This window comes from Scyliorhinus torazame, chromosome 6 (genome assembly GCF_047496885.1).
Source record: "Scyliorhinus torazame isolate Kashiwa2021f chromosome 6, sScyTor2.1, whole genome shotgun sequence".
In the NCBI taxonomy this organism is placed as follows: domain Eukaryota; kingdom Metazoa; phylum Chordata; class Chondrichthyes; order Carcharhiniformes; family Scyliorhinidae; genus Scyliorhinus; species Scyliorhinus torazame.
The window spans coordinates 265,825,965-265,970,143 of NC_092712.1; the positions used below are offsets into that span (position 1 = coordinate 265,825,965).

The window sequence follows — 144,179 nt, forward strand, 5'->3', positions numbered from 1 at the left end:
CTCCTGTGGAGTGCAGAAGCCAAATTTAAAGGGAGTTATACAAAGGTCACCTACATTTTATTAGTGAGGCAAGGGCAACTGGTGCCGATTTGACTGTAGGATAAAGGACCCTACAACCTCCTGTTAAGACTTAATTGTTAGAACATGAACAATTTTCAGATATACATCCTTTGTCAAAGCCAAAGTGCAGAGGTGGGAGTCATGTGACATAACACCTCAAAGCTGGTGGAATCTGTAACATAGCCTTGGGGAACTGCAAAACTCAAGTCTGTCATCTTTCATCAACCAAGCAGCAGCACAGAAAAGGGGCTGTGTCCAGGTTTCAATGCCTGGCCAAATGTACAGCATTTTTAGTGGAACTTCTGAACCATCATCTTTGCCCTGCAAATCTTTCACTCTTTTAATAATAATCATCTTTGTCACAATCAGGCTTACATTAACACTGAAAAGCCCCTAGTCGCCACATTCTGGCACCTGTTCGGGTACACAGAGGGAGAATACAGAATGCCCAAATTGCCTAACAGTGCGCCTTTCGGGACTTTGGGAGGAAACCGGAGCACCCGGAGGAAACCAACACAGGGAGAATGTGCAGACTCCGCAGTGACCCAAGCCAGGAATCGAACCTGGGACCCTGGCGCTGTGAAACAACAGTGCTAACCACTGTGCTAACCACAACGCTACCTTGAGGAAACCGGAGCCCCCGGAGGAAATCCACGCAGACACAGGTAAAACATGCAGACTCCACAGATAGTGACTCAAACCGAGAATTGAGCCTGGGACCCTGATGCTGTGAAGCAAGTGCTAACCACTGTGCTACCTTTTATGGTATGAATGTGTAGGGGGAAATATAGTGACCCTCCTCCTGAGTTTTGAGCATATGCAAATAAACTAACCCCCTGAGTTTATGCTGTCTAGAGTTTTTGCTGTGGGTTATTAATAGAAATTGGATCACACCACAACTGAGGGATTGGGAAATAAGCCACTGCTTATAAATGGGGAAATGAAAATACCTTTCTGTTTACAGACAAATGGTGACTGGAGAAATCAGGACTGTTTCAATTAAACCCCCCTCCCGTCTGTAGCACAGGCATGCTGAATAATTACTTTGCATCAGTATTGACAGTAGAGAAAGAGCATGCTAGAGATCCCAAGAACCTAATATTGTATCGGGGATAAGGACTTGCTCACCCAAATCAAGATCAACAAATCACAGTAATTAAGTAAATGATAATAAAGACTAACACATCATCAGGACCAGATGGTTTTCATGCCATAGTTTTATAACAAGTAGCTTATGACATTATAGATGCCCTGACTATAATCTCCCAAAATTCTCCGGATTCCAGAACCATTCTTTTTGATTGGAAAATTGTACATGTTGGCACTCTGCTATTTAAGAAAAGGTGCAAAAGAGAAGCCAGGTTATTGTAGACCAAAAAGCCTAATGTCTGTTGTAAAGAGATTACCAGATCTCTCTTTGGGTATGGATAAGTAAAGTGCAAATCATGGCTTATTGAGTTTGATTGATTACCTCTTCAAAGAATTGAAGATAGTGGACAGAAGAATGCCAGTGGATGTTATTTATAAGGACTTCCTGAAGGCATTTCACAAAATCTCTCGTGGAATTGATTTTTAAAATAAAAAAATTTAGAGTACCCAATTATTGTTTTCCAATTAAGGGGCAGTTTAGTGTGGCCAGTCCACTTACTCTGCACATCTTTGGGTTCTGTGAGACCCACACAGACATGGGGAGACAGTGCAAACTCCACACGCCCAGTGACCAGGGGCTGGGATCGAACCCAGGTTCTCAGCGCTGTTAGGCAGCAGTGCTAACCACTGCACAACTATGCCACCCAACTCGTGGAATTGATAAATTATTGATTGATTAGGAAATTGACAGCATGGCAAGAGGCAGAGTGTAAGGATAATGGATAGGTTATCTAATTGGCAGGATGTGATTAGTGGTGTCCATTGAAGATCTGGGCCTCAGCTATTTACCATCTTAACTAACAACTTAGATGATGGAATAGAAAACCATGGAGGGATTCTCCATTCCTGAAACTAATTTCTGGTTTACCTCAGTGGGCTAGACAGCTGGTTTGTAATGCAGAACAAGGCCAGCAGCGCGGGTTCAATTCCCGTATCAGCTTACCCGAACAGGGGCCAGAATGTGGCGACATGGGGCTTTCCACAGTAACTTCATACTTGTGACAGGATTCCAGGGCAGGATTCATGGACTTCCAAAACAGCAAACCTGGCGCTGCACCAGAAACGATTCAACGACTGTCAAGAGGCTAGCCACGTGGAACACAAATCGATTGGGCGGCCATGTGGAACACAATTGATTGGGCAACACGGTAGCACAAGTGGATAGCACTGTGGCTTCACAGCGCCAGGGTCCCAGGTTCGATTCCCTGCTGGGTCACTGTCTGTGCGGAGTCTGCACGTTCACCCAGTGTCTGTGTGGGTTTGCTCCTGGTGCTCCGGTTTCCTTCCACAGTCTAAAGACTTGCAGGTTAGGTGGATTGGCTATGCTAAATTGCCCTCAGTGTCCAAAAAGGTTAGGAGAGGTTATGGGATAGGGTGGAAGTGAGGGCTTAATATAGGTCGGTGCAGACTCGATGGGCCGAATGGCCTCCTTCTGCACTGTATGTTCTATGATTGCAATGAGAAACGCCTTCCAAAATGAATCACTTCACATTTATAAAGGTTGAACTCCATCTGCCACTTCTCAGCCCAGCTCTGCATCCTGTCAATGTCCTGTTGTAACCTGCAACAACCCTCAACACTATCTACACCTCTCCCAACCTTTGCGTCATCAGCAAACTTACTAACCCACCCTTCCACTTCCTCATCCAAGTCATTTATAAAAACTACAAAAAGAGCAGAGGTCTCAGAACAGATCCCAGCCCCTGGACACCACTGGTCACCGACACCCAGGCAGAATACTTTCCATCCACTACCACTTACTGTCTTCTGTTGGCCAGCCAATTCTGTATCCAGACAGCCAAATTTTTCCTGTATTCCATGCCCCCTAACTTTCTGAAATGAGCCTACCATGGGGAACTTTATCAAATGCCTTACTGAAATCCATATACACCACATCCACTGCCCGACCTTCACCAATGTGTCTCGTCACATCCTCAAAGAATTCAATGAGGCTTGTGAGGCATGACCTGCCCCTCACAAAGCCACGCTGACCATCTTTAATCATACAATGTTTTTCTAAATAATCATAAATCCTATCTCTCAGAATCCTTTGAAATATTTTGCTCACAAGAGATGCAAGAGATGGGTCTGTAATTCCCAGCGATTTCCCTATTCCCTTTCTTGAACAGGGGAACAACATTCGCCTCCCTCCAATCATCCGGTACTACTCCAGTGGAGAGTGAGGACGTAAAGATCATCGCCAACGGCACAGCAATCTCCTCGTTTGCTTCCCGTAGTAACCTTGGGTATATCCTGTCAGGCCTAGGGGACTTATCTATTTTGATGCTTTTCAAAATTTCCAGCACATCCTCCTTCTTAATATCAACCTGTTTGAGTCTATTAACCTGGCTCACACTGTTCTCATGAGCAACAAGGTCCCCCTCTCTAGTGAATACTGTAGCAAAATATTCATTTAGGGCCTCCCCCATCTCCTCAGACTCTAGGCTAATGTTCCCTCCACTACCCCTGATCGGCCCTACTCTCACTCTGATCATCCTCTTATTTCTCACATAACGTAGAACGCCTTTGGGTTTTCCCTAATCCTTCCCACCCGGGCTTTTTCATGCTCCCTTCTAGCTCTCCTGTCTATTTTTGAGTTCCTTCCTGGCTACCTTGTAACCCTCTAGAGTCGAGTCAGATCCTCGCTTCCTCAACCTAACGTAAACTTCCTTCTTCCTCTTGATTAGAAGCTCCACTTCTCTTGTCATCCAAGGCTCCTTCACCTTACCATTCCTTCCTCGTCTCAGTGGGACAAAACTATCCAGCACTCGCAGCAAGTGCTCCTTAAACAACCCCCACATTAGGGTTGTGCATTTCCCCCAAGAACAATTGTTCCAACTTTATGCTCCTCAGCTCCTGTCTAACAGCAATAGGATTTCCCCTCCCCCAATTAAATACCTTCCCATACTGTCTGTTCCTATCCCTCTCCATGACTATGGTAAAGGTCAAGGAGTTGTGGTCACTATCAGCGAAATGCTCTCCCACCGAGACATCTGACACCTGGCCTGGTTCGTTGCCGAGCACCAAGTCAAATATGGCCTCCCCCTAGTCGGCCTATCTACATATTGAGTCAGGAATCCTTCCTGTACACACCTGACAAAATCTGCTCCATCCAAACCATTTGCACTAGGGAGGTTCCAGTCAATATTATGGAAGTTGAAGTCACCCATGACAACAACTGTTATTTCCGCACTTTTCCAAGACCTGCCACCAATCTGTTCCTCTATCTTTCTGCTGCTATTGTGTGTGGGGAGGTGGGTCTATAAAAAAACTCCCAATAAAGTGACTGCTCCTTTCTTGTTTCTGACTTCCACCCATACGGACTCAGTAGACAAACCCTCCTCGACTACCTCCTTTTCTGCAGCTGTGATGCACTCCCTAATTAACAGTGCCACTCCCCCCTCCTCTTTTGCCTCCCTCCCTATTCTTCTGAAAACATCTAAACCCCAGAACATTCCTGCTCCTGTGAAATCCATGTCTCCGTAATGGCCACAACATCGTAGTTCCAAGTACTGATCCATGCTCTAAGTTCATCTCCCTTATTCCTGACACTCCTTGCATTGAAAGACACACTTTAACCCATTCCACTGAGTGCAGCTTTGCCCGATCAACTGTCTATCCTTCCTCAGACTGGCTGCATACTATTTCTGCCTGTTCAACAAACTACCCTGTCCTCTGATCCATAGCTCCGGTTCCCATCCCCCTGCTAAACTAGTTGAAACCCTCCCAAAGAGCTCGAGCAAACCTCCCACCCAGGATATTGGTGCCCCTCCAGTTTAGGCGCAATCCGTCCTTCATGTACAGGTCCCACCTTCCCTAGAGGATATCCCAATGATGCACATATCTGAAGTCCTCCCTCCTGCACCAGCCCTGGAGCCACGTCTTCAGCTGCACTCGCTCTCTGTTCCTTGCCTCACTTGTACGTGGCACCGCAAGCAATCCTGAGATCACTACTCTGCTTGTCCTGCTCTTTAGCTTCCAAATTAACTCCCTAAAATCACTTTTTAGATCCTCATCCTTTTTCTTAGCTATGTCGTTGGTGCCTATGTGCACCACAACTTCTGGTTGCTCCCCCTCCCCCTTAAGAATCCTGCAGACTCGATCCGAGACTTCCCTGGCCCTGGCACCTGGGAGGCAACATACCTTCCGGCAGTCTCGTTCGCGACCACAGAATCTCCTATCCATTCCCCTAACCATTGAGTCTCCTATCACTATTGCTTTTCTATTTTCCCCCCTTCCTTTCTGAGCCAGAGAGACAGGCTCAGTGCCAGAGACCTGGCCGCTCGGGCCTTCCCCTGGTAGGTCATGCCCCCCAACAGCAACCAAAATGGTATACTTGTTTTGAAGGGGAACGGCCACGAGGGATCTCTGCACGGTCTGCCACTTCGTTTGCCTTCCCCTGACTGTAACCCAGCTACTAATGTCCTGCACCTTGGGTGTGGCTATCTTCCTGTAACCCCCTCTGCCTCCCAGATGATCCAAAGTTCATCCAGCTCCAGCTCCCTAACACGGTCTCGGAGGAGCTGGGGTTGGGTGCACTTCCCGCAGGTGTAGTCAGCAGGGACACCGGTGGTATCGCTCACCACCCACATCCTACAGGAGGAACATGCAGCTGCCCTTGCCTCCATCCCCTCTGATCAGAACTCCCGAAGACATTTAAAGGGCAAAAAAAAGAAAAGATTAAACCCCCGTTAGGCCCTTGAAAAAAAAAAAATATAGTGTCACTACTCTCCCAAGTGAATCCGCTAAGATTGGTGGTTCTGCTAAATGATACAATGACAGCTTGCTGCCCCCCCAAAAACAAAAAAAAACACAAAAATAAAATAAAAATTTTAAATTAAAAAAACCCCAAAACAAACAACTCTTACCTTACAGAATGTTGCTGCCCTGTGAACCAACTGGAACTCTGGCCTCTGACTCTGCTCCCAGTCAGCTGCACTCTCTTTAAACTCTCGGCTCCCTTCACGCTCTTTGAGGAAATGAAAGGAGCACCTTGCTCCCTCCTCACCTAACTCCCTTAGTCACCAAACTCTCACTATAGCACTCAGATGTACCCAAATTCAGCACTCAGTGCAAAATGTTGTGGAGGATGCAGCTACCCTTCCAGCATCATACTGGAGGGCCCTTCCAGAGCAGTGCAGGCGCCTGAACGAGGCGGCATGGTAGCATAGTGGTTAGCACAGTTGCTTTACAGCTCCAGGGTCCTAGGTTCGCTTCCCAGCTTGGGTCACTATCTGTGCGGAGTCTTCACGTTCTCATGTCTGCGTGGGTTTCCTTTGGGTGCTCCAGTTTCTTCCCACAGTCCAAAGATGTGGTTTGGCTATGCTAAATTGCCCTTCGTGTCCAAAAAGGTTAGGTTGGGTTACAGGGATAGGATGGAGGTGTGGGCTTGGGGGGGGGGGGGGGGGGGGTGGTGCTCTTTCCAAGGGCCGGTGCAGACTCGGTGGGCTGAATGTAATTTCTATGATACTTCTACGATCTTCGGGATGTCGAAGCAGCGCTTAATCACGCTCCTGGTAGCTGTATGGGACTCGTTGTAGCGTGTCTCCGCGTCGGTCTGTGACCTTCGGATAGGTGTCATCAGCTGTGACTGCAGTGGATAACCCCTGTAGCCCAGGAGCCACACTCCCAGCCAGGTGTGTGCCTCGAAGAGGCCAGGAATCGTTGAGGCGTCGTGTACTGCCCTGGTATCGGGTGCAGACGTGCGTGATGTGCACCTGGTGGTCACATACCAGCTGCACGTCTATAGAGTGGAACCCTTTTGGTTTGCATAGTGCAACCAGTTATCTGCAGGTGCTCATAGGGCAACATGCATCCCGTCAATCACCCCCTGGACCCAGGGCATCCCGTCGAAGGCAGAGGAACCCTGCTGCCCGGGCATCCTGGTAGACTCAGTCCACATTGAAATGGATGTATTGTGCCAACTGGTGTATAGGGCCACCATGACGGCACGGATGCAGCTGTGCACCAAGCTCTGTGGGATCCCACACAGTACTGTGAGAACATCGAAAGTGAGATCTCCTCATTCATATTCAAATTCACAATTTCCAATAGCAGAAGCTATCCTCTCACAAAACCCCTGGCCTGCGAGCAACGCCGTGTCAACCTCCATGGGGGTTGCTGAGCACAATGTGCAGGGTGTGATCTGATATTAAAATCGCCAATTATCATCATCAGACCCAGGAGAATATATAGCCGTGGGACTATTCTAATCGCTGGAGATCAGCCAAGGTTTCAATACTTTATTACAAGAAAGAAAAACACAGCAGACAGTGGAGAGGCAAATTTACCATGAGGGTTATTTTTTTTTTTTTTTAAAAACTGGTAGAACTGACTTTTTTCATTTCATATTCAACAATTACCAAAGCTTACAGAATACATTTTCTGTGTATTAGTTGCAATGGGACTCTCCTATATTAAAGTGCAGCTACATCTAATGCCGAACTTTGTTTCTCACCAAAAGGAATAAAACTCCCATTGGAAAACCCTTAATCACAGGCACTAAATGGATAAATGTTCCATTTGACTGGTAACTGCAAGATCATTAGCAGAAATTAATTCAAATTTAAGGACAGCACGGTGGCGCAGTGGTTAGCACATTGGCATCACAGCACCGAGGACCCGGGTTCGTTCCCGGCCCACACTCAGTGTGGAGTTTGCACATTCTCCCTGCGTCTCACCCCCACAACCCAAAGATGTGCAGGGTAGGTGAATTGGCCAAACTAAATTGCCGCTTAATTGGAAAAAAATTGGGTATTCTTTAAAATTAAAAATTAATTAAAATTTTTAATTTACCTTCTGAATTCACTCAAACCAAAACCACAATGTCAGATGCATGCAGTTGCTTAACTGATGGATTTATGTAAAAACAAATTGAGGCTCAACATCATGCATTTCATGCTTCAATTAAGTTTCAACACTGCCTTAAGAAACTTCAGTACATAAACCGAAATATATCAGCTGCGCAACTACCCCAAAGCTCTTTATTCATGGATGGTTGGGCTGGGTTCCTCAAGGAACATTCAGCTCCTGACATTAATACAACCCTGGATTTAACATCCAAGTTTGGACCAGAGGCGATGGGACAGTGGCTGCCCTTAACAGCAAGGCTGTATTTGACCAAGGGTGGCGGGCATCAAGGAGCTGAAACTCCCAAATCAATGGGAATTGGGGAACTCACCTCCTTACTCCCCAAACCTGTTCACCATCCACGAGGCACAAGTCAGGAGCATGGTGGAATACTCCCTACTTGCCTGGATGTGCAGATCCAACAGTAGAGAAGCTCAATGCCATCCAGAACAAAGCTTGATTGGCACCCCATCGATCATTTTAAACATGCACTCTCCCCAACACCAGTGCATAGTAACAGTAGAATTTGTAGTGTGCCATCTATAAATGCACTGCAACAATTTACCAAGGTTCTCCTGACAGCACCTTCCAGGCGCATGACCTGCATTATCTAAACAAAAACTATGGTTGAATGTCAGCAGTTTCTATGGTAAGCTGCTGCATGGCAGTACATTGGTTAGCATTGCTGCCTCACAGCACCAGGAATCTGGGTTCAATTCCAGCCTTGGGTGCCTGTCTGGTATCCTCCCAGTCCAAAGGCATGCGGGTTAGTCAGATTGGCCACGATCAATGCGCAGGGTCACAGGGATGGGGCGGGGGATTGGGCCAAGGCAGGGTGCCCGTTTGGAAGTCAGTGCAGACCAAATGGCAAATGGCCTCCTTCTGCAGCATAGGGATTCTGAGCTGGCTTCAAGGTGCATGGTATTCATTAATTTCTAACCCATCTTTACTGGTCTCAAAAATATTAGGAAAAGGTGCACATGAATTTAGAAACTGAAATGGAGACTACTTCAACTGATCTAGCTCAATTATTTTATATTGAAAGAGATGGCTATGGTGAAGTGAAAAATTGATGACCAAAAATTCAAAAAGGAATTTTATTTATTTTATTTTGTACAGAAGCAAAATTCAACTACTCACAATGAATGAATATAAAAAGGCCATAAAACCCCAAACCCAAACAGTACTTCATAAAAAGGTCTTCTGCCCTGGGAAAAAGGTCATTTTACAAAACAAATCACTGCACAAATACAGAAAAAAAAATGCTTTAAAAAAGATATTTTGTAATACTATGTACAAGTAATTACATCACTAACAAGCCGCACAAAAAAAACCTGTCAACTCAACGTAGAACTGCATTGATTACAAGCACCTTTTCATACTGAATATACAACAACTATGTGAACAAACCAGGACAAACTATATCTGGTGTACAACGGCAAACCAATCAACAAGTTAAAAACAAGTGACAGCTTAACCAGCTTATATTATGAGCCAAGTGCTGAAGTGCACGTAAATGGACATACAAATAGAACATGTCATGTCTGCTCAGCAATATGCACCCTTATAAAAATGCAAAATTTGTCCATTTAATTAAACAATAAAAGCAGTGTAGAAACAAATTCTATCATTTGGCCTTGAGCATCACCACCGCTCAAGTACATTTTAAAAATCTTTTGCTAGTCTGAAAGGCTAACATTGTTTAGATCCTTTATGGATATCCTGTGTTTAAACATATCAAGGTAAAAAGCTGTCATTATCAGACCAATCAAACAATTTGAATATGGGTATGTTAGCAAGAGCAATCCATAATCCTACCATGTAAAGCACTAATTTTCTCTTCCATAAAAAGGAAGAATTTAATTGCGTGTTTTATGGAGGATACAGTTAAACAGAGTTTAACTACTCAGTAGGGAATAATGTATTAAGCTACAAAGCCATGGAAACGTGAAAGATACTGCAATAAAAAGTGATTCAATATCATAGCTACAATACATCAAAAACCATTATTTGTGACAAATAGTTCACTTTGAAAACTCAACCTACAACAATGGAGTTCAATTACTGTTTAATTGAATAGGCTGTCAATATTCACAGTGTAGACTAATCTTTAGTGATTATGGATAGTCAAACCAAAACTTTGTTTTTCTTTATGCCAACTGATGCCATATATTGAATTATAATCCACACAACATATAACTTGCTCTCGCTGCTATGTACCTTGCCCAGTTCATTTTACTCCCCTGCCTCTCCACAAAATTCATCCGTTTCCGGAACTAAAAGTGGCATAGTACAACACGTGATTATGAATCAGCTTGACTGATAATACTGGGTAGGAGCCTATATCCTACTCTTTTATCAATGTCACTGAAACATACAAGATTCAATGCCATTCTTTACTAAGCAGAGTTGCAGGAGGGAAAATATCTATAATGTTGGAAAAAAAATGATTTGGCGTGAAAGGAGTTGATCTAATATTTATGCAGGTGGTCAACATTTGATGGATACACTTATGTTCAAACTCAAGTCTTTGCTCATGGAAGGAGGATGCATATTAAATAGATAACTAGTATTAATTGTGTTTTTGTGACTAAATGACTACAGGCATTTATTGGGAAAGAAATATTTGTGATCAAGAGGTTGTGATTTAAAGTGTTTAATAAAATACCTGTTGCGCTTTTAAAAACCTGGGAAAAAAAGACAGGTACTGCAACTTGTTTCTTTCCCTCCCACCTTGGGCCTTACTCACAACAGCAGTTGCCTGCTGCTGCAATGATGTTTGCTGATATGAATCAATTCACAATCAGCAGAGAGTGATGAACCAAACAAGGCGAAGAAAGCAAGTCAGTGCTTTGATCTGAAAATTAATGGGTACTCAAAGGCAGCAGTGGTTAGCACTGCTGCCTCACGGCGGCAAGGACCCGGGTTGACTCCCGGCCCCTTGTCACTGTCCATGTGGAGTTTGCACATTCTCCCAGTGTCTGCGTGAATCTCACCCTCACAACCCAAAGATGTGCAGGGTAAATTGGGAAAAAAAATTAATGGCTACTCAAAATGGAGTAATCCATTCAGCAGCAATGTTGCTTATAAGTGTCACTGACTTCCAATGTCAAAGAACTTTGCAACATTCTATAACTCATTATGAAATATTCGGCGTATATTAAATTCATTTAATGTTATTCATGGGGTCATGGTTAGTGAACAAGCCTGATTTCAATCTTGCAGCCCACTGAAATGAAGGAGGGCTACTCATGTGGCCCACTCGCTAGCCTAGGTTGCCATTCTACAGGCTGTCAGGGATGGGAAAGTATAGCTGTGAGGGTAGATATGAGATATGTGACGATGTTGATTGGAGTCAAGAAGGTTAAGAGTAGGTTTTATGGAGATTTTAAAAATTATAATGGGTTTTGGTTAAATAAGCAAAGACCATCCCCTCTGATTAGGATGTCTGTGATAGGGATTAATCAATTTAGGTGGGGTGCCCTTTCAAGGGCTGGTGCTGACTCGATGGGCCGAATGGCCTCCTTTTGCGCTGTTATATTGGTCAGAAATCAAATGTTTAACTGTAAGGTTAAAAAAAACAGAGTGGGGGTTGGATTTAGCTATTGACAATTCAACATGAGCCAAACCAGAAGCTGGTTTAAACATGTCACAGAAAGCCACAAGAGTAATAAATGAGTATTTCTCAAAAACTAGTATCAAATTTCATATCTCATGGAGATAAGAATTCAAACTATGCAGGGTGTGTGAAAGGAAAATCTGTGTAATGACTGCATTTGTGACAGTTCCAAACTCCCCTTCATAGATGCAATTGCTATTAGTTGCAAAACTGTATCTTTGCAAGAGCTATTGAGACACTTTCAGCAGCACAAGATTCACTTAATTAGGAAGTCGCAAATGAACCGGCTCAAATTTAGCCTGACAGGAAGCCAGCACCAAGTGTAACTAATATGTGGCACTCTGGAGCAGAGTTGAAAATATTTCAGATAAGAAATTTTTTTTAAAAGGTAGCGGAAAGGACTGTTTGCTTAAATTAAACTGTTACATCAGTTTGGATGGAGTTTTATCTGCAAAGTGTACCCAGTTTGCTGTAGACAATGGCAAGCATCATTTTCTTGCTCTTAAATCTGTGTTCAGGAATGATATACATTTCAGATCATATTACAATAAGCAGTCTTCAATTAAAAAAAAGCACTGAAACTTGAGGGGCAAGATTTGAGTTTATGTAAAATACCTGGTAACGAGATCACGCCGGAGCATTATCTAACTAACAAGCAAACCATTTATTTTGAAATATTCAGACATGCTGTCTTGTGATCAGACATTTGATATTAAGTTTGTCCATTTCTATACATTTGTTAGGTTATTACCTAGTGGAGAGTTAGTACAGTAGCAGGTATCAAATCAGTTTCACAAAATGTTGTTCATGTTTAGACATTTTAGAATTGACAGACGAGGGTAGAAAAAGAAACAGCTCATACTTTACAATGCAACAACAGAAATTACGCTTTGAATCAACAGTCCTGGGATTGTTTTAATCATTGGCATAATTACTCAAATGTGCTCTTTTACATAACATTTTAAGATTATAATTTCAACACTTCAATCATCTGAGGTCAAATTTGTTTTATTGAATATAATGAAAATGCGAGTGAATGGATACTCGAGGGGATTAAATGATTCACACTGCTAACTAATTATGGGGCACTGAGTGTGGTATGATGTTTAGTGATTGTGGGGTTAAACATCAAATTCTGTAGGAAGTAGATAAAATGGGGAAAGAGGCAGCCAAGACCCTCATTAACAATAATTTGAAACATTCAAATGAGCAAAGTAATGCTTATGCAGAGGCATCAAAGACTTTGCCAGAAGCGACACTGTCAGCACGACCAAATTTGTAGTATTTTACTTCTTCTCCTATACAGATAATGTCAATGTATTTTTCCCCAGGAGGAAGGCGACTTCCACATCAACTAAGTTTTTAAAAAATGCCAAGGCAGATAAAGATTGCTTTCCAAATGGGGTTCAGCAAAGACAACACGGTTGTACATTAATCTCATCCTGCAACATATCATGTAGTGTTGCCTAACACCAACAAATTCGATCTTGCTTTTATATACAAGGTTACATATTTCTGCAAACCACTGAGTAACTAGGAAGCACACTAAATGGCTTTAAATAAACATGACAACATTTTTGGCTTAAAGTAGTATTCAAGTTAAACATTTCCATTTAGGTTATTCTTGGCCTCTAGTTTCCAACAAGAAATATTAGCCAAAGTGTGGAACAAAAGGCACCTCACCCCAAAAAAGCAAAACTATCTGCCCATTTACTCTGCTACTTTAATTGCCCAAGATTACAAATGGCTCCCTACGCTGCTTACATCATACAATTTGTGGGCCAGCTATGCCATCATTTTCACCTGATGCAGATTGCTTATGCAAGTTTGTACAAGCTTGGCAGCTATTTTCCCAATCAAATCTTACCCAGTTTTAAAGTGTGTTTCACTTTCCTTAATTCAGACATATTGAATCCCAAAAGCACTGATGGCTTGTACTTCATTGCTTCCAAGCACAGTGCTTGTTTGGTGCTGAACGCAAGGGCAACGTCACTCTTCCACAGCCACAAGACTGAAGATAACATCTCGATTTCTTTATTACTGGGGTATGGTTGTTTGTGAAAGTAGTCAAGTAGGAATAGCTTCCTTTCTTCATAAGAGCGTTCCTCAAAGCCTTTTGGAGTCAGTGCCAAAACGGTAGATGGGTCTGATAATGATGGAGTGTGTGAAGTGCTTGCAGTGTCACCCAGTGCCACGAGAGAATCTTCATAATCGTTTGCTATCACATCAGTCTTTGTTCGTTTAGGAGGCAGCACTGCCAAATCTCTTTCATCTCCATTTGAAAGGTAATTCTTGTGCTTGACAGTTTCTGGAAACTCGCGCTTCGACTGAACACATTTTTGCAAAGTATTATTTTGCTGTTTATTAAGGCCTCGACAACGCAATAGATGAAGAGATATTGTTGAATTTATCATGCTATCTGTGTACACACCAAGGCAGTGAATACACTTGAAAGCTGGTATTTTCAGCAGTGGATGAATCATGGATGCTACGTGATGATCTTCCTGCAGATGGTTTTCATATTTTAAGTTTGAAAAGTTTTTCCCACAAAAGGGGCATTTTGAACGTTGAGGCTCTTCGACAGGACTTTCTTTTTCTCTGCGTACTTCAATTACTAAAGGTGCATGAGGAGAAGACATTTTGTTTGGAATAAGTGTCAAGTGAATATCATTCGGACCCATTTTAACTTCTGGCATCTTAACAGTAAAGTTGAAACTGCCACCATTTATTTCAGTGGTAGTTGAAACTCCAGCTGCAACATTTTCAACAGCTTCAAATTTCAGCCCAGCATGCAGGGCCTTCACATGTTCTGAAAGTTTTGAGAGGTCATGGAATGTCAAAGAGCAGAATAAGCAAGTCAGGCCATGCATTAGTAAGTGGGAAATCAGCACATTTTTATCCACGTAGCTTTTACAGAAAAGACACTTACTTGTGTGAGGACGTACTCTCTGCATGTAATTAGCACAAGCTACAATCTTCTCCGGTTTGTTAGACCATTCCACAGCTTTGTGTGCTGTTGCAACATGATTATCATAAGCACTCAGTGGCAGCAATGCACTGCACTCTGAGCAACTCTTCCACTGTTGAGCCTTGGTATTTTGTGTGGTCAAGTCTACAACTGCAGCTACTTGTGCACTCTGTTTCTGTCCCACACCCAATGCTCCAGGTGCAACTGTAATTTCAGGGGAGGATCTGGTTTGTTGGTGAGAAAAAGAAGTAATTGTATTTGTTGGGGAAATATTAAGTGGCACTGGAGTTGTAGGAAGCATCCCAAATTTGCTAGCCGTTATATCACCTGGTGTAACAGGCAGAGAAAACTGAACTGGGGTTAGAGTGTATGTAGGTGCACCATTAACATGTTTGCTGCTCTGGATTAAATGTCTCACTGTTTGTGAACCAGTTGGCAGGGCATTTCCAGGAATATGGTCCATGGTCAATCCCGGTGGCATCAAAAATGCCTGAGGAAGGACTGGACCTACTGCTCGGATTGTAAGATTATTCTGGGTGACCTGAAAAGTAGCAGAGACAAGGTTAACATGTGCTTGTTTTGGAGAACCTATAGGACCAGCCGTGGATACAGTTACTGGAATTATATTGTTGTGCAAAGGGAAAGAATTCATATTTGGCCTAAATGATCCCAAAGTTACGGGCTTCATATTTTGAGGAAGTGTCAATAAATTAACTGCCTGTTGCATGGTTGTTGTTACAGGTGATCTGACACAGGTAGTTGATGGTATAGGTGGGGTAAGAATATTGGTCGATTTCATACACGAAAATACTGGTCCAATTGGTCTGACATTGGGTGCCGATGCAAGCGACTTGACACAGGAAAGAACCTGTCCAGTTAGTATGGCATTAGGTGATGATACTCCTGATTCCACACTGGGAAGCACCGGAAGAGAAGCATTGCTCATCTGAGGCTTAGGAGCAATTTGTAGCTTAGGTCTCAGCTCTGTTACATGTCCAACTGTAGCTTTCACTGGACCTTCCACTTCCTTATGTCGATCCAGAATGTGATATAGTAAGGCATCATAGGTGACCATTTTCATTTGACATCCTTTACAAAAATACTTATATACAGAAAGTAGTACCTGTTCCTCTATCTGACCAACGTAAGTATTTACTAAATTGCCAAAGTGTGAGATAAAAACATGTTTCTCTGTGGCATACAATGATACATCTTTGTATGAGCATACTGTGCAAAAATAAAAAGGCTGGACTAGGTTTAAAATTTTGCCCTGAAACATTTTGGGTTGGATTGGTCTTATTTGATCTGCATTCGCCTGGTTAGCAACAGTGTGTGCTTTCCGAGAATCAGAATGGAATATTTTAACATGTTTCTTCATTCTCTTGGGATGAGATATAAATGCACAATTAGGACAGCTAACCATCAGTTCCACATCCATTTCATCCTCATGGGAACATCGCATGTGACTCTTATAAGCAGAAATAAACTTGGTTGAAAAATCACACAGGCTGCAGCAATATGGTTTTGCTCGGTAGGCCTGCAAATGAAAATGAAATACATTTTTAAAATGGACCAGAAGTGAGATTTACATTAACATAGCACCTTTCACAACTCAGGACACTCCAAAGCAATTTATGACTCCTCCAAAAGGCCCTCGATAATTAGCACTCCTTCAATAAGAATCAGGCAATACCAGATGTGCTGTTATTGGATCCTAACAACAGTCTTGGAAGAGTCAGATCAGGACAGAGTTTAGTCATTGACTATCCTGTGACCATCAAGGCTCACAAATAAATAATGGGCACTTGACAAGAGCTGACTGGCACCCATGAAGTAATAACCCAAAATAGGAATTTTTACAAGAGGAGACCTGATTTGACTTCTCCTACTTCCCCCACCCATTCGCAATTCATTGTATACATCAATTTTCAGTCAAAAACCAATCAGTGAAAGACCTTTAGTGTCATTATTTCCTTATTAAGATGTGCACTTTGTACTTCTCTATCCAAATTGTCGATCCAAAGAAACATTCTTGAGCAGTGCCTTTTTGTCTACAGCTTTCAAAACGTACACTTGCTGCCCAACAGGATTTTCAAAAGTGGGTATCAGAGAGGTTTAAGTTGCAAGTATCAAATTATATCAAGTAACCATAGTCTGTACATTTACTTTTAAAGTTTGTTCATTATGACATACCAAGAGAATAAACTTGGGGCTTACTGAACTTCTCCCAAACCTCAAAGCATATTGTAAGTTATATCCGCTATTGAGAAAAGTATATTAAGATAATGTATTTGTGCATTTAAGTTCACAAATTAAATCTCAAACAAACACTTTGATTACCTTTGCCTTTTTACTTGGTTGCCATAAGGAAACGTCATTCCAGCATGTGTTCCTGATGTAGTAATCCCCTGGATTATGACTTTTAAATGCCTGCAATTATATGAACATTTTTAGCTGTGGCACATTGGCACTTACAAAGAAACACAAAACAGGTTTCCGCAGTTAGTGTTCAAAAAAAGGTTCTGAACTTTATGCAAGGTGGGTCTTTTTCAATTTACAGCATGCATCAGGAGAGGCCTAGTTATGTTGATAGTTCATAGTAAGCAATCACAAGTTCACAAACAATGCATACATCAAAACCATTTTCCAGGACTACATTCCGTGATAATCTGGACCAGAACACAGGCACTTGCCAGGGACTTCAGGAAATGGGCATTTTCAGCAGTGTAGTAAAAAAGAATGGAAATGCCACCCTACTTCTCAGCTCCACACTTTTCCCTGAAGCATCTGGAATTGGCATTTTGCCAGATTAGGAAGCCTAGACAATATACTTAACTGTGAGAAGTCAATATTAGCATCCGAGTATGTGTATGTACACTTCACACACCAAAGACAAAAAAGGAAGCCCAGGCAAACATTTAAATGTATGTAAAGGCCAAATTGTGGAGTGCACAAAAAAAAATAAAAGTCACTTCTCTGACATTCAGACCAGTTAGAACAGCTAGACCAAAAAAATGATTTCTCCATTTCAGTTGCACTCCACGAGCAGTCCTAAGTAGTTTGTGTTGCAATCGCACCAGTGTCTTCTTCAACAATATTGACCCACCATCACCACTTACCCCAACCTGCCACAAGGGTAACCCAGGTCAAATTTCACAAATTCTTTTATATTGAGGCAGTGATAAACTGTGGACACTCAAAATATCTAACTAATCCCTGCATTATTGATATTTCTACTTGCGATTCCCTTCCAGAAACAGACCACTATCCAGATGGGCATTATGACACAGAACCACAATATCCAAAGCTAGAGTTGGATAGAAAAAAGGGGAAAACAGGAGGTATAGATAAAACGGAGTGCAACCTGAAATCATAATCAATCATCCTCAAATGACTGGTGTCACAGATTTTGAGTCATCTATCCTGTAATCATAAAATTTACAGTGCAGGAGGCCATTCGGCCCATCAAGTCTGCACCAGTCCTTGTAAAGAGCACCCCACTTAGGCCTACACTTCCACCCTATCCCCGTAACCCCACCTAACCTTTTTGGACACTAAAGGCAATTTATCATGGCCAATCCACCTAACCTGCATGTCTTTGGACTGTGGGAGGAAACCTGAGCACCGGAGGAAACCCACGCAGACACGGGGAGAACGTGCAGACTCCGCAGACAGTGACCCAAGCCGGAATCGAGCCTAGGACCCTGGAGCTGTGAAGCAACAGTGCTAACCACTGTGCTACCTTGCTGCCCTATTAATGAATGTGGTCCAGAATAAACAAGAGCGCAAAAGGGTTTAAAATTCACCAGAGGACAAAGGACTTCCAGTGGCGGCTATGTGGCGACTTGCTTTTGGCCCCTTGTTGGGTGATTTTGGGGAGAAATTTAAGTAGTTTGATTGGATAAGTCCCGCCATTAAAGTAACACCCAACAAGTATAATACAAGGCAGCAGATGGGCAAAGAATGGGAGAGGGTCCAGACTGGTGGTGGTGTGCTCGACATCAGAATCCTCACCACCTTCGAGGACCGTGCCCTGGAGGTGACTAGGATGGCTGAGGACAGGACGATCACCAACGCGGGGGCTGGCTGACGCCGCGGAGGTGAGGAACCACCAGGCTTCACCTGGATCAAAACGGGAGTTATTCCCTTACTGACTGACCCACACGCTCTGTAGAAGTAGACTATTTCCTTATACACCTGATAGGTAAAAGGTAGCTATTTAGGATAAATATTAAGCCCCAGTTTTACCCATTTTAAATTAAGGATTTCAACACTCTCATAACCTCAGGCCATCTCAAAACATACAGCTTACAAAACAGCATAACACAGCATAATTCACTTTACTAAGTTCCATTATTCTAGCAAGACTGTACAACATAAAAACAGAAACACAAAAGAATCTGATACATGCAAAAGCAGTAGAGATTAAAACAAACACTTTAACTGAACTAATGAATACATTTTTCTAGACAGTGTCCAAGGACAGGGCAGGCTCCATAGCAACAGCATAGCAACGACACAGTAACATGAAGGCTCTATTGTTATAACAGCTAAGTCAGCAAAAGGCCAGTTCAAGCTGGTCTCAATAACAGCACAATATCGCATTCCTTAACATACACAAGTATGTAGACACGAAACAATTAAAACTAACGTTGCACATTCAAGACTGACAGCTAACCGTCAAATCAAACTTATTTGATTTTAACCCAAACCAATTAGGATTACATCGGCGTGCAGATAGGATTACATAGGGGTGTAGATAGATGGCTAAAGACTGATATGATTTAGTATAACCGCGATAGTCCGTACGGTCATCTTTTTCCTGGATCATTCGATACTTTGATCTAACTTACTCGCTGTCTCTATTTTTCATATTTTTACTTTTCCACTCTGACTCTTGAAGTAAATGCAAGCTGTTTGCCCTAAGCAAGAAAATCATTTCTGTATCATTTGAAAGTTAAATTGTGTACAAATGACTTCTCTTTGAGTCCTTTTGCATGCCGGACTTATTAGAGAATAAGATCTATGTGATTCTCAATTGTGATCAAATAGAAGACAATAAACGATTCTTATTTGCACCAGAGAAGTGTTAACTCAAATTTCTACTTAGTTTTAGTGTTCGCAAGTGCCACTAGATCCGCATGGTAGATCTCTACAACTGGCGTAGTTTGGCAAAAGAGGAGGAGCTCGGAGACGAGATCGGACGAAATCGGAGAGGTTTGGAAACCTTCGGAACAAGTCGGAGACGATCGGGGAGAATACTTTGAAGACGAACGATCGTACCGCTAACGGAAACCCAGAAGGACAGAAGATCCAAAGAAAAATGTCTAGACTGGGGTAAGAAACATCTTTTTCACCCATTAAAAGTCTTAAAGCCAAGACTTAAAGCCGCATCAGTGCTTCGACCCCTAAAAAGGACATTTTTATAGACTGTGTTAATTCAATCGGGTGCTGGTCGTTGAAACTAAAACAGGGCTGAAAAATTAGTCACCGTAGTGTACACAGATTACACACAGTTGGCAACCAAAAAATTGGGTGTAAGGTTGAATTTATGGCGGAAACAAATCCTAAAATAGATTCAGAAGAAATCCTAAAATAGATTCAGAACCTTTAACCGGCGAAGAACTACTTCCAAGGGAGGTAGCGCTGTACCGGATGTCTCTACTGACGATATATTGGGTGATTTTGGATCTTTGATTCGTAGACAATTTGGACTCTGTGAAATTTCAAGAAAAATAGAATCAAAATATGATGTCCCCAGAGGAGTAGTCCCTCGATAATATCAAGAGGCCATGGGGAAAAAAACACACGCTTGCACGGTGAAGAACGTGCAAAATGGTCTCCTGCAATAATGGCACAGCTTCGCAGACAGCAAGAGGTAACGGTTAAAAGTAAAAGCGATCATGACCTTAAGTCCACTAAAGATCAACTAGCCGCAGTTGTTGAGGAATTACGAGATGCAAAATCTAAACTTAAGCATTATGATCAGATTCAAACATTACTGGAAAACGAAACCTTTAAAGTTCAGCAACAACCTTTTCAAATTGGAGAATTACAATGTAAAGTTATTGAAACAGAGTCAAAAAACCAACAGTTACAAACAAAAACTGAGCGAGTCGAAATTGAAAATTGCAAGTTAATCGAAGAAAGATGTATTTTGGAAGGTGAAATGAACAATTTTAAAGGACACTGCAAAATCTTGACAGATAGTCTTGCAGCTTATAATTTAAACCGAAGCACAAACGTGAATGTTAGTTCTGATGCTGGAGTAAGTACTCTAAGCACAGTTCCAAATCCAGTTTCACCTCCAAATTCAATTTCACAAACAATTCCTGTTTCTCAAACAGTTGCACAAACAGCTCCAATTCAACAAGCAGCCCGAGTTGCACAATCAGCTCCAATTCAACAAGCAGCCCTAGTATCAGCTCCAATTCAACAAACAGCCCCAGTTGCACAATCAGCTCCAATTCAACAAGCAGCCCTAGTATCAGCTCCAATTCAACAAGCAGCCCCAGTTGCACAAACAGCTCCAATTCAACAAGCAGGCCCAGTTGCACAATCAGCTCCAATTCAACAAGCAGCCCCAGTTGCACAAACAGCTCCAATTCAACAAGCAGCCCCAGTTGCACAAACAGCTCCAATTCCACAGCCGAGATCAAGTGTCAGGACTAAATCAAAATCTAAATTTCATTTGCCAGTTGAATCAAATGAAGATTGTGATGAAACAAGTTTTCCTAGAATGCAAAATTCTAAATTGATTTGTTTAGCCCCTTTAAAACGCAAACGGGTTAAAGTTGGAAGCAAAGAAGTAGATGATGAAGGTACGGTTATCACTAAAACCATATTTGACCACCATTGGGTTCATGATGTAGCAGACCCTGAAAAAAATTGACAGATGGTCTAAAGATCTTCAACACCCAAAAAGGGGTGGTATGACCACATGGGATCAACTTCACAGATTGCAATCCATTTACCATCTCCAGCCATTTGATGGGAGTACAAATTCTGACTATTATGGTAGGCACTCCTGCCAGTACAACTCTTGGAACAGAGGTAGAAGTTGCCCTTGGAGATGATTTGCAAAATTTAGACGCTGGTTGGCTAGCAGTCAAGAATTGGCCATTATAATTTTGCTCTCAGAGAACCAATTGGTCTAAAAATCACATCTTGCATTCAAAAATATACTGAAGGTATTCAGGATTTCGAGAATGATTTTTACATGTTTGGATAGAATACTCACGAATGACACTTGAAAATGAAACTGACACTTGGGACACAAGCACTTTAGGTCCAATTAAAACGGCTTTTATAGCCGGTATTAAACCTGAAGTTTCTAATGCCTTGAATTTGATTTTACCAACTAGGGCCACAGTTGGTGCATATCACAACATAGTTGACAGATGCATTCAGATAGATCGTGGTATGCATAACCAGGCAATCTATAACACTGCAGCTGCTCAAATGCAGCCTATGTTACCCGCTCAAACGCAGCCTATGTTACCCACTCAAACGCAGCCTATGTTACCCGCTCAAACGCAGCCTATGTTACCCGTTGCTCAAATTCAACCTATGTTACCGTTGCTCAAATTCAACCTGTGTTACCTGCTACTCTAGCGGCAGATGTTGCAGCGCCTGCAGGAATATCAGCAGCAAGTACAATTTCACCAGAAGCGTCAAGGCAAACATGTACCCTTGCTCCATTAAAATCACGTAAGAAAATACCACAATGTTTTTGCTGCGGTAAAAGTAAGACATTGGATGGCAACATGCTATCATAAACAACGGATCGTGTCAAGAGATGACAATGAAGTAGGCAGTGATCACTACAATATGTATCCACCTCGTGGATAATCAAGTAATGCGCACAAACAAGAAGCACCTAGGGTTACGTCCCAACAAGACACACCCAGACTTGCGTACAGGGATTCTAGACCCTCCCAGCCACTGAACACATGTCCATTCTCCCATAGGTCCTCCAGCCGACGGAGTCAGCCCATCCTGGGTGGCATCCTCTCCAGTCTCCCATGAGGACACCTCGGAGGAGAGCTCCGAGGATGCCACTGCAATAGTCGTGTCACAGCTGTCCTCCCCAGTCTCGACCAGCAGATACACGCACCTCGATGGGAAATGTTAGTGGTCAGGCATCTGGGGTACAACCTGGTGAGCACCACACTGCTGCTGGTGTACATCACGTGGAGCAGGAACCCCAGGCGTGACAGTAGTCAGAGGTCTGCTGGATCCCAGGACCGGATGCTGAGCCTCTGGAAGAGGTCATCCCGGAGCTGATGGGCGACAATAGGGTGCAGCTGGGACATTCAAAGGAGATGACAGCGTCACTCCAGCAGATCCATAGCCACTTAAAGGAGTCCCGTGGCTATGGGCGCAGATGTCACCGGCAATGCGTGGCACCGAGGCCAACTCTGCTAGGGTGGCGCCCGCAGTAGAGAGCCTGGTGCACGATATTGGCACCCTTAGTGAAGGTGTCCCAAGGTGTCATGCAGATGGTGATGGCCATGACTGAGGGTATCGACAGATTGTCTGCCTCGCTGGGGGATGTCACCCAGTCACCTTGATGAAGTTCTGCAGGACGTGTCCCGCTCTCAGATGGGCATGGCCGAGACGCTGCGGAGCTTGCCCCAGTCACAGAGGGAGGGCGTCGACATGATGGTGTGGACATTGGGGAGCCACCAGGGCTGGCAGAGCCAGGTGATGCGGGGCAGCCGGGGCTCAAACCAGCTGGCCCTCTGTCCCCAGGGCTCCACGTGCACCGAGGGGAGGAGGGGGCACCAGGTGCCAACCCAGACCCGTGCCATGGAGTGGCGAAGGTGGCCACCAGCTCCCCCTGCAGCGTTGATGAGGCCACGTCTCACAGCCAGCACACGGAACAGGGCTGCACGTGTGCCACCAAGAGAGCCGGGGCCCTCCAGCAAGAGCCCCCAGAAATGCCTGCCAGGGACACCGAAGGCCTTGGGATGTGGTAATCACCTCGTATGTGCACCCTGGGGACACACCAAGACATAGTGATTGGGCTAGGAGGGCCAAGCACATGGAGGTTCACAGAGGGCACTGGGGGCGGTGGGAGGGGAAGAGATTGTAAAACACAATAAACATCTTTGTGCACAACTAGTTTGATGCCTCTGCCACTTTCCTCCGCAATGTGGGCCGATCTCCGAACCCTTGGCCCATCTCTCCAGGCATTCTCTCTCTCTTTTTCCACCAGCCCCCCGCCCACGGCACAAACCCACCCTCCGGCCGTGGACATGTCCCTGGAGCTGTGTCCCCTCACCTAGGTGTTCGGATGTTGGCTGTTGAGTGTGTGGTGTTGCCTCCCACAATGTTCAAGCACAGTGTCCAGGCATCAAGCTGTGATTGGGATGCTAGGCAAAGACTCCCGCTGCATGGCCTGCCCCCCTCACAGGATTCGCTTGGGTTGTGTGAAGTGCTTACTTAACCACAGTTGTCAATTCGCTATTAGCAATCATCTTCAGCCACACATCACAGGCCTTGGCAGTCGGTGCGGGTTATGGGTGGTTGGTGGAGCAGACGGGCAGGGTCAAGGGTTTCCCCCAGAATAGGTACACCCTCCCATGACGGCCCACCCCTGCGGAGGCACCCCCACCCGGAGTTCCCCCATCGAACATTGGGGTGGCAAGTCCATCGCCCCCGGGTTCTTTGCCTGTGAGCAAAGATGGCTACTCACCTCCTTGGCTGCCGGCAGAAACCCTTCTGCCAGATTCACGTTTTTACAAAGATTTACGTTTTTAAAAGGGGAATACTAATTGGCAGCAGCGTGACCACTTGCTGGGGAGGCCGATGGATTTGGGGTGGCTCTCATCAATGATATGGAAATAGGCCTTAGGTGGCGATAATTGTTTTCTCACCACGCTACGGCGAGATCCAGATTTCACCTACAGAAGCGGGCCACTTGCCTCACAAACTGTTTGGTGCCTGGCACTGTTCTCGTTTTCTGCCTCGCCCGGTACTCACCGGTCTCATTTGGCTTGAGTGAGAGCATAACAAGGCCAGAGAATCGCGGCCCATATATCTGCCTCTGGCCCATAGCCCTGAATAGTTTTGCTTAACAAACATCTAACTACCTTAGATTTAAAAATATTTTAAAATATTTTTATTCACGGCATTTCCAGATTTACAAAGCACTAAGCACCCATTTAAATCAAAATATACAAAAAAATACTGATAGTACAGTAAAAAAAAAAAAAACCCACGCAGCACCCCTTGCTGATGTTTACCATTCCTTAAAGGTGATGAACAGCCTCCATCTCAAATATAACCCCATCTCTAATTGCCTCATGGCAAATTAAATTTTCTCCAAATGAAGGAATTCCATCAAGTCACACACCCATCCCGCCCCGTTTTAGACAGCTCCAGATCGCGCCATCCTAACTAGACCCACCTCCGGGCTATCAGGGAGGCAATGGTCAACACATCAGCCTCCCTCTCCACCTGCACTCCCAGATCGTACAACACCACGAATATCGCCACCCACGGGCTCAGAACCGCCCTCACCCCAGAACCTGACAGTCTCCCGCAAATGACTTCCAGAACTCCTTCAACTTCAGGCACCCACAGAACGTATGGGTACGATTGGCTGGGCCCCTTAAGCACCGTCCACATCTATCTATCATCTCTGGAAAAAAACGACTCATCCGCGCCACTGTCACGTGCACCACTTTAAACTGAATGAGGCATAGCCTCACACGAGGAAGTAGAGTTTACCCTTCGCCACGCTTCACTCTATAACCCTGCCATAAATACCCCCAGCTCCTCCTCCCACTTTTGCTTTACATCCTTCACCTATGACCTCGTCCTTTCCATTAGTTCCCCATATGTGACAGAGATCCTACCTCCCCCATCTCGTCCTCAGACAGAATATTTTCATGTAACAACGGGGATGGCAACCTCAGAAAGACGGCCACCTCCTTTCTAATGTAGGCCGTAATCTGCAGCTATCGGAACCTGTTACCCCTCTGCAGCTGGAACTTCCCCAACTTCGCAAACCTACCCTCCCACGAACAGATCCCTAAAACACGATCCTCACCCGCTCCCAGGTCCTAAACACAAGAGTCCATCCCTGCTGGGATAAACCTGCGATTGTCACAAATTGGTGCCCAAAATGGCAGGCCCTCCATCTTAGCCTGCACTGGTTCCACACTCTTAGTAATGAAACCACTGCTAGGTTTGTGGAGTACTCCGCCGGCGAGAATGGTAGAGGCGCCAATAACAGCTCTCAAACTAGTCCCCCTAGACCAGGCCTCTTCCATCCACCCCCCACACCAACCTCTCCTCCACTGCCCACCTACTGACCTGCTCAACATTCGCCCTCCAGTGATAATTCAACAAGCTTGGCTACAACAACCCCCCTCTTTGATGATCTCTTTAAAAACATCCTTAACCCAATACCTTACCAACCCATATAAACTCATCCTATTCACCCTTCCAAAAATAGACTTGGGCACACAAAGATTCTGAAAAATAAACAAATCTTGGGCAAGACGGTCATCTTTACTGCCTGGACTCTCCCTGCCACCCAAAGCAGTAGGGTATCCCGTGTCTTCAAGTCCTCCTTCACCCCCTCCACCAAGTTAGCCAAATTTAACTTATGCAGCCATATACCCAAATATCGGAAACTCTACTTGACCAGCTGAAACGGCAACTTCTCCATGCCTCCCCTGCTCCCAAGAATTCACCGGCAACACCTCACTCATTCCTATATGGAGCTTATACCCTGAGAAGGACCCAAACTATCAATATCCCCATAATTCTCTCCATATTCTCCACCAGGTCGGTAACATAAAACAAATCGCTCACATACAGGGAGACCCGATGCGCCACTCCCCCTCCCTCTTTATACCCCATCACCCCCTGAAGCCCTAAACACCATTGGCAAAGGCTCGATCGCCAACGCAAATAGCAACAGAGACAGCGGACATCTCTGCCTCGTTCCCCGGTACAAACGGAAATATCCCGATCGAACATAGTTTGTGCAAACACTTGCCATAGGGGCCCTATATAACAACCGCATCAAATCCACAAATCCCTACCCAAATCCAAACCTTCCAACACTTCAAACAAATATTCCTACTCAACCCGGTCAAACACCGTCTCCGCGTCCATCAACATTATCACTTAGGTTTCCTGACCCTCCCAAAGGAGGGGGTGAAGGAGGGTCACATTTAACAGCTTCCCAAAATTAGCTGACAATGGCCGTCCATTCACAAGAACATAAGAACTAGGAGCAGGAGTAGGCCATCTGGCCCTTCGAGCCTGCTCCACCATTCAATGAGATCATGGCTGATCTTTCGTGGACTCAGCTCCACTTTCCGGCCCGAACACCATAACCCTTAATCCCTTTATTCTTCAAAAAAACTATCTTTATCTTAAAAACATTTAATGAATGAGCCTCTACTGCTTCACTGGGCAAGGAATTCCATAGATTCACAACCCTTTGGGTGAAGAAGTTCCTCCTAAACTCAGTCCTAAATCTACTTCCCCTTATTTTGAGGCTATGCCCCCTAGTTCTGCTTTCACCCACCAGTGGAAACAACCTGCCCGCATCTATCCTATCTATTCCCTTCATAATCTCATATGTTTCTATAAGATCCCCCCTCATCCTTCTAAATTCCAACGAGTACAGTCCCAGTCTACTCAACCTCTCCTCGTAATCCAACCCCTTCAGCTCTGGGATTAACCTAGTGAATCTCCTCTGCACACCCTCCAGTGCCAGTACGTCCTTTCTCAAGTAAGGAGACCAAAACTGAACACAATACTCCAGGTGTGGCCTCACTAACACCTTATACAACTGCAGCAGAACCTCCCTAGTCTTAAACTCCATCCCTCTAGCAATGAAGGACAAAATTCCATTTGCCTTCTTAATCACCTGTTGCACCTGTAAACCAACTTTTTGCGACTCATGCACTAGCACACCCAGGTCTCTCTGCACCGCAGCATGTTTTAATATTTTATCATTAAAAAATAATCCCTTTTGCTGTTATTCCTACCAAAATGGATAACCTCACATTTGTCAACATTGTATTCCATCTGCCAGACCCTAGCCCATTCACTTAGCCTATCCAAATCCCTCTGCAGACTTCCAGTATCCTCTGCACTTTTTGCTTTACCGCTTATCTTAGTGTCGTCTGCAAACTTGGACACATTGCCCTTGGTCCCCAACTCCAAATCATCTATGTAAATTGTGAACAGTTGTGGGCCCAACACAGATCCCTGAGGGACACCACTAGCCACTGATTGCCAACCATAGAAACACCCATTAATCCCCACTCTTTGCTTTCTATTAATTAACCAATCCTCTATCCATGCGACTACTTTCCCCTTAATGCCATGCATCTTTATCTTATGCAACAACCTTGTGTGGCACCTTGTCAAAGGCTTTCTGGAAATCCAGATACACCACATCCATTGGCTCCCCGCTATCTACCGCAGTGTTAATGTCCTCAAAAAATTCCACTAAATTAGTTAGGCACGACCTGCCCTTTATGAACCCATGCTGCGTCTGTCCAATGGGACAATTTCCATCCAGATGCCTCGCTATTTCTTCCTTGATGATAGATTCCAGCATCATCCCTACTACCAAAGTTAAGCTCACTGGCCTATAATTACCCGCTTTCTGCCTACCTCCTTTTTAAAACAGTGGTGTCACGTTTGCTAATTTCCAATCCGCCGGGACCACCCCAGAGTCTAGTGAATTTTGGTAAATTATCACTAGTGCATTTGCAATTTCCCTAGCCATCTCTTTTAGCACTCTGGGATGCATTCCATCAGGTCCAGGAGACTTGTCTACCTTTAGCCCCATTAGCATGCCCATCACTACCTCCTTGGTGATAACAATCCTCTCAAGGTCCTCACCTGTCATAGCCTCATTTCCATCAGTCACTGGCATGTTATTTGTGTCTTCCACTGTGAAGAACGACCCAAAAAACCTGTTCAGTTCCTCAGCCATTTCCTCATCTCCCATTACTAAATCTCCTTTCTCATCCTCTAAAGGACCAATATTTACCTTAGCCACTCTTTTTTGTTTTATGTATTTGTAGAAACTTTTACTATCTGTTTTTATATTCTGAGCAAGTTTACTCTCATAATCTATCTTACTCTTCTTTATAGCTTTTTTAGTAGCTTTCTGTTGCCCCCTAAAGATTTCCCAGTCCTCTAGCCTCCCACTGATCTTTGCTACTTTGTATGTTTTTTCCTTCAATTTGATACTCTCCCTTATTTCCTTAGATATCCACAGTCGATTTTCCCTCATTTTACCGCCCTTCCTTTTTGTTGGTATAAACCTTTGCTGAGCACTGTGAAAAATCACTTGGAAGGTTCTCCACTGTTTCACTATAAAGTCTTTGCTCCCAGTCTACCTTAGCTAGTTCTTCTCTCATCCCATTGTAATCTCCTTTGTTTAAGCACAAAACTCTACTGCTTGATTTTACCTTCTCACCCTCCATCTGTATTTTAAATTCCACCATATTGTGATCGCTCCTTCCGAGGGGATCCCTAACTATGAGATCGTGAATCAATCCTGCCTCATTACACAGGACCAGATCTAGGACCGCTTGTTCCCTCGTAGGTTCCATTACATACTGTTCTAGGAAACTATCGCGAATACATTCTATAAACTCCTCCTCAAGGCTGCCTTGACCGACCTGTCGGTTAAACCAATCAACATGTAGATTAAAATCGCCCATGATAAATGCTGTACCATTTCTACATGCATCTGTTATTTCTTTGTTTATTGCCTGCCCCACCATAATGTTACTATTTGGTGGCCTATAGATTACTCCTATCAGTGACTTTTCCGCCTTACTATTCCTGATTTCCACCCAAATGGATTCAACCTTATCCTCCATAGCACCGATGTCATCCCTTACTGTTGCCCGGATGTCATCCTTAAATAACAGAGCTACATCACCTCCCTTACCATCCACTCTGTCCTTCCGAAAGGTTTGATACCCTCGGATATTTAACTCCCAGTCATGACCATCCTTTAACCATGTTTCAGTAATGGCCACTAAATCATAGTCATTCACGATGATTTGCGCCATCAACTCATTTACCTTATTCCGAATACTACGGGCATTCAGGTAAAGTACACTTATGTTGGCTTTTTTACCTCTGTTCTGAATCTTAACACCTCGATCAGTAACGTCTCCTAAGTTATATTTCCTCTTAACCTTTCTCCTAATTTTCCTTGTCGTCGAACCCATATCTTCCTGTAACAACCTGCCGCGTCGCTTACCATTAATGTTTTCACTTCCCGTTTTTTTTCTTTTAGTATTCCTGGTCCTATTCACTGAGCTCCCCTCAGTCACTGTACCTTGTACTGTCGCCCTTTTTGATTTTTGACTATGGCTTCTCTGCCTTACACTTTCCCCCTTACTGCCTTTTATTTCTGTCCCTGTTTTACTACCTTCCAACTTCCTGCATCGGTTCCCATCCCCCTGCCACATTAGTTTAAACTCTCCCCAACAGCTCTAGCAAACACCCCCCCTAGGACATCGGTTCCAGTCCTGCCCAGGTGCAGACCGTCCGGTTTGTACTGGTCCCACCTCCCCCAGAACCAGTTCCAATGTCCCAGGAATTTGAATTTCTCCCTCTTGCACCATCTCTCGAGCCACGTATTCATCCTCTCTATCCTGACATTCCTACTGTGACTAGCTCGTGGCACTGGTAGCAATCCTGAGATTACTACCTTTGAGGTCCTACTTTTTAGTTTAACTCCCTAAATCCAGCTTGTCGGACCTCATGCCGTTTTTTACCTATATCGTTGGTGCCTATGTGAACCACGACAGCTGGCTGTTCACCCCCCCCCCCCAGAATGTCCTGCAGCCGCTCCGGGACATCCTTGACCCTTGCACCAGGGAGGCAACATACCATCCTGGAGCCTCGATTGCGTCCGCAGAACCGCCTGTCTATTCCCCTTACAATTGAGTCCCCTATCACTATAGCCCTGCCACTCTTCTTCCTGCCCAGCTGCGCAGCAGAGCCAGCCACAGTGCCATGAACCTGGCTGCTGCTGCCTTCCCCTGGTGAGCCATCTCCCTCAACAGTATCCAAAGCGGTTTATCTGTTTTGCAGGGAGATGACCGCAGAGGACACCTGCACTGCCTTCCTACTCTTGCTCTGTCTTTTGGTCACCCATTTACTATCTCCCTCAGTACCTTTCACCTGCGGTGTGACCAACTCGCTAAACGTGCTATCCACGACGTCCTCAGCATCGCGGATGCTCCAAAGTGAGTCCATCCGCAGCTCCAGAGCCGTCAAGCGGTCTAACAGGAGCTGCAACTGGACACACTTCTTGCTCGTGAAGGAGCCAGGGACAGTGGACGTGTCCCTGAGCTCCCACATCGCACACGAGGAGCATGACACGGGTCTGAGATCTCCTGCCATGTCTTAAACCTTCGGTTAACTTCAACAATTACAATTTCATGAACCCCGTTTGGTCTTCAACTATCACCCATCTGGAGTTTCTTCCTCTCCTTCAACGGTCCCTCAAGAGGCCACCAATTTTTATTTTTTTAATTTTTAAAAATTCATTTACGGGATGTGGGCATCGCCAGTTAGGCCAGCATTCATCGCCCATCCTTAGTTGCCCTTCAGAAGATGGTGGGAGTTGTCTTCTTGAACCGTTGCAGTCCCCGAGATGCAATTACATCCAGTGTTAATGAGTTCCAGGATTTTGACCCAGCGACAGTGAAGGAACGGCGATATATTTCCAAGTCGGGGTGGTGAGTGACTTGGAGGAGAACCTCTCAGTGGTGGGGTTCCCAGGTATCTGCTGCTTTTGTCCTTCTAGATGGTAGTGGCCGTGGATTTGGAAGGTTCAGCTTAAGGAAACTTGGCGAGCTCCAGCAGTGCATCTCGTAAATGGTACACAAGGCTGCCACTGTTCAGTGGTGGAGGGATTGAATGTTTCTGAAAGGAGTAGCAATCAAACGGGGTGCTTTGTCCTGGATGGTGTCGAGCTCAGTGTTGTTGGAGCTGCAGTCATTCAGGCAAGTGAGAATATTCCATTGCACTCCTGACTTGTGCCTTGTAGACGGTGGACAGTCTTTAGGGGTCAAGAGGCGAGTTACTTGCCGTAGGATTCCTTTATCCTGCTATGGTAGCCACAGTATTAATACGAAAAATGAAAATCGCTTATTGTCACAAGTAGGCTTCAAATGAAGTTACTGTGAAAAGCCCCTAGTCGCCACATTCCGGCGCCTGTTCGGGGAGGCTGGTACGGGAATCGAACCGTGCTGCTGGCCTGCCTTGGTCTGCTTTAAGAGCCAGCGATTTAGCCGAGTGTGTTAAACCAGTCCCTATGGCAATCCCGTCGATCAATACCCCTGATCCATCCCAAAATGGCCTCCACCAATCTCTGCCTCCCCAACCGTTCTACCACTCCTAATCCTTATGCGCCTGAATCAAAATAAACTCCCCGCCCCCCATTACCGCCTTATGCACCCCCCACAACACAACATTTGAGACCTCCTCACTGATTGAACTCTACATACGTACGTATGACCATCCCGATCATCTCACAAAACTCCTTATTGGCCAACAACCCCAAATCCAACCTCTGCTGTGGCCGCCGACACCTCCCCTTCGCCAGACACAGGTCCACAAGATGCGGCGCATGGTCCAACACCCCGATCGGCAAGTACTCCATCCCAACAATGGCTTGTCCATGACAAAAAAAACCGATCCAGTAATACACCCGATGAACACGAGAGAAGAAACGTAAATTCCTTTGTGCTCGGCCTACAAAACCAGCCACAAAAACAAAACCTAACCATACAACCACACGTGAAAACATTCAATTCCCTTCCCTCCCAGAGCCCAACACCTCAGGCCGTTCCACAGATGAACCCAACCAAACTACGTCCTCAAAAGTCCCCCAATCTGTGGCCCCTTAAAAAGCTGCTCGACTCCTTCGACATGGCAAAATAATCTCCCATCCCCAGATGAGCTGGGTACAGCACCCCAAACTGCACCTCGTTCCTTTAGAGGACCGCTCTGACCCTGTTAAACACAGGCCACCTCTCTGGCCAGTTCCTCTCCCAAGCCTCAGTAGATACGAACCGTATGGTCTTCCCAGGTGTACTCCTGCGCCAACTTCAGAAGCTTCTCCTTATCCAAGTACCGATGCAGCCTCACGATGATCGCTCTCAGCAGCTCTCCCTCAGCAACATGTGTGCCCGATCCACTTTAGGAGGACGGTCAAAGACCCCCGTCCCTCACCAACTGCTCAAACATCTTGGCCACATACTTTATGGCCCGCATTCCCCTCGATCTCTTCAGGCAGACCCATTATCCTCCCTTCTTGAACAATTCTCCAGGTCATCAGCCTTTTCCCTCAACTTGTTCTGACTCTCCGCCATTATCAGCATTTCAGCCTCCAACAAGGCGGTCCTCATGGTCAGCCACCGCCTCCCCCACCCTCTGGATCAACACATTCTGCACCTCCAGCGTCTGCTCCACTTTCTCCAGGGCAGCCCGAATCGGCTCTGCCACCTTGGCCAGATCCTCAGAGGTTGCCTTCCTTTGCTGCTTCAAATCAGCCCCCAGGAATGCCAACAACTGCTGTGTTGGGCAACTGAGACACAGTTCCCTCCGCCATCTTTTGTCCTGCTGCGCCACGAGAGTCCTCTTGGTCTAAATGTTGCCCCTTATTTGTTGCACTCCTCGTTTGCTAACTCTTTAACATTATCCACAAGGAGAATATTTTAATCTTTGATATTCGCAGTTTTTCCACCTGCCAAAGCCCATAAAACAGGCAGAAAAGGTCAAATAATTCAACCACTAAGGAGCTTTATCCCCCCCGCCCCCCCCACCCCGCCATCAGGTCTACTCCCGGAATTCTCTTTATGCTGGGCAGGCCTTTTCTTCCTGGGTGAAGGGGTTGGCTACTCTGCGATCGTAATCTTGGATCATGTTCCACATTTTGTGGACCTGGTATTGGACTCGGGTCCCTCTCAACGACTCCTGTAGAGATTGGACACGCTGTTGTTGGCGACAAGTTGTTCTGTCAGCATATATCCTCCGCCACTGGGGAGTGCGAGTGAATTCAATATGAGCAAGGCGGTCTCATCAACCACGCTGTGGGAGGCTCTGAAGGCAGTTAGAATGTAATCTCTTACAATGTGCATAAGGATAAATCTGAAAGGGTGGAGAGAAGGGGCCATCCTCGAGCTTGACCATCAGTATGTGATTGCCCCAACGCCGGAGTTTTGGCGAATAGGAAGACACTGCAGACAATGCGCTGCTCTCAAAGGGCAAGGTGAGAGAGAGAGAGAGAGAGAGAGAGAGAGAGAGAGAGAGAGAGAGAGAGAGAGAGAGAGAGAGAGAGAGAGAGAGAGAGAGAGAGAGATTCTACGAGCATGGGGAGAAGACAAATCATCTTTTAGCACACCAGCTGAGGCGGCAGGTCATCTTCCAGGAGATAGTGCCAGTAAGGGAATCGAATGGCGGGTTGGTCTCCTCCCCAGGGAAGGTTAATCCGTTGTTTCATTGAGAGCTATACAAGTTAGAGCCTCCAAAGAGGCTGTCAATGACGCAGTTTTTGGACGGGTTGTCGTTCCCGGTGGTGGAGCAGGGGAGAAGGGAGGAGTTGGAGGTGATAATGGGACCGGAGGAGGTTATGAAGTGTATCGGATTAATGCAGTCGGGTAAAGCTCAGTGTCCAGATGGGTTCCATATTGAATTCTATAAAAAGGTTGCAGGTCAGTTGATCCCACTGTTGCTGGACATGTTCTTTTTTTTGAATTAAATATTTTATTGAAAATTTTTGGTCAACCAACACAGTACATTGTGCATCCTTTACACAATATTATAACAACACCAATAACAATGACCTGTTTTATAAACAAAAACAAAAAATGAATAAATAATAAATAACAAAAATGAAAACTAGCCCTAATTGGCAACTGCCTTGTCACAAGTAACACTCTCCAAAAATATAATTTAACAGTCCAATATATAATTATCTGTAGCAACGACCTATCCATACTATACAGTATATATTAACAACCCTGAGAGTCCTTCTGGTTCCTCCTCCCCCCCCCCCCCCCCCCAACCCCTGCCCCCACCCACCCCTGCCCACCCCCGCCACCCCTCCCCCCCCCGCCCCCCCTCCCCCCCCGCCCCCCCCGCCGTCTATCTTTCTGCGAGGTATTCGACGAACGGTTGCCACCGCCTGGTGAACCCTTGAGCCGACCCCCTTAGGACGAACTTAATCCGCTCTAGCTTTATAAACCCCGCCATGTCATTTATCCAGGTCTCCACCCCCGGGGGCTTCGCTTCTTTCCACATTAGCAATATCCTGCGCCGGGCTACTAGGGACGCAAAGGCCAAAACATCGGCCTCTCTCGCCTCCTGCACTCCCGGCTCTTGTGCAACCCCAAATATAGCCAACCCCCAGCTTGGTTCGACCCGGACTCCTACTACTTTTGAAAGCACCTTTGTCACCCCCATCCAAAACCCCTGTAGTGCCGGGCATGACCAAAACATATGGGTATGATTCGCTGGGCTTCTCGAGCACCTCGCACACCTATTCTCCACCCCAAAAAATTTACTGAGCCGTGCTCCAGTCATATGTGCCCTGTGTAATACCTTAAACTGAATCAGGCTTAGCCTGGCACACGAGGACGACGAGTTTACCCTGCTTAGGGCATCTGCCCACAGCCCCTCCTCGATCTCCTCCCCCAGCTCTTCTTCCCATTTCCCTTTTAGTTCATCTACCATAGTCTCCCCTTCGTCCCTCATTTCCCTATATATATATATCTGACACCTTACCATCCCCCACCCATGTCTTTGAGATCACTCTGACCTGCACCTCTTGTGTCGGGAGCTGCGGGAATTCCCTCACCTGTTGCCTCGCAAAAGCCCTCAGTTGCATATACCTGAATGCATTCCCTTGGGGCAACCCATATTTCTCGGTCAGCGCTCCCAGACTCGCGAACTTCCCATCCACAAACAGATCTTTCAGTTGCGTTATTCCTGCTCTTTGCCACATTCCATATCCCCCATCCATTCCCCCCGGGGCAAACCTATGGTTGTTTCTTATCGGGGACCCCCCCCAAGGCTCCAGTCTTTCCCCTATGCCGTCTCCACTGTCCCCAAATCTTCAGTGTAGCCACCACCACCGGGCTTGTGGTGTAGTTCCTCGGTGAGAACGGCAATGGGGCTGTCACCATAGCCTGTAGGCTAGTTCCTCTACAGGACGCCCTCTCTAATCTCTTCCACGCCGCTCCCTCCTCCTCTCCCATCCACTTACTCACCATTGAAATATTAGCGGCCCAATAATACTCACTTAGGCTCGGTAGTGCCAGCCCCCCCCCCCTATCCCTGCTACGCTGTAAGAATCCCTTCCTCACTCTCGGGGTCTTCCCGGCCCACACAAAACCCATGATGCTCTTTTCAATCCTTTTAAAAAAAGCCTTCGTGATCACCACCGGGAGGCACTGAAACACAAAGAGGAATCTCGGGAGGACCACCATCTTAACCGCCTGCACCCTCCCTGCCATTGACAGGGATACCATATCCCATCTCTTGAAATCCTCCTCCATCTGTTCCACCAACCGCGTTAAATTTAACCTATGCAATGTGCCCCAATTCTTAGCTATCTGGATCCCCAGGTAACGAAAGTCCCTTGTTACCTTCCTCAACGGTAGGTCCTTATTTCTCTACTCTGCTCCCCTGGATGCACCACAAACAACTTACTTTTCCCCATGTTCAATTTATACCCTGAAAAATCCCCAAACTCCCCAAGTATCCGCATTATTTCTGGCATCCCCTCCGCCGGGTCCGCCACGCATAGTAGCAAATCGTCCGCATACAAAGATACCCGGTGCTCTTCTCCTCCCCTAAGTACTCCCCTCCACTTCTTGGAACCCCTCAACGCTATCGCCAGGGGCTCAATCGCCAGTGCAAACAATAATGGGGACAGAGGGCATCCCTGCCTTGTCCCTCTATGGAGCCGAAAATATGCAGATCCCCGTCCATTCGTGACCACGCTCGCCACTGGGGCCCTATACAACAGCTGCACCCATCTAACATACCGCTCTCCAAAACCAAATCTCCTCAACACTTCCCACAAATAATCCCACTCCACTCTATCAAATGCTTTCTCGGCATCCATCGCCACTACTATCTCCGTTTCTCCCTCTGGTGGGGCCATCATCATTACCCCTAACAACCTCCGTATATTCGTGTTCAGCTGTCTCCCCTTCACAAACCCAGTTTGGTCCTCGTGGACCACCCCCGGGACACATTCCTCTATTCTCATTGCCATTACCTTGGCCAGGATCTTGGCATCTACATTTAGGAGGGAAATAGGTCTATAGGACCCGCATTGTAGCGGGTCCTTTTCCTTCTTTAAGAGAAGCGATATCGTTGCTTCAGACATAGTCGGGGGCAGTTGTCCCCTTTCCTTTGCCTCATTAAAGGTCCTCATCAGTACCGGGGAGAGCAAGTCCACATATTTTCTATAGAATTCGACTGGGAATCCATCCGGTCCCGGGGCCTTTCCCGCCTGCATGCTCCTAATTCCTTTCACCACTTCTTCTACCTCGATCTGTGCTTCCAGTCCCACCCTTTCCTGCTCTTCCACCTTGGGAAATTCCAGCCGATCCAAGAAGCCCATCATTCTCTCCCTCCCATCCGGGGGTTGAGCTTCATATAATTTTTTATAAAATGTCTTGAACACTCCATTCACTCTCTCCGCTCGCCGCTCCATCTCTCCTTCCTCATCCCTCACTCCCCCTATTTCCCTCGCTGCTCCCCTTTTCCTCAATTGGTGTGCCAGCAACCTGCTCGCCTTCTCCCCATATTCGTACTGTACACCCTGTGCCTTCCTCCACTGTGCCTCTGCAGTGCCTGTAGTCAGCAAGTCAAATTCTACATGTAGCCTTTGCCTTTCCCTGTACAGTCCCTCCTCCGGTGCTTCCGCATATTGTCTGTCCACCCTCAAAAGTTCTTGCAGCAACCGCTCCCGTTCCTTACTCTCCTGCTTCCCTTTATGTGCCCTTATTGATATCAGCTCCCCTCTAACCACCGTCTTCAACGCCTCCCAGACCACTCCCACCTGGACCTCCCCATTATCATTGAGTTCCAAGTACTTCTCAATGCACCCCCTCACCCTTAGACACACCCCCTCATCTGCCATTAGTCCCATGTCCATTCTCCAGGGTGGGCGCCCTCCTGTTTCCTCCCCTATCTCCAAGTCCACCCAGTGTGGAGCGTGATCCGAAATGGCTATAGCCGTATACTCCGTTCCCCTCACCTTCGGGATCAATGCCCTACCCAGCACAAAAAAGTCTATTCGCGAGTAGACTTTATGGACATAGGAGAAAAACGAGAACTCCTTACTCCTAGGTCTGCTAAATCTCCACGGGTCTACACCTCCCATCTGCTCCATAAAATCTTTAAGTACCTTGGCTGCTGCCGGCCTCCTTCCGGTCCTGGACTTCGACCTATCCACCCCTGGTTCCAACACCGTATTAAAATCTCCCCCCATTATCAGCTTTCCCATCTCTAGGTCCGGAATGCGTCCTAGCATCCGCCTCATAAAATTGGCATCATCCCAGTTCGGGGCATATACGTTTACCAAAACCACCGTCTCCCCCTGTAGTTTGCCACTCACCATCACGTATCTGCCCCCGTTATCTGCCACTATAGTCTTTGCCTCGAACATTACCCGCTTCCCCACTAATATAGCCACCCCCCTGTTTTTCGCATCTAGCCCCGAATGGAACACCTGCCCCACCCATCCTTTGCGTAGCCTAACCTGGTCTATCAGTTTCAGGTGCGTTTCCTGTAACATAACCACATCTGCCTTAAGTTTCTTAAGGTGTGCGAGTACCCGTGCCCTCTTTATCGGCCCGTTCAGCCCTCGTGATCAGCCGAGTTGGGGGGCTTCCTACCCCCCCCCACTTGTCGATTAGCCATCACCTTTTTCCAGCTCCTCACCCGGTTCCCACGCAGCTGTATCTCCCCCAGGCGGTGCCCCCCCGCCCATCCTCTCCCATACCAGCTCCCCCCTCTCCCCAGCAGCAGCAACCCAGTAATTCCCCCCTCCCACCCCCCCCACTAGATCCCCCGCTAGCGTAATTACTCCCCCCATGTTGCTCCCAGAAGTCAGCAAACTCTGGCTGACCTCGGCTTCCCCCCGTGACCTCGGCTCGCACCGTGCGACGCCCCCTCCTTCCTGCTTCTCTATTCCCGCCATGATTATCATAGCGCGGGAACCAAGCCCGCGCTTCTCCCTTGGCCCCGCCCCCAATGGCCAACGCCCCATCTCCTCCACCTCCCTTCCTCCCCCCATCACCACATGTGGGAGAGAGAAAAGTTACCACATCGCAGGATTAGTACATAAAACCCCTCTTTGCCCCCCACATTCGCCCCACCACTTTGTTCGAACGTTCTTTTTAATAACCCGCTCATTCCAGTTTTTCTTCCACAATAAAAGTCCACGCTTCATCCGCCGTCTCAAAGTAGTGGTGCCTCCCTCGATATGTGACCCACAGTCTTGCCGGTTGCAGCATTCCAAATTTTATCTTCTTTTTATGAAGCACCGCCTTGGCCCGATTAAAGCTCGCCCTCCTTCTCGCCACCTCCGCACTCCAGTCTTGATAAACGCGGATCACCGCGTTCTCCCATTTACTGCTCCGAGTTTTCTTCGCCCATCTAAGGACCATTTCTCTATCCTTTAAACGGAGGAATCTCACCACTATGGCTCTGGGAATTTCTCCTGCTCTCGGTCCTCGCGCCATCACTCGGTATGCTCCCTCCACCTCCAACGGACCCGCCGGGGCCTCCGCTCCCATTAACGAGTGCAGCATCATGCTCACATATGCCCCGACGTCCGCTCCCTCCACACCTTCAGGAAGACCAAGAATCCTCAGGTTGTTCCTCCTTGCGTTGTTTTCCAGTGCCTCCAACCTTTCCACACATCGTTTCTGATGTGCCTCCTGCGTCTCAGTCTTCACCACCAGGCCCTGTATATCGTCCTCATTCTCGGCTGCCTTTGCCTTCACGACCCGAAGCTCCCGCTCCTGGGTCTTTTGTTCCTCCTTTAGCCCTTCGATCGCCTGTAGTATCGGGGCCAACAGCTCTTTCTTCATTTCCTTTTTGATCTCTTCCACGCAGCATTTCATGAACTCTTGTTGTTCAGGGCCCCATGTTAAACTGCCACCTTCTGACGCCATCTTGGTTTTTGCTTGCCTTCCTTGCCGCTGTTCTAAAGGATCCACTGCAATCTGGCCACTCTCTCCTCCTTTTTCCATCCGTATCCAGGGGGGGATTCCCTTCTGGTTTACCGCACAGTGTTTTTAGCCGTCAAAATTGTCGTTGGGGCTCCTACCAAGAGCCCAAAAGTCCGTTTCACAGGGAGCTGCCGAAACGTGCGACTCAGCTGGTCATCGCCGCACCCGGAAGTCGTTGCTGGACATGTTCAATGATTCCTTGTCTCGGGGGATGCTGCCGGCCACATTGGCGCAGGCATCCATTGCCCTGATCTTGAAGAAGGATAAGGATCCTACAGAGTGTGGGTCGTACCAACCCATTTAGTTGTTGAATGCTGACGCTAAGTTGTTGGCGAAGATGTTGGCAATGCGCTTGGAGCCCTGCCGTCCAGGGGTGATTTCAGAGGAGCAGACTGTTTTTTGTTAAGAACCGGCAGTTATCAGCCAACATATGGAGATTGTTAAATGTCTTTCTTTCCCCCTCCTCAGTGCCCGAGACCAAGGTGATTATTTCAATGGACGCTGAAAAAGCATTCGATGGGGTTGAGTGGGGGTACCTATTTGAAATCCTTGAAAGGTTTGGCTTTGGGCCAAAATATATGTCATGGATTCGGTTTCTGTACAGGGGCCCCACCACGATTGTGGGACGAATTCCCAGATTTTGGGTTACTTCCAATTGAGCAGGGGTATGAGAGAGGGTTGTCCACAGTCTCTACTTTTGTTTGCCATGGCAATCAAGCCTTTGACCATTGCGTTGAAGTCGTCCACTGGGAGGAGGGGGAATAGAGCGGGGAGGAGGGAGCATAGAATATCTTTATACGCGGATGATCTGTTTCTGTATATCATAGACGCACTCTCCAATATAGAGGAAATATTGAAACTACTTAGGAGTTTTAGCTCCTTCTCAAACTGAATCTGGGCAACGTGAATATTTTCTGGTGAGTCTTCCAAGGAGGGGAGCTGATCTGGGGGAAGTTGCCGTTTCGCCTGGTCAGGACTAGCTTCCGTTATCTGGGAATCAGGGTCCCCCACAATTGGGCCTTGCTCCACAAATGCAACTTTGCTAGTCTGATGAATGGGGAAAAAGCCAACTTGAATAGTTGGGAATCCTCCGTCTGACCTTGGCGGACAGGGTGCAGTCTGTGAAAATGAATGTCCTCCTGAGGGTTTTGGTTTTATTTCTAAAGGTCTTCCAACCTTTCTTTTGTAGTGTCAATAAAATGGTACCCTCATTTATTTGGGAAGACCCCAAGGATTCATAGGATGTTTCTAAAGAGAGAGGGGCAGCTGCGGCTGCCTAATTGTTATATTATTATTGGGCTGCAAGTGATGAAACGGTTACGGGGTGGTTTTGTTTTACTGTGCTATAATGAAAAACGTTTCTGAATAAAAATATTTTTTTAAAATTCACCACAGGACAATTTATAGAAAGAAAAGAGAATTGCATTTGTTTTGCACAATTCAGCTAATCATTACAAAATTATTTGCTGTATAGATCTTTCTTTGTTAGTTCCTACAGGTACACTTTGCTACATACCTCCAATAGTTCTTTACAGTGTTCCAGACCAATATCAGACAGGATCCTCTTCACCTTCTTTCGGGATTTCCTGATGGTTTCCAACTTGGTTACAGGAAGCTGATACATTTTTACTGTTATTGATTAAACAAAGAAAGTTAGGTCAGAATGAAGTTAGAACCAAATTCTCCTCACTTCTGAAACAACAATGGGGACCTGGCTCAATGGGCAAAAGCACCACCCATCAATTGGATTGGTCTAAACAAATTCAGTCTTGGCTTAGTTGTTTACCAGTGCAGGCACGCAGCACACATTTTCAAGTTAATAATTTCACTCAGAACGATGAATTAGAAATTAACTTTAAAAATTATAATAGTACAATAAGACACGCTCTTCAGGTTAGGTAGTCACATCTTCATGTTACTATTTCTTTTGGCCTCTTTTTCTGTGTGCCCTCTACTTGTCTTCACACTTCTATGCCTTGCTCTTTTCATCTGGCTGGGGGCAGCGAAGAGGATGAAAATGTACCTTGCAGGAAGGAGACGGCAGTTGGAATGCAAGGGATAGGAGTCATTGATGGCTGCAAGCTGCAATTTGCATTGGGGAAAATGCAACTTGTCCTCAGCTTCCTTCCCCATCATTCTCTGCCTGCCTCAAATGGTGCTGTGGGACATCAGCAGCAAATAATTGCATTCCGCCACAATTTGTAATCTCATGGGTAGCATTTCCCACACTGTACCATTGCCGCCAAGCTGGGAACAAACACTTGTTCAATGAGCATATCAGAAGCAGCACCAAGTACACCCGAAAGTCAGGTACCAGAGGAGTGACGAGACAACAGGATTACTTGCATGGTGCGCAGAATGCTGTAGACGGCACTAAATGAAGCCACAACCAACAGATCAAATCAATGCTCTGTATATCCTGCCATACCCAGTCGTGAATGGTGGTGGGCAATTAAACTAATGGGCGAGTCAGCCCCCGAAACAACCCCCATCTTCAGTGATGGAGGAGCCCAGCATGCAAGTGCAAAAGATAAGGTTGAAGTGTTTGCAACCATCTTGAGCCAAAGTACCAAGGAATAATCTATCTTGGCTTTTTCTAGAGAACTCTACAATTGCAGAAGCCAGTCTTCACCACATGATATCAGAAGTGACCACTGGACAACAACTAGCTACACCTCTAAACAAGCTGTTGCAGTGAAGCTACAACATTGGGGTCATCCTAAAAATGTGAAAAATTGCCCAGGTACCTCCGGTTTACAAAAGCAGGGCAAACCAACACAGCCAATTACCACCCCAGTCTACTCTCAATCATTACCAAAGTCATGGAAGGTGACACCAACAACGCTATCAAGCACAATTACTTATCAATGACCTGCACAAAGGGACCTTGCTGTTCTTGTACACTAGCCACTGAAAGCAAACATGCAGATAGATCAAGCAATTAGGAAGACAAATGGTATGTTGGTCTTCATTGCAAGAGGACTTTGAGTACAGGAACAGGGTGTCTCTTACTGTATCTGTACAAGGCATTGGTGAGACCACACTTGGGAGTATGGTGCGTGCAGTTTTAGTCTTCTTACCCAAGAAAGGATATACTTGCCATGGATTGACAGAGAGAGTGCAGCGAAGGTTTAATCAAGAGATGGCAGGATTGCCATACGAGGAGAAATTGGGTCGACTGGGCTTGCATTCATTGGAACTTAGAAGTTGAGAGGGCATTCTGACAGGGCTGGACAGACAATGCAGGGAGGTTTCCTCTGGCCGGGGGAGGGGAAGAGACAAGGGATCACAGCCTCAGGGTAAGCAGTAGGCCAGTTAGGACTGATATGAGGAGAAACATCTTCACTCCGAGGCAGTGAACTAGTGCAATTCTCTACCACAGAAAGTTGTGGAGGCCATGTCACTGAATATATTTAAGAAGGAAATGGATAAAGTTTTGACTCTAAAGGCATCAAGGGTATGAGGAGATCACAAGAGCATTTAGAGCTATCATCATGCAGAATGGCAAACCTGCTCAATGAACAGAATGACTGACCCCTGTTCTTATTCTTTCCTATGTTTCTAACCAAGCGTTTTTATCTCTCTTGTACATTTCTGCCCCCATCTGGGAGGAAGCCATGCCTCTTAAGAGCCGACGGTTCACTGCTATGTAGTTGAGGTTCTGAGAGCACTAGTCCACTTCAGACCTCATTAGAGACTTGGACTGGACTAAGGATTAGACAGCTTAATTCCAGAGAAGCGAATGTAACTGCCCTGGACTTCAAGGCAATATTTGATCCAGTGCAGCATCAGGGAGTCCTGGCATAATTGATGTCAATAGGAATCAGGAAAAAAACTCTCCACTAGTTGAGAGTCATATAAAGCATGAAAGAAGACTGTTGGAGGCCAATCACCTCAAGCCCAGGACATCACTGTGCTCAATTCAATCATCAGCTCCTTCCAAGACCTTTCCACCATAAGGTCAGACACTTGCTCCTGATTGCAGCGTTTAGTGCATTTGCATTCACTCAGATAACAAACATGGGAGCAGTAGGCCTCAGGCTTGTTGCTATTGAATAAGATCATAGCTGATCTTGTGCCTCAACTTCACTTTCCCCACCCGTTCAGCATATCCCTCGATTCCCTGAGACATCAAAGTTCGTCTATGTCAACCATACATACTCAATGGAGCATCCACAATCCTCTGGTGTAGAAATGAAGACATTTCTTGCCTCAGTCAAAAATGATCAACAGTCTCCGCAAAGGAGCCATTGTCCTAGACGATGGAGCCAAGGGAAAATAACTTCAATGACTACCCTGTCAAGCCCTTTCAGAACCTTGCATGTTTCAATGAGATCACCTCTCATTCTTCTAAACTTCAAAACGTATGGCCCAATTTACTCAGTCTATTATAAGGTAACCCTCTCATCCACAGAAGCAAAGTGAAATGAATCTTTGTTGTATCATTTCCAATGAAAGTAAATCCTGCACAAAAACTGTGCAGAGTACTTCAGATGAGGCCTCACCAAAGCCCTGTGCAACAGTGCAAGACTTCCCCAATTTTTATATAGGTATTCCAATCGCCTTGCAATAAAGGTAAATGTGCCCTGTGCCTTCCTAATTGTCTGCTGTACTTGCATGCTAACTTTGAGCTCCTTGTATTAACACATATCTCTCAACATCTACAAAATTTGTAGTCTCAAAAATATTCTGCTTTTCTATTATTGAGAGAATAACCTCACTTCCCACATGGTACTTTATGTGCCACCTTGTTGCCCACTCAATAAACCTGTCTGTACCTCTTTGCAGTTTTGGTGGCCTCCTTACAGTTTATAGTCCCAACTAACATCGTATTGTCAACAAACTTAGATACATTACTCTTGGTCCCTTTTTGCTGAAGCCCTAGTACTGATCCTAATAACTACAGCCCGTCAACTTGAAAATGCCTCTTAGCTGTACTCTCTCTTCCTACCCATTAACCAATCCAAGTTAATGTTACCCCAACTCCATAAGTTCCCGTACTAGCCTCCCCGAACAGGCGCCGGAATGTGGCGACAAGGGGCTTTTCACAGTAACTTCATTGAAGTCCACTTATAATAATAATAATCACTTATTGTCACAAGTCCATAATTTGTCCATTAACCTTTTGTGTGGCACCTTAATGAATACATAGAACTGGAACAGTACAGCACAGTACAGGCCCTTCGGCCCACGATGTTTTGCCAACCACTTATCCGAATCTAAGCTAAACTAACCTAAAGCCCTTCAATTTATTGCTGTCCATGTGCCAATCCAAGAGTCGCTTGTAATGTATAACACCTTGTGAGAATCAAAGTATTATACATCGACTGTTTTCCCTTTAGTTATCCAACTCATTAGCCACTCAAATTGTAGTAAATTTGTCAAACACCATATCCCTTTCATAAAACCATGTTGACTTAGAAAATCATAGTAATGATCAGGAAAAGTGGATTGTCAAGACTTCCTTGTAACAGACTGCAGCATTTTCCCAACTGATTTTCTTGCTCCGTCTTTTCTGAAGTAGTGGTGTTATATTTACCAACTTCCAATCTGCTGGTACAGTTCTAGAATCTGGAAAATTATAATTAGCGCATCCACTATTTCTGCAGCTACCTCTTTTAGAACCCTATGATTTAGACCATTAGATCCTGGCAATGTTGACTTTTAGTCCCACAAGTTTCTTCAATACTTTGCTCATATCAATTGTCGAATGTTCCTCGACCTTATAAGTCCCTTGGTTACATCCTTTATTTCTGCTACATAATTAGCATGCATGACTTCGCAATATAAATTTTTATTTTTTATAAAGTGTTGAGTTTTCCAAGCCCTGTGATAGCAAATTTGCCTGCAGGGGAGTGGAAAATAGGAGCAATGCAACTCTAGACAGTGATCAATGCCTTCCTGGCCCTGGGGAACTTTCCTCGGGCCAAGCTGCACGGTGGCACAGTGGTTGGCACTGCTGCCTCACAACGCCAGGGTCCCACGTTCAATTCCAGCCTCGGGTGACTGCGCAGTGTTCCGGTTTCTTCCCACAGTCCAAAGATGTGCAGGCTAGGTGGATTTGCCATGCTAAATTACCACTTAAGTGTCCAAAAGGTCATGCCGGGTTACGGGAATAGGGTGGAAGCGTGGGCTTAAGTAGAGTGCTCTTTCCAAGGGCCGGTGCAGACTCGATGGGCCGAATAGCCTCCTTTTGCACTGTAAATTCTATGAAGCTGGGAATCAGATTAGCTGCCCAGTCTTTTCCCATTTAGAAAAGAGTCTATGCCTCTATTCTTCCAATCAAAATGCATAACCTCACACTTTTCCACGTTGTATTCCATCTGCCACTTGTTTGCATACTCTCCTAGCCTGTCCAAGTTCTTCAGGAGCCTTCCCCGCTTCCTCAACATTACCTGTCCCTGCACATACTTTGCATTATCTTCAAACTTCACAACAATGCCCTCAGTTCCATCTTCCAGAATGTTAATGTATATCGCGAATAGTGGCGGGCCCAACACTGAATTGGAACGATCAACAAGTTACTGGCTTCTATTCACGATTTGGAATCGCACCAGTTTATTCTGTTTGGTGGTTTTTTTTTTGGGGGGGGGGGGGGGGGGGGGGGCTTGGGTGGATAGGCCAAATCCTATTTTGTTGATACCATCGGGAATGGCAAAGGCATCATTAGCTTTAACGGAACATATTGGGGGGGGGGGCTCAAAGCATTCTGTGAGAATGTTTCCTCCGCCATTGGGAAGTACATGGAGTTCGATAGGAGTGAGACTATCTTGCCTTCCACGTCAAGATAGTGGCATGACCACCATTGCTGGTGGTCAAAGCTTCATGGGAAGCCCTGAAGGCGGAGATAATCACCTCCAAGGCACAAAAAGAGAAGACTGGAAAGGTGGAGAGGCAGAGGTTGGTGTACTCCATAAGGACAGACTGCCAGCACTCGCTTGCCTTTTGTTGGCTAACAGGAAGTTGCAGATGCAATTTGAGCTTCTCTCGACGGGCAAGGCAGTGCACCTGCACCAACACGCGACGGGAGGAATTTATATGGGGTACAGGCCAGTTGCCTTTTAGTGCACCAGCTGAGTCAGCAAGCTACCTTCCAGACAGTACAGGTGAGGGACTCGAGTGGCAGGTTGGTGTCTGCCCCAGCGAAGATCAATGCTGCTTTTCTGGCCTTTTACCGAAGCCCCCATGGGACAGGTTGCCCATGGTGCAAATTCTGGAGGGGTTGTCCATTCTAGTGATGGAACGGGAGAGGAGAGAGGAATTTGGAGTACCCGTTGAACTTGGAGATCATGAAATGTATGGATTTAATGCAGTTGTGTAAAGCTCTGGGCCCGGACAGATTCCCTATTGAATTACATAGAACAGTACAGGCCCTTCAGCCCACAATGTTGTGCTGACCACTTATCCTAATCTAAGATCAACCTAACCTACATCCCTTCAATTTACTGCTGTCCACGTGCCTGTCTAAGAGTCGCTTAAATGTCCCTAATGACTCTGACTCCACCACTTCCGCTGGCAGTGCATTCCACGCACCCACCACTCTGTGTAAAGAACCGACCTCTGACATCTCCCCTATAGCTTCCTCCAAACACCGAAAAATGATGTCCCCTCCTGACAGCCATTTCCGCCCTGGGGAAAAGTCTCTGGCTATCCTCTCTATCCATGCCTCTCATCACCTTGTACACCTCTATCAAGTCAGCTCTCTTCCTTCTTCGCTCCAGTGAGAAAAGCCCTAGCTCCCTCAACCTTTCTTCAAAAGACATGCCCTCCAGTCCAGGCAGCATCCTGGTAAAACTACACTTCACCCTTTCCAAAGCATCCACATCCTTCCTATAATGAGGCGACCAGAACTGGACACAATATTCCAAGTGTGGTCTAACTAGGGTAAAGCTGCAAAAAAACCTCGCTGCTCTTAAACTCAATCCCCCTGTTAATGAAAGCGAACACACCATACAGCTTCTTAACAACCCTATCAACCTGGGTGGCAACTTTGAGGGATCTATGTACGTGGACCCCAAGATCCTTCTGTTCCTCCACACTTCCAAGAATCCCGCCTTTAATCCTGTATTCAGTATTCAAATTCTACCTTCCAAAATGAATCACTTCACATTTATCAAGGTTGAACTCCATCTGCCACTTCTCAGCCCAGCTCTGCTTCCGGTCAATGTCCTGTTGTAACCTGCAACAATCCTCAACGCTATCTACAACTCTCCCAACCTTTGCGTCATCGGCAAACTTACTAACCCACCCTTCCACTTCCTCATCCAAGTCATTTATTAAAACCACAAAGAGCAGAGGTCCCAGAACAGGTCCCTGCGGGACACCACTGGTCACCGACTTCCAATCGGAATACTTGCCAACCATTACCACCCGCTGTCTTCTTTCAGACAGCCAATTCTGTATCCAGACAGCCGACTTTCCTGTATCCCATGCCCCTGGACTTTCTGAATGAGCCTACCATGTGGAACCTTTCTATAAGAAATTTATATGTCAACTAGTCCCATTGTTGCTGGACATGTTTAACAATTCTACATCCCGAAGGTATTGCCAGTCACAAAATCTCCTTGATTTTGAAGAATCAGGATCCGACAGAATGTGGGTCATACCATCCCATCTTATTGCTGAATGCCGATGCTAAACCATTGGCAAAGGTGCTGGCAATGCGCATGGAGCCCTACCTTCCAGGGGTGATTTCAGAAGGGCAGAATGGTTTTGTTAAGAGCCGGTGGCTTTCGGCCAGCATATGTCGACTCCTTAATATCGTCCTGTCCCCCTCTCAAGTCCCTGAACCAGAAATGATTATTTCAATGGATACTGAAAAAACGTTTGATAGGGGTACCGGTGGGTGTACCAGATTCTTGGGAGGTTCGGTTTTGTGCCTAGGTTTACATCTTGGATCCATCTGTACAAGGCCCCCCACAGCAAATGTTCAGACAAATGCCCCGAGCTCAGGCTACTTCCAGTTGAAAAGGAGTACAAGACAGGGTTGCCCATTGAGCCCGCTTTTGATTGTCATGGCAATCGAACCTCTGTCCATAGTGTTGATGTCATCCATGGGATGGAAGGGGGGGAGCATATGTATGCAGATGATCTGTTTCTGTACATAACGGAACCACTCTCCAATGTGGAAGAGATAATGAAGCTACTTTGGAGTTTAGGCTCCTTCTCAGGATACAAGTTGAATCTGGACAAAAGTGGATACTTTCCGGTGACTTCCCCAAGGAGTGGTGCCGATCTAGGGAGGTTGCCTTTTTGCTTGGCCAGGTCCAGCTTTCGTTATCTGGGAATCTGGGTGGCCCACGATTGTGCCTCGCTCCATAAATTAAATTTTTCTAGTGAATGGGGGTTTTGCTAATCTGGTGAATGGTGTGAAGTTTGACTTGAAGGAGGGGATAACCTCCCTCTGTCGGGCAGAGATCAGACAGTAAAAGTGAATGTCCACCTGAGGTTTGTATTTTGTTTCAGTGTCTCCCCATTTTTCTTCCCAAGTCTTTCTTCTTGAGGGTTAACAAATGATATCTTCCTTTTTTTGGGCGGGCAAGACCCCACGGATTCGTACGATGTTTCTGCAGAGGGAGAGGCAGTCGGAAGCCTACTGCCGCCTGATCTGCTTTCTTTAGTTGGGCTGCGGACACTGAAAAAGGTAGAGTGGTGAATTAAGGATCCAGATTCCATATGGGGGCAGATGGAGGCAAGCACTTGGAAAAGGTACTAGTTTGAGAATTTGGGACTACTGCTCCGCTTTCATTTTCCCCCGCAAAATTTACTTTGAATCCAGTAGTGTTGGCCACTCCGAAGATCTGAAGGCAGTTCAGGCAACATTTTAAGCTGGGCTCCATGTCAACGTTACTCCCAATCTGCAGGAATCCTTTTTGTGCCAGTGGGTTTGGACTAGTTGTTCGGGTGGTAGGGGGGAGGGAGGGAGGGACTGGAGAGGTTTGGGGATTTGTCAACTCCACCTCCTCCTCACATGCTAGGCTCAGCTTAATTCAGTTCAAGTTGGTGCATCGGACACACTTGACCAGGGAGTGGTTGAGTGGGTGAGTGGGTTCTTCTCGAGGGGTGGAGGACAGGTGTAAGCGATGGTCTAGGGGGCTGGGGCATCATACGCACATGTTCTGGTCAAGTCCTAAACTGGTTAGCTTCAGGGTCTCCTTCTGCAACACCATGTCAGGGGTCTTGGGATTGAGCTGGGACATGTTTAGGGTGGTGATGCAGACGGGGGTGAAGGTGGATGTCCTTTGCCCTCACCTCGTTGATAACCCGCAGGCAATCATAGACATTACAGTGCAGGAGGCCGCCATTCGGCCCATCGAGTCTGCACCGGCCCTTGGAAAGAGCACTCTACTTAAGCCTACACCTCCACTCTATCCCCATAACCCCACCTAACCTAAAGGAGAGTTCTGCTTGGGTGGAAGTCTCCTGCTCCGCCAGTACCTTGGCCGGTTGAGTGACCCAAGGAGTTTTTATACTTTGAGACGGTCAAGTACACAATGAGGGGATTGGTAGGAGGGTTCTACTTGAGATAGCAGCCATTAATTTCCTATTTCAAGGAACTAGTCACCGTCAGTAATGGGGGGGGGGGTCGGTCTTGGTTAAGTTTTGTTTTCACTTGCGGGGGTTGCAGTGGGAGGGTGGTTACGTTTGTACTTGTATTTGTTATGTGCAGTGGTTTTACTTTGTTATAATAGAACATAGAACGATACAGTGCAGTACAGGCCCTTCGGCCCACGATGTTGCACCGACATGGGAAGTCAAAAAAACAAAAGCCATCTAACTTACACTATGCCATTATCATCCATATGCTTATCCAATAAACTTAATGAAACGTTTTATTAAAACATTTTTACAAGGCAACCCCTCCCCTTCTGCACGTCTGCCTGTCCTTTGGATAGGACACACATTCTTGGATATTTATACCCCAGCCTTGAAAGCCTGTGATGCCCACAACATCGTACCCAGCAATGTGTGCTACAAGCTCATTTACCTTGTTTTGTATACTGCGTGCATTTAGGTACAACACCCTCAATCCTGAATTGATCGACCTCCCTCTTCATAGTTGTCCCCTTATCTGCTGTGCCTGAAGATAGATTCCTTTCGCTTTCCATACTCTTTTGTTCTATTACATGTTCTGGAAATTTTACTACCCTCTCCTGAGCAACCCCCCTCCCCCCACTAACTAGTTCAAAGTCCTCATCATTAACCTGCACTCCTACCTTCTCCTCCAACTTATTAAAATACATTTTTATTCAGATAATACAATATGATCAACACCGTTGAAAATTTCATCCACCCACATGGGCAGCACGGTAGCACAAGTGATTAGCACTGTGGCTTCACAGCGCCAGGGCCCCAGGTTCGATTCCCCGCTGGGTCACTGTCTGTGCGGAGTTTGCACGTTCTCCCCGTGTGTGCGTGGGTTTCCTCCGGGTGCTCCGGTTTCCTCCCACAGTCCAAAGACGTGCAGGTTAGGTGGATTGGCCATGCTAAATTACCCGTAGTGTCCATAAGGGTTGGGAGGGGTTATTGGGTTGCGGGGATAAGGTGGAAGTGAGGGATTAATGTGGGTCGGTGCAGACTCGATGGGCCGAATGGCCTCCTTCTGCATTGTATGTTCTATGTAATCTATGTAATCTACCTCCCCCAAACCCACAACTACCCCCGACCCCCAATCCCAACCCTCCATAAACAAAAAACAAAAACAGGGCAGTTCTGGCTCATAAGGCATTGGTTTGATCTCTTTTTACCTGAAAGTGGGCTAGTTTCATCAGGAAAGTGTAGCTGAAGGCGTGCAGGAGAAGATCCCCCCTCGAATGGCACATCTGTTGGTTACCAGATCCGGCAAAAAAAGGTTAAGGACCTGGCGGAGACCTGTGGCGCAGCAGCAATTGTGAAGATGGCGGAGGCGGAAGGGTTATCGTAAGTTGGGAAGCAGATGGAGCAGTTGGAACATAGAAGGTACAAGTGCCATGAGATCCATTTCAAGGATGGTATAATGGTATAGTGTAGGTTAGATGGCTTTTGTTTCGGTGCAACATCGTGGGCCGAAGGGCCTGTACTGTTCTATGTTCTATGATGCTGGCGGGGCTGGTGGCGGAGGGGAGCTGGACAAGCCCCGAAGGGTGGATAGGGCGCACAGGTCTCCAAGGCAAAAGCCGAGAGTGGGGGAGCCGCCAAGGGCAGTGATTGTGACCGCCCACCCCACTCACCATCTGTGGTGTCTTTTTGGGGGGGTTTTGGATGTGTCTTTTGTGTGGGGGAGGGTGGTGGCCCCAGGGAGCCGAAGGCAGGTAGGTAGGAGGGGCCTTCGGGCAGAAGCTGCCATGCTGGCAGGAAATGCTAAACAGAAGTGAGGTGGAGGAAGTGGCCACAGGGGATGACCAGGGACCCAACATGGCAGAGTTGGAGACTGAGTGTAGTCATGGGCAAAGAAGGGGGCCATCTTGGATGGACCAGGTCCAGGATGAAATTCAAAGAGGTAGAAACAGAAGGGGATGATGGCAGATGGTAGAGGGGAGTGGAGGCGTAAGCCTCTGGTAAGATTCATAACGTAGAATGTACGGGAGCTGAACAGGCCGGTGAAGAGGTCTTGGGTCTTCGCGCATTTGGAGTTTGAAAGGACGGATGGGAATGGTGGATCTATGGAACATGAGAGGGTGTACGGAAGTGTGCTCCTTCTTCTTGGACGTGTACAAGGTATATTCCAGAATTGATATTTTTGTAGTGAGTCGAGCGGTGCTGGTAGGGTTGGGGTATGCAGAATCGTGATCTCGGATCATGCGCTGCACTCGTTGGTGGTTGGAGGTTAGACTTAGTTTGAGGCAGGAGCAGAGGCTGGATTCGGGGCTTTTGGCAGATATGGGTTTCTCGGAGAAGCTGCGGTTGGTGATCAGAAATTATGTGACGTAGAATCAGAATGGGGAGGTGTCGGCAGCCACATTTTGGGAGGCGTTTAATGTAGTGGTTCGGGGGGGGGGGGGGGTTCTCGTTCAAGGCGGACAGGGACAGGAGGAGGAGTATGGATGGTCGTTGGATGAGATTGTCGAGGTGGACAGGGAATATTCGAGAGCTTCTACCGAGAATGGGCCGGTGGAGAGAAAAAGATTACAAGGGCAGTTTGACAGGCTGACGACAGGAAAGGCAGTGGGGCAGCTACACAGGGCAAGGGGGCACAATAGGAATATGGAGAGATGACGAGGCCCTCCCATCTATAGTCTTGATGGTCTTTTTCCCACCTCAGGACCCCCCGTCTTGGTACCTGTGAAACCCGACGATGATCGGGACTTCTGCCATAGCGACAGATGGGTCTGGTCCAATTCGGATGGGGATGGCAATACCCCCCTCCTCCATCATCTTCCCAAACATCTTGGACATATAATCTGTAGGATTTGGGACCTCCAGACACTCCAATTGTCCAATATTTCTGGCATTTTGTCCATCTGGAGTGGCTTTCCAGATAGTCTACCTTGGCCTTCAAGGCTTTATGCCCCCCAGCCAACAACACCATCTCTACCTCCAGGGAAACAATCCGGTCACTCTGGTCCAACCTCTACCCTATAATCGCCGCAGGTTGCTCCACCACCTACTGATCCGTAATCTCCAGGCCGGCATTGGTGGGGCTACAGCGTTCTCAAGGTCCTCGGTGACCACCTCCTGCTGCTTTTTAATTTCACCTGCCAAGAAGCTTGCCAGTATCTTGGCCATTCACGGAGAGGCCTAAAGTCGCAATATGAGCCTCCTCCATTTTCTCCACCAAGGGTCTAGGGGTAATCGGAGTCTGATGACGCTTCTCTGCTCGACTGCTGCCTTGTGTTATATTTGTTGAGTTCTCTCATAATAATCTTTATTAGTGTCACAATTACATTAACACTGCAATGAAATTACGATGAAAATCCCCTAGTCACCACACTCTGGCACCTGTTCGGGTACACAGAGGGAGAATTCAGAATGTTCAATTCACCTAACAAGCGCGTCTTTCGGGACTCGTGGGAGGAAACAGAGCACCCGGAGGAAACCCACGCAGACACGGGGAGAACGCGCAGACTTCTGCACACAGTGACCCAAGCTGAGAATCGAACCCAGGTCCCAGGCGCTGTGAAGCAACAGTGCTAACCACTGTGCTACCGTGCCGCCTGGCATGACCAGTGTATATTGCCCAATCCGGCTTTTCAGAAGATTTACACTTGCCCGAACAAATGCAATTTAATGAGAGCATATTTCTGCATGGATGTAATTGAGTTTTTTCATCTCACCAACATCAAGGATATACCGCTTATCTAAAGTCATGAAATCAAGTGCGAGCTAAATTTTGGCAGATGGCTACAGACTATTCCTGGAGGCAGTCTCGCACAATGTGACGTCACGCTGGCTACAGAATAACCGTAGCTCACTAAGAACCATTTGAAAAATTGACGAGAAGAAAGAGTTCAAGAAGAAATGAAAGTGGTCCGTGGAGAGCAGTTCGAACAGTGCTACGTCGAGAGCAGTTCGAACAGTGCTACGCCGAGAGCAGTTCGAACAGTGCTACGCCGAGAGCAGTTCGAACAGTGCTACGCCGAGAGCAGTTCGAACAGTGCTACGCCGAGAGCAGTTCGAACAGTGCTACGCCGAGAGCAGTTCGAACAGTGCTACGTAGAGAGCAGTTCGAACAGTGGTAAGTCGAGAGCAGTTCGAACAGTGGTAAGTCGAGAGCAGTTCGAACAGTGGTACGCAGAGAGCAGTTCGAACAGTGGTACGCAGAGAGCAGTTCGAACAGTGGTACGCAGAGAGCTGTTCGAACAGTGCTACGCAGAGAGCAGTTCGAACAGTGGTACGCAGAGAGCAGTTCGAACAGTGCTACGCAGAGAGCAGTTCGAACAGTGCTACGCAGAGAGCAGTTCGAACAGTGCTACGCAGAGAGCAGTTCGAACAGTGCTACGCAGAGAGCAGTTCGAACAGTGCAACGCAGAGAGCAGTTCGAACAGTGCAACGCAGAGAGCAGTTCGAACAGTGCTACGCAGAGAGCAGTTCGAACAGTGCTACGCAGAGAGCAGTTCGAACAGTGCTACGCAGAGAGCAGTTCGAACAGTGCTACGCAGAGAGCAGTTCGAACAGTGCTACGTAGAGAGCAGTTCGAACAGTGCTACGTCGAGAGCCGTTCGAACAGTGCTACGTAGAGAGCAGTTCGAACAGTGCTACGCAGAGAGCAGTTCGGACAGTGCTACGTAGAGGCAGTTCGAACAGTGCTACGTAGAGAGCAGTTCGAACAGTGCTAGGTAGAGAGCAGTTCGAACAGTGCTACGTAGAGAGCAGTTCGAACAGTGCTACGCAGAGAGCAGTTCGAACAGTGCTACGTAGAGAGCAGTTCGAACAGTGCTACGTAGAGAGCAGTTCGAACAGTGCTACGTAGAGAGCAGTTCGAACAGTGCTACGCAGAGAGCCGTTCGAACAGTGCTACGCAGAGAGCAGTTCGGACAGTGCTACGTAGAGGCAGTTCGAACAGTGCTACGCAGAGAGCAGTTCGAACAGTGCTATGTCGAGAGCAGTTCGAACAGTGCTACGTCGAGAGCAGTTCGAACAGTGCTATGTCGAGAGCAGTTCGAACAGTGGTAAGTCGAGAGCAGTTCGAACAGTGCTACGCAGAGAGCAGTTCGAACAGTGGTACGCAGAGAGCAGTTCGAACAGTGCTACGCAGAGAGCAGTTCGAACAGTGCTACGCAGAGAGCAGTTCGAACAGTGCTACGCAGAGAGCAGTTCGAACAGTGCTACGCAGAGAGCAGTTCGAACAGTGCTACGCAGAGAGCAGTTCGAACAGTGCTACGCAGAGAGCAGTTCGAACAGTGCTACGCAGAGAGCAGTTCGAACAGTGCTACGCAGAGAGCAGTTCGAACAGTGCTACGCAGAGAGCAGTTCGAACAGTGCTACGCAGAGAGCAGTTCGAACAGTGCTACGCAGAGAGCAGTTCGAACAGTGCTACGTAGAGAGCAGTTCGAACAGTGCTACGTAGAGAGCATTTCGAACAGTACTACGTAGAGAGCAGTTCGAACAGTGCTACGCAGAGAGCAGTTCGAACAGTGCTACGCAGAGAGCAGTTCGAACAGTGCTACGTAGAGAGCAGTTCGAACAGTGCTACGCAGAGAGCAGTTCGAACAGTGCTACGCAGAGAGCAGTTCGAACAGTGCTACGCAGAGAGCAGTTCGAACAGTGCTACGTAGAGAGCAGTTCGAACAGTGCTACGTAGAGAGCAGTTCGAACAGTGCTACGCAGAGAGCAGTTCGAACAGTGCTACGCAGAGAGCAGTTCGAACAGTGCTACGCAGAGAGCAGTTCGAACAGTGCTACGTAGAGAGCAGTTCGAACAGTGCTACGCAGAGAGCAGTTCGAACAGTGCTACGCAGAGAGCAGTTCGAACAGTGCTACGTAGAGAGCAGTTCGAACAGTGCTACGTAGAGAGCAGTTCGAACAGTGCTACGTAGAGAGCAGTTCGAACAGTGCTACGCAGAGAGCAGTTCGGACAGTGCTACGTAGAGAGCAGTTCGAACAGTACTACGTAGAGAGCAGTTCGAACAGTACTACGTAGAGAGCAGTTCGAACAGTGCTACGCAGAGAGCAGTTCGAACAGTGCTACGCAGAGAGCATTTCGAACAGTGCTACGTAGAGAGCAGTTCGAACAGTGCTACGTCGAGAGCAGTTCGAACAGTGCTACGTCGAGAGCAGTTCGAACAGTGCTACGCAGAGAGCAGTTCGAACAGTGCTACGCAGAGAGCAGTTCGAACAGTGCTACGCAGAGAGCATTTCGAACAGTGCTATGTAGAGAGCAGTTCGAACAGTGCTCTTCAATAAAATTAGCAGTGTTGGGCAGCGCAGTGGCGCAGTGGGTTAGCCCTGCTGCCTCAGGCGCCAAGGTCCCAGGTTCGATCCCGGCTCTGGGTCACTGTCCGTGTGGAGTTTGTACGTTCTCCCAGTGTTTGCGTGGGTTTCGCCCCCACAACCCAAAGATGTGCAGGCTAGGTGGATTGGACTCGATAAAATTGCCCCTCAATTGGGAAAAATGAATTGGGTACTCTAAATTTTTTTTTTTTTTTAAATTAGCAGTGTTACCAAAATCTCAGTACTATCCTGCTCTAATTCAGGAACGCAATACTCAAAACGCTAATCTTTTGAGGAACTAGGCCGACCTTGTGTCAAACTACCACGTACGGTACAAGTAGAAACTAAATTGTAGTTCACTTATCTCCAGATCTAAATGGTGCAGAATCAGTGGAAACTTGCAGAACTTCCGTCGAAATGGTGGTGGTCATTGGTCTTTGAAATTAGATTGTTAAATAGCTGTAACCATAGTCATTTAGATTGGGGATTGGGGGGGGGGGGGGGCAGGCACCCGGCAGGCATTTGAAGAGCAAACAGAATCTCGCTGCACTCTCCTGGAGCTTCCGCTGGAGAGAAGGTGAGCCGTATGCCAGCCCATCAGCTGCAGAGGAAGGCCACATCCAGGGAAATTCTGAACATGCGGATAGGGAAGGGAGAGGTAGCATCGGAGCCGGGGAAGATTAACGAGGCATTCAGGGAGTATTACGAGAAGTTATATAGGGCTGAGCCGAATAGGGATATGGGCCGGTTTTTGGAAAAAAGAAATAGGTACTCTAATTTTTTTTTTTTTTTTTTAAAAACAGTGATATGGGCCTATATGACCCACACTTCCAAATTCCTACGGTTGGATGGGGAAAGGAGGCAGGAGCTGGAGGAACCACTACGGCTGAGAGAGGCGATGGAAAGCATAAAAGAGATAAAGTTGGGGAAGGCCCCAGGGCCGGACGGTTACCCGGCGAAGCTCTATAAGGATTTTGCGATGGAGTTGGCACCAAATTTATTATTTATTTTTTCCCCGAATTAAGGTGGCCAATCCACCTACCCTGCACATCTTATGGGTCATGGGGGCGAGACTCACGCAGACACGGGGAAAATGTGCAAACTCCACACGGACAGTGACCTGGTGCCAGGATCAAACCTGGGACCTCTGCACCGTGAGGCAGCAGTGCTAACCACTAGGCCATTGTGCTGTCCTCTACGCATATCACTGTTAAACACAAATGTGAAAGTGTTGGCCAGGTTAGTGGCGGGAGGATGGAAGGATGCATTCCAGTCACAGAGGACCGAACAGGTTTTGTAAAGGGCAGGCAGCTTTCCAGTAACATTAGGCGGTTATTAAATGAGATCATGACCCCGAAGGGGCAGGTACCGGAGGTGGTGGTGGTCTCTATGGACACGGAAAAGACTTTCGACCAGGTGGACTGGCAATACCTGAGAGATTCTGGGAGGGTTTGGTACGCAGTTTGTGACGTAGGTGCGTCTGCTGTTCGTGGCCCTGGTGGCGAGTGTGCAGACAAACAAGATGAGTTCACGGAGCTTCAGATGGAAGAGGGGAATTCGGGTGTCCGCTGTCGCCGGTGTTGGGTTTGGACTGGCAATGGCCCTTTGGGGGTCAGTAGAGTGGCAAGGGATTGTGATGGGGAGTAGGGAACACCAGGTGGTGTCACTGTACACCGTTGCCTGCTGCTGTTCATGTCGGACTCATTGGAGAATGTTGCGAGAATTATGGGCTTAGTAGAGAAGTTCGGGGCCTTCTCGGCTACAAGTTGAATGTCAGAAAGAGGGAGGTGTTTCCGGTGAATGTGGCGGGCTGGGGAGCCAATCTTGGCGTGTAGCCATTCAGGGTAGCCAGGGACAGGTTCAGGTCTTTGGGGGTTCAGGTGACAGGGGAAAGTGGGTGATGATGCATAAGTGGAACCTGACAAAGTCGATGGACGAGGTTAGGAAGGGCTTTAGGAAATGGGATACGCTACACCTGACATTGGCGGGGAGGGTCCAGGTGGTAAAAATGAACATTCTGCTAAGGTCCTGTTTGTATTCTAGACCCTCCTGATTTTCACCCCGAAGGCCATTTTCCAGAAACTAGTGCAGTGATTTCGGAATTCATACAAGCGGGAAAGGTACCTCGGGTGAAGAGAGCCACTGCTGCAGAGGCAGAAAAGGGGTTTGGCGCTACCAAACCGTTGCATTACTATTGGGCAGCGAATGCGGAGAAGGTGAGGCGGTGGTGGGAAGGAGGGGGTTAGGATGGAGGAGTCTTGTAGAGGGTCCAGCCTGAGGGCCATGGTGACTGCAGTGGTTCCACTGGCACCAAGAGGTACAAGGTGAGCCCAGTGGTACAGTGCACGATTAGGGTGTAGAACCAGTTGAGGAGACACTTTAGGATGGAGGGGAGGTCGGTGCCATCACTGCTGTGGGGGAACCATGGGTTTAAGCCAGGGAGACTGATGGCATGTGTAGGAGGGGGAGAGGGGTGGGGCTGGTGAGGGCAAGGGATTTATAGCTGGAGGAGAGGTTTGCAAGTCAGGAAGAACTTCCGGAGAGGGTGAAACTGTTGAAGAGAAGCAAGGTCATGTATATGCAAGTGAAGGACATTGTGCGGAAGGAATGGAGAGGGTTTCCCAAGCTGCCAGAGTATACCCTGTTGGAGCGGCTGATGCTCCTGGACGTGGAAGGGGAGGGGAGGATTGGGGATATATATGGGTGACTGGGGGAGCACAGGTGGTGAGGATTAAGGAGAAATGGGAGGAGGCGCTTGGGGGGGGTTGGGCTGGAGAGGAGATAGGATGTTGAGTGTGGAGTGAGGTGACGCGCAGGGCGAATTCGATCTCCTCGTGTGTGAGGATAAGTTTGATTCAGTTTAAGGTGGTGCATATGACTCGGGCGAGGATGAGTGTGTTCTTCCAGGGAGTGGCAAACGAGTGAGAAAAGTGGGGGTGAGGACCAGCAAATCACGTGCATATTACATAGAACATACAGTGCAGAAGGAGGCCATTCGGCCCATCGAGTCTGCACCGACCCACATTAATCCCTCACTTCCACCTTTTCCCCGCAACCCAATAACCCCTCCCAACCCTTATGGACACTACGGGTAATTTAGCATGGCCAATCCACCTAACCTGCACGTCTTTGGACTGTGGGAGGAAACCGGAGCACCCGGAGAAAACCCACGCACACACGGGGAGAACGTGCAAACTCCGCACAGACAGTGACCCAGCGGGGAATCGAACCTGGGGCCCTGGCGCTGTGAAGCCACAGTGCTAATCACTTGTGCTACCGTGCTGCCCTAAAAAAATATACTTCCCTGAAGGACATTAGTGAACCAGATTTTATGACAATCGACAATGATTTCACGTTTATTTTTTGAGTTTAAATTCTACCACCTGCCGTGGTGGGATTCGAACCCGGGTCCCCAGATCATTACCCTGGGTCTCTGGATTACTAGTCCAGTGACAATACCACTATGCCACCACCTTCCCTTGTAAATTTCTTAAATTGGATTCTAATTTCACCATCTGCCGTTGGTGGGATTTGAACCCAGGTCCTCTACCCTGGGATTATTAGTCCAGCAGCTGTACCACTACACCACCACCTCCCCCAGGAGGTGTTCTGGGGCTGCAAGAAGCTGGAGAGATACTGGGAGGGGTGTTTGGGAGGCTATCAAAGATTGTGGGTGTAGAGGCCGGGTCGGACCTTCTGATGGCGATTTTCCGTGCATCGGAAATGCAGGAGCTGATGGAGGGAGCAAGTCCGATGTTGTGACCTTCGCCTCTCTTGTTGCCCGGCAAAGGATTCTGTTGGAATGGCGGTCGACAATGCCACTGGGGGTGGCGGCCTGGCTGGGGGACCTGCACGGCTTTCTCCGGCTGGAATAGATCAAGTTCGAATTGAGGGGATCAGCGGAGGGCTTGAGATGGTGGGGGCTGTTCATGACATGTTTGTGTCTGTGTGTGTCTGTGCGCGCGCGCGGGGGGTGAAAAACTGAAGGAGGGTGAAAAACTGAGGTGCGGAGAATATTTTCTAGTTATGTATATTTTTGTACTTTTGAATGTGTTTGGAATGAAATACATTTCTAAAATACATCCCAAAAAAAGTGCTCATACGTTAGAAAGAGATAGAAGTAATGCTATTCTTGAATAATACTAAACAAAGAATGGCATTTCAATGAAGATCTCAGGAGTTCTCGAATGGAAACTCAAAGAGAATCAAACTTGTGAAGGCATGACAAAGCCTCCCTGAAAAGTGTGGTACAATTCAGGGGTGAAAGTACAATGCCAGCATTTGTGCCTATATCAGACTGTGCTTTACACTATAGCACATCCTGAAGTAAGTTGCAGCTCAAGGAAGTTCTCTACATAAACCCCAGAGACTTCAGAATGCAAAACGATGTGGATATAGTGAAGAATAAACCTCACGGTCTATATACTCTGGAACATGGGTGTTTACAGAGGGTCCTGGAGAGCAGTTTTGATTGTGGTTTCCCTGGTTGCATGCTGATCCTTCCTGGTCTTCCACCTCCATTATAAGCAGGGAAATGTCTATGCATCTTTACCATTTTTAAGAAAGAAATTCCCCCAAATAAAAGTTGTCTCAAGTGAGAGGTTCAAATAAAGGCGTCATAAAGAGCAAATAATAATTATCCCCCAAAAATCCAAAAACTGAATTTTTACACAACACAAAAATTAAACATGGCAATGGGCGCTGTCATTTCTGTCTCGAGGGCGATGTCAGGTCAGCAATTCAAATTTCTGCCATGGGTTGTCACATACTTTAAGGTCCTTGCTTGGGACTAGAGTACCACTCTGAAACTTAATACAAAATCCAAGTATATAATGATCACTCTTTCCCAAAGTAGTTACTATGAAATTACTAATTAAACTTGACATATTGCATTGCACTAGATCTAAAACAGCTTTATCATTAATTAGATACAGAAAATATTCAAAATATTGTTCCAGGAAACTGTCGCACAAACATTCTATAAAATCATCCAGACCACTTTGTCAATTTGATTTGTCCAGTATATACAAAGGCTACAGTCCCACATGATTACCTCAAACGCCAATTATGTCTTGTTTAATGCCCTGCCCAGCTTTTCAATTACTATTAGGGGGGGCCTATAAACTACTCAAACCAGCACTGTCCAACCCTCATTAATCCTAATCTCCAACGATTTAGATTGTGTTACCCGATCTTCCGAGCCTGGATCCTTTCTCACTACTGTCCTTATGATATGACATCCTTCACTATCACAGTTTTTCTTTTTCTATTCTGCCTTTTCAAAACATGGTGCACTATGGAATATTTATTTCCCAACCATATTCACCGTTTATCTCTATTTGTGCCACTAATTCATTATCATATTACGAATACATCATGCATTCTCAAAAATACTCCTGCTAGGATTCTTTCCAGTTGGTGCCTGCGTGCAGCAAAAAAAACAACCAGGACAGCATTCAGGCCTGAGCTGAATGACAATCTCAGACAAGAAAACCTAACCAACTCCCATGACATTCAACAGCATTACAATCAGCAAACCCCACACGGTCATCCTGGGGAACACCATTGATCAGAATACTGTGGCTACAAGAGCAATATGTGGCTAAGTATTCTGCACAGAATAACTAATCTCCCGAATCCTCATCCACATGGCACTAGCCATGGGTGAGAGCAGCTTTAACAATACTTAAGGGAAAGCAACATGCGGATTTGACATTTCATTTACCATGTTAAACAATCCTTTCTTCCCCCACTAGCACCAGACTGCAGTATTACCAACTTGCCACAGCTTGGACAGCATCTCCCAATCCATGACCCCCTACCACCTAGAAGTAGACCATCAGACACAGGGCAACATCAAGTGCCAAATTCCCTTTAAAATTACACACACCAGTTATAGAATAGACTCATAGAATGGTTATATCCTTTGTATCCATATCATCTCTCTGCAAGAACAACTCCACTCTCCTGTCCTTTCTCGGTAGCACTGCAAATTTAACCCCAGAAGTCTATCCAATTCCACTTAAAATACTTGATTCAAACAGCCTTCCACCACACATATTGCCATTGGATCTAAATCTTAAATCTTGGAACTTCCTACCTAACAACATTATGGGTGTATCTACACCATATGGACTGCAGCGATTCAAAGTGGTGGCTCATGGGCAATTAAAGATGGGCAATAAACTGGTCTGACCAGTAAAGTTCAGATTCTGAACAAATGTATATTTTCCTTCCCATTGCTTAACCCCTATACACTCTGCTCCCCCTCATCATTATTTCTCCCATGTGCTCCTCCCCCACCATGTTCTATCCAAAGGCAAGTTGTGAAGGGCCAGTGACCTCCACACCTTTCTTCCCCATTGATCCATTTATTGAAAATATAAAAGCACTCTAACTATAGTCATAGAAGGTCCACAGCACAGAAAAGACCCTTCATGCCATTGCATCTGCGCCGGTCAAAAATAACCTAACTATTCTAATCTAATTTTCCAACACTTGTCCCAATAGCCTTGCAGGCTTTGGCATTGCACGTGCACATCTAAATACTTCTCAAATGTTCCTGCCTTCAGCACCCTTTCAGGCAGTGAGTTTCAGACTCCCACCACCCTCTGGGTAAAAGGTTTTTCCTGACATCCCCTCTAAACCTCCTGTCCCTTTATGTCCCCATGTTATTGATCCCTCCAACTAGCGAAAAAAAATGTTTTTAATCTACTCCATCTATGTCCCTCATATCCACTCCTAGATCATTGGTACCAATATGTACTACAATATCTGTCTGTTTGCCCACCTCCTTCAGAATGCTCTGCAGCTGTTCATTGCCTTCCTGGTGCTAGGGTCAGGGAAGTCTATGTACCACCCAGGAGTCGTTTTGTGGATGCACAAACACCTGTCTCTTCCCTTTACAATTGAAGTCTCTACCAGTATAGCCCTGCCATTCTTCTTCCTCTGCTCAGAGCCATAAAGTTGGCTGCCACTGCTTTTCCCGGCACAGTCATCTCCCTCAACAGTATCTGTTAGAAAACGGATATCTGTTAGAAAGAGGATTGGCCACAGGAGACTTCTGCTTTCCTCGACTCTGCCTGGTCTGCTTTCTGCTTGTTCAATCACCACCTTCTGCTTCACTGTGACGCTGACTGTGAGGACACTGCTCCCAGACTGCTTCTGTGATGCTGACTGCGACGAAACGCTCCCAAACCGCTTCACTGACGCTGACTGCGAGGCAACGCTCCCAAACTGCTTCACTGTGACGCTGACTGCGAGGCAACGTTCCCAAACTGCTTCTCTGTGACACTGACTGAGGACACCGCTCCCAGACTGCTTCACTGTGACGCGGACTGTGATGAAACGCTCCCAAACTGCTTCTGTGACGTCGACTGCGAGAACACCGCTCCCAGACTGCTTCTCTGTGACGCTGATTGCGAGGAAACGCTCCCAGACTGCTTCTGTGACGGACTGCGAGGCAACGCTCCCAGGCTGCTTCTCTGTGACACTGACTGCGAGGACACCGCTCGCAGGCTGCTTCTGTGACGCTGACTGTGAAATCACCGCTCCCAGACTGCTTCTGTGACGCTGACTTGTGAGAACACCGCTCCCAGACTGCTTCACTGTGACGCTGACTGCAATGACACCGCTCCCAGACTGCTTCTGTGACGCTGACTGAGGAGACCACTCCCAGACTGCTTCACTGTGACGATGACTACGAGGACACTGCTCCCAGACTGCTTCTCTGTGACGCTGATTGAGAGGAAACGCTCCCAGACTGCTTCTGTGATGGACTGCGAGGCAATGCTCCCAGGCTGCTTCTCTGTGACACTGACTGCGAGGACACCGCTCCCAGGCTGCTTCTGTGACGCTGACTGTGAAATCACCGCTCCCAGACTGCTTCACTGTGACGCTGACTGTGAGAACACCGCTCCCAGACTGCTTCACTGTGACGCTGACTGTGAGAACACCGCTCCCAGACTGCTTCACTGTGACGCTGACTGAGGACACTGCTCCCAGACTGCTTCTCTGTGACGCTGACTGTGAGAACACCGCTCCCAGACTGCTTCTCTGTGATGCTGACTGCGAAGACACCGCTCCCAGACTGCTTCACTGTGACGCGGACTGTGAGAACACCGCTCCCAAACTGCTTCTCTGTGATGCTGACTGCGAAGACACCGCTCCCAGACTGCTTCTCCGTGACGCTGACTGTGAGAACGCCGCTCCCAGACTGCTTCACTGTGACGCTGACTGAGGAGACCACTCCCAGACTGCTTCACTGCGACGATGACTATGAGGACACCATTCCCAGACTGCTTCACTGTGACGCTGACTGAGGACACTGCTCCCAGACTGCTTCTCTGTGACGCTGACTGTGAGAACACTGCTCCCAGACTCCTTCACTGTGACAGTGACTGCAATGACACCGCTTCCAGACTGCTTCTCTGTGACGCTGACTGAGGAGACCGCTCCCAGACTGCTTCTCTGTGACGCTGACTGCGAGGACACCGCTCCCAGACTGCTTTTCTGTGACGCTGACTGCGAGGACACCGCTCCCAGACTGCCTGCTTCCTCAACTGTTGGGCCTTCTCCCCATACTCATAGTCCGCCCCTCTGCAACTGCCCCACCGCCTTCCCCGTGGACACTAATCAGAAGTCCATCTGGAGCCTCTGTCTTTCCCTTAACAGCCCCTCCTCCAACGCCACAAGTACCTCCAATACACCCTCAATCTCATCTACCAGCCTTGCTCCTTCCTCCCGCTCCACCCTCTCCCGATGCATCCGAATCAAAATAGATTCTCCCCTGACTACCAGCTTGAGAGCCTCCCATAGCATGTCAGCCGTGGCCTCACCGTGTCGTTCAACTCCACATAGCCCATAATGGCAGCCCTCACCAGCCCGCTCACGCCGGAATGACGGTCCTCATCCCCTCGAGCAACCCCTTCATTCGCTAACAGCCCCACATCCAACCTCCACTGCGACCGTTGGGCCTCCCCCTGAACCACCCATGTGGCACGTATCCGGACCAATCTCCGAAAACCCAGTTGGCCTCCACCGCCAGCAGCACCTTGTCCATCACAATGTTATGGGTCAGGGTTTAGAGAACCCCAAAGTGTATCATGGAGTTCACCTGACCCACAACGTTTAATAGATTGTGGTATGGGGAGCACACGGCTCACTCTACAGGTGTGGTATAGCAGAAAATGAACCAGTGGTTTTTAAAAACAAAAATGTTTATTCTATGAACTCAAGTTAACCTTTCTAAAACAAACAGTGAACATCTTGGCAACCAGTAAATCAAATATACCCCCCAAAGAATACAACACTAAGTAACCTGTATCCTGTCCTTTTAACAGCCAAAAGACTTAACAAACCTTCAAACAGGAGCACATTAGATTTATATTCAATACGGAGACCTTTTTACAATTCGGAGTTCACCCAAATGAGCCATAGATAGTCTTTTGATGGTAGAGATCAACAGCAGTGCAGCTCACTTTTAACTTCAGATTCAGCTCACTGAAAAACACAGACACACCCAAACTTTCTCAAACTGAAACTAAAAAGCAGAAGTGGAGCTCAGCTCCACCCACACTCTGACATCACTCCAGTAACATGAGCAGCTCCATAAGACATAAGAGCGGAAGCAAGGCCATTCGGCCCATCGAGTCCACTCCACCATTCAATCATGGCTGATTTCAACTCCATTTACCCGCGCTCTCTCCATAGCCCTTAATTCCTCGCGAAATCAAGAATTTATCAACTTCTGTCTTAAAGACACTCAACGTCCCGGCCTCCACCGCCCTCTGTGGCAATGAATTCCACAGACCCACCACTCTCTGGCTGAAGAAATTTCTCCTTATCTCTGTTCTAAAGTAACTCCCTTTTATTCTAAGGCTGTGCCCCGGGTCCTAGTCTCCCCTGCTAATGGAAACAACTTCCCTACGTCCACCCTATCTAAGCCATTCATTACCATGTAAGTTTCTATTAGATCTCCCCTCAACCTCCTAAGCTCCAATGAATATAATCCCAGGATCCTCAGACGTTCATCGTATGTTAGGCCTACCATTCCTGGGATCATCCGTGTGAATCTCCGCTGGACCTGCTCCAGTGCCAGTATGTCCTTCCTGAGGTGTGGGGCCCAAACTTGCTCACAGTATTCTAAATGGGGCCTAACTAGTGCTTTATAAAGCTTCAGAAGTACATCCCTGCTTTTATATTCCAAGCCTCTTGAGATAAATGACAACATTGCATTTGCTTTCTTAATTACGGCCTCAACCTGCAAGTTTACCTTTAGAGAATCCTGGACTAGGACTCCCAAGTCTCTTTGCACTTCAGCATTATGAATTTTGTCACCGTTTAGAAAATAGTCCATGCCTCTATTCTTTTTTCCAAAGTGCAAGACCTCGCACTTGCCCACGTTGAATTTCATCAGCCATTTCTTGGACCACTCTCCTAAACTGTCTAAATCTTTCTGCAGCCTCCCCACCTCCTCAATACTACCTGCCCCTCCACCTATCTTTGTATCATCGGCAAACTTAGCCAGAATGCCCCCAGTCCCATCATCTAGATCGTTAATATATAAAGAGAACAGCTGTGGCCCCAACACTGAACCCTGCGGGACACCACTCGTCACCGGTTGCCATTCCGAAAAAGAACCTTTTATCCCAACTCTCTGCCTGACAGCCATTTCTCAGTCCATTTCTTAAACACTCATCTCTTAAAGGGTACTCTCACATGACAACAAAAATAGATCTGGGAGTATACACAGTGCACATGGGAGCAGTATGAAAACTCCTTTGCCCTTCCAAACCGCCATGGGTCTGCGCGCCCCATGAACCCCCTCATCTTTCTCACCATCGGCGACATTCTCGACGACTTAAGAATCGACCTGTCCAGACTCGGGTCCATAATCAGCCAAGAGTGTCCAGGTCCGGAATCTTCCCTAACACCCACCTCAAAGTCCACGTCGTTCCAATTTGGGGCATTCACCAAGACCATGGCATCCCTCCAACTTCCCACTGACCATCACATACCAACATCGCCAGACTTTTTTTAAGCCAGCCCTTGGCCCACGTCACACACCCCTCCAGGCCCGCCCCCATCTCTCCCTGCCCATCTGCACCACACCAACCACACCCATGTCAGCAACCCTCCTCCCCCTGCCCATTGAACAAATAAATGGTGGCCCTCGCACAAAGGCCTGACTTCCCCCTCCTCCGGTGAGTCAAAGTAAAATTCCTGCTGCTGCTTTGTCATCCATAAGCGGGCAGGGTGAAACCCCGAACTTCACCCTCTTCTTAAAGAGGGCCGTCTTTATCTGGTTGTACCTGGCCCTCCGCTTTGCCAGCTCCGTACCCAGGTCCTGATAGATCCACAGCTCATTCTTTTCCCACGAGCATGTCTTGGTCTGTCTCGACCACTTCAAAAAAATTTCACTTGCCCAAAAATCGATGCAGCCTCACCACCATCGCTCTCGATGGTTCCTCCCACCTGCGGTCTCCTCTTCAGCGGCCGGTGCACCCCACCCACATCGAGGGGCCGGTCAAAGGCCCCTTCCCCCATCAACCTCTACAGTATGCTTGCCACAAACTTGGCAGCCTCCGCTCCCTCAATACCCTCGGGCATCCTGACAATCCAAAAGGTTCTGCCTGCTGGGGTGCTTCTCAAGGTCCTCCAATTTCTCTCAGCTTCTTCTGGCTGCTCAACACCATCCCCAACTCAATCCAGCGAGGCAGCTGCTCCTCATGCTCCCCCACCAACTCGTCTGGATCGGCAGGCCCCGAGCCTCCTGCCGCTGCTCCACTCACTCAATCGCCGCCCTGAGCAGCTCCACCACCACCGTGGCCAAATTCTCCATCCTTTGCTGCTGGAATCCGTTTCTCAAAAACTCCACCAGCTGCTCCATTGACCACTGCGTGGGCAGCGCTGCCCACTTGCCCTCCACCATCTTCACCTGTGACGCACCACAATAACTTTCCTGATTCAGCTGCTCTCTCTTTCACGTGGCACTTCTCGTCCACTGATCCATACACCAGCCTCACCAGAGGAATATTACCTTCCCTAGGCACTCATACACGTTTTGCCTTCAAATACTGCACCATTCAGATGGGGAAGGACCGAAAAAATCCACCTCAAGCGGGAGCCACCAAAGGTGCCACCACTCTCTCCTTGGCCGCCACCGAAGTTCAACGGCAACTTAAGGCAGCTGGAGTGAATGTTATACGTTATCCTGCAATCCTGAAAATGATATCCAGCGACTCCGTCAAGTCTTTCAATAATCTGACTACTGTCTTGGCCTTTGTTAAGGTATGCAAAGAGAAAAAGATTGAAAAAAAAATGTAGGCCCCTTACAATCGAAAATTACAAAGAAATGGCTGAGGAATTAAATTCGCACTTTGCTTCTGGCTTCACAAAGGAAGACAGGAATAATGTATCAGAACGTCCGAGAAATAGTTTTTGTGAGGAGCTGAAGGAAATTAGTATTGGGCAAAAAAGTGGCAGATGGAATATAAAGTGGAAAAGTGAGGGGTTATGCACTTTGGTAGGAAGAATGGAGGCATAGACTATTTTCTAAATGGGGCAAGGCTTAGGAAATCAGAAGCACAAAGGGACCTAGCATTCCTTCTTCAAAATTCTCTTAAGATTAACGTGCAGGTTTAGTTGGCAATTAGGAAGGCAAATGTAATGTTACCATTCATGTCGAGAGGGCTAGAATACAAGACCAGAGATGTACTTTTGAGGCTGTATAAGGCTCTGGTCAGACCCCATTTGGAGTATTGTGAGCAGTTTTGGGCTCTGTATCTAAGGAAGGGTGTGCTGGCCTTGGAAAAGTCCACAAGAACGATCCCTGGAATGAAGAGCTTGTCGTACGAGGAGTGGTTGAAGACTCTGGGTCTGTACTCACTGGAGTTTAGAAGGATTGAAACCTTACAGGATATTGAGACGGCTGGATCAAGTGGATGTGGAGAGGATGATTCCACCAGTAGGAAAAACTAGAACCCGAGGGTACAGCCTCAGACTGATGCTCTTGCTAGAGAGGAAGTGCAGAGAAGGTTTTCCAGGCTGATTCCTGGGATAACAGGAAGTCATACGAGGAGAGATTAAGTCAGTTAGGAATATATTCAAAGTTTAGAAGAGGGAGAATCTCATTGAAACACAAAATTCTAACAGAATTAGACAGGGTGGATTCTGAAAGAATGTTCCTGATGGTGGGAGAGTCCAGAACTCGGGGTCATAGTTTGAGAATAAGGGGTAAACCTTTTAGGACTGAGGCGAGAAGAAATTTCTTCACCCAGAGTGGTGAATCTGTAGGATTTACTAGAATAGAAAGTAGTCGAGGCCAAAACGGTGTGTGATTTCAATAAGAACTCGGTATAGTTCTTTGTGCTAAAGGGATATGGGGAGAAGGCGGGATTAGGGTATTGAATTTGATGATCATAGTGAATGGTGGCGCAGGTTCAAAGGGCTGAACGGCCTACTCTTGCTTCTATTTTCGATGTATGCTTCTCTCTATGAAAGTCCATGGATAGCAAGGACCCTCTCCTTATCCGGTTTAAAAGGAGATGCTAATAATTGAGCACGGTATTCAATGTCTTCTTCTTGTCCTTGAGTGTCTTTGGGGACTCTTGTTACCTTTATGCATAGTAGTCGCGCCACATGCTAGTTATCCATCACCTTTTATTATTGTGTCTTAATTATGGCAGAATTGAGCAGTGCCATTGCCGAAGGGCAGGTAGTGGATACAGGTCTTCGTGGGTGGTCTTAAAATGTGGGACGGGAATTTGACTCCCATTCCTTTGTTGGCTCTCTTCTCCTCCTTACGGAGGAGGTTGTTGGTAATGACAGTATGGCCATAGGATTAGCTCTACAGGTCCCCTTAAGAATGACCCCTTAGAACTACTGTGGTCGCGATTCTTCTGTATTATTATATTGGGGTCTCTATGTTGCTGACATTCTCCTGCATTGGTACAGACTTGACTTATATCTGTGGAAGGAACAAGTTGGAGACATTTTGTGGTCTCTGGTATAAATGGAAATCTGAAAGGGGTTATGGCACATACCCGAATGTGGCACGAAACCCCTATCCTGCTTTTCTTCTGGTGGTCTATACTATGTCAGTAACTAATTATAAAATTTACTCATGGATATTCATCATCCTGTCAAAAAGGAAGATCCTCTTGTAAAGAGAAAATTGACATAGCCTTGTTACTGGAGCCTTGTTATAGGAGACTCACTTGGATAACAGGAGCACTTCAAATTGAACCAGGAATGGGTGGGCAGGTCCTTGTTGCATCTTTTTCAATAAGTAATAGGGGTGTGGCAATCCTGATCAACAAGAATGTCCCGTTGAAGATAGAGAACTGTCAAGGATAAGGGTGGCAGATACACAGGGAAACAGCCTCAATAGTGAATGTGCATGGCCCACCGGATTACTCTCCGAAATGTATCATGAAGGTTTTTCTGGACTTTGCTAAATTGGCCCCAGTTAATTAGTTTGTGGGTGGTGACTTCAATTGTCATCCAAATTCCTTGATGGACAAGCTCCCGGTCATTAGAACCCCCCTCACCCAACAGGTTAGAGCACTGGCCTCGGTGTGTGACATGATGGGATATTTGGAGGAGTGGAGGACTTTGCATCCTAGGGACAGAGATTTTACTTTTTTCTTAGCCTCCCAGCAGTGTCACATCAGAAATGACTATTTATTTGTGCCTCGGGTGATCTTACTTTTAGTTTCCTCTTGCTCTATAGGCAGTATTGTATAGTTTCCTCTTGCTCTATAGGCAGTGTTGTAATTTCTGACCATGCTCCCGTTTTCCTGAAGTTTTGCTTGGGGCCCCCCCACCCACAGTCTAGGTCATGGCAGTTTGATGCCTCCCTACTTGGGGAGTTTAAGAAGGAGTTTGAGTTTTTCTCCTCAGTTAATTCTATCTCTGATGTCACTCCTTCCACCTTGTGGGAGACTTGCAAGGTCTATGCTAGGGGGCTGGCTATTTCTTACACGGCTAACAACAAGATGTAAATGCCCGAGAGCAGGCGTCGATTTGAAGTCTGTTTGACTGATGCCGAGGAGGGATATAGGAGAGCTCCTAACGAGCAATTGCTGAAGGAGGTGAATGCAGCTAGGATGGCTCTTGACTCCTTATTGGCACAGAAGTCCGAGAGAAGTTTAAAATTTGCAAGGCAGAAAATGTAGGAGTTTGGGAATAAGCCAAATGTGTTAGAACATAGAACAGCACAGTACAGGCCCTTCAGCCCATGATGTTATGCCGACCATTTATCCGAATCGAAGATCAACCTAACCTACACCCCTTCAGTTTACTGCTGTCCATGTGCCTGTCTAAGAGTCGCTTAAATGTCCCTAATGACTCTTGACTCCACCATCTCTGCTGGCAGTGTATTGCACACATCCACCACTCTGTGTAAAGAACCTACCTCTGACATCTCCCCTATACCTTCCTCCAATCACCTTAAAATTATGTCTCCTCGTGACAGCCATTTCCACCCTGGGGAAAAGTCTCTGGCTATCCACTCTATCCATGCCTCTCATCACCTTGTACACCTCTATCAAGTCAGCTCTCTTCCTTCTTCGCTCCAGTGAGAAAAGCCCTAGCTCCCTCAACCTTTCTTCAAAAGACATGCCCTCCAGTCCAGGCAGCATCCTGGTAAAACTACACTTCACCCTTTCCAAAGCATCCACATCCTTCCTATAATGAGGCGACCAGAACTGGACACAATATTCCAAGTGTGGTCTAACTAAGGTTGTATAAAGCTGCAGCAAAACTTCGCGGCTCTTAAACTCAATCCCCCTGTTAATGAAAGAGAACACACCATACGCCTTCTTAACTACCCTATCAACCTGGGTGGCAACTTTGAGGGATCTATGTACGTGGACCCCAAGATCCTTCTGTTCCTCCACACTTCCAAGAATCCTGCCTCTAACCCTGTATTCAGCATTCAAATTCAACCTTCCAAAATGAATCACTTCACATTTATCAAGGTTGAACTCCATCTGCCACTTCTCAGCCCAGCTCTGCATCCTGTCAATGTCCTGTTGTAACCTGCAACAACCCTCAACACTATCTACAACTCCCCCAACCTTCGTATCACCGGCAAACTTACTAGCCCACCCTTCCACTTCCTCATCCAAGTCATTTATAAAAACAAAAAGAGCAGAGGTCCCAGAACAGATCCTTGCGGGACACCACTGGTCACCGACCTCCAGGCAGAATACTTTCCATCCACTACCACTCGCTGTCTTCTTTCGGCCAGCCAATTCTGTATCCAGCGAGCCAAATTTCCCTGTATCCCATGCCCCCTAACTTTCTGAATGAGCCTACCATGGGGAACCTTATCAAATGCCTTACTGAAATCCATATACACCACATCCACTGCCCGACCTTCTTCAATGTGTCTCGTCACATCCTCAAAGAATTCAATGAGGTTTGTGAGGCATGACCCGCCCCTCAAAGCCTTGCTGACTATCTTTAATCAAACTATGTTTTCCTAAATAATCATAAATCCTATCCCTCAGAATCCTTTCCAATATTTTGCTCACCACAGATGCAAGACTGATGGGTCTGTAATTCCCAGCGATTTCTCTATTCCCTTTCTTGGACAAGGGAACAACATTCATCTCCCTCCAATCATCCGGTACTACTCCACTGGAGAGCGAGGACGCCAAGATCATCGCCAACGGTGCAGCAATCTCCTCCCTCGCTTCCCGTAGTAACCTTGGGTATATCCTGGTTTAGCACACGGGGCTAAATCACTGGCTTTTAAAGAAGACCAAGGCAGGCCAGCGCACGGTTCAATTCCCGTACCAGCCTCCCCGAACAGGCGCCAGAAAGTGGCGACTAGGGGCTTTTCACAGTAACTTCATTTGAAGCCTACTTGTGACAATAAGCGATTTATTTCATTTCATTCTGTCAGGCCTAGGGGACTTATCTATTTTGATGCTTTTCAAAATTTCCAGCACATCCTCCTTAATATCAACCTGTTTGAGTCTATTAACCTGGCTCACACTGTTCTCATGAGCAACAAGGTCCCCCTCTCTAGTGAATACTGTAGCAAAATATTCATTTAGGGCCTCCCCCATCTCCTCAGACTCTAGGCTAATGTTCCCTCCACTATCCCTGATCGGCCCTACTCTCACTCTGATCATCCCCTTATTTCTCACATAACGTAGAACGCCTTTGGGTTTTCTCTAATCCTTCCCACCCGGGCTTTTTCATGCTCCCTTCTAGCTCTCGTCTATTTTTGAGTTCCTCCCTGGCTACCTTGTAACCCTCTAGAGCCGAGTCAGATCCTTACTTCCTCAACCTAACGCAAGCTTCCTTCTTCCTCTTGACTAGAAGCTCCACTTCTCTTGTCATCCAAGGCTCCTTCACCTTACCATTCCTTCCTCGTCTCAGTGGGACAAAACTATCCAGCACTCGCAGCAAGTGCTCCTTAAACAACCCCCACATTACTGTTGTGCATTTCCCCCAAGAACAATTGTTCCCACTTTATGCTCCTCAGCTCCTGTCTAATGGCAGTATAATCTCCCCTCCCCCAATTAAATACCTTCCCAAACTGTCTGTTCGTATCCCTCTCCGTGACTAATGTAAAGGTCAAGGAGTTGTGGTCACGGTCACCGAAATGCTCTCCCACCGAGACATCTGACGCCTGGCCTGGTTTGTTGCCGAGCATCAAGTCCAATATGGCCTCCCCCTAGTCGGCCTATCTACATAGAGTCAGGAATCCTTCCTGTACACACTGGACAAAATCTGCTCCATCCAAACCATTTGCACTAAGGAGCTTCCAGTCAATATTAGGGAAGTTGAAGTCACCCATGACAACAACTCTGTTACTTCTGCACTTTTCCAAGATCTGCCGCCCAATCTGCTCCTCTATCTCTCTGCTGCTATTGGGGGGTCTATAGAAAACTCCCAATAAAGTGACTGCTCCTTTCCCGTTTCTGACTTCCACCCATACTGGCTCAGTAGACAAACCCTCCTCAACTACCCCCTTTTCTGCAGCTGTGATGCACTCCCTAATTAACAGTGTCACTTCCCCTCCTCTTTTACCTCCCTCCCTATTCTTCTGAAAACATCTAAACTCCAGAACATCTAACAACCATTCCTGCCCCTGTGAAATCCATGTCTCCGTAATGGCCACAACATCGTAGTTCCAAGTACTGATCCATGCTCTAAGTTCATCTCCCTTATTCCTGACACAACACTCCTTGCATTAAAAGACACACTTTAACCCATTCCACTGTGTGCAACTTTGCCTGATCAACTGTCCATCCTTCCTCAACAGACTTGCTGCATACTATTTCTGCCTGTTCAACAGGTTCCCTATCCTCTGATCCATAGCTCTGGTTCCCATCCCCATGCCAAACTAGTTTTAAACCCTCCCAAAGAGCTCTAGCAAACCTCCCACCCAGGATATTGGTGCCCCTCCAGTTTAGGTGCAATCCGTCCTTCATGTACAGGTCCCACCTTCCCCAGAGGATATCCCAATGATGCACATATCTGAAGCCTTCCCTCCTGCACCAGCCCTGTAGCCACGTGTTCAGCTGCACTCGCTCCCTGTTCTTTGCCTCACTTGTACGTGGCACCAGAAGCAATCCGGAGATCACTACTCTACTTGTCCTGCTCTTTAGCTTCCAACCTAACTCCCTAAAATCACTTTTTAGATCCTCATCCGTTTTCTTAGCTATGTCGTTGGTGCCTATGTGCACCACGACTTCTGGTTGCTCACCTTCCCCCTTAAGAATCCTGTAGATTCGATCCGAGACATCCCTGGCCCTGGCACCCTGGAGGCAACATACCTTCCGGGAGTCTCGTTCGCGACCACAGAATCTCCTATCAATTCCCCTAACCATGGAGTCTCCTATCACTATTGCTTTTCTATTCTTTCCCCCTTCCCTTCTGAGCCACAGCGCCAGACTCAGTGCCAGAGACCTGGCCACTAGGGCCTTCCCCCTCAACAACATCCAAAACGGTATACTTGTTTTGAAGGGGAACGGCCACGAGGGAGCCCTGCACTGTCTGCCCCTTCGTTTTCCTTCCCCGACTGTAACTCAGCTACTCTTATGCTGTATCTTGGGTGTGGCTACCTCACTGTAACTCTTCTCTATCACCCCCTCTGCCTCCCGGATGATCCGAAGTTCATCCAGCTCCAGTTCCCTAACGCGGTCTCGGAGGAGCTGGAGTTTGGTGTACTTCCTGCTGGTGTAGTCAGCGGGGACACAGTGTGGTATCCCTCACCACCCACATCCTACAGGAGGAGCATGCAACTGCCCTAACCTCCATCCCCTCTGATCTTACTGAATGTACCAGTGTGAACCAACTGGAACTCCACCCTCCGACTCTGCTCCCAGTCAGCTGCACTCTCTGTAAACCCCTGGCTCCCTTCATACTCTTGGAGGAAGTGTAGGAAACAAAATGAAAGGAGCACCTTGTTCCCTCCTCACCTAACTCCCTCAGTCACCAAACTCTCACTATAGCACTCAAATGTACCCAAATTCAGCACTCAGTGCAAACAAGGTCAGCACTGGAAGCTGGCTCACGATAGCATTGTGGATAGCACAATTGCTTCACAGTTCGTGTGTCCCGGGTTCGATTCCGGCTTGGGTCACGGTCTGTGCGGAGTCTGCACATCCTCCCCGTGTGTGCGTGGGTTTCCTCCGGGTGCTCCGGTTTCCTCCCATAGAATCATAGAATTTACAGTGCAGAAGGAGGCCATTTGGCGCATCGAGTCTGCACCGGCTCCTGGAAAGAGCACCCTACCCAAGGTCAACACCTCCACCCTATCCCCATAACCCAGCAACCCCAGCCAACACTAAGGGCAATTTTGGACACCAAGGGCAATTTAGCATGGCCAATCCACCTAACCCGCACATCTTTGGACTGTAGGAGGAAACCGGAGCACCCGGAGGAAACCCACGCACACACGGGGAGGATGTGCAGACTCCGCACAGACAGTGACCCAAGCCGGAATCCCACAGTCCAAAGATGTGCAGGTTAGGTGGATTGGCCATGATAAAATGCCCTTAGTGTCCAGAATTGCTTTTAGTGTTGGGTGGGGTTACTGGGTTATGGGGATAGGGTGGAGGTGTTGACCTTGGGTAGGGTGCTCTTTCCAAGAGCCGGTGCAGACTCGATGGGCCGAATGGCCTCCTTCTGCACTGTAAATTCTATGTATATACTGTCTGACACTAGCCTCTGAAAACTGGCCTAATCCAATTAACTAATTTACAAGCTCCAGCTGCAAGTAGAACCTCTGCTTAAAGCCAATTGAAAACTCACCTTCTTCTCAACCCAAACAGCAAATTTTCAGTTAATTAACTAAATAAAAGAAAGACTAGACTTTAGATAAAAATGAACCCTTGATATCCCTCAGTTACCAAACTCTCACTATAGCACTCAAATTCAGCACTCAGTGCAAACAAAAGTGTTCTTGGCCTGTTTGGCTAAGAAGGCAGACTCTAGGATTATTCCCTCTGGGCGATGTTTGGCTGCGCCGGGGGGGGGGCTAATGAAGATGGAGGAGATTAATGGGGCTTTGAGGGATTTCTATGCTGAGTATCGTAGGTCAGATTAGTCTAGTGATGTGATGACAGGTATAAACCATAAGACATAGGAGCAAAATTAGGCCACCCGGCCCATTGAGTCTGCTTCAATGGAACAATTTTTCTCTTCCCTTAGGTTCCCGGTGGCATAGAAGGATCAATGTGGCCTTTAATCCTCAAGACAAGTTGGCTGCAGCTATTAGTATTAGGAAGCTTCAACTGGGCAAGGCCATGACACCAGACAGTTTTGGGTGCGAGTTTTACACTGAGTTTAAGGATCTGCTCATAGTACCTAGCCACCAATGGTTCTGTCACTCTCGAGACAGGGCTCGTGCCACTGACACTTCGGGAGGCCAAGATCTCCCTGATTTTGAAGGCAGTTAGAGATCCGGAAGATTATGTCTCTTATAGGCCAATCTTTTTGAATGTTGATTTGAAATTGTTGTCTCAGATGCTGGCGAGACAGTTGGAAGGTATCCTTCAGATGATTATGATTATTCGGGACAACCATTCTGGGTTTACAGGTAGGTTCTACAGCCATAGTGCTACAAGATTGCAGAATGTGTTCAGGCTTTCCAAAAGGGGGCTCTTAATGGATTAGTGATCTTTCTGGATGCGGAGAAAAGCCTTTGATCGGATTGAGTGGAATTATCTGATGTTCATGCTGCGGAGATTTGAGCTGGGTGAGGACTACATTAAATGGATTCAGGTGCTGTACCATAGGCCTGTGGTGCTCATGAATGATTTCAGGTCTGAGAGTTTTGGGCTCCAGAGAGGGACACCAACTTGTCTGCCCCCTTCCCCTCTTGTTATCTGCACTAGCCGTAGAGCCATTGGCGGACCACTTACTATCAGGGCTGGAGTGTGGAAATAAGCAGCATACGGTCTTGCTTTATGTTGGCGATGTGTTGCTGTGCGTGTCAAAGCCTGATGTTTCAATTCCCACCATCATTAGCGTGGTGGGTAATTTAGTGAGTCTTCAGTTGCAAGATCAATTTTACAAAGTCAGAGTCAATGCCGATGGGGGAGCTAAGGTGTGGATCTTTCCCCCTCCCCCACCATGCCAATTTCCTTTTAGGTGGACCCCATTGGGGTTCAAGTACCTGGGTTTTATGATTGCCCCTACAGTTGTATGGGGCCAATTTCCCTCAGGTGATTGCTTCAATTAGGTGGGACTTGACCGTTCATAGCTGGGCAGGATTGACTTGATTAAAATGAACGTGTTGCCTAGATGGTTATACTCCCAGCCGATGTTGCCAATATTTCTGTTAGTGTTTTAAAGGAAATCAAACAAATGTTCAGTTTGTTTATCTGGAAGAAAAAGCCACGCCTTAAGTTGTTGGGGGAGCGGGGGGGGGGGGGGACATCACACTTGTTATTTTATGAAGACATTAAGGCAGGTTCTTAAGAGTGTGGAGGATGGTCCGTCAATTAGAAAAAAGAGATCTAAACTGACTCCCGCTCTCTTCTCCCTTCCAGGGCACCCAAAACTTCCCACCCGGATATCATGGACCATATACATGGAGGGATAGATGCTTTTGTAGGCTGGGAGATGTTTAGAGAGGTTACTTTATCATCCTTTGAGCAGCTATGCCAACAGTTTGACATCCTGACACTCCTTTTTTTAAGTATTTACAACTGAAGAGATTTTATCCCAATAAGGCAACAGTACGTCCTCTATTTCCCCGGTGGAAGAAATAGGAACCTAAACAGTTAATCAGCAAGGTATAGGAGCAGAATTAGGCTATTTGGCCCATCGAGTCTGCTCTGCCATTCTATCATGGCTGATATGTTCCTCATGTGTTACCTACAATGCCACAGACAGAGCATCTCCTCCCTAGAATACATGACCTAGGAGTAGGCAATTTAGCCTCCCGAGCCCAATCACCTTCAATGTGATCATGGCTGATCCCATCATGGCCTCAATGCCACGGTCCTGCCCTTTCATAACGCTTCAACCCATTACCAATTAAAAATCTGTCTAACTCCTCTTTAAACTGTCCCTGCATCCACCGCACTCTGGGGTAGCAAATTACACAGCTTCACAACCCTTTGGGAGAAATAGTTTCTCCTCAAATTTGTTTTAAATTTGCTACCTCTTATCCTAAGATTATGACCTATCATTTTAGAATGCCCTGCAAGAGGAACATCTTCTCCACGTCTACTTTACCCATACTTTTTAGCATCTCGTCTACCTCAATTAGATCTCTCCTCATATTCTAGAGAGTATAGACTTAAACGGTTCAATCTCTCCTCATACGACAAACCCCTCATCTCTGGAATCAATCTAGTGAACCTCCTCTGAACTGTCTCCAATGCCACTACATCTTTCCTCAAATAAGGGACCAAAACTGTGCACAATACTCCAGGTGCGGTTTTACCAGTGCCTTGCATAGTTGCAATACTTACCTTTATACTAAATTCCTTTTTCTATAAATGCCAACATTCCATTTGCTTTTCTTATTATCTGCTGCACCTGCATGCACGTTTTCTGTGACTCATGCACAAGGACACCCAGATCGGAGCACAGAGGTCTCTCCCAATTTAGATAATAAGTTGCCTTTCCATTTTTCCGACCAAAATGCATGACCTCACACTTACGCACGTTAAACTCCATCTGCCACATTTTGGCTCACTCCCCTATCTATTTGCAAGGTTCTTATTTCCTCATTGCAATTTATTGTCCCACCTATTTTTGCGTCACCTGCGAATTTGGCTATAGAATTTTCTATCCGTGTCCAAGTCTTTAATATAGTAAATAGCTGGACTCAAAGACCGAGCCCTGTGGCACTAGATCCTGTGTTACTTGGGAAAAAGACTTGGCAACTAACATTGAGGAGGAGACATGGGGTAGTATATGGGATGACTCCAGTAAAATTTCTGTTTGCAATAAAATGAAGGAGCCTCAATTTAAGATGCTACAGTGATTGCATATCACGCCTAGTCTTAGAAACAGGTTTGATCCTACTATATCCCCCAACGTGCCTAAAGTTCCTGGAAGTCAAAGGTGATTGTGCACACTGCGTATGGACATGTGTTGAGATTCAATCCTATTGGTCTGATGTAGTCAGAAAGCTGGAGAAAATCTTTGACTGAGCATTAGAATGTAATCCTATGTTCCTAATTCTGGGTCTTCCAGATGGGAGAAGTACTGATGCTAACAAAAAAAAGGCTGTACAATATCCTGACTTTTGCAGGTAGTAAGAATATCCTGTGCTCCAGGATTAGTGATCATCTTTCAATTCCAAACTAGCACAAATTAGTTATGGAATGCATTCCGATGGAATTCCTGATATGTGATCCATTCTAAATTTGCTGCATTCCGTAGAGTGTGGGACCTCTATTTTAAATTTATAGGCTCTAGCTTGTCTGACTTGCTCCTGTTGGGTTTTCCATGAGCCATATTGCAAGTCTTGATTTTGCGATACATGAAAGCGTGCAGCCTGAACGGTTGTCCTTTTGTACTTATATGGCCTTATCCTCCTTTTCCGTTAATCTGTTATTGGATTGATCCTGTATCAAACTGAAGACACTAATTCCTTAAAGTCTAAATGTTTTCGGTCTGGTGTTCATATATTTGCAATAATTCTTTCTGTACTGTACCTGGTTTGCATTGTTAATCATTTTATTTTTATTTTTTGTTGCATTATTTGTAAAAATGTTTAATCTAATACAAAATATTTCCTCACTGTACATATTTCCTCACTGTACATAAAGAAAATACTCAAAATAAATCAGACAAAAACTGCTAGAAGATAAGACAACATACGAGCAGTTACCTGAATAATATGGTACTGATGTATTTTGACAAAAATCACATGCTCAAACTACACAATCCACATTGAACTTTAGACAAAATTATCAAGTCAAATATCTGATTTTGGGAGAAGTTATGGTTTTCAAATAAAAACTGAATGTTTTTAAGTTAATAGATATATGACTCAATCTACGATTAACAAAACATGCAACTTTGGTTTGAAATCCAATTTTGGACATTTCAATTACTGAAAAGGAGGATCTTTGAAAATCAGTATTATTTGATAGGTAGTGAAAGGTGACACAGGAAAAGGAGGACATAGGAATTATTTGTTCCGCTACTTGCTTCAAAAGTGTTACACCTCTAACTCCTTGTCCTGTTAAATTGTGTGGCAATGTGGTGCATTGAACAACACAACATCACGAGTAACAGGTAATCCCTCACATGGCGAATGTCTGATCTGAGCTACTGTGAAGGGTAGTTAAACACATGCCAGCATGGGTCAGAACAAATTGCTCTCTCAATTTCAGGCTAAAATGATTTTGCAATGGCTAATGAGAAAATACAGCTGTTTTTATAACTTTGCAAAAATTCCCCAAAAGTTATGATCAAGAACAGTTGCTGATGAGATCTTTATCAAAAATTATTTAGAGTTGAGGGTACAACAGACTCCTTGTAATACTCAGCACATGCCAGCTTATCGAAGGCCAATTAAAGACAATTACACTTCCTCAAATATTTTGCTGCATCCATGTTCATTATGTTGTTCACTGAAGTGTACTCAAGATTTGCAAGCATGGGACTTCCGGGTGCGGCAATGACCAGCTAAGTCGCACGTTTCGGCAGCTCCCGGTGGAACGGACTTTTGGGCTCTTAATAAGAGCCCCAACGGCAATTTTAACGGCTAGAAGCACTGTGCGGTAAACCAGAAGGGAATCCCCCCTGGAAACGGATGGAAAAAGGAGGGGGAAGTGGCCAGATTGCAGTGGCTCCTTTGGAGCAGCGGCAAGGAAGGCAAGCAAGAACCAAGATGGCGACGGAAGGTGGCAGTTTAACATGGGGCCCTGAACAACAAGAGTTTTTGAAATGTTGCATGGAAGAACTTAAAAAGGAAATGAAGGAGCAGCTGTTGGCCCCGATATTACAGCCGATCGAAGGACTAAAGGATGAGCAAAAGACCCAGGAGCGGGAGCTTCGGGTCGTGAAGGCAAAGGCTGCCGAGAACGAGGACGATATACAGGGCCTGGTGGTGAAGACGGAGATGCACGAGGCACACCATAAACGATGTGTGGAAAGACTGGAGGTGCTGGAGAATAACGCGAGGAGGAATAATTTAAGGATTCTTGGTCTTCCTGAAGGTGCGGAGGGAGCAGACGTCGGGGCATATGTGAGCACGATGCTGCACTCGTTAATGGGAGCGGAGGCCCCGGCGGGTCCGCTGGAGGTGGAGGGAGCATACCGAGTGATGGCGCGAGGACCGAGAGCAGGAGAAATTCCTAGAGCCATAGTGGTGAGATTCCTCCGTTTTAAGGACAAAGAGATGGTCCTTAGATGGGCAAAGAAAACTCGGAGCAGTAGGTGGGAGAACGCGGTGATCCGCGTATATCAAGACTGGAGTGCGGAGGTGGCGAGAAGGAGGGAGAGCTTTAATCGGGTCAAGGCGGTGCTTCACAAAAAGATAAAATTTGGAATGCTGCAACCGGCAAGACTGTGGGTCACATATCAAGGGAGGCACCACTACTTTGAGACGGCGGATGAGGCGTGGACTTTTATTGTGGAAGAAAAACTGGAATAAGCGGGTTATTAAAAAAGAACGTTTGAAACAAAGTGGTGGGGCGAGTATGGGGGGGGGGGGGGGGGAAAGATGAGTTTTATGTTATTAATCCTGCGATGTGGTAACTTTTCTCTCTTCCACAGGTGGTGGTGGAGGGAGGAAGGGAGGTGGAGGAGATGGGGCGTTGGCCATGAGGGGCGGGGCCAAAAGGGAAGCGCGGGCTTTGTTCCCGCGCTATGATAATCATGGCGGGAATAGGGAAGCAGGAAGGAGGGGGCGTCGCGCGGTGCGAGCCGAGGTCACGGGGGAAGCCGAGGTCGGCCAGAGTTTGCTGACTTCTGGGAGCAACATGGGGGGTGTAACTACGCTACTGGGTTGCTGCTGCTGGGGAGAGGGGGGAGCCGGAATGGGGTGGGGTGAGCGGGGGGGCACAGCTGCGTGGGAACCGGGTGAGGAGCTGGAAAAAGGGGATGGCTAATCGACAAGGGGGGGGGGGGGGGGTAAAAAGCCCTCCAACCCGGTTGATCACGTGGAATGTGAGAGGGCTGAACGGGCCGATAAAGAGGGCACGAGTACTCGCACACCTTAAGAAACTGAAGGCAGACGTGGTTATGTTACAAGAGACGCACTTGAAACTGATAGACCAGATTAGACTACGCAAAGGGTGGGTGGGGCAGGTGTTTCATTCGGGGCTAGATGCGAAAAACAGGGGGGTGGCTATACTAGTGGGGAAGCGGGTTATGTTTGAGGCAAAGACCATAGTGGCGGATAGCGGGGGCAGATACGTGATGGTGAGTGGCAAATTACAGGGGGAGGCGGTGGTCTTGGTAAACGTATATGCCCCGAACTGGGATGATGCCAATTTTATGAGGCGCATGCTAGGACGCACCCAGACCTAGAGGTGGGAAAGTTGGTAATGGGGGGAGATTTTAATACAGTGTTGGAGCCAGGGCTGGACAGGTCGAGGTCCAGGACTGGAAGGAGGCCGTCTGCAGCCAAGGTGCTTAAAGATTTTATGGAGCAGATGGGAGGAGTAGACCCGTGGAGATTTAGTAGACCTAGGAGTAAGGAGTTTTCGTTTTTCTCCTATGTCCACAAAGTTTATTCGCGAATAGGCTTTTTTGTTTTGGGAAGGGCGTTGATCCCGAAGGTGAGGGGAACGGAGTATACGGCTATAGCCATTTCGGATCACGCTCCACACTGGGTGGACTTGGAGATAGGGGAGGAAACAGAAGGGCGTCCACCCTGGAGAATGGACATGGGACTAATGGCAGATGAAGGGGTGTGTCTAAGGGTGAGGGGGTGCATTGAAAAATACTTGGAACTTAATGATAACGGGGAGGTCCAGGTGGGAGTGGTCTGGGAGGCGCTGAAGGCAGTGGTTAGAGGGGAGCTGATATCAATAAGGGCACATAAAGGAAAGCAGGAGAGTAGGGAACGGGAGCGGTTGCTGCAAGAACTTCTGAGGGTGGACAGGCAATATGCGGAGGCACCGGAGGAGGGACTGTACAAGGAAAGGCAAAGGTTACACGGAGAATTTGACGTGCTGACAACGGGTACTGCAGAAGCACAGTGGAGGAAGGCACAGGGTGTACAGTATGAGTATGGGGAGAAGGCGAGCAGGTTGCTGGCCCATCAATTGAGGAAAAGGGGAGCAGCGAGGGAAATAGGGGGAGTGAGGGATGAGGAAGGAGAGATAGAGCGGGGAGCGGAGAGAGTGAATGGAGTGTTCAAGGCATTCTATAAAAGATTATACGAAGCTCGGCCCCCGGATGGGAAGGAGAGAATGATGTGCTTCCTGGACCGGCTGGAATTTCCTAAGGTGGAGGAGCAGGAGAGGGTGGGACTGGGAGCACAGATCGAGATAGAGGAAGTAGTGAAAGGAATTAGGAGTATGCAGGCGGGGAAGGCTCCGGGACCGGATGAATTTGCAGTCGAATTTTATAGGAAATATGTGGACTTGTTTGCCCCGATACTGATGAGAACCTTTAATGAGGCGAAGGAAAGGGGACAGCTGCCCCCGACTATGTCGGAGGTAACGATATCGCTTCTCCTAAAGAAGGAAAAAGACCCGCTGCAATGCGGGTCCTATAGACCTATTTCCCTCCTAAATGTAGACGCTAAGATTCTGGCCAAGGTAATGGCAATGAGGATAGAGGATTGTGTCCCGGGGGTAGTCCATGAGGACCAAACTGGGTTTGTGAAGGGGAGACAGCTGAATACGAATATACGGAGGCTGCTAGGGGTAATGATGATGCCCCCACCAGAGGGGGAAGCGGAGATAGTGGTGGCGATGGATGCCGAGAAAGCATTTGATAGAGTGGAGTGAGATTATTTGTGGGAGGTGTTGAGGAGATTTGGCTTTGGAGATGAGTATATTAGATGGGTACAGCTGCTGTATAGGGCCCCGATGGCGAGCGTGGTCACGAATGGACGGGGGTCTGCGTATTTTCGGCTGCATAGAGGGACAAGGCAGGGATGCCCTCTGTCTCCATTATTGTTTGCACTGGCGATTGAGCCCCTGGCAATAGCATTGAGGGGTTCCAGGAAGTGGAGGGGAGTACTCAGGGGAGGAGAGGAACACCGGGTATCTCTTTACGCGGACGATTTATTGGTGTATGTGGCAGACCCGGCGGAGGGGATGCCAGAGATAATGCGGATACTTGGGGAGTTTGGAGAATTTTCAGGATATAAACTGAACATGGGGAAAAGTGAGTTGTTTGTGGTGCATCCAGGGGAGCAGAGCAGAGAAATAGAGGACTTACCGCTGAGGAAGGTAACAAGGGACTGTCGTTACTTGGGGATCCAGATAGCCAAGAATTGGGGTACATTGCATAGGTTAAACTTAACGCGGTTGGTGGAACAGATGGAGGAGGACTTCAAGAGATGGGACATGGTATCCCTGTCATTGGCAGGGAGGGTACAAGCGGTTAAAATGGTGGTCCTGGGGAACCTTGCACAGACTTAATCTGACACAGTTGGTAGAACAAATGGAGGAGGACTTCAAGAGGTGGGACATGCAGCCTATATCGCTGGCGGGCAGGGTGCAAGCAATTAAGATGATGGTCCTCCCAAGGTTCTTATTTGTATTTCAATGTCTCCCTATACTAATCACCAAGACCTTTTTTAATAAAATAGACAGGAGCATCACGAGCTTCGTGTGGGCAGGGAAAGTTCCGAGAGTAAGGAGGGGGTTCCTTCAGCGTAGTAGGGACAGAGGAGGATTGGCACTACCGAACTTGGGCGATTACTATTGGGCTGCCAATGTGGCAATGATACGTAAATGGACGATGGAGGGTGAGGGAGTGGCGTGGAAAAGACTGGAGAGAAAGTCCTGTAAAGGGACGAGTTTAGAGGCGCTGGTGACGGCGCCGCTACCGATCTCACCTAAAAGGTTTACCACGAACCCGGTGGTGGCGGCAACATTGAATATCTGGGGACAGTGGAGGCGACAGAGAGGGGTGCGGGGAGCCCTGGTGGGGTCCCCAATCAGGAACAACCATAGGTTCGCCCCAGGAAGAATGGATGGAGGATTTCAGAGCTGGTACCAGTTGGGAATTAGGAGGGTGGGAGATTTATTTATAGATGGGACTTATGCGAGCTTGGGAGCATTGGAGGAAAAGTATAAGTTGCCCCGGGGAAATTTCTTGAGATATATGCAGGTGAGGGCGTTTACTAGACAACAGGTGAGGGAATTTCTGTTGCTCCCGACACAGGGGATACAGGACAGGGTGCTTTCAGGGGTGTGGGTCGGAGAGGGCAAGGTGTCAGAGATTTACCAAGAGATGAGGGAAGAGGGGGAGGAGTCGGTGGGCGAACTAAAAGGAAAGTGGGAAGAAGAACTAGGGGAGGAGATAGAGGAGGGTATGTGGGCTGATGCCCTAAGCAGGGTAAATTCCTCTTCCTCATGCGCCAGGCTTAGCCTGATTCAATTTAAGGTGCTACATAGAGCACACATAACGGGAGCAAGATTGAGCAGGTTCTTTGGAGTGGAGGACAAATGTGGGAGGTGTGGCGGGAGCCCGGCAAACCACGCACATATGTTTTGGGCGTGCCCGGCACTGGAAGGGTATTGGAAGGGAGTGACGGGAGTGATTTCGCGGGTGGTGAAGGCCCGGGTCAAACCAGGCTGGGGGTTAGCTCTATTTGGAGTTGCGGAAGAGCCGGGAGTGCAGGAGGCGAAAGAGGCCTTTGCGTCCCTAGTAGCCCGGCGCAGGGTCCTACTCATGTGGAAGGAGGCGAAACCCCCCGGACTGGAGGCCTGGGTAAATGATATGGCGGGGTTCATTAAACTGGAGCAGATAAAGTTTGCCCTGAGAGGATCGGCTCAAGGGTTCACCAGGCGGTGGCAGCCATTTCTCGACTACCTAGGGGGACGTTAGAGGGAAGACAGATGACCAGCAGCAGCAACCCAGGGGGAAGGGGGGGGGGGTTAGTTTAGGTCAAAGATAAAGGGGTTTTGTTACTTGTGTATTGTTAAAAATGTCTGTATTGTTATTGTTGCGTTTGCTTTGTAAGAGGGGAAAAATTGTTGTTTGGGAAAAAAATTTCAATAAAACATATTTTTAAAAAAAACAATGGTGGTCCTCCCGAGATTCCTCTTTGTGTTTCAGTGCCTCCCGGTGGTGATCACGAAGGCTTTTTTCAAAAGGATTGAGAAGAGTATCATGAGTTTTGTGGGGGCCGGGAAGACCCCGAGAGTGAGGAAGGGATTTTTGCAGCGTAGTAGGGATGGGGGGGGGGGGGGGGGGCTGGCGCTACCGAGCCTGAGTGAGTACTACTGGGCCGCCAACATCTCAATGGTATGTAAGTGGATGGGAGAAGAGGAGGGAGCGGCGTGGAAGAGATTGGAGAAGGCGTCCTGTAGGGGGACTTGCTTACAAGCCATGGTGACGGCGCCGTTGCCGTTCTCACCGAAGAAATACACCACAAGCCCGGTGGTGGTGGCTACTCTGAAAATTTGGGGGCAATGGAGACGGCATAGGGGAAAGACGGGAGCCTCGGTGTGGTCCCCGATAAGAAATAATCATAGGTTTGCTCCGGGGAGAATGGATGGGGGATTTGGAACATGGCAAAGAGCAGGAGTAACACAATTGAGAGATTTGTTCGTAGATGGGACGTTTGCAAGTCTGGGAGTGCTGATCGAAAAATATGGGTTGCCCCAAGGGAATGCACTCCGGTATATGCAACTGAGGGCTTTTACGAGGCAACAGGTGAGGGAATTCCCGCAGCTCCCGACGCAGGAGGTGCAGGACAGAGTGATCTCAAAGACATGGGTGGGGGACGGTAAGGTGTCAGACATATATAGGGAGATGAGAGACGAGGGGGAGATTATGGTAGACGAGCTGAAAGGGAAATGGTAAGAAGAGCTGGGGGAGGAGATTGAGGAGAGGCTGTGGGCTGATGCCCTAAGTAGGGTAAACTCATCGTCCTCGTGTGCCAGGCTAAGCCTGATACAATTTAAGGTGTTACACAGGGCGCATATGACTGGAACACGGCTTAGCAAATTTTTTGGAGTAGAGGATAGGTGTGCGAGATGCTCGAAAAGCCCAGCGAATCACACCCACATGTTCTGGTCATGTCCGGCACTACAGGGGTTTTGGGTGGGGGTGACAAAGGTGCTTTCGAAGGTAGTGGGGGTCCGGGTCGAACCAAGCTGGGGTTGGCTATATTTGGGGTTGCAGAAGAGCCGGGAGTGCAGGAGGCGAGAGAGGCTGATGTTTTGGCCTTTGCGTCCCTAGTAGCCCGGCGCAGGATACTGTTGATGTGGAAGGAAGCCAAGCCCCCAGGTGTGGAGACCTGGATAAATGACATGGCAGGGTTTATAAAGCTGGAACGGATTAAGTTCGTCCTAAGGGGATTGGCTCAAGGGTTCACCAGGCGGTGGCAACCGTTCGTTGAATACCTCACAGAAAGATAGAGGGAAAGGGAATGGAAAAGAAGAAGACAGCAGCAGCAGCCGGGGGGGGGGGGGGGGGGGGGGGAGAGAAACCAGAGGGATTCTCAGGGATGTTAATATACAAGTATATAAGTATAATATGTATAGGTTGTTGTTATAGATAATTGTATATTGGACTGTTAAAACATATTTTTGGAGACTATTTATCTGGGACAAGGCAGTTGCCATTTAGTTTTGTTTTTGTTTATATATTATTTATTTCTAGTTTATAAAACTGGCCATTGTTATTTATATTGTTATATTACTGTGTAAAGGATACACAATGTACTGTGATGGTTGGCCAAAAATGTTCAATAAAATATTTAAAAAAAAAAAGATTTGCAAGCATAAACCTTCAAATAGAGTTATGCACTTCAATGTTATATTTTACAAGCTGTGCTGCAACTTTAACCTATTGTACCTACCAGGAAACTAACAGAACCGAATGTCATGAAAAGATTAGCACAGGTGACATACAGATTAAATTAAAGTCAGAGTCAATTTCGGATGAGAGAGCAACAATTTACATGAGCTCCTCAAAAGCAGCTTTGCTTCCTCTGGCTTTGAAAATTATCAACTCTCATCTATCACGAGCCCCTGGGCTAGTGCACACTTAATTCCAGCCCACTTGACCAAGTCACAACACAAGTTACTTTAAAATAGCGGAGGACCTTCACGGAGTCCAGAAAATTGCAGTCGGCAGGTGTGTAAAGTTAATAACCTTTTTATTATTTAACATTAGTATAAGTAAACTGACAAAAATGTAACTGACTACCTAATACTCCTTTCCTAACCCCCTTCCTACCTCACCAAACTCTCTCACTATAGAGGGAAACCATGATGTGGAGATGCCGGCGTTGGACTGGGGTGAGCACAGTACGAAGTCTTACAACACCAGGTTAAAGTCCAACAGGTTTGTTTCGATGTCACTAGCTTTCGGAGCGCTGCTCCTTCCTCAGGTGAAGGAGGAAGGAGCCTGAGGAAGGAGCAGCACTCCGAAAGCTAGTGACATCGAAACAAACCTGTTGGACTTTAACCTGGTGTTGTAAGACTTCGTATAGAGGGAAAGGGAGGGTGGTGGAGAGTGAAGAATATAACGATAACAGGGTAAAGAATCACCGATCCAGTAGGTTGGCTTCCAGTTAAGTTCAAGCATTAGTTTTGATACTTATCCCTTCTCCGCTTGCGATGGTTTTCTGTGGCAAGGCTGTGTACTCACTTTGTAGATTCCAGATCATTTCAAATATATTTTAAAGATGCGCCAGGCTCACTGAGAACAATAAAGCAGTTCTTTATTTTAGCAGCAAGAGTGCGAGAGTGTCCCTTCTCCTTTCAGGGTCGAATTACGTCTGCCCCATCTCTCTCAGAAGCATCATGCGGGAACCAATCACCGATTGTTGTCGGCCAGAACACTGTCCCTGGCCAACGCACAGGTTTCCAGCCAGCCAATCAAACAGACTTCCTCCAAAGCTGGTTCTGATCCATTCGTCACTGACAAGTCAGTTTTCTCCTCCAAAAACAAATTCTGAGACGCAGTCCTGGCTAGCAAGCTGCTTCAGCTCAAGCCCACTGCTTAAAAGAACAAAGAACAAAGAAAATTACAGCACAGGAACAGGCCCTTCGGGGGCCCTCCCAGCCTGCACCGATCCAGATCCTTCACCTAAACCGGTCTTCTATTTTCCAAGGATCTACTTCCCTCTGTTCCCCGCCCGTTCATATATCTGTCTAGATGCATCTTGAATGATGCTATCGTGCCCGCCTCTACCACCTCCACTGGCAAAGCGTTCCAGGCACCCACCATCCTCTGCGTAAAAAACTTTCCACGCACATCTCCCTTAAACTTTCCCCCTCTCACCTTAAAATAGTGACCCTGAATCAACTCTGGCCAGCTCCTCCCTCATGTCTTTGTAGTTACCCTTATTTAATTGTAATACAGTTACATCTGATTGCAGCTTCTCCCTCTCAAACTGCAGAGTAAATTGTATCATATTGTGGTCACTGCTCCCCAAGGGTTCCTTCTCCTTAAGTTTCCTAATCAAGTCTGCCTCATTACACATCACTAAATCCAGAATTGCCTGTTCCCTAGTAGACTCTGTCACAAGCTGCCTCCATCACTATTAAAATTAAGTCCATATAGTATGCTGTGGAATTGCAACTAATCAAAATTCATCTGAACATCCCAACAATTTTCTGTGTTTCTTAGCTGGATTAATGCTTGGGTACAGACCTGTGAGATAACAGGAGCACTGGGGATTTTGCCCAAATGACCATTCTTATTCGAAAATCTACACAACAAATTTCAATGATGGGAAGTTAAGCCAAATCATGTCCATGCCAACATCATGTCTTATGCACAAATGAGAAGGGTGACAGGACAGCAATAAAGAAGAAGAAACTGCCTGGAAATATTTCTCAATAGTGCTGAGGCCAACTATCATCCCCATGGACCAACCAAGATAATAATAAATCAAATTTGGGACCATCCTAATTTTAATCCAGCATGGATTTGTGAAGGGAAGATAAAGCCTGACTAATCTTAATGAATTTTTTCAAGAGGTGACTAAGGTAGTGGACAGGGAAACATCTATGGATGTTATTTATATGGACTTCCAGAAAGCATTTGATAAAGTCCCAGATAAGAGACTGTTAACTAAGGTGGAAGCCCATGGAGCAGAGGGCAAATTATTGCCATGGTTAGGAAATTGCTTGAGTCGAAGGCGCAGAGTGGGGAATATGGGTAACTACTCTAAACCGCAGGGGGTGACTAGTGGTGTACCACAGGGATCTGTGTTGGGGCCTCAATTATTCACACTATTCATTAATGACTTGAATAATGGGAGAGAAAGTCATATATCCAAATTTGCAGATGATACAAAATTAGGTAGCATTGTAGGCAGCTTAGATAGAGGATTGCAGAAAATTGCAAGGAGATATTGGCAGACCAGATGAATGGGCAAAATTGTGGCAGATGGAATTTAATGTAAGTGTGAGGTTATCAATTTTGGACCAAAAAAACCACAGAGCAGAGTACTTTCTAAATGGAAAGACTTTCGGTACAGTGGATGTCCAAAGAGACTTGGGGGTTCAGGTGCGTAGATTCTCAAAACGACACAGTGCAGAAAATATTCAAAAAGGCGAATGGAATGTTAGCCTTTATAACTAAGAGGATTGGCGTATAAAGCCCCAGACGTTGTGCTGTAGCTACACAAAACCCTGGTTGGACCTCCACTTGAGTACTGTGAGCAGTTCTGGGCACCACAACCCAGGAAGGATATTTTGGCCTTGGAGGGAGTGCAATGTAGGTTTACGAAAATGATACCCGACTGCAGGGGTTTTTTATGCGGAGAGATTGCGCAAATTAGGCCTGTATTCACTAGAATTGCGAAGGTTATGGGGTGATCTGATCGAAGTATTTAAGATACCACCAGGGAAAGAAAGGGTACATAAAGGTAAACTATTTGCTCTGGTTGGAGATTCTAAAACTAAGGGGCATTGTCTAAAAATTATAGTTAGACCGTTCAGGAGAAATTAACAGTCAGAAAGATCTAGGTGTACAGATCCACAGGTCACTGAAAGGGCAACACAGGTGGAGAAGGTAGTCAAGAAGGTATACGGCATGCTTGCCTTCATTGGCCGGGGCATTGAGTATAGAAATTGGCAAGTCACGTTGCAGCTGTATAGAACCTTAGTTAGGCCACACTTGGAGTAAAAGGCACATTCCAATTATGGGTCCATGGACCAAAAAAAGAGAAATGGAAACAAAGGGAAGTCAAAGGGAAGAAATAACATACCTCCTCCTCCTCCTCAGGGGTGAAACATCATTGCAATGACATTTCATATCAAGATACATGACACAAAACACATCTATTTGTCCTTCCTTCCCTTTCAAAATCTTTGAATGCGTTTTAGCCTCCCAAATCCATGCACAACTTTACTGCAACTCCATGTCTGAACATCTCCAATTGGGTTTCCGCTCTTCCGAGCACTGAATGGCTTAATCCATGTCACAAATGACATTCCATGTGTATACGGCTGCAGTGCATTATTCCTCCTCTTCCACAGAATTAACCACAACATCCTTCAACACCTCCTTCTCCATTGTCCGATTTGCTGGGTCCCGTACCTTAATCATCCAGTCTTGGCAGAGTATATCCTGTAATGTCACTTTCACATTACCTCTATCCTGGAATTGAGCCTTGGCCTCATCACAGACATCGGATGGTCATGTTCCACACACACTGATGACACCCAGTTCTACTTCACACCACATCTCTTGATCTCTCTGCTGCCTTTAACAGGTTTACTTTCCCAATAGTTCAGATGGACCACAATTTCCTCATTATGACTGAAGCCGAGCGGCACAGTGGTTAGCACTGTTGCCTCATGATGCCGAGGAGCCGGAAGTTTGCACATTCTCCTCGTGTCTGCGTGGGTCAAGTCCCCACAACCCAAAGATGTGCAGGGTAGGTGACCTGAATTTCTAGCACCACATCTTCTCCAAGACTGCCTACAGGTATTTTCAGAATATCAGCCATCACTGCCCTACACAGCCTAACTGCTGCTGAAGCTAACATCCACGCTTTTGTTACCTTCAGACTTGATGATTCCAATGCTCTCCTGCCCAGTTTCCCATGTTGCAGCCTACAAACAGGCTCATTCAAAACCATACTTACTATATTCTTGGCCTTCCCAATCTACATTGCCCCAGAGTGCACAAATCCCTTAGTGACAAATTTCATCCTCATGTTCAAATCCCTTAATAGTCTTCCCACTCTCTTCACTGCTTCCAATCCCTCCCCACAACCGTAATATTGCACCTATGATGCGCTTTATTTTCCTATGTTAAAAGGCACAGGCAAGTTGTTCTAATTTAATTGCAAAACTGAAATATGCAACAACAATATTCTGTCAGAACATGGTCACTAGTCAGAATGAGTGAACTTTTTACACTAACAAAGTTGAAGTAAGGAAAGACCACTTTGACTGCTAAGGTCACTGCTTCTACAAGCAAACTACTCTTTTAACCAGTGTTACTGACCCAAGGAAAGTGCTGCATAAATATTGTCTCATCCCAGAAGGTAATATAGCAAAATTCCAAAACAACCCTCATTAAATGGTAGCTTCAATCCTCGAGCATCCCTGCCGCTCTGGGTTCCATTTTAGAATGTGGATTGCAACGGAAACTCTTTTGAGACACGAATGAAGTTCTTCCACCAATAGTGACTTCGGGCAGCAGAGTTGCGTCACAGCTCCAGGGTCCCAGGTTTGATTCCCGGCTTGGGTCACTGGCTGTGCAGAGTCTGCACGTTCTCCCTGTGTCTGCGTGGGTTTCCTCTGGGTGCTCCGGTTTCCTCCCACAGTCCAAAGATGTGCAGGTTAGGTGGATTGCCTATGCCTATTGCCCTTAGTGTCCAAAAAAAAGTTAGGTGGCCTTATGGGGATACGGTGGAAGTGTCGGGATAGGGTGCTCTTTCCAAGGGCCGGTGCAGACTCGATGGGCCGAATAGCCTTCTTCTGCACTGGAAATTCTATGATGAAGCTCAGCTGGATTCTTTCAAGCTTAGTGTGGAAAATCTATGCCCCAATTCTTCAAACGTTAATCCAAAAATAGACCATTCCAAAGCTGCTCAACTGGGATCCATCAAAATTGAATTACATTCAACAAAGTAAAGATGAATCCAGGTAGAATAATATGCCCAAGAAGTCTTTCTCCAATGCTGAAGGCCTTTTCACATTATTCTTGTCCTCCTGCTGAATCATCAAGTGAGACAGTTTGCAAATTTTGATACAAGCAAAGATGAATTTGACCTTAAACTATTGCAGCAATAATCTAAAAGTCAGTTGCCCTACAAATTTATGGATTTCTTTTATTATTTATTGATTCCTTTTATCATAAGTTCTAATGTCAAAATTCAAGAGGGGCAATGGGAGGACCCACTCATGTCCATCCACAGCCATTATAAACATCTCTCCAATATTAGAAACAGAATGGTAATTAGGATTTTGAGAGACAGAAATAATAACAATGATCTTCCACCAAGTAATATTCAATGAGCTATTTTCTTAAGTGAAAGAAGTATCAACTCTTGAACCGATGACTAGTCTATGGACTATAGAATACAGCACAGGCCATTTAGCCCATCATGTCTGTGCTAGTTCTTTGAGAGCACTATCCAATTAGTCCCATTTCCCCACAGCCTCGAAGAATTTCTCCCATCAAGTATTTATTCAACTGTCTGGAATCTGTTCCCACCACTCCTCCAGACTGTTGTTGTGTTATGCTGCTGCAGATAACAGGGCTGCTACTTGATGCGGTCTTAACTAAAGGATGCTCCAGACTCTGAAATAAGTTCAACGTATTTATTGAACTATTAAATGAGTTCGACTCGCTGCTAATCTAACTGTAGTAACTCAGTCTAACTGTACCAGCTTGCTCCAAGCCACATGCTGGAGTGTGATGCTGCTGAACAACCCTGTCTAACTCTCTAGATGTCGGTCTGTGGAAAGAGGCAGGGTGTGAGTGCCTCATCCCTTTTATAGTGTTATGTCCTGCCCCCTTGTGGTGATGCCACCTCAGTGTCCTGACTGCCCATTGGTTGTGTTCTATTCAGAGTGTTCATTGGTTGCATGTTTGCATATCATGACATCTCCCCTTTTTTTTTTGTAGATGTATATATATATATGTGAATGTGTCTGTATGTGACTGACTGAGGAATACAGAACAGAACAAACAAAACAAATGCTCATAAGTCCAGTCTGAGGCTTGCGTCTGATCCTCATCGACCGCCGGAGAGGTGGTGGAGGGGATGACGGTGTCTTGACAGGCGAGTGGGAGGCACGACTGGTGGCCCCGTAGTTCAAGGTGTCTGGAGGTGGCAATTCGACATGTGGAAAAGGAGGGGAAAGTGGTTGTGGGCAAGCAACTTTTCGCAGTGTCCTTCGATTTCTTCGCACAATGGAGCCATCAGCCATACGTATGACATAGGATCTGGGCTCAGCCTGTTGAACAATAACAGCCGGAGCAAACCACCCACCATCCGGTATCTTGATCCTGACCGTGTCTGCCGGGGATAGCATGTCCAGATCGGTGGCATGTGCGTCATAGCCCTGCTTCTGGCTGTCGCGAAGCTGCAGCACCGGGAGGTGATCAAGGTTGGGCAGGTGTATGGTTGGAAGCGTCGTCCGCAGGTCCCTGCTCATCAGGAGTTGAGCTGGCGACATGTCAGTGGACAAGGTAGTCGCCCGGTACGCAAGTAGTGCAAGGTGTATGTCGGAAGCGGAGTCTGAGGCCTTGCGGATGAGCTGCTTAAGGATGTGCACTCCTTTTTCGACTTTGCCATTGGACTGCGGATAGTGCGGACTAGAAGTGACGTGCCTGAAATTGGAGCTCTTGGCAAACGTGGACCATTCTCGACTGTGGAAGCATGGGCCATTGTCGCTCATGACGGTGTTCGGGATGCCATGCAGTGAGAATGTCTCTTTACACGCTTTGATGACGGTCCGTGAGGTGAGGTCTGGCAGTTTCAGCACCTCGGGATAGTTCGACAAGTAATCGATGATTAAGATATAGTCGCGACCATTCGCGTGGAATAGGTCAATGTCAACCTTGGACCACGGAGGTCTCTAGGTCATGTCGTTGCAGCGTCTCCTTGCTCTGACGGGTTTCGCAGTTCAGGACCATGTCCGGGATGTCCTGGTTGATGCTGGGCCAGTAGACAGCTTGCTTGGCCCTGCATCTGCACTTTTCTACGCCCAGGTGTCACTCATGAATCTGCCGCAGCACCATGCTCTGGAGACGTAGCGGGATGACTATCCTGTCCAGCTTGAGCAAGATGCCGATCAGAGTCAGGTCGTCCTTGACGTTGTAGAATTGAGGGCATTGCCCTTTCTGCCAGCCACTGCTGAGGTTGTGGATGACTCGCTGCAACAGGGGGTCTTTGGCCGTCTCTTCTCGGATGAGAACGATCTTCTCATCTGTTGTCGGGAGAGTGCTTGCACACAGTTGTACCTGCAATTGAATGCGCTGGATGGTCTCCAGTGGTTCACTGGGTGAGTTGACGGAGCGGGACAATGCATCGGCGATGATGAGCTCCTTGCCAGGTGTATACACCAAATTGAAATCATACCTCTGGAATTTGAGCAGAATTCTCTGCCAACGAGGCATCATGTCGTTCGGGTCCTTTTGGATGATGTGGACCAGAGGCCTATGATTCCCTCTTCCCTCAGCAAATGTTAGCAAGCCGTAGACATAATCATGAAATTTGAGGATGCCAGTGAGAAGACCTAAACACTCCTTCTCAATCTGCGCATATCCGGTCTCAGTGGGCGTCATTGCCCGTGACGCGTATGATACTGGTACCCAGGATGACGTGTCGTCTCTTTGAAGCAACACCGCCCCAATGCCATCCTGACTGGCATCTGTGGATATCTTGGTCTCTCAGTCTGGGTCAAAGAATGCAAGGACGGGTGCAGTGGTGAGCTTGATTTTCAGCTCTAACCACTGTTTGGTGCTCTGCCTTCCACTCAAAAGGCGGTTGATTTTTTCACAAGGTTGCGAAGGGCCATGGTTGGTGGCCAAATTCGGGATGAACTTGCCAAGGAAATTGACCATTCCCAGGAAGCGCAGTACTGCCTTCTTGTCCTTGGGGACTTTCATTGCCTCGATGGCTTTAATTTTGTCTGCGTCCGGGCGCCGCCCAGGAACTTCAGCGTGGATGTACCAAAACAGCACTTGGACCTGTTTAGCTTGAGGCCATGTTCATGTATGCGTCGGAATACTTTCTTGAGTCACGACACATGTTCCTCTGGGGTTGTGGACCAGATTATGATATCGTCAACGTAGACACAAACCCCTTCTATTCCCTCCATCATCTGTTCCATGATGCGATGGAAAATCGCTGATGCCAAGAGGCATTCAGTTGTAGCAGAACTTGCCAAAAGGAGTGTTGAAGGTGCAGAGCCTTATGCTGGATCCTTCAAGTTGGATTTGCCAAAATCCTTGGGATGCGTCCAATTTTGTGAAAAAGCGTGCGTGTGCCATCTCACTCGTGATTTCTTCCCTCTTCGGGATGGGGTAATGTTTTTGTTTAGATCCTTGGGGTCAATGCAGATGCGTAGGTACCCCGAAGGCTTCTTTACGCACACCATCGAGCTGACCTAGTCGGTTGGTTCACTGACCTTGGAGATGATGCCCGTCGTGTTAGGTACACTGGTCTAACATTGGCTGCAGTTTAGATCAGAAAGATACTCCAGACCTTGAAGTTAGTTCAATCAGGTTTATTAAACTAATAGCACAGTTCTCTGTGAGTTCGACTCTCTGCTAACTTAAGTGTGGTTACTATGTCTGGCTAAACCAGACCAGCTCTTAGCCACGTGGTGGAGGTGTGAGATTGTAACAACACCCTTGACTGACTCTAGATGTTCATCAGTGGAAAGAGGCGGAGTGTGAGTGCCTCGTGTCTTTTATAGTCAGATCCTACCCGAGTGTCCTGCCTGCTTATTGGTCATGTCCTGTTCTTGGTGTCCATTAGCTGCTTGTCTGTATATCACCATGTGTGTGTGCCTGCATATCATGACAATGCCTTTTTGTTGTAGACTTGTGAGCTCTGCCTTCAGGCGCTCTCTTGGTGGAGCAGGGACACGTCGTGGTGCGCGGACCACTGGCTTGGCATCAGGCCGCAGTAGAATCTTGTACTCGTACGGCAGCGTACTCATCCGGCTAAATACATCTGGGTAAGGATGTCGTCGATGCTGGCTTGAAGATCCGAATGGGACGGCGACGTGGTGTAGACCCTTTGGATGAGGTTCAGTTGCTTGCAGGCACACCTAGCAGGGACGCCCTGTCTGGTTTAACAATCTCGAAGCGTAAGCTTGCTTGTGTGTGTTGGCTGGACACCTGCAGATGGCAGTACCCCAGTGCCTTGATTGTGTTTCCATTGTAGTCCAGGAGTTTGCAGGCAGCTGGAAGGACAGTGGACTTCAAAATCAGGTTGGCGGAGGCACCTGGGCCCAGTTTGAACTGGATGGGGCAGTGGTTGACCTTCATCACTGCATGTCATTCGTCCTCGGAATCCACGGCCAGGATTGATTGGACTTGCGATGTGTCCGGTGTGGCATATTTGCACTTTGTAATAATGCCCACTCGGTAAGTGTTGTCCAGGTATTCATCATATGGATCGTCAAACTGCCTGGATCAGAGTCATGCATTCGGTGTTGCGCACTTCTGATGCGCCGCTGTCGGAATTGGGAGCGCTGGCTCCTGACTGGTGGTGCAGATCTGCACTGGGCTGCATAGTGGTTTGGTTTCCCAGTGAAAACAGCGTTTGCCTCTTGCAGGGCAGTTTTTAAAAAAATGGGCGGTGCCGCAGTTCGCACACGTCATGACGTCGGCGTCATGATGCTCAGTGCGTCGTTGCGCATGCACGGTTCTCTGACGTCTGCACCTGCACAGTGCGGTTTTCGGCCGTTTTGTGTTCCGAATTGCATTGCGCATGCGTCGGGCCCAGGGAAGAGCCCGCAAAATGGCCGCTTCCATCAATGTGGAGGCGCTGCATCTGGGAGATGGCCTGAACACACTCCACCTCGTGGGAGGCTTGTTTGTCACTTTCTGCCGTTTTGTACTGTGAATAGCGATTTTTAGAGTGCTCATGCACAGTACACGTTTCAATCGCGACTGGCAGGGTCATGTGCTTGATTTTCAACAATTGCTCTCGCAGAGGATCAGAGTGGACTCCAAAAACGATTTGGTCTCTGATCATAGAGTCAGTGATATCACCAAAGTTGCAGGATTGCGCTAGTAGTCTACGATTAGTTAGATAGGAGGTGAAGGATTAGTCTTTACCTTGCATCCTCTGCTTGAAGATGTAGTGCTCGAAGATTTCGTTGGTATCATCCTCACAGTGGCTGTCGAATTTATCCAGGATGGTTTGGTACTTCGTTTTGTCCTGCCCTTCAGAAAAGTGAAAGGAGTTGAAGGTCTCGGTCGCATGGTCACCCGCAGCGGTGAGTAGAAGAGCTATCTTCCGTGGTCACGCCATTGAGGTCAGATGCTTCCACGTATAGTTGAAATTTCTGCTTGAATGATCGGCAGTTGGCACTAAGATTGCCGGTGGTCCTAAGCTGATGAAAAGCATGAATCTTCTCCATTGTGCCTGTATGCAGTAGCTGGTTGTCACGGATCTTGCAGAGTTGAACCAAATAGACTGAACAGTCACTCTTGGTATCATGTTGCGTTATGCTGCTTCAGAATACACAGGCTGCTACTTGATGCAGTCTTAACTAAAGGATGCTCCAGACTCTGAAATGAGTTCAACGTGTTTATTGAACTATTAACACAGCTCTCAAATGAGTTTGACTCTCTGCTAATCTAACTGTAGTAACTCAGTCTAACTGTACCAGCTTGCTCTAAGCCACGTGCTGGGGTGTGATGCTGCTGATCAACCCTGTCTAACTCTCTAGATGTCTGTCTGTGGAAAGAGGCAGGGTGTGAGTGCCTCATCCCCTTTTAGTGTTTATGTCATGCCCCCTTGTGGTGATGCCACCTCGGAGTGTCCGGACCGCCCATTGCTTACGTCCTATTCTGAGTGTTCATTGGTTGCATGTTTGCATATGACAACTATGCATTCCAGATCACAACTGACTTTGTAAACAAACTTCTCCTCGTCTGATCTCTGGTTCCTCTTACCGGAATAGTAATGCAGAGGCTCAGGCTCATTGACATAGGACCTGGTTTCAAATCGCACCGTAGCAGCTGGTAGAATTTAAATTCAATTAATAAATCTATAATTGGGATAGCATTCCCAATTCATTGGAGGCCCAGATGCAGGCGGTAAAGATCATAGAATTTACAGTGTAGGAGGCCGTTCGGCCCATCGAGTCTGCACCAGCCCCTGGAAAGAGCACCCTACTTAACCCCACATCTCCAACCCATCTCCCGTAACCCCACCAACCTTTTACGACACACAGGGACAATTTATCATGGCCAATCTACCTAATCTGCACATCTTTGGACTGTGGGAGGAATCCGGAACACCCGGAGGGAACCAACACAGACAAGGGGAGAAAGTACAGACTCCATACAGACTGTGACCCAAGCCGGGAATCGAATCTGGGACCGTGGAGCTGTGAAGTGCTAAGCACTGTGCTACCATGCCGCCCAAAGATGAATATCTTGCCACGGTATTTATTTTTATTCCAGTGCTCACGGGCCCTTTTGCCAAAGGTGTTTTTTATGGGGGTGGAAGGGTTGATTTTGTCATTTGTATGGGTGGGTAACGTAGCGAGGATTCGGAAGATACATAGAATATAGATGCAGGAGGAGGCCTTTTGGCCCTTCGAGCCTGCTCAGTCATTCATCACGATCATGGCTGATCATCCAACTCAATAGACTAATCCTGCTTTCTCCCCAGAGCGTTTGATCCCATTCTCCCCAGTGCTATATCCAGCCGCCTCTTGAATATATTCAAAGTTTTAGCATCAACTACTTCCTGTGGTAATGAATTCCACAGGCTCACCACTGTTGTGTGAGAAGAAATGTCTCCTTATCTCTATCCAAAATGGTTTACCCTGAATCCTCAGGCTGTGGCCCCTGGTTCTGGACACACCCATCATTGGTAACATCTTCCCTGCATCTACCCTGTCTAGTCCTGTTAGAATTTTATAAGTCTCTACGAGATCCCCCCTCATTCTCCTGAACTCCAGCGAGAACAATCCCAACCTAGACAATCTCTCCTCATATGACAGTCTCGCCATCCCCGGAATCAATCTGGTAAATCTTCGCTGCACTACCTCGAGAGCAAGAACATCCTTCCTCAGAGAAGGAGACCAAAACTGCACACAATACTCCAAGGTCCTGTACAATTGCAGAAACACATCCCTGCTTCTATACTCGAAACCTCTTGCAATGAAGGCCAACATACCATTAGCCTTCTTTACTTAAGCTGCACCTGCATGCTTACCTTCAGCGAATGGTACACAAGAACACTCAGGTGCCGCTGCACACTCCCCTCTCCCAATTTACAACCATTCAGGTAGTAATCTGCCTTCCTGTTTTTGCTTCCAAAATGAATAACCTCACACTTATCCAAATTATACTGCATCTGCCATTGGTTTGCCCACTCGCCCAACCTGTCCAGATCTTGCTGTAGGATCCCTGTATCCTCGTCACAATTCACCCTCCCACCTAATTTGGTATCATCTGCAAACTTTGAGATGTTACATTTTGTTCCCTCATCCAAATCATTAATATATATTGTGAACAGCTGGGGTCCCAGCACCGATCCCCGTGGTACCCCACTGGTTACTGACTGACAATTTGAAAAGGATCCATTAATCCCGATTCTTTGTTTCCTCTCTGCCAACCAGTTTTCTATCCACCTCAATACATGCGCTTTAATTTTGCACAATAATCTCTTATGCAGGACTTTGTCAAACGCCTTCTGAAAGTCCAAATATACCACATCGACTGGCTCCCCAGTGTCAACTGTAATGGTTACCTCTTCAAAGAATGGTGCTACAGAGTGGGCGACAAGTCGGGGGATTTGACTCTTGCAAATCTGTTGTATTATTATTGGGCGGTGAACACAGAAGGTGCAGGGCTGGGGTAGGGAGTCGGAGGCAATGTGGGCGAGGATGGAGGCAGGCTCTTTTAGGGGGTTGGGGTTGCAGGCACTGGCAACCCCAGGGAGGTGCTCTGATAGTCCGGTGCTGGTGGCCATGCTGAAGATATGGAGGCAGCATTTTAAGGTTGGGGATGGGGTCGAAGCTGATGCCAGAACGACAGAATCATGCGTTTGAGCTGGCAAGTCTGGATGCTATGTTTTGGGGTTGGCAGAAATGAAAGATTTATTTTTGGAAGGGCAGTTTGCAAATTTGGAGGAGTTGACTGAAAAGTTTGAGATTCCTCGAGGAGGGGGGCCTTTAGGTAAATGCAAGTGTGGGACTTTGCGAGGAAGGCTTTCCCAATGTTTCAATGACACCGCCCTCCTGGTTGTTGATGGGGGTGCAGTCGGCGATGGGGTTAGAGGGAGGGGTCATCTCGACAACTTGTTGTCAGATTTTGGAGGTGGATATGACGTCGCAGGAGGTGGTTAAGGTCAAGTGGGAGGAGCTGGGGATGATACAGGAGGAGGGGTTGTGTTGCAGAGGGTGAACCCATCCAACCTCGTGCGCAAGGCTGGGGATAAGACACAGGACGCACCTGACGAGGTTGAGGATGAACAGCCTGTTTGAGGAGTGGAGGACATTTGCGAGCAGTGTGGGAGGGGTCCAGCCAATCATGCACATCTGCTCTGGTCTTGTCGAAGTTGGCAAAATTTAAAGAGGTTGTTTTTCAGCATCGTCAGCGATCCTACACGTAGACTTGGAGCCCAGTTCCCTGGGGGTCATATTTGGGGTGTCGGATCTGCCAGAGCTGTAGGCAGGTGCGGGGCAGATGTTTTAGCCTTCCCTCGCTAATTGCTCGCAGTCCGGTCCTGTTGAGGTGGAGGTCAGCTTCTCCACCCTGTACCTGGTCTGGTCTACATGACTCCAGACCCACAGCAATGTGGTGGACTCTTAACTTCCCTCTGAAATGACTTCCGGTTGCGGCTATGCCGAGGTAGGTCGCACGTTCGGCAGCTCCCGCCGGGAACGGACTTTTGGGCTCTTCAGAGGGGCCCCAACGGCAATTGTTCGACGGCTCCCAGTGTGGGAAGGTGACAGCAAGGTTCCCCCGACACTATGGATTGAACCAGGAGTGGCGTGGTTAAAAAAGTGATCCTGGTGCAGCGGAAAGTGAGAGGGAGGAAAAGCAAGATGGCGGCGGGTGGAGGCCAAGCAGCGTGGGCGCAGGAGTTTCTTAAACACTGCTTTGCACAGCTGAAGACAGAAATGCTGGCGCCAATGAAGGCGGCGATTGAGAAGCTTGTGGAGACCCAAAGGCCCAAGGGGCGGCGATCCGGGAGGTGCGGCAAAAAGCCTCGGAGAACGAGGACGAGATCTTGGGCCTGGCGGTGAAGGTGGAGGCACACGAGGCGTGCACAAGAGGTGGCAGGAAAAATTTGAGGACCTAGAGAATAGGCCGAGGAGGAAGAATCTTCGGATCCTGGGTCTCCCTGAAGGAGTGGAGGGGCCCGATGCCGGGGCATATATGAGCACGATGCTCAATTCGCTGATGGGTGCGGGAGCTTTCCCCGAGGCCCCTGGAGCTGGATGGGGCTCATCGGGTCCTGGCAAGGAGACCCAAAGCCAACGAGCCGCCAAGGGCTGTAGTGGTGAGGTTCCACCGCTTTATGGACAGAGAGTGTGTCCTGAGATGGGCCAAAAAAGAACGGAGCAGCAGGTGGGAGAACACGGAGATCCGAATTTACCAGGACTGGAGTGCGGAGGTGGCCAAGAAGAGGGCTGGTTTTAACCGGGCTAAGGCCGGATTTGGAGGTAGGAACCTTGATAATGGGGGGGGCACTTCAACACGGTGCTGGACCCAGCACTGGACCGTTCTAGGTCCAGGACGGGTAAGAGGCCGGCTGCGGCCAAGGTGCTCAGGGGGTTTATGGACCAGCTGGGGGGAGTGGATCCATGGAGGTTTGCCAGGCCACAGGCCAGGGAATTTTCCTTCTTTTCCCACGTCCATAGATTTTTTTCATTTTGAGTAGGGCGCTAATCCCAAAAGTGGAGGGAACGGAATATTCGGCCATAGCCATCTCGGATCACACCCTGCATTGGGTGGAGCTGGAGTTGGGGGTGGAGAGGGACCAGCGCCCGCTGTGGCGCCTCAATGTGGCACTGTTGGCAGATGAGGGGGTGTGCGGGCGGGTGCGGGAGTGTATTGAAAGATACTCGGAGGCCAACGACAACGGGGGTAGTCTGGGGGGCGTTGAAGGCGGCGGTCAGGGGAGAGCTAATCTCCATTAGGGCCCACAGGGAGAAGAGAGAGAGGAGGGAGAGAGAGAGAGGTTGATGGGGGAGATTTTAAGGGTGGACAGGAGTTATGCAGAGGCCCCCCAAGGAGGGGCTACTTTAGGGAGCGACGGAACATCCAGACGGAATTTGACCTGATGACCACGGGGAAAGCAGAGGCACAGTGGAGGAAAGCGGAAGGGGCGGCGAATGAGTATGGGGAGAAGGCGAGTCGGATGCTGGCACATCAGCTTCGTAAGAGGGAGGCAGCGAGGGAGATCGGTGGAGTTAGGGATCGAGGGGGGAATACGGTGCAGAGTGCGGTGAGAATAAACAAGGTATTTAGGGACTTCTCTGGGGATCTGTACAGATCTGAGCCCCCAGCGGGGGAGGAAGGGATGCGACGATTCCTAGCTTCAGCCGAGGTTCCCAAGGGTGGAGGAGGAGAAGGTGGCTGGTTTGGGGGCGCCAATTGGGCTGGAGGAGCTAGTTAAAGGATTGGGGGACATGCAGGCTGGGAAGGCCCCGGGGCCGGATGGGTTCCCGGTTGAATTTTACAGGAAATACGTGGGCCTGCTGGGCCCGTTGCTAGTGAGGACTTGTAATAAGGCGAGGGAGGGGGGGGACCTTGCTCCCAACAATGTCCAGGGCGCTGATTTCTTTAACCTTGAAGCGGGACAAGGATCCATTGCAATGTGGGTCGTATAGACCGATCGCGGTCCTCAATGTTGACGCTAAGTTGCTGCCGAAGGTGCTAGCTACGAGAATTGAGGACTGTGTCCCGGGGGTGATTCACGAGGACCAGACGGGATTTGTGAAGGGTAGGCAGCTAAATACAAATGTGCGGAGTCTCCTCAATGTGACTATGATGCCCTCGGTGGCGGGGGAAGCGGAGGTAGTGGCAGCTATGGACGCGGAGAAGGCCTTTGATCGGGTGGAGTGGGAGTATCTTTGGGAAGTGTTGCGGAGGTTTGGGTTCAGGGAGGGGTTCATCAGTTGGGTCAGGCTGCTATAATAGAGCCCCGGTGGCGAGTGTGGCTACGAACCGGTGGAGGGCGGGGTACTTTTGGCTGTACCGGGGGACGAAGCAGGGGTGTCCCTTATCCCCCTTGTTGTTTGCACTGGCAATTGAGCCGCTGGCCATGGCACTACCGGGTGTCGTTGTATGCCTATGACCTGTTGTTGTATGTTGCGGATCCAGTGGAGGCGATGGCGGAGGTCATGCGGATTCTTAGGGAGTTTGGGGACTTTTCAGGGTATAAACTCAACGTAGGGAAGAGTGAGCTCTTTGTGGTGCATTCAGGGAACCAGGGAAGGGGGATAGACGAGCTACCGCTGAAGAGGGTGGAAAGGAGCTTTCGGTACCTAGGGATCCAAGTAGCTAGGAGTTGGGGGGGCCCTGCACAAGCTCAATTTGATGCGGTTGGTGGAGCAGATGGAGGAGGATTTTAAAAGATGGGATATGCTGCCACTCTCACTAGCCGGTAGGGTGCAGTCGGTCAAAATGACGGTCCTTCAGAGGTTTCTCTTTGTGTTCCAGTGCCTTCCCATTTTGATCCCCAAAGCCTTTTTCAAACGGGTAAGCAGGAGCATCATGGGATTTGTGTGGGTGAATGAGACCCCAAGGGTGAAGAGGGTGTTTCTGGAGCGTAGCAGGGACAGGGGGGGCTGGCGCTGCCGAATTTGTGTGGCTATTATTGGGCAGCCAATGTGGCGATGATCCCCAAGTGGGTAATGGTGGGAGAGGGGGCGGAGGGGAAGAGGCTAGAGATGGCGTCCTGTGTGGGCACGAGCCTGAGGGCGCTGGCGACGGCACCGCTGCCGCTCTCGCCGACAAGGTACACCACGAGTCCGGTGGTGGCGGCGACACTGAAGATCTGGGGGCAGTGGAGGCGACACAGGGGCGAGGTGGGAGCCTCGGTTTGGTCTCCGATTCGGGAGAACCATCGGTTCGTCCCGGGAAGGATGGATGGGGGGGGGGGGGGGGTTTCGGAGCTGGCAACGGGCAGGGATTAGAAGAATGGGGGGCCTGTTCATCGATGGGATGTTTGCGAGCCTAGGGGCGCTGGAGGAGAAGTTTGGGCTACCCCCGGGAAACGCTTTCAGGTACATGCAAGTGAGGGCATTTGTGAGGCGGCAGGTGAGGGAATTCCCACTGCTTCCGGCACGTGGGATTCAGGACAGGGTGACTTCGGGTGTATGGGTTGGAGAAGGCAAGGTTTCGGCGATTTACCAGGAGCTGCAGGAAGAGGAGGAGGCCTCGGTGGAGGAGTTAAAGGGCAAGTGGGAGGAGGAGCTTGGGGAGGAGATAGATGAGGGTCTGTGGGCTGATGCCCCGAGTAGGGTTAATTCTTCCTCCTCTTGCGCCAGGCTCAGCCTAATACAGTTCAAAGTTACTCACAGAGCATATATGACAGGGGCGAGGTTGAGTAGGTTCTTTGGGGTGGAGGACAAGATGTGGGAGGTGCTCGGGGAGCCCGGCAAATCACGTCCATATGTTCTGGTCGTGCCCGGCGCTGGATGGGTTTTGCGAGGACAATGTCCAAGGTAGCGAACGCCCGGGTCAAGCAGAGCTGGGGATTAGCATTATTTGGGGTATCAGATGAGCCGGGAGTGCAGGAGGCGAAAGAGGCCGGTATTCTGGCCTTTGCGTCCCTGGTAGCCCAGCGGAGGATTTTGCTACTATGGAAAGATGCAAAGCCCCCTAGTGTGGAAGCTTGGATCACATGGCAGGGTTCATCACGCTGGGGAGGATAAAGTTTGCCTTGCAAGGGTCTGTGCAAGGGCTCCTCAGGCGGTGGCAACCGTTCCTAGACTATCTCGCGGAGCGTTAGGAGGAGGTCAGCAGCAGCCCAGGGGCAAGGGGGGGGGTCCCTATTTGTGTTTTTTTACTGTTATATGGGGGGTTATTGTATATGGGGGAAATCCAATGTATAATTTCTGCTTGTGTTCTTGTTTCTTTCTTCTTGTTTGGGGGGGGGGGGGGGGGGGGGGGGGGGGGGGGGTTTATTGAAAAATTTGAATACATTTTTTTTTTTTAAACTTCAGTCTGAAATGGTCTAGTAGCCAATCAGATAAAGGGCAATTTGGGATGGGCAACAAATGCTGGCTTCTGCTTTAAGATACTAATTTCCCTTTCATAAAAACATAGAAAATAAGAGGAGGCCATTTGACCCTTCGAGCCTGCTCCACTGTTCATTATGGTAGCTGATCATCCAACTCAATAGCTTATCCCCCAAAATTTGTTTATCCCCTTCATACCAAGGGCTATAGCTACCTGCTTCTTGAAAACATGCAATGTTTTGGCCTCGTCTATTTCTTGTGACGACAAATTTCACAGGCCGACCACTCCCTGGGTGAAGAAATTGCTCCTCATCTCGGTCCTAAATGGTTTACCCCCTATCCTCAAGACTGTGACCCCTGATTCTGGACACATCCACCAATGGGAACATCCTTCCTGCATCTACCCTGTCTAGTCCTGTTAGAATTTTATAGGTTTCTATGAGATTCCCCCATCATTCTTCTGAACTCCAGCGAATACAATCCTAACCGGTTCAATCTCTCCTCATATGCCAGTCCTGCCATTCCAGGAATCAGTCTGGTAAACCTTGGCCACACTCCCTCTAGAGCAAAAACATCCTTCCTCAGATAAGGGGGCCAAAACTGCACACAATATTCCATCCGGGGCCTCACCAAGGCCCTGCATAATTGCAGCCAAACATCCTTGCTCCTGTACTCTCGCTATGAAGGTCAACATACCATTTGCCTTCGTTACCGCCTGCAGTACCTGCATGCTCACCTTCAGTGACTGGTATACGAAGACACCCAGGTCTCGTTGCACAGTTCCCCTCCTACTTAATGGCCTTTCGGATAATAGACTGCCTTCTCGTTTTTGCTACCAAAGTGGATAATCTCGCATTTCTACAAATTATACTGCATCTGCCATTCATTTGCATCAACTTGTCCAAATCACACTGAAGGATCTCTGCATCCTTCTCACAGCTTATCCTCCCACCCGACTTGGTGTCTTCTGCAAATTTGGAGATATTATATTTTGTTCCCTCATCTAAATCATTAATATATAGTGAATAGCTAGTGTCTTAGCACCGATGCCTCCGATACTCCACCCCACTAGTCACTGCCTGCCAATTTGAAAAAAGACCCATTTATTCCTCCTCTGTTTCCTGTCTGCCAACCAGTTTTCTATCCATCTCAATAACTACCCCAAATCCCATGCACTTTAATTTTGCATACTAATCTCTTATGCGGGACTTTGTCTAAAGCCTTCTGAAAATCCAAATATATCACATCCACTGGCTCCCCCTAGTCAACTCTAGTTACATCCTCGAAGAATTCCAGTAGATTTCCACTTCATAAATCCATACTGACCGTCTCATCCGGCCACTATTTTCTAAGTGCTCTGCTATAAAAGCTTCAATAATGGATTCTAGATAATTCCCGGTTTTCTCTCTACCTCTCTTTTTAAATAGTAAAATTACATTAGCTACCCTCCAGACTGCAGGACTCCAGAGTCTATAGAATCCTGGAAGATAACCACCGATGGAAAATTGCACATATTTCAATCGGCATTTTCAAGATCAAAGCCTTACAAGTTCAGTTTGTAGCAGCAGTCTGTCACCTTAACTTCTGAAAGTTGAGAAACAACATTTGGATTTACATACCATCGTTCAACACAAAAAGCATTGGAAAGGCAGTATAAATCAGGAAAAAAAAAAAAGAGATGTCAAGGCATGGAAAAGTGACAAAAAGCAGATGAGCTTTAAAAGTGATAGAGGTGAACTCGTTTAGGGAGGCGATTCCAGAGCTTAGGGCAAGGGTATCAAACATACAGCCTGTGGGTTTGATCCAGCCTGCAGCACACTCTCACCTAGGCGCACACTTCTGTACCCAACTGTCCCTTTCGGTTTAGAATTGAAATTTAGAGACTTCCGGTGGCAGCTATTTGGTGCACAAGTCGCACATTTGGTGGCTCCCGTTCGGGTCGGACTTTTGGACCTTCCCCCCCCGATTTTCTACCGGACTTGAACTGAAGACAGAGGCATTTGTGCACGGAATTCCCACATCGGTGCATGGAGAGAAGGATGAGAACTGCTCGTAGAGGCAGAAACAGAAAGACCGAGAAGGCTTGGGCTGAAGCTGCAGCGGGAGACAGCATGGCGGAGAACCGGACCTCCGGTTCGACGACCCAGCGGTCAACGGAGCAGCTGATGCAAGTTATTCAGGAAGGCTTTTCTAAGCAGAAACAGGACTGCTCGGACCCGATAAGAGTCGATTGAGCGGCTGGAGCTTAGATTGGGCTCCCAAGATCAGGCGATCCAGAACGTGGAGAAGGCGCTGGTTGAGAAGGAGGAACATCAAACTGCGGTGGAGTTGGAGCTGGGGATGCTGAGAGACCAGCAGAAGAAGCTCCTGGAGAAGGTGGAGGACCTAGAGAATAGGTCCCGCCGGCAGAACTTGAGAATCGTTGGACTCCCGGAGGGGTCCGAAGGGGCATACATCGCAGATATGTTTGAGAAGCTGCTGGGGGATGGGGGCATTCTCCCGGTCCTTGGAGTTGGACAGGGCTCACAGACCACTCGCAAGGAAGCTGTTTTTTGTTTTGTGGAAGCTGTTTGTAATGCCTTCTGTATTGATTTGGGACCAGTGGCAGAGCTGAATGAGTTACGGTTTTCATTTGCACTGTTGGGGGACGGAGGTGTGCTGGTTTAGATTTTGGTGTTTTTCTGTCAGGCAACTGTGTGGGGATTGTTTGATGTTGGGAGTATGTTTGTATGAGCAGAGGAGGGTGGGGAGGGAACAATAGGTGGGAGACTATCCGGCGCCAGGGATGGGGGCCACCAAGCTAGCTGGACGGGCTAGCTCACGGAAGCGCAGTGCGGGGTGTGCATATGTTCGGTTTATCAAAGGGGTTGGGTTACAGAGTGTTGTTACTAACGGGTGAGGGGGGCGGAAGAAATGTTCTGCTGACGAGGGAGGGACTTGGGCCAAGGGACAGAGAGGAGGTTGGGGGCGGAGGCTGCCTGGAGGCGGGCCCAAAACAGGGGTTGGCTGATCGGCGAGGGGGGGGGGGGTCAATGATCCCCCCAACTAGGCTGATCACCTGGAATGTTCGAGGGTTAAATGGACTGGTCAAGAGGGCAAGTGTGTTGTGGGTCGACAAACCAGAGGTCCGGTTCTCCACCATGCTGTCTTCCGCTGCAGCTTCAGCCCAAGCCTTCTCAGTCTTTCTGTTTCTGCCTCTACGAGCAGTTCTCATCCTTCTCTCCATGCACCGATGTGGGAATTCCGTACACAATTGCCTTGGTCTTCAGTTTTACAGTTCAAGTCCGGTAGAAAACTGGGGGGAAAGGTCCAAAAGTCCGACCCGAGCGGGAGCCACTAATTACCTTAGGGCACTGAAGGCAGACGTGGTAATGTTGCAGGAGACACATCTTAGAGTAACTGACCAGATTAGATGGAGGAAAGGCTGGGTCAGTCAGGTCTTTCACTCGGGACTGGATTCAAAGACTAGAGGGGTCGCGATCCTGATCAATAAACGGATGGCGTTTGAGGCGGGTAGAATTGTTTCGGATGTGGGAGGTCAGTACATTATGGTCAATGGAAAACTGGAGGGGTGCAGGTGGTATTAGTAAATGTGTATGCGCCAAATTGGGATGATGTGGAGTTTATAAAGAGGATGCTGGGGGTGATACCGGACCTGGACTCGCATAGGTTGGTCACGGGAGGGGACTTCAACACAGTTATTGACCCTGGCTTGAACCGGTCAAGCTCGAAAACGGGCAGGGTGCCAGCAATGACAAAGGAACTAAAAGGGTTCATGAAGCAGATGGGGGTGGACACGGGGTACTTAATTAAAAAGCAACTTGAGATTAGTTACACTTAACTTCCACACCAATTGTAGGTTGGATAATTTGACTGTTCCGTTAAAATCATCATGCCAGGATATAATTGCTCTCGAGATCCAACTGATTAAATTTCAACTGTGAAAATAGCAACTCGTGTTAAAGGGGATAATAAACAAATTTTCAATTTTGACAAAGGGCAATGGCAGTTAGTCTGTATGGGTTTGAGTTTTGAAACCATTTCATTGTTCAAAAGGAGGAAAATTAAACATTCTCAGCTTATGATGTCACCATTTGATTCTGGGATATTTTATAAAAGTATATTTTTTGTGTGTGTGTTATCCATACTGAGTAAATGCTGACTCAGGTAATGAATACATGTGTAAAATCCATTTTTTAAATTCTATGTACTTAATGTTAAATTTAGGGAGCGTCAATGAAGCTGCAACAGATGGTGGGATTCTTGCATCACTTAATTATCTGGGGTTAGGGAACGGGAGTCAAAAACTTAGAGGAATAAAACATACTATCAGTGCAGATCACACCACTCATGAACTAAGAAAGAAGGGTCGAGAACAATGATGAGATAATGGAGGAGTCTCCTCTACAATTTAAGGTGGCATAAAATTTGTTTGTTACTTTTACCTGTACTGTGTCATTTAAACATTCAGAGGACATAAATTGGGTATGTTAGCGGAGACGCTATGTTAGCAGAGACAAAAGGTTTGAGCTGTGACCATTGAGAATTTAGGTTTACAATGATAACTATAACGCAAACAAAACATTAAAAAGTAGGATATATGGCACTTCCGGTGACGGCGGGCGGGAGGCAGCCGCACAATGGAGGGCTCTCGTTCGGGAACAGCATTTTCGGGGCTTTAAACCCGGTCCCAGGGTCCGCGGAGGCGACAAAAGCAGGGAGAAGGCACAGAGGAGGCACAGTAAAGGAAAATGTCGAGGGTGAGCAAAACAACGGCGGAACAAAAACAGCTGAAGGTCCGTTGGGGAGTGGAAAGGTCACCATGGGGTCACCAAGGAAAATGGAGGCTGGAGCACCAGAGGAGGCCGCATTGCTTACGGCTGCAGAAATAACTAAGGTGATGGCTGCAGAATTCGAAAGGCAGTTTACAAAATACATGGAAACAATGAGGAAGGAGATGAGGGAGGTTGAGTGTGCTGCTGGTGGAGGCGATTTCCCCGGTGATGACGGCGGTGCGAGCGGTGGCGAATGTGCAGGGAGGCGCAGAAAGAAGTAGAGGAGACATTATTGCAGCACGGTGATCAACTTACCTCGATGGGGAAGGAGATGCGGAAGGTGATGGCGATTAACAAGGATCTGCGAGGAAAAATGGAAGACCTGGAAAACAGATCCAGGTGACAGAATTTGAGGATTGTGGGGCTGCCGGAAGGAGTTGAAGGACCGAGGCCAACTGAGTATTTTGCCGCGATGCTGGCGAAACTATTGGTGGAGGGGGAGGATCCCTCCCAATATGAACTGGATCGGGCTCATCAGTCTTGGAGGCCTGCACCAAAGGCGAGTGAGCCGCCAAGGGCAGTGACTCGGTGCTTTCGTAGGTACAGTGTGAAGGAGAAAGTCCTGTGCTGGGCCAAGCAGAAGCGGGTGGTGCTGTGGGCTGGAGCTGGTATACGTGTATACCAGGACTTTACAGTGGAGCTGGCGAGGAGGCGGGCTGCCTTCAACCGGGTGAAGAGGACACTGTACATTAGCAAGGTGCAGTGCGGCATTGTATATCCAGCGAAGCGGAGGGTGACTTACAAGCTCAAGGACTTTTATTTTGGAATGGCGGAAGCAGCGGAGGAGTTTGGGAAGGCAGAAGGACTGTGGCAGAATTGAGAAATGGTCATGTGCCATCATGACTGTATTTTCTTCTTTTTTGTTTCACTGCGTGCGGGTGTATGGGCTAAAGGAGCCAATGTTGTATATATTTGGACAAGGGAAGTGATGGGACTTTCACTCGAAATGAGGGCTCTTTGGGGTGTAGGTGGATATGCGGGGTTTGTGTGCTAAAAGGGGATTTCTGGGCTTTCCAAGGGGGAAAGGGACCCGGGCGGGGGCCTCCACGCTGGCCCGTTTAAGCCAGTCAGTGAACGGAAGTGAGGTGGGGGAGGGGCTGCGGCCATCGGAGCCTTGGCAGAACAGGGTCCGAGTGGTCTAGCCGGGTGAAAAGTTGTGGGGGAGGGGGGGGGGGGAAAGGAACAGAGGTTGGGGGGGGGGGGGGGGGGAGGAGTTTTACAAGAGGCAGTGGACGGGAGGAGTTGGAGAAGGTGTGGGAGAGGTGTTTACAACGCTTGGGTATCATGTACGGTACTCTTTCAGAGGTTGGATGGCGTTGAGTGTTTTTTTGGGGGGGGGGGGGGGGGGGGGGGGGGAAGACACACTCTATAGGTTAATGGTGACCATGGGCGGTCCCGGACTCCTTTTTCTTTTTCCTTTGTTTTTTTGTTTCCACCGTGGGAGGGTTTGTATTATTGGATGCATATATTGACAGGTGGGCCATCATTTGGGGTGGTGGGAGGATGGGATCGTTGTTATTGTTAAGGGGATTGATTTTGTATTTGTTACCGTTTACTGTTTGTGGGTGGGGTGTAAATGTTGAAGGAAAATGTGAAAATGGAGAATAAAAACATTTTTTTTTTTTTTTTTAAAGTAGGATATATGGGAAATAGGCATACATAAAGTCAAGCTGAGCGCTACTTAGAGGGAAGCGGCAAAACTATAAAGAGAGCAATCTTACAGAAGAAAGTTGTTGCCTGTACAATTGAAGAAATTAGAGAAAAGGTTAAAAAGGATGCACAAGACATATATTCAGGTAGAACAAGAAACATGAGAGTAATAACATCAAGCAGTTAAAAGAAATAACTTGGTGGGACAATATTTGGGATTGGGGCTCTAAAGTGGAAATACACCCTTGGATACAGGGTATATTGCATGTTGTTATTATTGCTGTTGTTCTTGTTACCATATATCAAGCTTTTACGATGGTTATGTTTAAAAGTTGGAAAAAGACAAATGGGAGATCAATTAAAAGTGGAGTCTGTAATGAGACATAGAAATTGGTTTCTGAACATATAATTGAATATGCTTTGAATATTGTATGCATCTTGAACTCACTCTAGGAAATAGTACTGCCCAAACTAGTGATCCCATGTATTTACATTTATGAACAAGACAATGCTATGAATGAAGCAGATGAACATCATAGCAGGACAAACAAAAAGGCCAGCAGACTCCATAATGGGCTAATAACTGGTCAGAAAGAGTGTTTCAGAGGACAATAAATCTTGATTGAATCACCCTGGCAGAACAGGAGTATCCTGTTTATTCCCATTAATGAGCTTAAGTCTGGATGGAAAAATAGAACTCAGGCCGGGTATGTGGCGTATACCTTTTAAAACCATTTTTTCAATTATGGAGCAATTTAGCGTGGCCAATCCACCTACCCTGCACATCTTTGGGCTGAGGGGTGAGATCCACGCAGTCACGGAATGTGCAAACTCCACACAGCCAGTGCCCCGGGGCCGGGACCAAACCCATGAGGCAGCAGTGACTCAGTGCTAGCAGAATCAATATAAAAGAAGGAACATCGGAAAAGATCTTCAGCAATAACCTGGGAGTCCCCTGCCACAATCATCGCAAGAAAAGGGGAACCGTGGGTTCCGTGCCCAGAGAAGATATCCACATTGAGTGATGTAGCCTGGCCAGTCTCCTGCATCGGGAGTCTGAATTATATTGAGAGAATGAGAGAACTGTGAATAAAACCATAACCCGTGTCTGTCATTTGTTCATCTCGCAAACAAGGGCACCTGGGGAAAACATTGTGGTAATAAACTGGTCGAAGTGTGAGATAACATACAGACAACAAAGAGGAAAGGAAGGGAACAAGAGATGACTGAACAGATCAATGCTTCATCTATAATGTGATGAACAGAGTACCAAATGCCACGGGTTTGGGAGCTGGGAGAGAATATCCAAAAGACGTTAAGGGATTGAGGTGTTACTGAAGGGCAGTGAAATCAGAGTGGGACAAGGGTGGTTGAGATGAAAATCAAAGCAGAAGAATCACTTGGTGCAGACTGAGGGAAGAAAGGATATGTGAGAAACAAACTGTAGGGACTGGGAAACAGGGCAATTGAGAATTAATTTCAAGAGAAAATGCAGTGTCGAACAAGCCAAGATGCAGATGGAGAAAAAACGCAGAGGAGCTGGGAGAAGCAGAGTGTGATCAGGGGTGAATAACAGCTGCAGCCTGGACAGTTTCCATCAAAGCAATGACAATATAAGGTTGTGAAGAATTGCTGAAGTCAATTGATTTTGTCAAATTCTTCAGGCAGCTATATTCCTTAAAACAGGACAATCACAAATACTATTGCTGGAAAATAGTGAGTTTCAATAGCATAGGAAGGTTCCCATCTGCCAATTTTTCCATCCCAAATTCAGACAGTAACTGAGACGAAAATAGCACTGAGGGAAAGCCCATGTGGAAAAAAGTCAGTCAAAAGTCAAATTTGTTTGCGGGTCTCAAAGTCCAATGTTAAAGAATTATAACTACTAAGCTGACAGTTGAGATGAGAAAAGCTTATTTGCACCCAATTGCACTTGGCATTTCAGGAATATTTGGTACAGCAATAAAACAACAACTTGGTCTTGTAACCAGACATTAGGGGGACATTAATTCTCAATTTGTTGGCTCAGTAATCGATTGTTGTTATTCAAAGTTTGGCCAGGGGTCTCAAAGAATATTGTCAATAGCTCTTGAGCTTCCAAGAAAGGATAAAGAATTGCAGGTGGCCTCCATAGTACCCATCATGGGTCACGAGTAATGAGGCTAGGTACTTCACTGATCCAGGTAAATAGAGAAAAGGGCTGGCTGCACGATACTTGGACTGAAGAAATAAAACTGTATTTATTACCTGTAGGGTGTTTGAAAATGGAGTGGATATTACTTGCATTATGTGAAATGTAACATACATTTCCTGTGCATTGCATATTTGCCTGTATGACATCTCATGTGTGTGCAACAACCCAATCCATAACCCTCATAACAAATTACTGTGAAACCCTTTGGTCTCCATATTGCAAAAAGGATATAGAGATGCAATTAGGCATGAGAAAAGGTGCAACAAGAATTACAAGGACACCAGAACGGAGAGGATTAACTAACAGGCTGGAAAAGAGAATACCAAGAGGTGAACTGATAAATAGTCTTGAACATGATAGCGTATTTGTAGAGAAGATGCTTCCCACTGGTGACAGTCTAAAACCAGGGGGTTGCAAATATAAGATAGTGATTAATGAATCCAGGAGAAACTTTGCTATCCAGAAAATGCAACTTCCCACTACAGGGAAGCAGTGAGGCGAATAGTATCCACAGGGAAACTAGATGCGGGAGAAGGAATAGCGTGAAAAGAAGAAGCCGGTGGAGCATCCACCAGTTGGGCCAAATGGTCCATTTTGGCGTTATATAATTAGGTCCACATCCGGTCAAAAATTACAATTGAAGCTGCTCTGATGCTTTTGTGATGCAATTCATTTGTGCTCAGGTGATTACAACCAACCAATAAAGTGCAAGACTTGCTGACCAATGACAGATCACCTTTCCAATCACCTTGTTTCCAGGGACCAATCACACCATTCAGAACCCAATGAGCCACGGTTACCATGGAAACGATCACGTGGTTAATACTGACCTGAAACAAGCCGAACTCCGCCCCCACTTGGTTTGCCTTCACTGGCATTTGCTGAGAGCCTCCTCAAATAGAAATAAATCGCAGTGATCACGTGCTTAGCTGTACTTGGACTGGAAGAAACAAGGGAATCAGCATAGATTAGAGTGGCTCAGAATTAATACTGATCTCAAAAAAAAGGTACATAACAACCCTTAAGAACTGTTACAGTAGCCAAAATCAAGATGAAATTGCATTCAATAAATGTTCTACTACTTTAGTAATCCCGGAGGGCGAAAAAATAACAGGACACTTGCAAACCAATTTGGTTCGATCTTGACTAGCGATGGGCCATATTTACAGCCATGTTTACACTTATGACTGTTACAGAACCACTAACGTGTGGGAGTGACCCTAAAATGTTGATCAAACAAAAGTTAACCATCACGTGGAACATACAACATTGCAAGTATTGTTGTTACGGTGCAATGTTTCCCCAATACTGTACATAAACATTCTTCCTCTCACTACACCACTTTTCAATGTATTACTAATGAATGCCAGAAAGTACACCAAATCAACTACATGCGGCAGAAGAACATCTTACTTTCTGGAAGATAGTTCCCAAGTGCATGCATTTCTTTATTCCACGTTTCATCAAAATAGGTTTTGCATGAATATTGATCTTTTTTGCCGCATCTTCCCCCAAAAAACCATCTTGAATACCATACTACCAAGTGCTTATGGAAGTTACTTTTAAGCAAAATTGTTCAATGCAACCTTCAAGCGCCGATTACCGCGCAAGGCTTCTCCTGGCACAGCTACGCTTCACGCCGGCAGCTTGCGAGGAAAATCTGATATACCTTTCCCCCCGCCACCAGCCTTGCAGAGTGTCATAACCAACCATTCAAGTTTGCGCCTTTGAGCAAGTTGAAGGCATCCTCTCCGCTGCACGGAGAGGGGAGGTGCAGCCCAGGTACTGCCCGCACCGGGAGCAGCATCCAGTCGCCGGGCTGCACTGAACTCGCTCACCTGTTGGCTGTCTACTTATTTACAAACCCGTGGCAATACAAAGCAAAACATTCTGACAAAGCAAAAATATATATATAAATTTAAGAAGACACCCCCTCCAAACAGCTCAGCCACAGGCGCACTGGCACCAACTAGTAGGAGCACCCAGTTCAGTCAATGAGAGTTAAAGGTGCAGGGTTGTTTCTTTTTTAAGGGGGTGGAGGCGCATGGCTCCTGTTGAGCTTGGACTGGGGGGTGGGGTGGGCTGATAGCGACCGACGCGGCTATACCCTCAGCGCCTCACTACCAGGCAGGGCTGGAAGAGGGAGCTATTCACCCCACCCCCTTTCCACTCAAAACATTGCGCGCCAAATTCCGTCACCCGACTAACCTTAACACGTTTTCCAACTTTCCGCTGGTACGCTGGTAAATTGCTTAATGATTTTTTCCCCCCTCCTATTTCTGATCTTTTGTCATAAATTCACTCCAGAACCGTAACGTTCTTGACAAAATGGCGCTCGATTCTACCTGGAAGTGACGTATGGCGTAATTTGCATACCGACCAACGGACCAATAGGAATAGAGTACCGGATGCATCTCTTGAAATATGCATAAAGCAATTTGCTGAAACTTGTTTCAACAGAAATCAATGCAAACTGAGCCAGTTTCCAAAAATGTTGCAATTTGTCAATGTAAATTGGGTCCTGGACCCCCAAAAATATTAATTCTCGCGAGAATTAAAGGGCCTGCGTCATAGTGACGTATGCTGGAGGCGTTCACCAACCACGTGGAGAAATTTAACACTTGACCCACTTTGCATGTAAGGGGGGGTGTATCAGCATGGTGCAGCCATGCAACGGTAAGCCATTGGGTTGTTACCCAATAGAGAAAGGGTAATCCAAGAATGGAGAAAAGCTCTTCAATGAGGGTCACATGAGGAAATTAATAAATCAAGTTCATTTCTAATTGTGTGACTGTTTAGCTAGTCCTAGAACGATGGGCCATTTAGAACAGGTATTTTAAGTATTCCATTATATCATAGCAAAATCAACTGAGAAGAAGTTGATGATTCAAGTGCGCACGTATGAAGTGCAATACAGTTAGATAACATGACAGGTTAGATGTTAGATGGTACACTGAGAAACCAAGCTGGGGTAAGGTTGATTGGCTAACTTTGGTTTGTCAAGTCAAGAACAAACTCAAGTTTAATGTAATCTGGTCAAGTCTGTTCAGCAAATATCTAAAAATAAAAATTCAGTAAAGTAAGATGTGAAATTGATGCCCATTGAGCAAACGTGTTTAATTTGATTAATAAGTAACTTGGGAAAATATCTAATTGATGGATGTATCCTTTGCTTGCAAAAGTACATTGGTCAACTATTTTAAGACATATCTACTCCATTGTTTAGTGAAATTAATACAATAATGAAATTAATGGACAATTTCAATGGCATTGAAATACTTTATTTCTGATTAGTTATCTTCTGGCATTTGGACATGCGGTTCTGTTACAGCACCATCAAATTGTGAAGTCAGAAAACCTTTTATTTGTTAGTATCTGCAACTCATATGTGCTGGAACAATGCGTTTTAACCAGTTTATCTTGGGCACTTCTTTATAAGCATAATTTGGAATTATGTGATGGGCAATTTGTCGCCAAGCAAGATAATGTGAGAACTGGGTTCATAGAGTTTGTTCCTTTTTTGTATGCTTTCTATTAAGCAGAGTAATGGTCTTCTGGAGCTAGATAGGCTAATCAGTGATTCAATTGTAAAATTTAAAAAATTATTAGACAGTTCCTGGACAGTTCATAATGGTAATGTAGATTTTAAATGATGTATACTTTGCTGCATTTCTCAAATTATTGTATAACTTTTATTTCCTTGTCCAGTTTTTGTCATTATGGTCAGATAAATTTCAGCGGCTAATTCTAGGCGCATTGTGTATGACATTGAAAGACAAATCCATGGTATAGATTTCCAGCAAGGTTGAAAATTATTTTTGAAAAATTTATGAAGTAAATCAAAAAGGAAAGATTACCTTATGGTGACCTTTTGTCCTTTAATGCTTGATCTTTTAACGTAAAGAAAAGACAGAGGGAAAGAATTCCACAATTTTAATGTTCTGGGAAAGATGAATTGTAATCGATGACTATGGCACGAGTGTTAATTAACTATCACCTTTAGGTTTGGTCAATTTAGCTTGCACAGATGGAAAGACGATAGGAAGAAAGCTGCACAGCAAAAAGTTAACTGCAAAATAGCTTTTATATAAACATAAAACACCTATATGTACTATTAATATATACATCTATTACGGTTATGTGCCTGTTCACTAAATGTGCTTCATATTTATTGAAATGTGGTTTAATGTTGCAATACTATTTCTCCTTTTTTGAAAGCATGAGAGAAATCCAATGGAGACACAAAGTTCAGTGGTTCACTTTAAGAGATATACCTAGATATCAGGACCAGTGAAGATAGTCTCAAGACTCAACGGGAGACCAATGTTAGCTGACATTTTTCCAAATTGGAAGGACAGAAAAAGGCATGTAATTTCCACAGGACACAAATACATGATCTTCAACTAACAAATTATTTTTTAATTATGTCCTGGAAGTTCCTGGTGAAGAGATTCTGATAACTGTCCGGTTTATGGAAACACCTTTAAACTATACTAAAGTATGGTATATTTTACTTTGATCAATACTTTTCAAAGCTGATTATACAGAAACAAAATGTTAAATGTAACAAATCACTTGATTGTTTTCAGAGCATGTTGCTAAAATATGGCAAAATCATTTTAATAAAGTTATTAAGTTATTTTTTATTAATGTACACACTTCAGACTAAATTTTGCACAATAGCACACCAAGGCATTTTGCATTAAACAGAAGGTCAGAAGAGACTCCTAGTGTATTCTACAGATTAAGAATTCTAAATGCATTGGTTACTCTTTGGGAAGCTATTTTACTCCCCATGTTAATTATGGAACACAAGAAAACATGGAAGAGCAAATAGAAAGTAGTGGTGGATTTTCACCCATTTGTAAGACTTTTTTAAACAACTTTTTGAAAAGAAAAAGACTGCGATGAAACATGACATTAAGCGATCACTTGGGAAGAATGATGAAGGCTTTGTAAAAGGCCAGTGAATAGAAAATCAGGCAAAATGGTATGAGCTGGGTATCCATAGGTGAGAATGTTATGGGTGAGGCGTTTTCAGAACCCCAAAATGTATCATGAAGTTCAACCAACCTCCCCCTTTAATGTATTTATTGCTTTTCCTAGCACACGGCTTTTTCCCTAGGTGTGGGATTACAATTATGGACACGTGGGTTTTTAAACACAAAACAATGTTTATTCCATGAACCCAACTTAACATCTTACATAAACATTGGATCTCTTAACATCCCTTACTTCAAAGATAACTCTGAAAATATTGCAACAGTAAATAATTCCTCAAAATGTTCCTTCAAACTTCCAAGAGACTTAACAGCTTTAAACAGAATCAAATCAGGTTAAAGGCTTTACTATTATGAATTTAAATCACCTAAATGATCCAGAAATAGTCTTTCATGGCAGACATTACAGCAAATCCAGCTCACTGCAAAACACAGACACTCCCCAAGCTCTTTTCCTCCAAACTGCAGCTCTCTGGAAACACACAGACACACACAAGCTGCTTTCTCAAACTGAAACTTAAAACTGCAAAATGGCTGATCTAAAGCCCAGCTCCACTGACTCTCTGACATCACTGTTTTCTCCAAGGTACATTGCTTAAACATCCATGTCTTAAAGGTACTCTCACATGACACCTCTCCCCAAGAAAAAAAATAAACCATCAACTTCAAGATGGTTCATTTTTCACTTTTGCACCATCCACTAAGAAATGCACACAGTAAATATACATTTTCATTTAAAGAAAACAACATACTCAAACAGATATAATAATATAGTCCATTTTTCATTGTTCTTCTTCCTCCAACCGAAAACCTTCTCAATTGATCACATTCGTGACAAAGCATCGGCTAACTCATTTTCCCGTCCTGCCACATGTACTATTTATAAATGAAATGGCTGTAACAAGAAACTCAAGCGAAACAGCATTGTTATTTCGGAATCGCTCCAAAAACGTCAAAGGATTACGATCAGTATATATAATGGTGTCAGATGGATTGCTGGTCACATAACTGTGAAAATGTTGCAAAGCCAGCACCAAACTCAAAGTCTCCTTCTCAATCGTCAAATACTTTTTCTGGTGAGAATTCAATTTCTTTGAAAAATAACCAACAGGCCGTTCTAGCCCTTCGTCGTTGTCTTGTAGAAGCACTGCACCTACGGCCAAATCGCTCGCATCAACAGCCGCTTTGAAGGGTTTGGTATAATTTGGGATGCCTAACACAGGAGCAATGGTTAACACAGCCTTCAGGCCGTCAAATGCCTGTTGACACTCCGCTGGCCACTGGAATTTGTTACGCTTCTTGAGCAAGTCCGTCAGTGGAGCGACCACACTGCTAACATTTGGTACAAATTTCGGGTAAAATCCACTCATACCAAGAAATCGCATTATTTCCCATCGTGTCGAGGGTATCGGAAACTCACCAATAACTTTCGTTTTCACATCCCGTGGGACCAGTCGACCCTGTCCGATTGTATGGCCAAGGAAAGTGACTTGGGCTTTACCAAATTCACTTTTGGCTAGGTTTATCACCAAACCTGCCTCCTGAAGTCGATCGAATAACTCCCTCAGATGTTTTAAATGTTCTTTCCATGCCTGGCTGAAAACTACCAGATCGTCGATGTATACCGCACAATTGGGTAATCCTGAAACAACTGTATTAGTTAACCGTTGAAATGTTGCTGGCTGTTTTTCATGCCAAATGGCATAACTTTGAACTGGTATATACCATCTGGAGTCACAAAAGCTGAAATCTCCTTCGCCCTATCAGTTAAAGGTACTTGCCAGTAACCTTTCAGTAAATCCAATTTGGAAATAAAAACGGATTGTCCCACTTTCTCAATGCAATCCAAACGTGGGATAGGATAAGAGTCCGTTCTTGTAACTGCATTCACCTTTCGATAGTCCACACACAACCGTTGGGTACCGTCTGGTTTAGGTACCATCACTATGGGTGAGCTCCATTGGCTGCAACCCACTTCAATTATGCCATTCTTCAGCATACTCTCAATCTCTCTGTTAACCTGTGCCAATTTTAAAGGATTAAGTCTATATGGATGTTGTTTGATAGGAACAGCATTTCCCACATCTACATCATGTATAGCCATTTTAGTACTTCCCAATTTATTTCTACAAACTTGCCCATGTGATATCAATAAGTCTTTCAGGTCAGTTTGTTTTTCCTCTGGAAGGTAACTTAACAATTCATCTAAATTTTTAAGAACATCCTAAGTTTCCAATTTAATTTGAGATATGCCAAATTGACAGTCATCTGCATTTGGTTCGTCACTTTGAGTTAGAATCATTAAAACCTTTTTCTCTCTTTCCCTTTCAAAGTACCTTTTAAGCATAGTCACACGATACACTCGGTGAGTCTTCCTTCTATCTGGTGTTTTTACCACATAATTCACCTCACTTAATTTCCTTTCAATCTGATACGGTCCTAGCTTTTAAAGGCTCACCTACCACTGGTAACAACACTAAAACTTTATCCCCACTGGCAAAACTACGAACTTTGGATTTCTTGTCCACTACCCGTTTCATTACATTTTGTGCAACTTTCAAATGTTGTCTAGCCAATTCACCTGCTCTATTTAATCGTTCCCTAAAATTTGACACATAATCCATGTAATTTCCGATTTCTCACCCACCAATTTTTCCTTGATCAATTTAAGTGGTCCTCTTACCTCATGACCAAAAATTAGTTCAAAAGGACTAAATTTGGTCGACTCATTAGGTGCATCCCTAATTGCAAACAATACGAATGGAATTCCTTTATCCCAATCCTCTGGATAATCTTGACTTTGTCAATTTAATTTCTTTATTCTTAATTTAACATTGTCTTTAATGTCTGATGCCACCTTTCTTTTTAAAAAAAATATATTTATTAAAGTTTTTTAACACAATTTTTCTCCCTTACAAACAATAACCCCACCCCCCCATGTAACAAAAAAAAACGAGAAATCGCGCAGAGCAAGATATATACATGGCAAAATGATAGATTTACACAGCTTTGTACACTGGCCCTCACCCGTACGTGCCAGTTTCCCTAACCCTTCATGTTATCTCTTGCTCATCCACCCTCCCAGGCAGTCCCCCCTTTCCCCTCCCGCCCCCTCCCAGGACGTCCCCCCCCAAAGTTGCTGCTGCTGCTGACCGACCTTCCTCTAACGCTCCGCGAGATAGTCTAGGAACGGTTACCACCGCCTGTAGAACCCCTGCGCAGACCCTCTCAAGGTGAACTTAATTCTCTCCAACTTTATGAAACCAGCCATATCATTTGTCCAGGCCTCCAGGCTGGGGGGCTTTGCCTCCTTCCACATGAGCAAGATCCTTCGCCGGGCTATTAGGGACACAAAGGCCAGAATGCCAGCCTCTTTCGCCTCCTGCACTCCCGGTTCGTCCACTACTCCAAATATTGCTAGCCCCCAGCTTGGTTTGACCCGGACTTTCACCACCTGAGATATTGCTCCCGCCACTCCTCTCCAGAACCCCTCCAGTGCACCTCCGGGCATGACCAAAACATATGGACATGGTTCGCCGGGCTCCCTGAGCACCTTCCACATCTGTCCTCCACCCCAAAGAACCTACTCAACCTCACCCCCATCAAGTGCGCTCTGTGGACCACCTTAAATTGTATCAGGCTGAGCCTGGCACACGAAGAGGAGGAATTAACCCTACCTAGGGCATCAGCCCACAGACCTTCCTCAATCTCCTCCCCCAGCTACTCCTCCCATTTACCCTTCAACTCTTCTACCAGCGCTTCCCCCTCTTCTTTCAACTCCTGGTGCATTTCCGACACCTTTCCCTCCCCGACCCATACACCCGAGATCACCCTATCTTGAACTTCTTGTGCCGGGAGCAATGGGAATTCCCTCACCTGTCGCCTCACAAAAGCCCTCACCTGCATATATCTAAAGGCATTTCCCGGGGGTAACTCGAACCTCTCCTCCAGTGCCACTAGGCTCGCAAACGTCCCGTCGATGAACAGGTCCCCCATTCTTCCAATCCCCGCCCGATGCCAGCTCTGGAACGGGGGGTACCCCTGATCAGGGACCACACTGATGCTCCCATTGCTGATGCCACCTTTCTAACGCTCCCTGTGATTCTGGATGGTACGCAGTTGATTTAAATTGTTTTATTCCTAATCTATCCATAACGTCTTTGAATAACTTTGAAGTAAAATTTGATCCTTGATCCGATTGAATTTCTGTGGGTGGTCCATATCTAGTAAAGAATTTAAGTAACTCCTCCACAATCCTTTTAGCTGTAATATTACGTACTGGAATGACCTCTGGAAACCTAGTAGATACACCCATAATAGTCAAAAGATATTGATTCCCATTTTTTGTTTTAGGAAGCAGTCCTACACAATCAATTATGACCCTCATAAAAGGTTCCTCAAATGCTGGACTGGGTATTAAGGGCGCTGGTTTAATCTCTGCTTGAGGTTTCCCTATCACTTGACATGTGTGACATGATTGACAAAATTTAACTACATCTTTATGTAGTCCAGGCCAATAAAAATGTTTCTGAATTTTAGCTTGAGTTTTCCTTATTCCCAAATGACCTCCCACTGGTACCTCATGTGCAACTCGCAACACCTCCTTTCTATACCCTACTGGCAATACTACTTGATGAACTTCTGCCAACCTTTCATCCGCCTGCATATGTACAGGTCTCTATGTTCTCATCAAGACATAATTTTTACGGTAATAACACTCTGGTATACTCTCAGATTCCTCTTCCATATATGCTTTCTGATATATCCGTTTTATTTCTACATCTTTCTGTTGTAACTCCGCCAATTTTCCTGAACTAAAAATATCCGCCTCATCCTCCATCTGTTCTTGTTCTTTTTCAACCATCTGATCAAAAATTGTTTCTGATAATTGCACTTCAACTTCATCTTCACTCTTTGATTTCTCCTCTTGTCTTAACCTGTGACTTTGCCACCTTGTTACTACACAATCCGGAAAAATCCCAGGATATTCGTCCTTCAACCCTTCAGTTGTCTGATTTTCCACTGGATTATCAACCACAGTAGGCATCACTCCCACCTGCATTCCAGCTACATCATTACCCAAGATAAACTGTATTCCTGGACAAGATAGTTTATCTATTACTCCTACTACCACTTCACCACTTTTCACTGGACTTTCCAACCTTACCTTATATAATGGAACGCTACTCCTCTCACCCTGAATTCCACATATCACCACCTTTTCTGGCAACATTCTTCCCAAACTACATAATTCCTCATCTCTTACCATTAAAGATTGACTAGCCCCTGTATCTCTTAAAATTGTGACTTCTTTACCTGCTCCTCCTGATACACATGAGTAAACTTTACCCACACAAGTAAATTCTTTAAATACATCTGGCACCTTCTTAACAATTACTTCTTGAACAGGCTGTACAATCGTTTGCACCTCCTTCATTTCCCTTGGGCTCTCCTTTACCACTCTAACAAACCCCACTGTCTTATCCTGTTTTCCCACATCAGCCTTCCCAGTGCTTTTCTTCAACCACCAACACTGTGACATTACATGGCCTAGTTTATTACAGTGAAAACATCTGAAACTTTTCATTTCTTTTCCACCCTCCTGGATTTCTTTTTTAATCTGAGGTACACTCTCTTTATTGTCTCCCATCAGATCACCTTTACCTTAGCCACTTGAGTATTTCTCATGTCCCCAGTTTCTATCCCTCACCGGCTGAAACTGATGTCGGAAACCAATCTTTGATTTATGAACTAATTCATAATCATCTGCCATTTCCGCTGCTAATCTCGCAGTTTTAACCCTCTGTTCTTCCACATGAGTTCTCACTACATCAGGAATTGAATTTTTAAACTCCTCCAAAAGTATAATTTCTCTGAGAGCTTCATATGTTTGGTCTATTTTCAAAGCCCTTATCCACCTTTCAAAATTACTCTGAGCCTTTCAAACTCCATGTATGTTTGGTCAAATTCTTTCCTTAAATTTCTAAACCTTTGTCTGTAAGCTTCAGGCACTAGCTCATATGCACTTAAGATGGATTTCTTCACATCCTCATACGTTCCAGATACCTCTCCGGTAGTGATGCAAACACTTCACTAGCCCTACCTACCAGCTTTGTTTGAATCAGTGATACCCACATGTCCTGTGGCCATTGCATTTGTTTAGCTACCTTCTCAAATGAAATGAAAAAGGCTTCTACCTCCTTCTCATCAAACCTTGGCAATGCTTGGACATGTTTAAATAGATCCCCACAACGTCTTCGACTATGACGCTCTGTCTCATTATCCTCATCCATTTCCTCCAACTGTACGTGTCCCTTTGCGTCTGCCAATTTTAACTGATTTTCATGTTTCAGAGCCATTTTCCGAAGTTCAAACTCTCTCTCTTTTTCCTTTTCCTCTCTATCTCTTTCTTTATTTATTTCTTCTCTCTCCTTTTCTTTTTCCTCTCTATCTCTTTCGTATTCAAACCGCTTTAAATCTTTCTCATGTTCCATTTGTTTAATTTGCAACTGAATATTTGCCATTTCCCATGAGTCAAACTCTATCTCAGGCAACTTTAAATGCTTAACCACCGCCATAATTACCTCATCTTTTCGCATTTTATCAGGTAATGTTGTAGCCATGTAAAATGGCTATGTTCCAATTAATCTGGCCAAAACCCAGTTTAAAACGGCTAACCCGAAAGACTGCTGGGAAAAGCAGCCAAGAAGACAAAAGCAGGTAGCTGCAGACTGGTTGGCATATTCAGCTCTGGGAACGTAGCCCAGATCGATACTCAGGGCTATCAACAGCCCATCAACCCAGGTATCTGCAGTTGCATTCAGGACTGTTTACACCTAATCTACTCAGACATCCACAGTTAAATTGGCTATCCCCGGGAGCAATTGCAACATATTAGCAATTGAATACCGGGCCAGACCTGTCGGCGCCTGCAGTGGCCGAAACAAAGACAGGTGAGCGACCACCCCCCGATCAAGGAATCGCCTCACCATTGGACACATCGACCCCAGAGACTGGGGACAGAATCCAATCACTTGGGACTCAGGGTCAAGTGCCCCCCCGGGAGGCGGGAAGCCCCTGGGCCCTATAAAAGTAAAGGTCCAAGTTCAGATCTCTCTCTCTCTCATCTTCGCCTGCTCGAGACCTTCGCAAGACCAGCCACCGGCAGCAGTAAGTTTGAATCCAACGATCGCTATCCGGTAGAGACACCTAGCCACCGACCTGTAGCAGCCTTTTGAATCCCGCGGGCCAGATTTGATTGGACAAGCCATTCGTTTCCCTTACCTGGTGGGCTCTTCCTAAGTTAAGTATTGGCCAGTAGTGATAGGCTTATTATATAAATAGTAGTATTAGGGTATTAATATTGCTTGTTGTATATAATAAATGACCGTTGTTTTAATCCTTACTAAGCGGTGTGCTGTGTTATTAATCATAACCTGAACTTGAACCACGTGGCGGTATCATAAAGATACCTGGCGACTCATGAGCAAAGGTGACCTAAACAGAGCAAATAGACTAAAGCTAGAAAGAGCAACAATATTAACTGCAATGTTTTTGCCAGACCCAACAGACTGCTTTTCGTCTCTGTCCATAAAGTACTGCGTGTGACAGTCTCCACCCCCAAAAATGTCTGAGCCTCTGAAAGAGCCATTGTCCACAATACACTCCCCACTTAAACTTAAGTACCACACCGGAAAAGCACCAATCCTTCACTGTCTTTAAGTTCACAAAAGCCAATCCAATAGATAGACTTTTATCCCCCTCGAGCCCCCAATTGTTATGGGTGAGGCGTTTTCAGAACCCCAAAATGTATCATGGAGTTCAGCAAACCTCCCATTTAATGTATTTGTTGCTTTTCCTAGCACAAGGGTTTTTCCCTAGGTGTGGGATTACAATTATGGACACGTGGGTTTTTAAACACAAAACAATGTTTATTCCATGAACTTAACTCAACATCTTAAATACACATTGGATCTCTTAACGCCCCTTACTTCAAAGATAACTCTGAAAATATTGCAACAGTAAATAATTCCTCAAAATGTTCCTTCAAACTTCCAAGAGACTTAACACCTTTAAACAGAATCACATCAGGTTAAAGCCTTTACTATTATGAGTTTAAATCACCCAAATGATCCAGAGATAGTCTTTCATGGCAGACATCACAGCAAATCCAGCTCACTGCAAAACACAGACACTCCCCAAACTCTTTTCCTCCAAACTGCAGCTCTCTGGAAACACACAGACACACACAAGCTGCTTTTTCAAACTGAAACTTAAAACTGCAAAATGGCTGATCTAAAGCCCAGCACCACCCACTCTCTGACATCACTGTTTTCTGAAAGGTACATTGCTTAAACATCCATGTCTTAAAGGTACTCTCACATGACAGAGGAATCAGATAGAAATTAAAAGTGATTCCTAATCTCCACCAAGAATGTTTTCTGTTCATTAAACTAATACATATTCCAGATGTCACTACACCATTCTGTAAATATTGCATCATATAGGAATGATATGGAGGTGGTGCTGAATCTATATTGTTGAGATTAAGAAATATGATGGTAAATGCTAATCCATGAGAGTATATTGTTGAATACTGCATGCTAGGGGATAAATAAATTAGAAAAACACACAAAAGAAATTAATAATAGGTAGTTTTAATTATGCAAATATAGACGAGGGTGATAAGTAATTTAAGTTGCAAATCAACAGAAAGATTTATATAACGGGGATAAAAATCAACTTCAAGGATGCACAATGGATGGTGGAAGATCACTACCTGTTATAAACCATGTTTTATTTTATTTTCCAATTCAGTCAAAATCAGATAAAGCATGTATTTTGCATCGGTATTCACAAAGGAGAGGAACATGTTGATTGGAGGTGTCTCAGAGGGATGTGTAAAACACTTTAGAACAGGTCATTATTACGAGAGAGGAAGTATTAGGTGTGTTAAAAAGCATTAAGGTAGACAAATCCCCAGGGCCAGATGGCATCTATCCCAAATTACTGAGGGAGATGGGCCTCTAACAGAAATCTTTGTGTCCTCCTTGGCTACAGATGAGATCCCAGAGGATTGTAAGATATCCAATGTTGTACCGTTATTTGAGAAGGGTTGCAAGGATAATCTGGGTCATTATAGGCCAGTGAGCTTGCCGTCAGTGATAGTGAAATTGTTGGAAAAGATTCTCAGAGATAGGCTCTGTGCACATTTGGAAGTGAATGATCTTATTAGCAACAGACAGCATGGTTTTGTACAAGGGAGGCATGTCTCAATAACTTAATTGAGTTTTTTGAGGAGGTGACAAAAATGATTGATGAGGGAAGGGCTGTGGATTTTGTCTATATGGACTTGAGTAAAGCATTTGATAAGGTCGCTCATGGCAGGCTGGTGCAAAAGATTAAATCACATTGGGTCAAGGATGAACTAGCTGGATGGATTCAGAATTGGCTTGGCCATAAAAGACAAAGGGTAGCAGTGCAAGGGTATTTTTCCGAATGGAGGTCTGTAACTAGTGGTGTTCCTCAGGGATCAGTACTGGGACCTCTGCTGTTTGTAATATATATAAATGACTTGGAAGAAAACATAGCAGGTCTGATTAGCAAGTTTACGGATGATACTAAGATTGCAGGAGTTGCGGATAGTGATGAAGACTGTCAGAGAATACAACAGGATATAGATAGGCTGCAAAATTGGGTGGAGAAACGGCAGATGGAATTTAACCCGGACAAATGCGAGGTGTTGCATTTTGGTTACTGTGTCCAATTCTGTTCACCGCACTACCAGAAAGATGTGGAGGCTTTGGAGAGAGCACATAAAAGGTTTAACAGGATGTTGCCTGGTATAGAGGGTATTAGCTATGAGGAGAGATTAAATCAACTGGGATTGTTCTCCCTCGTGAGACAGAGGCTGAGGGGCGACTTGATAGAAGTTTATAAAATTATGAGGGGTATAGATAGGGTGAACAGTTGGAGGCTTTTTCCCATGGCAGAATTGAAAATTACAAGGGGGCACAAGTTCAAGGTGAGGGGGGATAGGTTCAGTGGAAATGTGCTGGGGAAGTTTTTTACACAGAGGATGGAGGTGGCCTGGAATGCACTGCCAGGTGAGGTAGTTGAGGTAGATATGTTAGCGACCTTTAAGACTTATCTGGATAGGCACATGAACAGACGGGGAAAGAAGGATACAGGTGGTTGGTCTAGATAGAACACGTGATTGGTGCAGGCTTGGCGGGCCAAAGGGCCTGTTCCTGTGCTGTATTGTTCTTTGTTCTATGTGACAAGCAACCAGTGCATAATCGCTAGTTTTGTGCACCACTGTAGTTGGAATTTGCCCCCAACCTGTCTACAGTTGCTTTTTGGATTGGAAAATAGGTCATTCTGGATCAGGTTCTAGGAAATTAAATGGAACCAATAGGTATTGTACAGGTTGGAGAACATCTAGGAAACAGTGATCACAACATTATTAGGCTTTATACAAAACCTGAAAACAAATAGTCAAAGATAAAGGTACTTGGGTGAGCAAAAGAGTCACTTTCCCTACAAAATTCCCCCCCCACCACCGCAAACCATTCCTGCCTCTCTTTACTTTTAAGATGCTCCTCTAAAAGTTATTTAATTAACCAAACTCTTAGTCATCTGCGCTATTCAGGACTACTAAGGTAATAATCTCTGGAATACTACTTGAACCATGAGCAAATTGGCAAAGTGTGAATAAGATCAGAGAGTTGAATGCATGGCTCAAAGGTTAGCATGGGGAAAATTGGTTTTGATTCATACAAACATAAGAATGCACCAGCAAAAAAGGTCAAAGTAGGGGGAAATGGCTTAAACCCAGCAGAGAGAAAGCAGAGCTCCGGTGAAGAGAGATTTAGAAATCCAAAAATAAATGTTGAGCCATTAGAAGAGTATATTTCAAAGATGAGCTGAGTAGATGGGTGCACGGTAGCACAGTGATTAGCACTGTTGCTTCACAACGCCAGGGTCCCAGGTTCAATACCCGGCTTGGGTCACTGTCTGTGCGGAGTCTGCACGTTCTCCCCGTGTCTGTGTGGGTTTCCTCCGGGTGTTCCGGTTTCCTCCCACAAGTCCCGAAAGACGTGCTTGTTAAGTGAATTGGACTTTCTGAATTCTCGCTCTGCATACCCGAACAGGCGCTGGAGTGTGGCAACTAGGGGATTTTCACAGTAACTTCATTGCAGTGTTAATGGAAGCCTACTTGTGACAATAATAAAGATTTATTATTATTATAGGACAGGAACGGGCAGAGAGTTTAATAGTAATCGTTCATCCATGAGTAAGGTCCATGGAGGTAATATTAGCTAAAAGTATTTTTAGCTGACTATGCAGAGTAGCCATAATAATGTAGATGAACTAATGGCACAAATAGAGATAAGTAGTTTAGATCTAATCAACATTACAGAGACATGGGGTGTGATCTACCAACCACGTCCCACCAGAATTGGAGCATGATGCAGCTGCTAGATACCAGGAGAGGCCTCCCCCAGGTTTCCCGATAGCCGTTGCGCCTAGCGAGATCTGGTTAGATACAACCAGACCTCATGAGGCATCATGATCAGGATTCTGCCCACAATGGTTGGGTCCCAGTCTTGCATGGCTAAACCCACTTAATCATGCTGACGCTGGATCTAACCGGCACCTGGCACCTACTAGCCTCCCCAAGGAGACCCCCGCCGGGTGCCAATTAGCAATGTGGACCAGGCGGAACGGTACCTGGGAGGTCTCCCGGGCCATTGGAGGCCCCTGGGAGGTCATGGACAGGGCAGGGTAGTAAGTCTGAGGATTGGGCGTGTTTGAGGGACCAGTAAATGGACACCAAAATCTTGATTTTTAAAAATGGAGAAAACAGAGCACAAGAGGAGATTAGTCAGTAAAAGGAAAACGGATTGAAAGAGTTTTCACAAGGATAAAAAGCAAGAGAGTAGCTTAATTAAACATTCTTCTCTTTATTAGCAGAGACAGCATGGGGAATGAGGAAATAACAGAGCTAATGAACAGATATTTTGTCTGTCTTCACAGTAAAAGACATATATTACATGCTACAAATAGAGGGTAGTCTAGAGGCTAATACGACTGTGGAAATTAAGGTGATTATCTTTTTTTTAAAATTTAGAATACCCAATTCATTTTTTCCAATTAAGGGACAATTTAGCGTGGCCAATTCACCTACCCTGCACATCTTTGGGTTGTGGGGGCAAAACCCACGCAAACACGGGGAGAATGTGCAAACTCCACATGGACAGTGACCCAGAGCCGGGATCGAACCTGGGACCTCGGCGTCGTGAGGCAGCAGGGCTAACCCACTGCGCCACTGCTGCCCCTATTAAGGTGATTATCAACAGAGAAAAGTACAAGAGAAAGTTAAGGGACTAAAATTTGACAAATCCCCAGACTTGATTGCCTACAACCTAGAGTTCTAGAAGAGGTAGGCAGCACACCCATTGTTTCTCCCCAAATTCCCTAGATTCTGAAACAGATTGGAAGTTAGCTAATGTAATAACACTATTCAAGAGAGGGGAAGAGAAAATAGGGAACAACAGGCCAATTAGCCTAAAATCAATCATTGGGCAAGTGCTGCAAACTATTATTAAGCAAGTCACAACAATGCACTGAGAACATAGTATGATTAGAACAAGTAAATATGATTTTGTGAAAGAGAAATAGGATTGACAAATTTATTAGTGTTTTGAGGATGTAACTATCACAGTAGATAAAGGGGAACCAGAAGATGTAGTATACTTGGATTTCCAAAAGACATTGGCTAAGGTGCCACACAAAAGGTTAATACACAAGACAAGGGCTCGTGGAGTTGGTTGTGATATATTAACATGGGTAGAGGATTGGTTAATGGACAGGAAGCAGAGAGTAGGGATAAATGGGGCATTTTCAAATTGGGAGGCTATGACCAATGGAGTGCTGAAGATGAGTGCTGGTGTCTTGGCTATTTAAAATCTATATTATTGATTTATACATTACTCTGTGCCACTTTGTCCCTAATTTTTCTGATGATACTGTGGTCATTTTAAAATCATACTGCAGTCATACCTCAGGAAGCCTGTTGTTCGTAGCCTAGATCAAGCCAGACGTTTTGTCACTGAGATTATTTACTGTTGCCTTATATGGGAACAGGTCAAGTGCAGCCCAATCACCAGAGATGGGACACCTGGGGCGGGCTCAGGTGACCTGTCAAACAGTCATCAACCAGATCATTAGCTGCTGGGACCCCCCTCCCGGGATCTCATTGGCTGGAAGCAGAGAAGTTTCTGGAAAAGCGAGTGGCGGGAGATAAAAGTACGCATCTCAGAGACACCAGATACAGAAGAAGCAGCACAGCAGGCAGAAGAAGCAGAGCAGGCAGAAGAAGCAGAGCAGGCAGAAGAAGCAGAGCATGTGGAAGACAGGCAGAAGACTCTGTTGCTCTTTTTAGCCTTAGTTTATTAGCTCTGATTACGTCACCTTTGCTCACGAGTCGCCAGGTATCTTTCTGATACCGCCACGTGGTTCAAGTTCAAGTTATGATTAATAAGTCAGCACACCGCTTAGTAAGATTGAAATCAACGGTCATTTATTATATACAACAAGTAATGTTTACACAATAATCCTACTGTCTATATAATAAACCTATCACTACTGGCCAATACTTAACTTTAGGAAGAGCCCACCAGGTCAGGGAAACGAATGGCTTATCCAATCGGATCTGGCCCGCGGGATTCAAAAGGCTGATACAGGTCGATGGCTAGGAGTCTTTATCGGATAGCGATCGCTGGATTCAAACTTACAGTTGCTGGTTGATGTTCTTGCGAAGGTCTCGAGCAGGCGAAGAAGGGAGAGAGAGAGAGATCTGAACTTGGCCCCTCACTTTATAGGGCCCAAGGGCTTCCCGCCTCTCGGGGCGGCCCTTGACCCTGAGTCCCAAGTGATTGGACTTGTTCCCAATCACTGGGTTCGATACATCCAATTGCGAGGCGATTCCTCGATCGGGGGGTGGTCGTTCACCTGCCTTTGTTTCGGCCACTGCAGGAGCCGACAGGTCTGGCCCGGTATTCAATTGCTAATATGTTGCAATTGTTCCCGGGGATAGCCGGTTAAACTGCAGATGTCTGGGTTGATGGGCTGCTAATAGTCCTGAGTATAACTGCAAATGTCTGGGTTGATGGGCTGTTAATAGCCCTGAGTATCGATCTGGGCCGACTTCCCCAGAGCCGAATATGATATTCTGCCTGCAGCTGTCCGTTTGTGTCTTGTTACCTGCTTTTCCCATCAGCCTTTCCGGTTAGCCATTTTAAATCGGGTTTTGGCCAAATTAATCGGGAAGCAGCCATTTTACGTGGCTACAACTCGAAGCAAAGACTCGGTGTCAGAGGTGACCCAGACCCGAAGAAAGGAAGCAAGAAAGAACAACCAGCGAGAATCACCTTTGCAAAGAGAAATCAGAGGGACTCTGGGATCGGATCTACAACTTACCAAACCACCTTTGCGGGTAGTGTAGTTAGATACTGGGTGTTTCTTGTATGTATAGTGGGTCATTTATGGGTTAACTACATTTAATAAAATGTGTTGCATTATGGACATTGTTCTACTCATAAATAAAGACACCCGGGTAAACTTTATTTAAGGAGCTGGTTGAAGTATCTGAATTGGACAGATACAACATTTTGGCACCTCAGACAGTCCTTTGATAAGAAGCAATCTGTTGCTCCGAAGTCCAACCTTCAACCCAGTATTCTCCAACACTCGGTCTGAGCCTGAATTAACAGGACAGAAGCCCCACGTAATGGCCAGTCTTAAGTGAGTGAAGGACTAATACAGATTTGACCAGCTGATTGGGCCATAAACCAGGGGCGCGATTCTCCACTCCCACGCCGGTTGGGAGAATCGCCTGGGCCGCCGAAATTTCCGGGGACGCCGGTCCGACGCCCTCCCGCGATTCTCCCAAGCGGCGGGAACGGGCCGGTCGAGTTTCGCGGGCCGCAGGCCGGAGAATCGCCGGAGATACCCAGAATGGCGATTCTCCGGCACCCCCGCGATTCTGAGGCCTGGATGGGCCGAGCGGCCAGGCCAAAACGGCGGGTTCCCCCCGGCGCCGTCCACACCTGGTCGCTACAGTCGTGGGCGGTGCGTGAACGCTGGGGGGGGGCGGCCTGTGGGGGGGGGGGGCGAGGGGGGACCCTGCACCGGGCTTCACCTTGAATGTGGGGTGGCCCGCGATCGGTGCCCACCGATCGTCGGGCCGTCCTCTCTGAAGGACGACCTCCTTCCTTCCGCGGCCCCACAAGATCCGTCCCCCATCTTCTTGCGGGGCGGATTTGGACAGGACGGCAACCATGCATGCGCGGGTTGGCGCTGGCCAACCCGCGCATGCGCGGGTGACGTCCGTTATGCGGCGCCGGCCGTGTCATTTATTCGCCGCCGCTTTTACGCGGGCGACAAGGCCTGGCGCGGGTAGATGACGCGGCCCCGATACTGGCCCATTGTCAGGGCCTGAATCGGTCGGGACCGGGGCCGTTCCGCGCCGTCGTGGACCTCGACGGCGTTCACGACGGCGCGGCCACTTCGGCGTGGGGGTGGAGAATCCCGCCCCAGGTGTCTGGAACGTGAGGAGTACAAATTTTAGAAAAGATCTAGGATAGGTTTTTCCCTTGGCAGATCGAGAATAAGAGTTTCAGGATAAGGGACCCATCATTTAGGACAGAGATTAGGAGTAATTTATTCATTTTGTTTTTCATTTTTAAAATATATTTAAAGAACCCAATTTTTTTTTCCAATTGAGGGACAATTTGGCGTGGCCAATCTTTGGGTTCTGGGAGTGAGACTCACGGAGACATGGGGAGAATGTGCAAACCCCGCATGGACAGTGTCCCGGGGTCAGGATCGAATCCGAGTCCACGGCGCCGTGAGGCAACAGTGTTAACTACTGTGCTGCCCCGAGAAATTTATTCACTGAAAGGTTCGTGAGTAATTGGAATTCTCTATCCCAGAGGGCTTGGATGAACGTGGTCAACCTCAGCCTGAAATATATTCATACTTTTGGTCTCTGACTAGATGGCTAGAGTGTGGTGCAGAATGACACCAAGACTGGCTCAATCCCCATGGAGTAGTTCATGAATGCCAAAAGGGGAGGGGTGCCAATGAAAAGGGTACAATTGTATATAGGAAACATGTCATTCTGTAAATATTATGTCCTCTTTGGTATATCTAAATGTTATATTGCTAAAAGTGGAAAATTCTAATAAAAATATTTATTTAAAAAAATGAAGGCCTGCCTCCTTGCCTTGCCCCACACTTGATGTATCCCTCAAGCTTTAGAACCAATTATCTCTTCCTCTCTCAGGATACCAAAGGTCCTTCTACCATTACCAGGGCATGAAGGGAAATTGGAAGTGGGCAGGAAAGTGGAGTTTGAGGCCCAAGATCAGCTATGCTTATTGAATAAAAGAGTAGGCTCAACAGTCCAAAGGGTCTTCACCTGCTCCTATTTCTGGTTATGTTTTAATATCACCATTATATGGCTCGATAGCAAATTTTGCTTTATAATACGTTTGTGAAGCTCTCAGGAATGTTTTATTATGTTAAAAGTACTATATTAATACTAGTTGTTCTCTTTAAGTAACCTGATGCAGCTTGTCATCCATTTTGTACCTTTGCTGGTCGAGCAGGTAAAACAATATTTTGAAAGTCGAAGACTTTGAAAGTGGACAGGAATCGATTTTTAAAAATGAAACACGGGAAACCTGGCCTAAAGAGAAACTCATATCTTCAAAAACTGAAAACCGTATGTGCTGGGAACATCACATAGCAAGTAGCAAGTTCATAGCTGTAGTATGTTAATGGTTCAAATGATGTTTTAAAGCAGTTCAGTATTGTGATGGTTGCTCCACCATTAGTGAATGTGCCTTCAGCTTGTAGCCATCTGGGATGGCCACGTCTCGATTACAAAATGGACACTTGCAAAGAATGCAGGGAAAATTGGACAAGACCAAAAAAGCAAGCAGGTGCAAGGTCTGTCTGTTGATTAGAGCTGTAGTTCTCAGACAGGACCGGTACTGCAGAACCATCTACATACTAGGAACAAAAGGCAACATTTAGGGAAACAATGCTAAGACAGACATCCCGGCGCCAGAGGAGACTAAAACAAAGCAGACCAACGGCCACCTAGGACATGACCAGCAACCAGGGAACCCACCCCTCTATTGGGGGAAAATCGATAAGGACAATTGGGAAACGGCCCAATTAGTTGGGGCCAAGTTTAAGGCCCGCCCAAAAGCACGCAAAGCCCATTTGGGGTATAAAAAGGACTCCCCAAGAGAGGATCGGTCTCTTGGCCTTGTCTCTCAGCGAGAAGAGACCCGCCAAAGTTACACCAGACCAAGTAAGTTCCAAGTCAACACACGCCACGAGAAAGACGCTCCTAGTTGCTATCCTGTAAACAGCTCAACCCAGCAGCCTCAGAACCGAGCAACGGCCATTGTTCCTCTGACTGAGTGGGCACCCGAAGCTAAGTATAGGCTTTTATTAATAGTGATAGTTTAGGTTGTAGAGTTTATGCATGAGTAGATTTGACTGTGTGTAAATAAATGGGCATTGCTTTTGAACTAACTAACTGGTGTATCGAGTCTTTGATCAGTATTCGGTTTTGAACCTTGTGGCGGTATCGAAAGATACCTGGCGACTCTTGAGCAAACGTAATTAAACAGAGCCAAATTAAGAGACAACAGCAAGTTAGCAACATTTACTGGCGACATCTGACGGGACGCGATTTAAAAGTGGCCTAACCACTCCAAGAGAACCCAAATTTGAATGGAGAAGCCAATTGGAAACAGAAAAAACACAATACGGACCCAGGAAGTGTAGAAGATTGTAGTTTAGTCGGGCAGCATGGTCGGCACGGGCTTGGAGGGCCAAAGGGCCTGTTCCTGTGCTGTACATTTCTTTGTTCTTTGTAAGTGTAAGAACAGTACTGATCAAGCCTCCCAGATTCGGAAGTGTGTCAATGCATGCGTACTGACAGGGATATAAGGTAAACCTGAGAGATTTTGTTGCGTAAAACTGTCGGGAAGTAGGCCAGAAATTAGCGTAAGCCGTACCCGTGTTTACATCACCACTTGATCACCCCCTGTTCCAAATTCAGTAGAGAACCTAGATAGAGAAAATGGCAATGAAGGCAATGGAACGCCTTATGAACCCCCAGGAATTTGAGGTCATGGCGACCAGTAGAGTAGGACAGTGTCCCGTTTGGGAAGATGAGATCAGGAAATACCTAAAAGGGAAAGGATGGCCCCTTTGGAGTGAATTCTGCGCCAATGACGAAACAGGTCCCGGGAGTATAGGACCTACTTGGTGGGAGAACCTGTCAGAGATACACAAGAAGAGCTTGGGGAAAGCTCGCAAGTCGATGCCAATCGTGTCCTGTTTGGCACAATTGTGAGGCACAGAGGAGGTCGTTGGGACGCTCCGTAGAGAGATAGAGGAGAGAGACAGAAGTAGTGAGGTAGACGTGAGCGAAGTAGAGAAGGAGAATAGAGATTTAAAAGAGAAGTTAGCCGCAAGGGACAGAGGGCACACCAGTCTTGTCTCGCGCATTTGAGTAGTTTCCAAACGCAATACGATAAGGCCTAGCAGAACATGCAACGTGCGGTCTTGGTAAGACAAGAGATCGAGCAACAAGTTGAGAAATTGCAGAAAGAGTGCAATGTTTTGAAAGCAGCCCTACGAGCACTCCATACTTCCATGACGGAACAAAGGCAGAGCTCCGTAGACCACGCAAAGTGCCGGAAGCAAATTGCAGAATTGCAATCTGCTTTCCGTTCAAAATGGGTTTCAAAGCACATTTGGACCCCAATTAGATCAAGAAAATGGCCCCGATTGGCAGGAATTGAACGAGACTGCCCATAGATACGTACATGGGACATGTACGCAGGAAAACCCCCAGAAAAGGAAAGTGCCCCAACCCCCAACCGAACAGGCAGAACACACCCCCATGAACCCTGTAACCACACACCAATAAAGGTTGATTTCCTTTATACAACCCCGTTAACCGTGACCCAATTACGGGACGCGTGTGGAAAAATTACACCGTTCCTTCCCACATCAGACCCCCACCAATTTTTCGCGAAAGTCAAACAGCAGGCAACCATGTACGGCCTGGACGAGAAGGAGCAAGTGAAGCTCACAGTTTTAAGCCTCGACTCTTCAGTCTTGGTAGCCCTTCCCGACCGACAGAATGTAGGAGGACGCACTCTCCAAGAGATGCACACAGCGATCCTTGATGTGATCGGCTATAACAGAGGAGACCCCTAAAGACCCCTAGAAGGCCTAAACAAGTGTAGACAAAGGAAAACAGAGCACCCCACAGCATTTGCTGGACGCTTGTGGATACACTTTACAGCAGTTTTCGGAGAGTTAGCCCGCGCCCATTTGTCCCCAGATAATATGGCCAAATGGACTCGAATCCTAGTCTCTCACGCGACAGACACAGGACAGAAAGCCTGTGCAAATTATGACCCCTCAGATGAGGCCCACAATGAAAAATGGGTTTTGAAGAGATTGTCCCGCGCTTGGGAGCAATCACTCCAAGGCAAAACCGCATTTATAAAACCCGATGAAGAGCAGGCAGACATGAATCCAGTTACAGCGCACCAGAACCCCGCTTGGGTAAATGGGGGCAGGAACAGCCCACCCCAGCCCAAAGCTCAAGAATGTTACAACTGTGGACAGTTAGGACACTTTGCACGAGAGTGTCAACCACCCCAAAAGCAGCAAAGAAACCAACAGTCAGGCACCCTAAACAGGAATATTGCAAAGCCGATCCATAGCGTTAGCGCCCGTTCAGAGAATGCAGACATGAACGGCACCGACTGTAGGTGTTTGGGCTCCCCAACTTGGGTCTGCGACACCCTTTGGGACAAGTCCGGTAGACCGGTAGTAGCAGGCAAAGTTCGGGGACACCCCGTAGAATTTCTTTGGGACACAGGAGGGTCCCGTACCACACTCAATTCCTCCACAATGTTTCAGCGAGACACGTGGCCGACAACAGACACCATCGCACTCAGCGGTTTTACAGGTCATTTACAACAGGGAGACATCACAGCCCCTGTAGCAATACAAATAGGGAACGTCAGAACTAAGCACCCTGTAGTTTTGGTTGATCTGCCCCAGACAGCAGAACATATCCTTGGGATCGATTTCATGAGCTCCCATAACCTTTCTTTCAACCCAGTTAACAAGTGTATTTGGAAAATGGCAAAGGCTGCACGAGCCCCCGCCATGCTCACAGTAGGAGAGTATGTAAACAGGATTAGCTCAGTAGGAGACGTCTGGTTCGACCCTCGAGCCATTAGTGCAGACAAACAGGTTAGGACAGTCCTGCAGGAACACAAGGCGGCATTTGCACAGCACAAGCATGACTGTGGCAAATTGGCTGGCTTTGTGAACATTACAGGTCCCGACCCTAAACCCCAGAAGCAGTACGGATTTCCCCAGGAAGCAGAGGGCGAAATCTCCAAAGTAATGGAGAGTTTGTTGGATCAAGGCGTACTCAGATCAGTAGCCTCCACAAACAACACACCAATTTGGCCCGTCAGGAAACCGGATGGATCATGGCGACTGACCATTGATTACCGAGAACTGAACAAAGTAACCCCAGCAGCAGCCCCCACCGTAGCCACGAGTCCCGAGACCATGCTCAAACAGGGACTCCAGGCACAATTTTCTTCGGTTTTGGACATTAGCAACGGCTTTTCGTCCATTCCATTGGCTAAAGCGTGCCAGTACAAATTCGCCTTTACATTCCAAGGGCAAAAAGTACACGTGGACGTGCCTTCCACAAGGCTTCCACAACTCCCCCTCCATTTTCCACCGACAGCTGGCAAATCGATTAGCAAAATTTTCCCGCCCTGATTGTCTGGTCCAGTACGTAGATGACTTGTTACTCAGACAGACACAAATGGAGAGCACATTTCGCTTCTTGGCGAACTCCTAGGACTCCTAAAATAAATTGGTTGTAAAATCAACCCCAAGATAGCCCAGATTTTGAAAGAAAAAGTGATTTACTTGGGAACAGTGATCACACATGGTAAACGCGAGATCGAGCAAAAGAGAATTGACTCAATCGTCAAATTGCCCCTTCCCCACAATGTCTCAGCCCTCCGGTTATTTTTAGGACTGGTTGGCTACTGCCGAAACCATATTGACGGTTTCGCCACTAAAGCAGCGCCCCTTTCCGAACTTCTCAAGAAACAGACACCTTGGGAATGGCTTCCACAGCATACAGATGCCGTGGATGCTTTAAAAAGAGCACTCAGCACAGCCCCTGCACTACAGGTCCCAGATCCACTTTCCCTATACGCTATCAAAGTAGCAAGCACCGACCGAACCCTTTCAGCCGTGCTCCTCCAGGAACGCCATGACCTCACGCGTGTTAGACCCCGTAAAGGATTTTCTGCCTGTGAAAGGCACCTGCTCGCAGTTTTTTGGGCAGTACAGTACTTTGCCTACATTACAGGACTCAACCCTATCACCATCTTCACAGAACACACCCCAACACAGCTATTGTTAGACGGCCAACTTAAGGATGGTACAGTCAGCCAAATCCGCGCAGCCCGTTGGACCCTTCTTTTACAGGGACGGGATCATCACAGTAAAAAGAACCAAGACCCACACCTTCCTTGCCGATAATTAGCAGTATGCAGGCACCCCTCATGAGTGTGAGATCATCACCACAAAACAGAACACAGGCCCATTTATTCCCAAAACACATCCCAGGAAAACAGGCAGTACACCCCAGAGACCCCAGCCCACAGACACGTGCGCACCCCTGAAGATTTATGTGGATGGCTCCTCCACAATGTTAAATGGAAAAATAACTATCGGTTGCGGTATTTACGTAGAGGACACGCAGGGACACACCCTAGATGAGATTTCACTAATGTTGCCAGGACACTTTGGCTCGCAGGCAGCAGAGCTGGCAGCAATCACTTATATTGTAGACCACCCCAACTCGTTCCTGCCCCCAGCAGACATCTATTCGGACAGCTTGTATGTATGTAATAGTTTGATGGAATTCCTACCCCTGTGGGAAACGAGAGGATTTGTTTCCGCGGACGGTAAACCCCTTCCCTCAGCCCCATTACTCCGCCATATCTTAGAGACAGCGAAGGATAGAAATATGGAATAATTAAGGTTCGCAGTCATCACCGTTCTTCCGTCCCCCCCGGTAATGTTAAAGCAGACGCCCTAGCGAAGGCAGGCTCCAGGCATGGTTATTTTTGGAACCCCCCCGAAAGCACCCCAGTACACGCAGTTCAGGTCTCACAGACCAATATTCAGGATCTAGCGAAGGCACAGAAAGAGGACGAGAAACTCCGGGATGTTTTAAAGGGTACCTTCCCAGCCCCGTATGATAAATACAAGAATGCAATAACCACACATGACGGTGTGATTTTAAAGGATGGCATTTATATAGTTCCCAGTCAGGACAGGAACCAGATCATTTGTCAGTTCCATGACAATCATGGAGACCAAGGTATTGAACCCACCCTAGCCCACCTCAGACCGCTCTGCTGGTGGCCTGATTTAAAAGCCGATGTTACCCACTACATTGAGCATTGCTTGATCTGTGCCCATAACAATCCGGACAGATTTGTGAAAAAGGCTCAACATCGTCATACCCGCCCCGTAAAAGGACCCTGGACAAATCTACAGATAGACTATATAGGACCCCTACGTCCTTGCAGAATGGTTATAAGTATGTGTTGGTAGTCATTGA

At 46.7% G+C, this 144,179-nt stretch overlaps 1 protein-coding gene across 1 annotated transcript; it reads right to left on the reverse strand.

Moving 5' to 3' along the window:
* Positions 1-9,141: 9,141 nt before the first annotated feature.
* Positions 9,142-118,741, reverse strand: LOC140425409 (activity-dependent neuroprotector homeobox protein 2-like). Its single transcript, XM_072509659.1, has 5 exons — positions 118,605-118,741; positions 117,227-117,336; positions 41,436-41,548; positions 16,986-17,075; positions 9,142-16,182 (listed from the first exon to the last, which is right to left on the reverse strand). Exons 3-5 carry the CDS (start codon positions 41,541-41,543, stop codon positions 13,534-13,536), a joined length of 2,847 nt encoding a protein of 948 aa, XP_072365760.1. The 5' UTR covers positions 41,544-41,548; positions 117,227-117,336; positions 118,605-118,741; the 3' UTR covers positions 9,142-13,533.
* Positions 118,742-144,179: the final 25,438 nt, after the last annotated feature.

Excerpts from the sequence above, each read along its gene's own strand:
- LOC140425409 (XM_072509659.1), bottom strand. The coding sequence starts at position 41,543 with ATGTATCAGCTTCCTGTAACCAAGTTGGAAACCATCAGGAAATCCCGA. Across the intron at positions 17,076-41,435 it reads ACTGTAAAGAACTATTGGAG|GCATTTAAAAGTCATAATCC; the intron begins GTATGTAGCAAA and ends ATATAATTGCAG. Across the intron at positions 16,183-16,985 it reads AACCAAGTAAAAAGGCAAAG|GCCTACCGAGCAAAACCATA; the intron begins GTAATCAAAGTG and ends TTTCATTTGCAG.